The sequence below is a fragment of the Patella vulgata genome, chromosome 7 (assembly GCF_932274485.2).
Source record: "Patella vulgata chromosome 7, xgPatVulg1.2, whole genome shotgun sequence".
Classification (NCBI taxonomy): Eukaryota; Metazoa; Mollusca; class Gastropoda; family Patellidae; genus Patella; species Patella vulgata.
Window position 1 is genome coordinate 28447249 of NC_065885.2, and position 103239 is coordinate 28550487.

At 35.9% G+C, this 103239-nt stretch overlaps 2 protein-coding genes across 3 annotated transcripts; one reads left to right on the plus strand and one right to left on the minus strand.

The window, feature by feature from the left end:
* The first annotated feature begins 31928 nt into the window (after window positions 1-31928).
* LOC126828326 (orcokinin peptides type B) lies at window positions 31929-71556 on the plus strand. The gene is made up of 2 exons (XM_050558015.2): window positions 31929-32176; window positions 70087-71556. The coding sequence occupies exons 1-2, from the start codon at window positions 32105-32107 to the stop codon at window positions 71167-71169; spliced, it is 1155 nt and encodes a 384-aa protein (XP_050413972.1). The 5' UTR covers window positions 31929-32104; the 3' UTR covers window positions 71170-71556.
* A 15048-nt stretch (window positions 71557-86604) lies between these two features.
* Window positions 86605-97446, minus strand: LOC126828325 (ATP-dependent RNA helicase DDX19A). 2 transcript variants are annotated; one of them, XM_050558013.2, is made up of 11 exons: window positions 97367-97446; window positions 95518-95606; window positions 94063-94397; window positions 93606-93698; window positions 93063-93165; window positions 92427-92541; window positions 91811-91988; window positions 90936-91176; window positions 90384-90546; window positions 89415-89606; window positions 86605-89002 (listed from the first exon to the last, which is right to left on the minus strand). In XM_050558013.2, the coding sequence occupies exons 2-11, from the start codon at window positions 95572-95574 to the stop codon at window positions 88941-88943; spliced, it is 1539 nt and encodes a 512-aa protein (XP_050413970.1). In that variant the 5' UTR covers window positions 95575-95606; window positions 97367-97446; the 3' UTR covers window positions 86605-88940. The 2 variants fall into 2 exon arrangements, with proteins under 2 accessions (XP_050413970.1, XP_050413971.1); XM_050558014.2 differs by lacking the exon at window positions 97367-97446 and adding an exon at window positions 95959-96086.
* Between the last annotated feature and the right edge of the window lie 5793 nt (window positions 97447-103239).

Here is a 103239-nt window from a genome sequence, read left to right on the forward strand (position 1 = left end):
TGTATCACGTTCACAAACCAATTTTTGGCGGACGCACAAACAATCGGACCGACGGATACGGTGACGACATAATACGCCCACAATGAAATGTGGGTGTATAAAATATGTACTTTAGAAATGTCCACGATTTGTAGTATTGGAAGCTCTATCTAGTACCAATTTAGAGATCTCGATCCGTGGCATGACTTGAGGTGTGTTGTAGGAGTCAGAAACGGTACAAATTACAGTACGATAGTACTATCAACGTTTTCAAAGAAGCTTTTGATATTTGTAAAGGAATGGGTACAATTTCATAATTTATACGTGTTGGTCGAGATCCCAAAGAACTGTGAAGGGGCTTATGATACAACACCAAACTTTCTTTTATCTATAACTATGTCAATTTAAACTTGACTTTTTAACTTTCGGGATTAAACATGAATGCCGGGGGAGGGGGGAATTCACCTCATTCCCTCGCACCTATCAGAAGTCCCTTGCTATTACTGCTTAAAATAGTTAGCTAATGGTTCGTGTAGTTCCTAGTGACCAAATTTGTTTAAAAGATACCCAATTATATGTTTTAAATGGTTTCACGGGAAATCTATGCTACGGTTATCGCAAAGTTCTCCCTGAAAAGTAATAATAGGTTTAGATTTAGAATTATTTATTCATGTTTTCGATTACCCGCGTAATAACTTTATTTGGGACAAGATTGGGACTAAATCTTCATGGAGATAAGAATAATCGCACGAGTACAGAGCCCAAAAGCAGTCTCTTATTGATGTTGATCGACATAGTCGTGCACAATAAGAAAAGAAAATGTTATCACCTATTTACAAATTAATAGATCATATCTAGTCCCTTAGCAAGATCAGATAATACGGTACACGCTGCTTTTATTTTATTGTGAGCAATAACTTCCGTTCCCAGTACGATTATGGGTATGATTTGGTACACATTTTTAAAATTTACCAGTTAAATTCCACAAACTCCGGGAAAAACCAACGAATAGAATATTCATTAAGACATTTGTAATCCTTTGTGGGATTTGTTTGTGTCAATTTAGATACAAGGGATTTAATTTCTATCAAGTCGTGTTTCAGGCCATGTCATTTTTTAAGCATGGATATCATAAATGTATAACTTTATATATCTATTGTGTGCTTTTAAAAATAACTTTAAAAAATCCAGAATAACTTTTAAAGGTCGACTTAGGACTCTAACTCAATATTATCCATAATATTCTACAATAAAAAAACCCCACTAATTATAACTAAATGGTTCTTCATTTCAACCAATCTTGATTTTTCTCACTTAAACTGGCCTTTGAATATCGGTATTAAAACTTTAAGGGAGAATCTGAACATTGCCTTAAAATACCACTTACCCTTAACATACAGGAAGTTACGTATATTTAAGTGAGATCTAGTAATTAAGTGACTATCTTAGACTTATTAAGATATCCTTTGAATGCGGTCTATGATTTTCACTACATGTATTTAAGACACAATGAACATTTTAAAATCATTTCTCGACGTTGGGTTGTTTATCATCTGTAACGAGAAGCCTTGATAAACAAAGCTAAACATATTTCTCGAGTCGGTGCGGAAATAATTAAAAATAGCTGATTCACAAACGACTAAGAGAAAAAGAAATAAATTTGTAGACTGAACTAACCAGTTTTGACGGTCACGGAATTTACCGAGGATAATTGATTAAAAATCATAATAAAAATATAGAAATTTGAATATAAATCAGTTATTCATATTACATTAATGTGCCTTTGACCTAATTTCGATATATACTCTTCAAAAAAAAGTAGGGGATATTCAGAAACAATACAAAACTGCGGAAATGCACTGCTGTTTTGATTAAAGGTAACCAGTGTATGTTAATAACAGACCAATTGCCTACACATGAACGTTAACAGTTCATATGGGCGACTTATCTGACGGCCCCATTTCACTCGCAAAGAGATGCACTGTAAAAAGTGAAAATGGACGTTTTTTTTTTTTTGTCTTTATAATAAGTAATTGCTTCACCAATCCTCAGACATTCAGCAAATCGTCGTGGCATGCTCCTAATCAACCGTCCAATCACGATTTGGGGCAATCTGACCCACTCCTCTTGCAGTGCCAGGGCCAATTCTTGCAGTGTTGTCGGTTGACGTTGACGTCGACGAACACGTCTCCCGATCAAATTAAACGTAACACAGTAAAGCAAAAGATACGCTAAACAGTAAATCTTATGCAAAAACCGATAGGAAAGCAAACATGGATAGGATAAACCAGCAAGCGGCAGTTTTCATCAACCCTTTCTTGAAGTGTCAAATTTGACAATGAACCCCTCCCACGTGTATGGCGCTATTGCGTGTCGCATGTGCAGCTCAGTGGTTCTGTATAAGTTCTTCATCTGTGAACATATTCTCATAGTATGTCAAGTGTCCATGACTATTTATCATATGACAACCTGCATATGTATTTTCATTCCAATATCCCCTACTTTTTTTTAAGAGTATATTTTAAGGTTCCAAAAAATAGAGATAGACACCCTTTAATGATGTATTCACAGTTGCAATTCGGTGTCGCAATTGAATTACGGGTTGACGAAGTAATGTGAGTTAGTGAATGTAGTAATGAGTGAATATCTTGAAGATGCATCTACGAGAAATTCACATTCAAGTATAGGGTTGCTTACTATATACTCTTTCTTAAACACCTGACATTACTTAGCTGTGAGTTGGCATAACTAATACAAAAAACTGTGTATTTTGCATTCATACAGATGTCAACCACAGAGATAATGTTAGAAATGTCAATTATCTTGGGACTATTCATAAATACGTGATGTTCTGTATTGCCCACTCAACACTCGATTTACTCAGAAAGCCGTAAAGATTTTTATATTAATTACCATGATTTCTCAACATTTCTACCTTAACACACACCTGTTCTAATGACGTTTGAAGAAATGTGCTGTTGAAGTCTATAAGGAAATGTGGTATCACGATTGCCAACAAGAACTTGCACAGCGGCTATTCTCAGATGAGACTGATTCAAAATCTAGATGATTCAAGCCTGAATAGTGACTTCCTGGTTTTTCTGTTAAGGACACGATTTGATTAGTCAATGACAAAAAGGATTTTGAAGTCTTTTGCAAGTGTTTGCTGAATACTAAACGCTTGTTTAGTCTCAATCATAATCTCGACTAAATTTCTATTTATATAATATTACAGTAAGGTGGTTATCGCGCACTGGGTGGAGTATTCGTACTAATTTGGCAATTATTGAGGTAATTATTACTAGTATTTTGTTAATTTTCCATTTAGTAAATCCATATACGATTACTAATAGACATTTTGTCGTTGATTGCTCATTTAAGTTCATTACTTGCCAAATTTGTATCGCATAGAAACATAAATGACACCTCTTTACCCTTTTACGCTACGAATGTCACAAGAATCAGCTGGGTGGTCGAGTGCACTCTTGATTCAGTTAAATGCCACAAACACAAAACAGTCTACGAGGTCTTTATTAAAGGAGCTAAACCATTCTAAAGTATTGAATTTAGGTGATATGATGCATTGTTTTGTATAGTGGTCGGATACGCTCTATATGATTTAATTTTTATCCCGAAAGATTAAGTGCAAGTTTGTCCATAAATTAAATTTTCATTCAGGCTTACTGTGTCCATAACTGCAACACGGAATGGATTATATCTCAACATTTTGCTTTGATCTATGGGTGCACAAAGACGTACATGTGTAATAGTATCAGATTACACGGTTAATTAGTGTCAAATATCACTAATACGGTCACTAATGGAAATTATTAAATGAAACATAATGGAGCTCTTAACTTTATATGATTGATCTTTGTCGGTCATAATGTCATTCACGTCTAAGAGTTATTTACAGTCTTATCATTTCACAAGGGGAGCTATGGTTGTCAAGTGGGCCTGAAATTAACTGTAAACTAACTGTAGAAACATTCATCCCCGTCATTGTTGCCTTTCCATGAAAAAAACTCCCAACTACCCCAGACGTAGTCAAATGTCGATTGCATTTACACTGCAGTTATAAGTGCAAAAACTTAAAATAGATTTGTACAATAACCGTCTGCTATTTTGTCTGATGAGGAACTGGTCCCAAAACGCTACTTATCTTATTATTCTTGTTGTTCATCTTCCTGGGGCCACGCTATTCGAAAAGAGATCAAGGCTCCATAATTCAAGGACGATGAACATGAAACTTGGCATGATTGTTCTTCAGACAATTCCGCGTCGATTAAATGACGTCACAATTCCATGATGTTGGCGATGAGGCCATGCTTGGTTTCTGTTCCATATATACTAAGATTTGGATGGAAAAATCTGTATTTTAATTACATTTACATGTTTGCCAAGATCTATATATATATAGTTAATAATAATAACGGGTATTTGATTTAAATTATTTTAAAGTACCCATGTTAGACTTAATTTAAACCCCGGCGTTTACTGTGATGATTAAGTTTCATGTTTAAAACATAGTGTCACCACTTTCTGTAGAACTCGAAAAAATGTGATTTATTTCCAAATTCCGATCTTCTTGGAAGCAAGATTTATTAAATAGTTATGTAGATTTCACCCACAAAATCGTCAACTTGAAAAGGCGACAGAATTACTTTACTTTATTATTATATTTGGCCGAATATATAAACCGTTATGTCTTTATAGTGTATTGGCTTTTTTATTCACCAGTTTTCATCTCCATTTCAATCTCCATATTTTGTGTTCTTTGATATATAATTAACAAATGATATTTTTAGAACCAGACCATTCATAAATATTAGCCCAATTTGTGCTGCTAATAAGGTTACGGTATAAGTTGACCGGGGTACCAATTCAAAGGAATCAGAAAGTTCAATAAGGTGAAAAATCATGTTAAAGGAAGAAAAAGACAATACGTCACTTATTGTAAATCGAAAGGATATATCTTTGACAGTGTTGTGTCACACCAGAAATTGTTGCCCGATAGGCACAGTAAAGTAAGACGTTTAACCCTATTTCACCCATTCATTCATTCATTCATTCATTCTAAGACTTGATTGGGTCGTTTAATGGGAACTATAGATATTTGGTTCAATTTTAATTTAATTAGAGAAAACGTTAATTATATTCTTGTAATAGCTATCGATTAACTTCACTGAAACATTCATGGTAATTTCGTTTATCCTGTTACCTATAGATAAATGGAGTTTACCGTCTTATTTTTTTGCACCGACTGGACTATTGAAAGCAGGCACACGCCATGAAGTGTGTTATGGGGAGGAGCTGAGACTGCGCAAAAAGAAGTCGCCGCAGAAGTGATCGAGATCCTCTTTCGGCAAACCTCGACAGATTCAACGCATCTAATCTCGGCTGTATGACCATTTCCGACATATTTGAACTATTTTAAAGGTTCCGAATGAAAAATGGCTGCCCCCATGGAGATTTCTGTGGAGAGTGTATTATATCAACAAACGTCACGTTTGGCATTGGGTTTGGGGAATTACCAGGGAATTTTATCAAACCAGCAGCCTTGAGACAATATCTCTGCTCATTTAGGTATATACACTCTACAAAAGAGGCAATTTGGGACTTTTTTGTAAAAGCGACACGTTTTCCTGTTTAAAGTAAACCGGCAGCTGCATCGCAAATGTATGGGCGTAGGTACATATCACTTACTGTCATACAGCCGAGATTAGATGTAGGGTAACGGAATCTGTCGAGATTTACCGAGTGCGAGATCCTTATACGTATTACTTATTTTAACGCATCTGTGCCCTAGGAATTCTCGCCTGTCGATGTTGAATCCAATACATTTCTTGGCCTGCAACATTTTTCTTAACATTCTAATGATGTTAATCTTTATAACCACAAAAAGACCAACATGTCACAATCACATGCTCAAAATATTGACCATCTTGACTTTTTTCTGAGCAGGTCAAAGGGGTCTACAGACTGTGTCGTTATTTTTAAATGTAATTTCCCTAACCTGGGCTTCTTGATCCAAATCATGAATATTCACCAAAATCTGGCAGACAATGTGAACTGAAATACTTTTCTTCTATTCCAGACCAACTTGGCAACAAAAAAATGTTATGCAAAAGAGAGAAAAGGAACGATTGTTATACATAGACTAACTAATATAAGGAGAAATAACTACTAAAGCGGAACATTTAATTTCCGAATAAATAAATATATTCTAAATAAAATTACATATAAAAGAAATATTATTCGCCATGCAGACTTTATAAAAGAGAGAGAGGGGGGGGGGCAGAGACAGCACGTGGAAAATAATTAATTGCAAGTCTTAATCCATACTAAATCGGAATACTTAACTTCCGGGTAAATGAATATATTCTAATTAAAATTACATATAAAATAACTATTGTAAATTAGTTTATCCAACCGTGTGAACGAATTGTGGCCCACTTATTCAAAGAAGTTATTAACTATTTGCTTTCTCCGTATAGATCTGTGTAATGGGGAATTGTCGTCACTACTTTCACGCTTGTTTTTCTATTACAGTGATCGGCCTTTTCTTTTCTTGTCGCAATATTGACTCTCATGTCAGTGATATTTTCTTTTCTTTGATGTTCTATCTGGTTGTTTTCAATACTTGATCTTGAGTGCTAAGCCTCTGTCAACGATTATATATCCTCCAGGGGCCGACCATGATAGCTGTAAAAGACAATTTGTTTGAGTTTTATTCATAGTCGCGACTCGCGTAAAAGAGAGCGAACAATAAAATGGAGAAATCGGATTTAGCTGCAGTATAGCAGCAACATGTCGACAGAGAGATGAAATTGCCTGCAGGTACCCTTGAGATCAATTGAAGAATGTGGCAAGTAGGTCTCAAGATAGGGCTGACCAAGTCGGATTATTTTCAACATCAAATCAATTAGAAGAAAAGTAAACTGCTTGAGACGATTTGTGACAGGCGATATGAAACTTGATTTAAATGGCCGCCAGGCATGCCTTTCATCGTGTACCAGTTATAAAGAAAATTTGAACAAGTATATTGGACGTGTTAACAGAAAATACCAATATTGTACAAACACGATATGTCGACGTCGTTTCTCATTAAATATACCAAAATGTTATCAACATGAGACCAACATCAGTTCAATAACAATATTATTACGTTCACTGGCCGAAAGAAATCAGAAATTCTTAAATTAAATGAAAATGAAACGGGGTTTAACGTCCTACTGTTCTGCTCTGCCTGCTTAATGAAGACGAGCATACGTCATACAGTGTGCTATGAGGGAAATTTTGCCCGGGCAGCAGCACTATGGCCTATTCTTATATCAAATTCCAACTGCTAAGCGGTCTTTCACGTACACGCCAATGTATACACGGGACCTCGGTGTGTGGACCTCGGTGTGTCATCCCATCCGAAGGACTAGACAGCTGTCTATGTCAGGCGCTCCTTCGTGCGCCACTGGCAAGTGGAAACCACGTCGGAAAATACCAGTTAACTTTCTCGGCCAATGCAGGGATCGAACACCCGACCTCCAGGCTAGTGAGTCAGTGTCTTGCCCACTTAGCCGCCGTGGCTCCCCGATTTTCTTACAGAGAAATTTGGACTTTCGTAGATAGATTTCGATGGATGCTGTGAACATTCATGTAGAACGACCCATCTCGTAATAGATTATATGAAGTATAAAACGTCTTGTCGCTACGTATCAAACAAATAATTCATTGTCCAAGTAAATAAACGTAGTTTTCTTTTACAATTTAAAAAAAAATGACGGAAGGCCGCCATCTATTTTAAATCGGAATAATAATTTTAAGTAATGTCATTTTTGAGACTGTTTCAAGTAAAATGACTTCAAATGACCAGATAGCCATGTAAATGATATTTCAAAATCAACATCAATTAATTGACGATCCCATTTGGTTTTGTCAAATCCGCTCCAAATTACTTTTGTCTTAATGTTCTCTACCTCAGAATCGCCAAGAAAACGCGTTGAGGGTCACCGGTTGACTATTCATAAATAAGGCCTCAGGGTTGTTGATAAATTAATGTTGTTCGGGAATTATCACTTGAATGTCGAGCCTCCTTATAAACTGCTTTAGACGGAAACACAATATTTTCTTGTGCGCTAAGACTTTTACAACTTTTTCATCCCAGCAATTGATTTGCTGGTTAACGTGTAGGGGGTGGGGGTGGGGGTGGCCAAATGATTAGCGCGTTTGCGCTGTATCGTAAGGGCTGTTATTGAGTCAGCTGGCATGGTTTCGATTCCCCGGTTGTACGTGACAAGGAGTAGGGTGGCCTGTCCAACCTTGTGGATTTTCTCCGGGTCCTCCGGTTTCCTCCCACTGCTAAAGACGACAAGCGAATTATTGAAATAAAATTGAATCATATGTTAGTCCCAAAATGACCTAGTTTGTTTAGAGTGGACGTTAAACCCCATTTCTCTCTTTCTCTCTCTTGTTGGTTAACCCCTCATTTTTAGAACGTGTTTAATTTTATTTGTTAAGATCAGAGGAATAATCGCATCTGGTGTTTTCAGGAAGAAAACTAAGCAATCCCAAACAAATGGAAACTTACTGGTAATCTAATATTTTTTTTTATATCGAATTCGCGTTATCTTTTTTTTGTTTTTTTTTAGTTTCATTTTGAAAATCTAGCCAGTATTTAAACCGGCTGCCGTTTAACAGTGCTATGTAAGACTGCAATGGGTTAATGAATAGATCAGTTAATAAAGTCTGTTTTAATAAAATATAATAATACGACGCAATAATATAGCTTGTCAGATGTAAAATATAATTGGGTCTGGTAAAATCTAAAATACGAAACTAAAGACAACGAAAAAGATATTGGTTTGTGATTGGGAAATCTAATTTACGAGGGCACGGTACATGCAGTTCTTGGGGTAGGACACACCACGCATGTTCCGTGTAATGCCTCTATGTCTGAAAAGCATTAGTAGCACGAGGTTACAGTCCCATGTTGGTAATTTAATGCAGATACGTTGCGCTTATGGAAGAAGTACACAAATAGAAAGAAAGTGAACCATTTGGGCTTGTGTCGGCGGTAGGGTTAACCCAAAAACCAGGAGAGGTTATTGTCCCCATTAATATTTAAGACTGAATAACAATGGCTTAGCGATGGAAGAGGCCGTGAAATTCCCCCCGTAATTCAATATTATTTATAGGGTGTTTGTCTAACTTAGCTAGGCGACCTTTATTCTATTTCCGGGAAAATCTATATAGGCTATTTCATTTCTAGTATGCTGTTATTACCTCCTTGTAAGTAATTAATCGTTAGGACCGATAACCCATTATGAAGGATGCGCTATATATATATTACAGTTTCATCAGTCCTAACTAAGACAACTTAGTGTAAGAGTATATGGACTGGGAGTGTGTTCAATAGTACGTGACGTTCCCATATCATGCAAAGTAGCATTTTTTGAAAAAAGAAAGAGTAGCCATAATCTGCCTGGTGAACGAGACGCACTACTTACACTCTGTTAGACAATTCCTCGAACGATCTACAGTTTACTGAATCCGATACATAATAGTAATGATAATAATATATACATCACTCGGGTCCTTGGGAGTTAAAAATCCATGTTTTAACACCCACACTAGTCGGACATGTTCAGATATGATATCTTAAATGAGTTGACTGTGATAAACGTCTACAGCAAATTAGATTCAAATCATTGAAAATAACGAGAACCTTAGTTGTCTAGTATTTGCATCTGAAGATGTAGACGCGATTAAATTAGTCCAGGGGGATTGAGAATATAGTATTATGTATAACTCTGTTTGTTTGTACCTCTACAAGTGGGTATATTATGTTGGCACACACTTATTAATTATTGATCTTTTATGGATGATAATGTCTACATGAGTTGATGTTCCAGACGATATCTTAACCTGTTAATAAATAACTCATAACACTGATTACGATATTATCACTCTTAATCATGCCAGGTCCTTTTTTTATTTTTCTTCCCCTATCTTCAGCAAATATGGATGGCTATTAAATTAGGTACACCCATCCCTCTGTCATGGTTTATTTCTAATGAATGGGTTTTGATAACACATTGAACATGTTCCTACTTTCACAGTCATTGGGCCCGGTTAGAATATCAACGTCACCACGTGTTATATTTTGTGTAATTCCTACTACCCATTTGTTCTCCCGATCTACATCAGTTTCTGTTTTGTTTGCAAGCATTTTTAGTAACCAAAAGTAGAAAATCAGTTAGCCCATTATTACAAAACCTCGTTTTACCCTAAAGAAGTTACAATTATTACCTTATAATGATAGACTGTCTGGCTATATAAAAGAAAGTATATGATTTTCGGCATATGAAATACTGTTATGCCCCATTGTTACAAAGCCTTGTTAACTCCCTATAGAACAGACTTTTTCGACATTAATTTTATAAACTTGTGCGGGTGGCTATTTTGGAAAAAAGAATACTATAATGTTCAGATAATTCTCACAACAGTGAATGGATCGGGGGAGGGGGGCGTGAGCGTCCACTGCGCATTATAGTGCGCGCGAGAGAGAAAGAGAGACAGAGAGAGTGAGAGAGAGACGGGTTTAACATCTAGTCGACACAAACTAGGTAATTTCGGGACTAACATAGGGTTCAATTTAATTTCAATAATCTACTTCCGCGTAGGGGCCTTTATCAGTGGGAGGAAACCGGTGGAGCCGGAGAACACCTACGAGGTTGGACAAGCGAACCTACTCCATGTAATACATTATCAAAATTTTACAATAAAATCTAATTTATTTAAAATTGTTTGTGATTAATTGTTTGTGTTATTTTAAAACCGCATCCTAGTTTTAACCACACCTTGTCAATTTATATTTTATTTGTAATATCTGTAATTTTATTCTTTAATGCATCCATGTATGTTTTTACTATTTGTTTATTGGTGGAAATATCGCAATATAAAAATTCTTAATAATATACAACTAGGTCCCTGACTCTGCTTCTGTCGTTCGTGTTCAAAAGTGTACATCCATTTGTTAAATCCCGATCTAAACCGTTGATTCGTGACATTTGCAGTAGATCAAAATTTACAAAACACAACAGAAACAGACATGCAATTGTCAGATAGAATTTAATAAAAAAAAATTATCTAGAAATCATTTGGTATACAGAAACATTTGTGGATAATTCTATTTGAGTAGTGTTGAGTTGAGCGTGTAGTCTGCAGTTTTTTTTCTAATTTTATGTCTGTTTAAGTTACTTAGTATTAAAAGGTGTGTCTTAGATGGATGCATATAGGGAGGAACTTTTAGTTTCAATTGGGAGTTTATGGAAGCTAATTAATACTCAGAATAAAATTATAGTGACCAGTGGACCATTGACTTTGGGGTTTCCGCCTATCCGAACGACCAGACGTTGTCCTTACCAAGCCCTCCGCCCTGCAGTACTGAGAAGCGGGGGCCACTGCGGAAAACCCGATGAACTGGTATAAGTCATATCTAACCAATCGCACCCAAGCTGTCAGAATTAGAGATTCAACATCCGACGATAATACATTGCTTTGTGGGGTACCGCAAGGGTCTGTACTCGGACCTGTACTTTTTATTATCTTCACAAAGCCTATCACTAAGATTGCTGACGGTTATAGGCTGAATATTCATTTGTTTGCAGACGACACCCAACTTTATATTGAATTTGACACAGACGTCTCAACATTCTACGATACAAAATATATAACTTTTTCACACAGAAATTCTTGAGTGGATGACCGAACATTTCTTGAAATTAAATTCAAATAAAACAGAACTGCTAGTAATTGGAACCAAGCAACAACTCCGAAAAATTGATCAAAAGCTAGTTAATTTTGATAAAGAAATAATTTCAAGAACCTAGAAAGCTCGAATTATTGGTGCTATATTAGACTCGAACCTATCGTTTAAAGATAGCATACAAAGTATTTGCTCCACTGCCTTCTATCATATACATCGATTTGGAAAGATCCAACGCTATCTAAATTATGAAAATAAAGAAAAATTCATTCACGCATTCATCTCAACTAAACTAGATTACCACAATGGTTTAGTATACGGCTTACCAGACTATCAGATTAACAAACTACAACATGTTCAAAATTCAGCAGCTCGACTCCTCACTAAAACTAGAAAACATCAACACATCTCCCCTGCATTGCAATATTTACATTGGCCCCCAATTCAGCAAAAAATCAAGTTCAAGTTACTCCTCTTCCAAGTCTTAAACGGCCAAGCTCCATCTTATATAAAAAGTCTTGTAGAACCCTATACTACAAGCAGAAGTATCCGATCTCAGAAAAAACATCTTCTAAAATCTCCACCCATTAACTTACAACTTGAAAAACGTGCCTTTTGTTATGCTGGTCCTTTTCAATGGAATAGACTACCACAATCAATGAAACAATTACCGTTTGTGGGACATTTTAAATCTCAACTCAAAACAATCTTGTTTCAAAACCCTGATCTGTAAATAATCAGTGAATATAAAAACCAACAGCGTCTTAGAAACTTTTTTGTCAGTATTATGACGCTTTATAAATGACGATATTATTTTTATTGTTATTATTATTTTTTTTCAACCAACACCGAAATCGAACGCTGAACCACCAGGTTAGCAAGCAGAACTATCTACCCGCGTAGCAACCGATCCTACCACGATAAAAACTGTGTTCAAATTTTATTTGTTTTATTTCTTGTGGGCCGTGTTGTGAGGATATTACGTCCTTTTGTGTGTTTTGAAATCTTTCAGGGAGACCAAGACCCAGTGTATTACAGACTATTTTGTATTTTCGTCTAAAGATTTGTCTATTGATCATTCCCCCTATGCTTACCCGCATATAAAATTACTGAGGACCAAGACTCAGTGTTTTACAGACTATTTTGTATTTTCGTCTAAAGATATGTTAATTGATCACCCCCCCCCCCCATGCTTATCTGCATATAAAATTACTGGATTGCTTTCTAAACCTTAGATGTATATATTATATATAATTTATATATTTAAATGAGTTTAACGTCTTGCGTTTCTGTAACAACCCTGCTATTGTAATTTTAGTATCAAAACGTTTGTGTTAGAATGGTGCTTATAGTGGGGAACTTTTAGTTGCAATTGGGAGTTTATGTGTTTTTTTGGGAAAAAAACCCCAACAAACTATTCGGATATCTCTGGAAGGTAATTAATATGCAGTTTAAAATTGTAGTGACCAGTGCACCATTGACTTTGGAGATTAGTGTTCTTAACTCTCCTATCTATATAACTATGTTGGTTAACAGTGAACATAATTCACATGATAATCTTATCAGATATACTCGTCTTCAATTCTTATGAATTAAAGGGACTGTTACACTAAAAGAAATGAAATGGGGTTGAACATCCTACTGTTCTGCTCCGAACTTGGCTAATGAAGACGGGTATACGCCATACTGTGTGCTATGAGGGAAATTTTGCCCAGACAGAGGCACTACGGCCTACTCTTATATCGAATTCCAACTGTTAAGGATCCTTTATGTGCACGCCAATGGACCTCGGTTTTCGTCCAATCCAAACAACGAGACAGCTGTCATTGTCTGGATATCAAAGCAACTGTTCCCTAAACATTAAAATATAAGAAAAAAATTGTTAAAATACCAAGGTTAATATCTTTTTATCGCTACGGTGATCAACATACTGAAAGGCGACCCGGCAATATAAATCTTGCAAATTCTATTGTTGTATCTCCCATAGAGAGTTGCTACGCTCAGAGACAAACATGTACTAAGGATTCTCCTAGACATATTAAATTGGATAATTTAGTAATCAACAAATATTCTTCTTCCTATCACCTCCCGAGTAAAACACAGCTATCTGTCTTGAACACTAGGTCAGTATGCAACAAGCTTCCTACCATATTCTCCTCTATATTCAGTCAGAAAATAGATATTTTCATCATCACTGAAACATGCTTGAAAAAAAGGGCCAAGCAGCAAACAGTTCTAGGCGAAGTTAAGTCACTACTTTCGGGATATGACTTCATCAGTAGTCTTCGTCGGAATCGGAAGGCGCAGGAATTGGTGTTATTGTTCGTCAGGGGCTCAAGTTCAGATTAATAGAGGCGTTAGCTTCTGGAGTTTGCCTCCTTTCTAAAATCTACCATAATATCTAATGGAATACTTCTAATAGCAAGGGATTTCACTTTCAAGATGGTACTATTTCGGACGTTAAACAGTTTAAAAACATTCTTGATTCATGCGGGCTAGTGCAGCATATTCATGTTCCTTCTCACGAGAAAGGTCACACCTTGGACTATCACAAGATGCATCTGTCCACGACCTCGTTGGTGGGTACAACACCAAACTATCATTGGTACTCGATGAACTAGCACCGACTAAGGAGAAGGTCATTACAGCGAAACCTTGAGCATCCTGGTTTAATGACACAGTCTTCAAGGCCAGGGCCCAACTTCGTTCCACTGAGAAAACATGAAAGCAGAATGATCTTCAAATTCATAAGCAGATCTTCCAATCAAACGAAGTTGGAGTACTTCAGGTCACGTATTGAAAATTCTGATCAACGTCAACCTTTCTCTGAAATTGACAACTTGACTGGTAATAAATCGGTTTGCCGTACACTTCCAGATCATACTGATCCCGTAGAACTTGCACAAAAGTTTGCGGACTTCCTCACAAACAATATCGATACGGTACAGGTATCGCTGCTGAGAGTCAACATTCAAACCTTGGTCATATTTTTCCCAGTTTCTTTCAGGAGTCAGACTTGCATTTAACGACGGTAAGACAGAGGTCATACATTTTTATTCTAAATTTCGTAATCGGTCTATTTTGAACAATATTCGTCTTGGTAGTGAATTTGTACATCCTATAAATAGTGTTAGAAATCTTGGTTTTAATCTCGACAACGTATGCTCATTGTCGTCACATATTATTTCGGCATGTAAATCTGCAAGTTTTGCTTTGTATCGAATAGGCCGAATTAGAAATATCTTAGACCGCACCAATCCTGAAAAACTATTTCCCGCTTTTATCACTTCTCGTTTAGACTATTGCAACGGCTTACTTCCTTATGTACTTTACTATCTACTCAAGCGTATCCAATGTCCCCAAAACTCTGCTGGACGCCTTGTCCGTCGCACTAAGAAATCTTCACACATCACTCCTATTCTTTTCTCACTGGTTACCCGTCGCACAACGAATTCATTTTAAAATACTTGTCATCAGGAATACAACTTTGGGGTCAAGGTACAAGCAGGAATTTTATGGCAAGCGAGCGTTTTCTATTGCCGCCCCCCGTCTTTGGAATACCACACCTTTAAACATCTGTAATGCACCGTCACTTGAACCTTTTGAATCCCTATTAAAAACGCATATCATTATTACATTTGAGTCATTTAAGCAATTTTAAAATTTTGTTTTGTTCTCAGACCTTTTTCCGAGTTATTTCTTTTGATTGTGGATCTACTTTTTAACGTAAATGTTCTTTATATACATATCTTTTTTTTCTCGATGCTCTGCGATATTTTATTGTTGTTCACTTTATGTTGTACCGATTATTGAGATCTATGTTGATGTAATTGGCGTTAAATAATAAATATTATTATTATTATTTGAAAGTATTTTTATTTAATTTACAGCACCGAAGAACGATAAGCCGACAATATTGGTACAGACCACTACAAAGTCATTAGCAGTTGAACACTATTTACCAATTTAACTGTCTCGAGTATGTAATATTTTTAAGTCCTTAAAGTGTAAATTGAAAAGTAATAAGGTGTGTGGAATAAAATCATCCATGCCACAGCATAATATTTTCCTCTGATTGAAAGTTGTTATTATGTTTTGCGACCAATCCATTACGCATTTACCGATTTTCCGCAAAATAAAAACGTCTGAAATATTTCATCGACAATTTGTATAATGATCACAGGTTCGAAAAACCTACGCATTTTATCAATCTTTTATTGAATCCAATGGACAAGTCGTTAATTTACGTTTTAGTTAAGATCTGTAAATCTCTAGTGAATACTCTGGTTAAAAACGTTAATTGCCTGGTATTATAATCAGTTCAGTTTTTGGGAGGTTTTGGGTGGTAATCAATAATTATATATTTAACTTGTACATTAATCAAACTGTCGATATTATCAATCAACTAGATATATATCACGTGTGGCCAGAAAATATTTCATTCATTAAGAATGAATGAATGACATGGGGTTTAACGTCCTACATTTATGCAACTACCGGTCTCATGAAAACGGTCATACCATACTGTGTGATATAATGTGCCCGGATAACAACTGAATTCTAACTTTCACTTGCAACACGCCAACATGTACTTTGGTATTTCCTCCCATCCGAACGACCAGACGTTGTCCTTACCAAGCCCTCCGCCCTGCAATACTGACAAGCGGGGACCACTGCGGAAAACTCGATGAACTTTCTCAACCAACACCGGAATCGAACGCTGAACCACCAGGTTAGCGGGCCAGCTTCCTACCCACCGATCCTACCACGATAATAACTGTGTTCAAATTTGCATAATAAATAATTACAGTGATTTTACGAACTTTTTTTTGGGCCGTGTTGTGTGGATATTTCGTTCCTTCATGTGTTTTGAAATCTTTCAGGGGGGGGGGGGGGGACCAAGACCCAGTGTATTTCAGACTATTTTGTATTTTCGTCTAAAGATTTGTCTATTGATCATTTCCCCTATGCGTATCCGCATATAAAATTACTGGATTGCTTTCTAATCCTTTGGCTACAAAAGTGAAGAAAATTGACATTTCCTATGAATTTAGATATCTTTATTAGATTTAATTTAAATACTGAAATGAGTTTAACGTCTTGCGTTCCTGCTCCTGCAAAAACCGTTCTAATGAAGACGGGCATACGTCAAATAAAAACAGATTATGACCAAATGCACCATTAATTTAGTCGATCTGTAAGTTCAATATATTCGCATGATATATGAAATGAACGATAGTTCTGCATAAAGTATGATGGATCAGATATAAAATTGAACCATGTGTTAGTCCCGAAATGGACTTAGTTTTTGTCAAGAATTAATTACCTTCCAGAGATATCCAAACAGCTTTTTTTCCCAAAAAGTCCATAAACTCCCAATTGAAACTAAAAGTTCCTCACTATATGCACCAATCAAAGACACACCTTTTGATACTAAAATTACAATATAAAAGTAACTTAAACAGACATAAAATTAGCCTACACGCTCACCTCAACACTACTCACATAGAATTATCCACAAATGTTTCTGTATACCAAATGATTTCTAGATAAACAAAATTATTAAATTCTATTTGAAAGCCATATAATTCTCACTGATATCATCTAACAAGTGCATGTTTGTTTCTGTTGTGTTTTGTAAATTTTGATCTAATGCAAATGTCACGAATCAACAGTTTGGATTGGGATTTAACAAATGGACGTACACTTTCGAGCAAACGAGCGACAAAAGCGGAGTAAGGGACCTAGTGAGAGAGAGAGATGGGGTTTAACGTCCACTCGACACAAACTAGGTCATTTCGCGACTAACATATGGTTAAGTTTTATTTATATAATTCGCTTGCGCGTAGGGGTCTTTAGCAGTGGGAGGAAACCGGAGGCCCCGGAGAAAACCCACGAGGTTGGACAGGCGACCCTACTCCTTGCCACGTACAACCGGGGATTCGAAACCACGCCAGTCGACTCAATGACAGACTTTATGATACAGCGCGCGCACGCTAACCATTCAGCCATCTAACCCCCCACAGGGACCTAGTTGTTTATTATTAAGAATTTTTATATTGCGATATTTCCACAGAGATTGCACAGCTTCGCTTTACAATAAACAAATAGTAAAAACATACATGGATGCATTAAAGAATAAATTACAGATGTTACAAATAAAATATAAATTGACAAGGTGTGGTTAAAACTAGGATGCGGTTATAAAATAACACAAACAATTAATCACAAGCTATTTTACATAAATTAGATTTTATACTTATTGTAAAATTTTGATAATGTATTACAAAAAGTAGGTTCGCTTGTCCAACCTCGTGGGTTTTCTCCGGCTCCCGGCTCCTCTGGTTTCCTCCCACTGCTAAGGACCCTACGCGCAAGTGGATTATTTAAATTAAATTGAAACCTATGTTAATCCCGAAATGACCTAGTTTGTGTCGAGTGGACGTTACCCCCCCCCCCCCTCTCTCCAATTAAACAAATCATTAAACTATGAGTTTAGAAAAGCCTTTTAGTTGGTCTTGATCGCTAGTATTTGTTTTCGGTTTAACCCCTTTTAAATTTGTTTTACATTAAAACAAAATTAAATAGAACAGCATGTATCACCTGAATTGATATAGTTTCATGGCTTTACAATATAATTTCTAGAAACAGTGGAATTCATTTTACGCTTTAATGTACATTTCATTATCTAAATCTAGAACTCTTAGTTGAAAGAAACAAAATTGAATACGCTCTAGATTATGATCAATGTCGATTCTAAAATACATCTAAATGTAGACAAAACAGCAACATTTTAAAACGTATTCATTCACATTAACTTGCTATGTTGTCACGTTCTTACTAACAACTTAGTACTAAATTATACTGTAACGATCATTCCTGTTTTCATGATGATAAATTTTCTGAATTTTACTGTCGGGTTAAATCGGGAACTATTTTTTATAGGATGCTGCAATTAAAGTTCAGATATTTGCATGGAGATGGGTTAGGTTACTAAAAAGAATATAAATGTTTGGTTAGTTTTCTGATGCCGAGAATACTCAGTGTTAACCAAATGCACATTTTTATTTTAATATAATAATACATTTGGTTGACATTGACTATTCGTGCGGATTCAGACCAGTAATTTTCTCCCCCATTTCCCTGCACGCCATGTGCTTCGGTTGAGTATAAACGATACTACTGTTTGATATGAAATGTAATTTAGGAAACCTTTATTAAAATATTAAGAATTTTGCGTAGTAATAATACGCTTCATTTGACAAATGTAACAAAAAAAACATAGAAAGATATATCATAACAGTTGTTTTAGATTCTAGACAATTAAAAAGTCAATAAAAATCGCGATGCGATGGGCGACAAATGTGGAAAAGAGACATTTCTGTAAATATACGAACTATATAGGGAGACTGGGTGGGGTACGTAATTCAACCTGGATATTTTCTGTGAAAACATGTCACGTGACAAAATATTCACGCATATGATTGGCTATATAGAATGGCGTCTAGATATTGCGATGTTAGTCCGCTTTCCACGTACGCGTTGACATGGAAAGCGACCTTAGAGTTGTCAATAGGCGTATGTTGTTTTAAAAATAGTCACGGAACATGCTGGAACTTTTACGACTCCAGTCGTAAGCAGTCTCCAATTGGTGGGTTCAGCTTTAAAATAAAAATTGAAACATATGTTGGTCCCAAAATGACCTAGTTTCTCTCTCTCTCTCTCTCTCTCTCACACACACACACACACACACACCACTCACGCAAATGATTAATTCATATAAAACACATTAAAATATAAGTAAAAGATTATTTATTTTTATATAAACACAAACACGAGATGCCAATATTTGTTTTTCTATGTTCCTGTAATTTCTGCCGATAAACAACGGGTGAATATATGCTTTACGTGAGAATAAGATAGGTTGCCAGGCAACGACACATACGCCTACACCAGCTAAATCGTCCAACGGTCGACAAGCGTTGTCGCATATTTATTCTTTTGTAAATTGGGAGCATTTACAAGACAATTTCAAACAGATCAGTTTATAAGTTTCGTCGTTTTAGGGTTCACAAACTGAAACAAAGGTCATAACTCTAGCAATAATTAACATCTTCGTTTCACTAATTTAAATGATGCATTTAAGTTTCGTACATATCGGATGATAACTTTTGTCGTTCAAGCGTTCGCAACATTTAATAAAGTAAAACAAGAGCCATAACTCTAGGTGTATTTAACGGAAACTGCTGATATTTAATCTAATCTAAAGGATGCATATCAATTTCATACAGACCGGATGATAAATGTAGTCTGTAGAGTGTTCACAAGAAATTGTGGACGACTCACTGACCGACAGACGGACGGAGGCGACGGCAATATACGGCCACATTTCCACGTGGGTGTATGAAAATGGGGTGGAGATTTGTTTAACCCCATAGGGTATAAAAATGCTCTATTATAATATATAAATAATGGAATATGCAAGCAAGTTAAGTTATGAATATATAATTGAATGCAAGTTATGCATTTATAATGGCATATAAGTAATGGACTTGTTATTAAGGCAATCCTTTATTTTTTTATGCTAGAGATCTTAATTAGGGGAAACAATTATGGTGATTAATGAGAAAAGCTAGAGACAATATGCATGAAGTGGGTGTTGAAATATTGCCCCCATATGGATGTTGATGAATAACTGAAGCGACAATTCCCTTCTATCATATCTCACTAATTATTGTTCAGCGATGCTCGAAAGATACGAGGATAATATCGAATAAGGCTGCACGGGTCAGTGTTGGTGTCAATATACCGTGCTTTATTGAGAATATATAGGATGAAGAACCTAGATCATGTTTTAAAAAAAAGAATTTCAGTCTGTTCGTGTCTTAAATGGTCGATTCAGACATGTATATGCAATTTTTACCACCCACGGCGCTTCGCAATCGTATCACTTGTGTTGGAACAATTGCTCCTATCACTCCGCTCGCGGCGACCTAATCTCAACATACGAGCGTATTATGACTATATCACTGGTTCAGCTTTCAATCAAGCGATATTCAAGTCAAAGAAAACAGGAGATCAAACGCGAACATTTTTATGAGTCTCACTTGTCGACGGGATTAACTAGCTATCAAATTAAGTCTTAAGCCATGTAGATCTGAAAGTTGTCCCGTGTTTTTGTCGTTGGTCACGCGATACTGTCATTATGATCCACACATGTGGTTTAATTGTACAACTAATGAAGACGGAGGCGAGACAAATTAAGATAATAATTAAAAATAAAGACAGCTGTAAAAATCTCATAGTTATAACAGTGGACCAAAATACATTCTCGCTAAAGATAAAAATGAGAACTGAATCATGTAATTATTATCTAATATTCCCTAGATCCACCTCTCCCCCTTACACAATTCCTGAATTCTCCCCCTTACACTCTACAGACTACATTTATCCATGGATTTGTTTTCTCGATACCAGTGGGTGGATAACTTAAACTCTCCATGGACAGGCTGAAGGGCAGATGACATTGAATCTGGCCGCGTTAGGGACCAACCGTTGACTGAAAAACTGACTGTAAACCATGTAAATTCAAGACTAAAAAGGGCCTCTAAACTACGTGAAAGCAATCATTTTTTCGGGTCCCACAAGTCTGCCATACTCGCAGGCTCCTTCTCAGTCCACCAATAAAACGCACACCATGTATCCACTGCGCTTAACTCTTGACAGTGTGAAGCCATGTTTGTGCTGTATACACGTATCAAAGATGTGCATCTGGCTGTATACTGCATCTATTTTCCTTCACAACTAGAAGCTTGTGGTAACTTTTCAGTACAAATTCACCTTCGACGACCTTCTGACCGCATTGCCAATTATGCCAACAATTAACCGTGATGAAAACGCATCGTCCGTGAACTGACTGCTATCCGGTGCTACAAGGTGTTCCAGACTGAATATCTGTGTTATCACTTTTTCTGGAAGTAGACTTTAAACACCAACCAGCAAGCTAGCAAGGATGGATAGGTTTGGCGATTTTGAAAACCTGACACTACTTCTTGATCATTTTTAAAAATGTTAACCATTCATGCTGTACTTTCGTATATAATCAAGATTGTCGATTACCCTTTGCCGAACACACCTTTTCCCATCTAATGGGCATTACCAAGTCGGGTTCTTAAAAGTCAAAGTTATTGATCCAATGAGTTTTTAGTAATGATGGGTATCATATATGAGTCAAGGTTTGCGTATTCTTTGCTGAGCATCAAATATCACTTCCAGTTTATTTGATAAGTTTGTGCAGTTTTAAAAAGTGCGGTATTCCGCGAAACGCAATACACAAAACAAAAACAGGCACACGGTTAACTAATACAGTATCAGGTGAGTAATATTGATATGAAGCAAAGCTTCATCCATCAAAGATGAAGGAAAAATTATGATTAATCTCATAAAAATTTCATATATCATCGACTTAACTACATTGTCATGAGACAGCCTTCAGATATTGGAGAAGATCCCATGTGAAGTCAATTAACTAGATCATGCTGACATTCTGGATGTTTCACCCCTTTAGCTGTAAGTAGTAGCCATATGTGTACAAAGTAGGATATGTTTACTATTTCAAGAAGAAGTATCTATAGAATGTGATTTTAAAGAATGTCATGTGGAACACTTAAGCTTTTGGCATCTGGTAGAATGAGTCTTTTATAGAATTGGCTGATAGAATATCATAGACTGGGTTACGTATCGTATTGGTATAATAGACTGGGTTAAGTCTCGTATAGAATATGATAGACTGGATTACTTATCTTATAGACTGGGTCAAATATCTTATAGTTCCTTATAGAATATAGACATAGTTAAGTATCTTATAATTTCGTATAGAATATGATAGACTGGGTTAAGTATTTTTAAGCCTCTTAGGGTGTAAGTGGCTTGCAGTTTCTTATCGAATATGATAGACTGAATTAAGTATCAAATTATCTTATTGTATCTTATAGAATATGTTAATATGTTAGACTGGGTTAAGTATCTTACAGTATCTTATAGAATATGACAGATTGGTTAAAGATACATTATGGGAGATAAGATAAAGAGATGGCAGTTCTCGCTATAATAGTTAAAAACTAGATAGTGTAACGGTAATTTGCTGAAAATTTCAGTCAAATTGATCCACTAAGAGCCGAGAAAGAAGCCGGTGAAATTTTTCCATAGTCTCGGTCATCATTACTAAAATCATTTTATAAACAGCATAGTCTCGAGAATCCACTTTTTCGGATTTAATTATCAACGGCCGTTAGCGGCATATAGGAATCTAATCCAGCCAACATCGAAGGCTAGCCTTGACATCGAGAGTTTATTATGGTCTGGATAAGTTAATTAATGTCTAATTGATAATTTAGATAACATTTCAGGCCTAAAGAAAGACTTGTAATAAGCAGATTTTGCTCTTGCATCATGCATGTTTAAGTATCTTATAGTTTTTTTTATAGAATATGATACACTGGGTAAAGTATCTTAAATAATGTGGTCTGCTATTTAATGAATCTTATATATAGGGTCAAGTCGCCATCAAATTCGATAAACAAGTCTAAATCTAAAATTATCTCAAAGACTGAGTTAAAATGATACGAGATATCAGATGTAACAACAGGTCGTAAATCCTTTCCTGTTATTGTCTGCTATATGTAGTACTATTACAACACGTAAAATATTGTGCTTTTAAATAAAACCGTGTTTGCATTTCGAAATAAAAACAGATTCAGTTCAATGACAGTAAAAAAAATACCTGACTGATTTATCTCAAAATTAACCTGTTTGTGAGACGGAAATAACCTACTACTCGTAAACACATAAAATTGGTTGTATAAATATACATGTTTCAATCAATTCCCCTTTTATATGGATAAAAACAGACAACGTTTTAGTAAGAATCGGTACTTTGATATAAAATTTAGACAGCTACACAGAAACTAGATTAAAACCAAAGAGCGTAATAATCCTATATGATTACTGTCGTTTGTTTCAAAACATCAAGGCTCTTCCATCAATGACGTGTGGCTATGTTATGTGGACCATCGTGTTGTCGCTGATTGCCTGCTTCGAAAGAAGATTTACATGAAACAGGAGCCAGCAGTGCAAAAGACCCAGCCATTCTTGTTATGCGGAATATAGAATTTCCCAGTTGGATTTAGGTTTGGAAATTCCTATGTTAGTAAATTGCTAAACCTGAGTTGGGTGGTATGATAATATATTAATTAGTGCATAAATCATGGGATAAATAAAATCATTTAACCACGATAGAGTCGATCTAATTAGAGCACTGTGGCCCATATTCTAATAATTCTTCAAAATTAGCCTTGGAACTAAAAGTGCTGAAGTTGTAAGTTCATAGAGACGATTTCGACAAAAACGGACTTATCTGTGCTTAGGTTTTATCTTCTAGATCGTTAATTTCCATCACCAGCCAATGAATATATTAGATCCAATATAATTGTAACGACCTTTACATGCGCTTAAATATTTATAAAACTTTCAAGCTTTTTCACGTGTTTCATTAAATGAATCAATGTATTTTTGTTCTTATAGGAAAGATTTTCGTGCCAGTATATTGCCCTTTTTGTTTAATCATATGTTTTTCACGCCCTTTTTAAATTCTAATTAGAGAAAACCATTCTTTTTTGGGTATAGCCTTGGTTACAGCTAATACTTGTGTAATGAACTTCTGTTTCATCTGCCCCCTGCTAATTAAATCTAGTATGTTCCAAATCACGGTGAAGGCTTTGAAATTTTGTCTAGTCAAGACGTAATAGAATGCTGCTGTTGTTTTAAAATTATTTTAATGTGTGTTCAATTAAATAAATAAAATCTAGACGAAAATTCCAATTATAGACATAGTTATACGATTAAATGAGCCGTCCCAGACTTGTTTTAGTGAATAAAACTGGCTATTTATTCGTGAAAGACTTTTAAAAATCTCTGTCCTAGTCGTGTGCAACTGCCTGAAGTTGTGTATTTCTTCTTCGAGCATATATACAAGCCTTCGGTTTATTACTTGGTTGGAGATACCTGTCAGAATTTGCCCAACATAAGGCCTTTTGGCGTGCAGTCCGGCAGTGTGCACTCGCCAATGGACAGTGTCAGTACTGACGAACCCATGTGGAACTCACAATGTAGCCGCTGTGCGGGATACTGACATCGTGCGATCCTGCAGATGTTGCCGGATAATGTGACGGTGTTAGCGATGCATTATCACGGGTTGACGTCCATACCTTTGTCGATCTCTAGTGGACTGTGGATGGTAGTGTGATGGTAATCAAACCTTCTGGCGATGACGCTAGTACTGATGCCTACTTGAATTAACATAATACCGCGTTCCGGTGTTAAACATCGTTGCGTCTCCCACAGAACTGTGGGAGTTGTACTACTGACCCTAGCATTATAAAAGCCACTTTTCATACCGGTATGCTTGCTACAAAAAATCGTGATTTTCAACATTTCCCTTCTGTAGAATTCATTTTTTGTGTTTGGAAGAATTGATCTGTGGTGCATTTACGCGTTCTCTAAAAAAAATATTATCAGAATTGCACGTTTCAAATATATCTCTCTACATCGCACTGACAAGAATGGCTAACAGGCAAGATAGGTTCATGCATTAGTGCATTATATTTTTTTATGTTATTTAAAGTGTGCACTGAGATTCACAAGCTGATATAACAATGCTAGTGAAAGTGAAGTCAACTAGAGAAATTGTTCACCGTTTATTGTTATGCAGTTTGTGTAATGTAGTAAGAAACGATGATAAGAGTTTGTAACTTGTTATTAAAGATGTGTTATTAGCTTAAATCGTTATGATTACATTCTATACAATCTTTAATATGATTAAATCTCCTTTTGATTGTCTACTGCATCTCAATTGGTCATTAACCGTTATTAAGTATCGTATATAGTCTTGTCATGGAGACAATCACGTATCTTACACTTTATATCCACTTTACCACCTTCAATTTTATCCTTCACTGGGTATGATTTAGTTTTCACGTCCATATATCATCGGAACGATCGTGCGCCCACAGTGAATGAAAGCCCGATTACGGCAGCGAGTAATCGAATTGACTATTCACTCATAACGCTTTATCCACATATGCCGTACATTGTCATGGAATCGCTTTAAGTGATTAGCCGAGGGTCGTAAAAACTTGTTTCCCTATACATAATGGGCATGATATTTTTGTGGATAAAACATAAGATTTCGCAATAATTATATCGATCCTTTTAGTAAACAATTACTTGCAATTATATATTTTATCTTACCGAAAATGTTGCATTTGTGTAAGTATATGGTTTCGACATTTGTGTAAGTATAGGTATTCGACATTTTGTCATAACTTGTATTTAAGATTTATAGAACTAGAAGGAATAAATAAATAATTAGCTGTTCTTTTTGAAAAAATAAATGTTACCCCAAAGTATGAATGTAAAATCTTTCCGAGTGTTACGATATAAATACGCTTCACACAATAGTCATAAGTAACCCTTTAACCCAGAAAGTGGGTTGAAGTTATCTGAATTTAAATAAGCTCAATTCCAAACAATGCTGTGACAGTTTAACAAAATACACCAAACTGATAGGAAAGCTGAATTCCGACAAGAATGCCCGAACGGCGAACTATCCACGATTGACGTTGTGTTCTGGCGTTTGTTAGATTGGAATTCGGACGACTGGATAGCAATTGATTCTTGAGTGTTTTTGATACAGTCACCATTCGCCTGTGTTAGTGTTAGGCTTATTCCAGTTGTTTTGTGGAGTATTAAAAACCTTTGTTTGTAACCTACGGGTAGTAGGTCTAACGCAGTACTGGATAATTGTCAAGAACAGAAAAAAAGATCTATTTAATACCGGTACAATGCGACAAAGTCAAAACAAATATATTTGTATCAATATTATAGTTACATTGAGACCTAAATCTAGATAAGCAAACAAAGTTTAAATCTGAAAACGGTAGTCAATTTTGTCAATTAGTTTTACATATTTACATACTAGCAGGATACCCGGCTTCGCTCGGGGGTCATAACTCCGAAATCGGAAGTGGTAGACTAACGCCACCTGGCCTATGTTACTCCCCGGTCCGAGCTACCCCTATACCCCAAATTTCAGACTCGGGGCAGACCTAGTAGCCGCCAACCCCGAACAGACCGGCTTCGCTTGGGGGTCATAACTCCAAAACCGGAAGTGGTAGACTAACGCCACCTGGCCTATGTTACTCCCCGGTCCGAGCTACCCCTATACCCCAAATTTCAGACTCGGGGAAGACCTGGTGTAGCCGCCAACCCCGAACAGACCGGCTTCGCTCGGGGGTCATAACTCCGAAACCGGAAGTGGTAGACTAACGCCACTTTGCCTATGTTACTCCCCGGTCCGAGCTACCCCTATACCCCAAATTTCAGACTCGGGGTAGATGTAGCCGCCAACCCCGAACAGACAGACTTCGCCCCGGTGTCATAACTCCAAAACCGGAAGTGGTAGACTAACGCCACCTGGCCTATGTTACTCCCCGGTCTAAGCTACCCCTATACACCAAATTTCAGACTCGGGGCAGACCTAGTGTAGCCGCCAACCCCGAACAGGCCGGCTTCCCTCGGGGGTCATAACTCCGAAACCGGAAGTGGTAGACTAACGCCACCTGGCCTATGTTACTCCCCGGTCCGAGCTACCCCTATACCCCAAATTTCAGACTCGGGGAAGACCTGGTGTAGCCGCCAACCCCGAACAGACAGACAGACAGACAGACAAACGACAGTCACAAATATATATATAGATAATTAGATACTAGTAGTTAGATGGCTATATAGGATTTCCAGCACTTCAAAACATATTTTTATTTAATTTTTTACCTCGAAGTTAAGCACTTCTCGCTATTATGACATCAGCAACACTCGCTTAAACACAAACGAAAATGAAATGAAATGAAATGGGGTTTAACGTCCTACTGTTCTGCTCCTAACCTGGGCTAATGAAGACGGGCATACGCCATACAGTGTGCTATGAGGGAAATTTTACCCGGGAAGCGGCGCTACGGCCTACTCTTACATCGAATTCCAACTGCCAAGGGATCTTTTACGTGCACGCCAATGTCTAAACGGGACCTCGGTTTTTCGTCCCATCCGAACGACTATTATAGCGAGAACTGTCTTCTCTTTATCTTATCTTACCCGATGTTCCTTTAAAGGACAATATTGGTGCCAGTCATTATCACATATGATCTCTGTGATAAAATAATATTGGAACGTGTTTAACCAGTTCTATCACATATATGATAATGACTGGCACCAATATTTTCCTTTAACGTTACATATATTGACAACACAAATGTAGTGTTGCTCCAGTGTCATCCCATCCCCAGTGTGACATAAAATTACATGCATGCTGATATTTTAAAATGAATATTCGCAGGACTGTAATGTGTTTGACAGGATACAATGTAGAGCAATTAGTTTCCACCTTCAAATTAGTCCAAACTGTCTGACTCATTCCATATCCCTTTGGTGGCTGACCACAGGGAATAGCCGGAAACATTAGATATGTTTAAATGTGTCGAATTAATATTATGCCGAAACGCTTCGCACAAGAGACGTTACGTCACCAACTATTATTTCAAAAATAGTATTACTACCACCTAGCACATAAGAGTCTTTAAGTTTACGGCACCAACTATTACTGTAAGAATAGTATTACTCCAATAAATAGTACAACAGACTGCAGTCACTGATTATAGCATTCAATTATGCAAGATAATAATGATATTGAAAACATCGAATGTATTACATTCAGTAGCATTTTCAGGGTTGTCGTAAATTTTTCGGCTCAGGGTAAATAGCGTTCTAATTTCGAATACCGAAGATTCTTATCAAGTTTGTTTTATCAAGTTATGTAACATTGCAGCGCAACTCGAAATGACTATATATATATATATATATATATATATATATATATATATATATATATATATATATAGTCATATATATATATAGTTGAACAAATCTAATCTGAACGAATATATGTTGTCGATTGCCAAGTCCTCCGTCCTGCACCACTGACAATGAGGAACCAGACCGGAAAATCCCAATGAACACGGGATCTCCAAGTTAGCGAGTTAACGTTTTACTTACTGAGCCACCGCGACTCCAATGAGCTGACCCGATGAATAGCCATAGCTTAAAAGCTGTCAGTGACAAGCCGGAAATTTCAGCATGTTAAGTTATACAACTGCTAAAAGTAGATATGGTAAGAATATATGTTAAGTGTATCTTCCCAAATTAACACTTAAGAAAACAAGCACTAGAGTAATATTGCCAAGAAACTGAACAAGACGCCATCGCCACTATCTTCAAGAGAGAGAGAGAGGGAAATGGGGTTTAACGTCCACTCGACACAAACTAGGTCATTTCGGGACTACCATATGGTTAAATTTTATTTCAATAATTCGCTTGCGCGTAGGGGTCTTTAGCAGTGGGAGGAAACCGGAGGACCCGGAGAAAACCCACGATTTTGGACAGACTACCCTACTCCTTATCACGTACAACCGGGGAATCAAAACCACGCCAGTTGATTCAATGTCAGACCTGATACAGCGCACACACGCTAAACATTTGCCCACCCCCTACGCACCACCTTCGAACTGTACACAGAACTATGGTGGCCTGGTATGTCACCATCTTGAAACTGTGATATCATGGCAAACATGAACAGTGATGTCATATCATTCCACCACCTTGGAACTGTGATGCCATAGCAAACATAGAACTGTGATGTCATATCGTGCTACCATCTTGGAACTGTGATGTCATATCATTTCATCATCTTGGAACTGTGATGACATAGCAAAATCCGTCAGTTGATGCGCAATCATGCCACGTCGATTGTACTTCAAAGTACAAGAAGTAAGAATAAGATGAGCAGCGCTGGGGACGAGTTCCCGGGTCCGTAGCTAACGTTCTATGGAGAAAAAAAATCGGGCGCTTCCTCTTTTCCATTAGAGACAATACGAAGCCAACGGCCAACGTGTTCATATCAGTATGGGCGCCCCATAAAGCCAAGTGACATTGGTTGGGCGCCAGCGACGAGATTGGCGGGGCGCCCAACCAATGTCTCTTGGTTTTATGGGCACCTCCCCAATCATGTCGTATTATATGAGGCGCTCCCCCAAATGGTGAGACGCCGCATAATGAATCACACGATTAACACAACTTTTTCTCATAAAGTTTTAAAGGTACGGCAAAAACGTATTCCTTCCTTCAAATTTTTATAATGTTCATATCAAAATATCATAATACGCCAATATCGCAAATTCGGTCTCAAAATTGAAATTTTCCGTCATTTTCATAGTTCCTTTGCTCTGGTGCAGACCCTATTTTCCAATATTTTTCTGGCGGAAGAGAACCTAGACCATTCTCCGAAGCGATGCGCGTCCACGGTGCCGTTGGCCGTGGACCATCAAGTAGGGATATAGCGGCGTCCCCAGAAGCCCTTGGTCCACCAAGTGAGCAAAAGGCAAAGACTCCCCCTCAAGAGACAAGGTTAGGATTTAGGCAGAAGGTAGCCTAATTCTCCTCAGGCGTATTTATTAACAATAAATTACAATAACAACATATTAACAAGAGTTTTATTCAGAATAGTATCTTTAGGCGGTTGCGTAATATCAAAACTTTACCACTCGAGCATCAGCAAGAGTACCTTCGGCGATCGAACTGCACAACTTACGTAGGCAAAACGCAATCACACCTACAAACAAATACGTTTATTATAAGTTAAGTAATAATTTTACATAACAGAATGGTAATGGTTTATGAAACATTTCAGACAAAGAGCGAATAGTAATAATTATAACAAAAGTCAAACATATACATGTTATACATATTTCAAATAAGCAAAACATACTACAAAATTTGATAATACAATATAAATGGATTCGAAATGTATACATTATTTACATAAATCATTCAGTAAATCGACATGGATGGGGTTAACTACCCTTATAAAAACGAACGCGAAACGACGGCCTTTTTATTAGTAAGCATGGTTTGTAAACTGTTTTTTTTTATTTATTGGTTTTTAGACGCTAGCTACAATCAAGGCCAGGCCAGATAATTTGAAATCGTTGAAACCATATGGATTAACCCACGGTATATATAATGGAGTAGAACGAAATGAGACCACAGGGGAAACCGAGGATGTCTCTGGCCTTGGCTTTGAAGAAAACATTTTCGATGATAAATTGAAATGTGATTTAACGTTCACTCGATACTATCTAGGTCATTTTGTGACCAACGAATTGTATATTTTTATTTCAATAATTCTTTTTCCCGTATCGGTCCTTAGGAGTGGGATAAAACCGAAGTACCCGGAGAAAACTCACGGGGTTATACATACAAGCCTGCTCAAAACCTAGCTACCGAGCCGATTACTTGCATATATAACAAGCCTTGTGGTCGTATCGCAGGTTTCAGTCTACCTAAAACATAATACTAGTGATAGAAGCTCCACGCCTTTAAAAAACAAATCACAATTTATATATATATATACATAAATATATTGTGAATAATACAATTTCTGAATATTCAAATTAATTATTTCAAAGCGGATGTGAACAACTCAATGGGCGCGTTGAGCAAACCATGGTTGCGCCCAATTCATATGGGTGTCACTAATTGGCACCGAAGCCACACACCCAACCCCTTTCGTCATCCGATGTCAACTCTTAATAATATACCACGTAAAATCACGGACCGACTAGATTAAATCTGTAATAAATGAATGATAACGGAATGTGGGTAACTCGAACTTAAAATTGATAGAAAATCAAATCAAAAACTTAAAGTAATATCATCTATTTACGTCGATGTTGGTTCCATTTGTTTGAAATTCGAATCTAAGCCAAGCATGTAGATTATTACAACAGAGAAGTGTCATATAACATAAACTTTATTGTTTGTCATCTGTTGACAATTGGTAATGATGACGTAGATATAACTCCTCGTATCTTTCATTAATATGAATTGGAAGAATGGGGAAAGTCTCTAGTGTGGATAGAAGAATTTAACAGTGAACAATTATTGGTAGAATCTTTCTTCAGTCTATAGGATTAGTAAGCCTTATCGATTCCTTCTTAGTAGGTAGGGCCATATAAAAGGACAACTCTTCGTATTGGTGGAAGCAAGTGCGGTCCAAACAAGCCCTGGCCAAGAGGAGAATTTAAGAGAACTGGGAAGCAACACGGGGAAACTTCTAAGAAACTGTTGGCACTTCACTATAAAAGACAGACAAGAACACCAATCCAGTTAACAACAAAAAACAGTTTAATAAACATCATGTGGACCATAACGGAAAATCTTATTTGTTTTCTCTTAACTCTCTGTTTAACTTTTGCGGCCGACGAACAGGTAAGAATTTATATAGTTCTGACTTCTTTAACTTTTTTGTTTTATCATATTCTTGCTAATGCTTTTGTCCAGCTGATATTATTGTCTTTGAATGAAGGATATGTTGGTGAAACTTTTTCATAAATTTATAAAGTTTACAAAAGTTCCTAGCGTATCATAAATTGATAAATTGAAACAAGATTTAAAATGTCGCTAAAAGTTATCTTTAATGTTTGGATTATCTCAATTTTCCCAGAATCTACACGTTGTTTAACGCAAATACAATGCTGATTTACAAAATTGCATAATTACATGCACTTTGTCTTTAGCATGGACCCTGTTTCAAATACGCACTAATGGATTTCGAGATATAGCCATACTAAGCATTTTTATCGTTAAAATTAAGACTTGGGAATCCGAGAAAATCTTTGGTTTTAAAATATATATGGGAATGTGTTCGTTTGGATTTTTGTCAGTTCGTTAAGGTTTACTTCGGGGCATACCAACAACAAACCCGTAGTATTAAAATGTTTTCTCCCAACCTTGTATTAAAGATCAGTTAATAATTATATTAAAATACATCTTCATAAAACCGTCTCCTACAAATATATCGTTTAACAGATAACGTGAAAATATTTTTATGACGCACAGTGGGTTTTTTTTTAAATTTAAGTTTGAACAGAACAGTAGGACGTTAAACCTCATTTCGGTTCAATATACACGATTTAAAACATGATCACAAAAAAATGAAATAACAAATATGCGAACATGTTTGTTACGGTACATAAATAGATACATAAAATAACTGTCGAGTGTGTCAAATAATGACGGCTTAAAAATAAAGTTTGGTGAGGGTTTCTGTGATATGTAATTAACACCAATAACCACGACAGGTTGTATTTCACACAAGATTAGACAACACAGACGTTACAATAGAAATTTTAATTACGATATGTTACTCTCAAATTGTACATAAATATTGTGTTGACTAGAAAATAAAATTCCATTCCATTCTAGATTGTATTAGTAGAATGTTTGAGATAATATATTGGCAGATGTCTGAAAGTGCTGATCAGAACTATGTTGTTTTTCTTAATTGTTTTAAGAACCCTGGTTTATTGGGTTTGTTCAGGCAGGTGTTTTAACATAGTAAGTGAGCCACGCTAACCTTGAGGTCCCGGGTTCAATCCCGGTGTTGGCCGTGAAAGTTCCTAGTGATTTTTCGGTGTGGTTTTCTCTTAGCAGTGGGGCAGGGCGAAGGGTTTGGCAAGGAATGACTTCTAGTCGTTCGGATGGGCCGGAAATTAGCGTGTACATAAAAGAACCTCTGGAATTTGAAATAAGAGTAGGCCGTACTGCCGCTATCCGGGCAAAATTTCTCCCATATCACACTATATGGCATGTGCCCGCCGTCTTCATTAGCCCAGTCGGTACAGAATAGTAGGCCGTTAAACCCCATTTCATTTCATTTCGTTAACGGCAAATAACAAAGTTTTCGTTTAGAAACGTCCGTACTTGCTTCAACGAATCTAATTTTGGATCAAATTAGACCTTAAACTCGGATGGCAGTAATAATACTTTATCCCTTAGGTTGTTTTTGACCAAATAAAATTAAAGATATACACACTCACTTTAGGTATTGTCACCGATCTGGGTTTCATGAGTTTTAGTTTTGTATTACTTGATAGCAATATCTAGTTCAGTCGCCCACGTTCATCTTATATTGTATGTGAAATTGGAGACAAAACTGACTGACAATCCATATACTGATATATAGAGTTTTTAAAATTCAATTTACGAATCTTATACATTTCATTGCGGTTTCCAAGAAGTTCGAAGCACACTCATCTAAAACTATTTACAGTAAAATATAGATCACTGCTTGAATTAATATGACAATTTTAATATGATATAGAATTAACTACCAGTACATTTTGTTTTTGTTGAAGTGATAAAGCCTTTTTAAAGAATTCTTATGTTTAATCATTAGCCAGATTGGAACAGAAACGTATGACGTTCCATTTCATTTCATTTCATTCATTCCATACATGGGCGCGTCTTTATTGCCCGATTGGGACAGAAACGTATGACGTTAAATCTCATTTCATTCATTCCATACATGGGCCTCGTCTTCATTAGCCCGATTGGGACAGAAACGTATGGCGTTAAATCTCATTTCATTCATTCCATACATCTGCCCCCGTCTTCATTGCCCGGTTGGAACAGAAACGTTTAACGTTAAATATCATTTAATTCATTCATTCATTCCAAACATAGATCTGATCTATACCCAAAAAGCAACATCGATAGGTTATTTTAATTTTATCATGTTTATGTATTGGGATAGAAAATTGTTTAGTATCTGCATTTCATTTTCTGACCATTTCTTTATTCAGGTGGTATTTCAACGATATTCAAATCATATCTTGGTGGAAGTAATTTTGTCTGTTAACACATTCCGCAGTTGATAGGCTTTAATTTCCTACGCTCGTTCTTCATTAAGGTTGTGATGGTTGACTAGTCAGATCATTAAACTAGCATATCGGCGTGGAATATCTCAAGCCACAGTTTCCATTTATCATGAGTAAAACCCACGGAACAGACTGGGAAAATTTTGTGATGGGACTGCAGTAAGCGTAAAAGATCCTTTAGAAAATAATAATAGTAAAAAAAAAGTAGATTGGAACGCCAATTCTATTATCCCATTTACGCGGACATAATGGCGGAATGGCTAGGTGTTACACATAGTGTACAATTCACCTCTATGTCAGTTTTAAAACGCGATCTAAGAACTGTGTATACATGTAATTTCGAAATAGGTTTCGTCAAAATTCGCAGCATGGGATCTTCATAAAATAGCATTCTTCTTTAGTTCCAAAACAATGTTAAAATATTGTTTATTATTTACTACACGTGCTTTATCTTGATGTCATTCAACTAATTATTACAATTAATTAAACTGATTACTGACATGAATAAAACTAATTACTCAACGATGACGGTCTCATAGACATCATTTCCCTATAATAATCGCTTTATACAGGTAACAATGTCCAGGCATGTCTAAGATAACGACAACAAAACATCCAACACATACACCTGTACAGAAGCCTAATGGCGACTATGCAACTTGAAGACTCTAACCTGATTTGAATACTACTGAATCCAAACAGAGAGATTAAATAGCATTGATAATTTTGATATTATTTTCATAATTAAATGTTAAATCAGAGTATTATTAGCGTGGATAAAGCCGGGCGAATTTGACATTTTCCGAAAAACGTAAATCACGCACAGTTACTTTAAGGACTGTATAACTTAAGCTAATAGAAAACCTTTAATAATGTTTAACGAAACAATAACATTATTGATAAGTAGGTGCTTATATCTATAGAAGAATGACAACGCAGACATCTCTTAAAGGTTAAAACTAAAGTGCTTTTAATTTAAGAGATGTTTTGTTGTTATCAAAGAGATCTATTTGACGATATTTAGAATAATCGTATAAACATATCAAGTGGTTGCTTATGTTGTTAGTTAGCAAGACAAAATCGAAGTTCTGGAACATTCCACAGTTATTAATGAAATAGTTTTACAGAATGAAGTGGCGTACATTGGTAATTTTGTAGTCCATTTTATTATCTGCGGATTGTACTGCATTGAACAAATGTAATTTAATTTTGCATTTTTTAATTCATAGGAAAGTGAATATTAGGGTATGGAAGCACTAATAATATGTGTCCATATATATCTATTTGAATGGGGGCCCTTTTTTTCTAAATCTGTAATCAAATGTTAATGGAAATAAGATCTTATTTTATAAGTTTTTATTCTTTAGAATATTTTTAAATATTCATTGGACAAGGGCTGTCCCACATTTCATAGGAAACCGTAAAGTCGGTTACAGTAAACATATCATGTCCAGAAATAGCTTGTTTATCTTGTCCAGAAGTTTAGAATTAAATTATTGAGCAGTTGGCGTATCTTTTTAGGGAATTTCATTCTTCAGTTGCATGAGTGATGAAGACACGGTTATCCACGCACGCACTTATGGCAAAACGATTTTATTTCTTCAAAAGGAATACCAAAATAATTACAGTTTTTAAGACACCTTCACACAGAATAAATAAGTTTTATTCACTAACATATATGAAACGGCTCCTTTCATGTACATTACTTTCTATGTGCTCTATGCATCCCACATTTCGTCTGGACATTGTTGCCTTCCTAAATGCTGTCCAGTGATTGTCAGACGGATGCCGTGAACAAGAGAAAATTCTCTTCCCGTTTGGGAACATTTGATAATACTTGTTTGTGTCTATTCTGATATTCGGCTGAACTCTTTTTACCGGAGTTCTTTCGTTCATGTGTGAATTCCCAAGCTGGTGTCCGCTTGTCCGCCGTGAATGTCAAGGGGCCTGACAAACGTATGCGTACGGTAACACCAATGTCTGACAATTTTCCTCATAGTAAGCGACGTCTTCATTAGCCCAGCTTTTGCAGAAAAATACGGCCTAAAAACCCATTTCCTTTTATTTCATTTACTGTGACAATGCATTGTAAGTTTCGTATTCTATTTCTATTGGTTTATTGTTTTGTTTGGCAGTTGATAACTGTCAAATGGCATTAATCATATCAATTCTTGATACAAGAATTGTACTTCCTTGTACATTGATCATTGTGGTGCGTTTCTTCACAGTCAAGCCACACAGATATCCCGACACAACGGCGCCTAGCCCATATTACATTCCATTCTGTTGGATGAATATATGACCTCTTATTGTACACATCCGTCCATTCAATTATTCAGATGTATCTTAATTAAGCTAATAATCAGTTCATTCATAAGATAACATTACAGTTACTGGTGATGTTGATGACTGACGATGTAGTCGTATAAGAAATAAGATGTTAATTAAAGAAATATCAGGAACCGATGCCTCAATCAACTACTCAAGATTGAAAATTGCATTTCCTCCCATTTCCGTTATTAACCAACTTTCCACTCGTCTTTCATATTGATCAAACGTTTGTTTTGCTCGGTAGATTGAAAAATCTGATATATACTGACTAAAAACAACACACGTTTCGTTAATTTGATCATTGAAATGAAATCAAAACCAAATAAAACAAACTAAACCGCACTAAAGAATAATAATGCCGCCTACGTTATTCAAGTTCCATATTGTCATTTGTTAAGCTAACTTTCTCAGTCAGATTAAGGGCAAAAAAGTTAAAAAAAACAAGCTCAGCACGTGTCTATCGTCTCGGATGAACTCCTTTTCAATTTTCCACTGCTCTATACGTAACTCGATTTATAATTTACATCTCGTGAAATGTCATTAAATAACTCAAAATCTAATAAGGAATCATTTTTATGGTTACCAATGTGAAAATGAAAGGAATTTGTAACTCAATAATATAAAGCAATACGGTTCAGCAATAAGACTGGATAAAGATACTGGTTTATCATCTAATCACAAAAAAAATCTTCTTAATAATTCAAAGTGATATTGCAAGCAGTAAACACGAACTAACAGCATGTACTATTAATATCTGTGTAAATCTGCAAATCTTACTCCTTTAAAATGTACTGATTATAATAGTCACGAGTTAGAGAAATAAGCATAGATTACAAAACTTCAGTCGAACCGAACCACATAAAACATGGAGAGAGAGAGAGAGAGAGAGAGAGAGAGAGAGAGAGAGAGTTTAACGTTCACTCGACACAAACTAGGTCAATGCAGGACTAACACATGGTTCAATTTTATTTCCATAATTCGCTTGCCCGTATAGGGGTCTTTAGAAGTGGGAGGACACCGGAGGACCTGGAGAAAACCCACGAGTTTGGACAGGCAACCCTACTCCTTGTCACGTACACGCCAGTTGACTCAATGACAGACCTTATGGTACAGCGCACTCGGGTTAACCATTCGGCCAGGCACCCCCCCCCCCCCCATAAAAATGTGGAGTAAACAAGCCAAAAAAATAAAACGGAATTAGACTGGCATATAGCTATTGAATAAATAGTTTAAATCACACAATTAAAAGAAAATAACATTCAAGATATTAAAACAAAAAAATAGTTCCACATCATTTGCTTTAATTTATTTTTAATGAAGTTGGCTGGAATATAAAATATTCCTTATGAAACAATACAACAAAACAATATACTAAATTATCTTTTTTTAAATAGACGATGTTATCTGCATCTAAAAGAAATGCTTATGGTTATTTAAATGTCAACCCGATTATGCGTACTATATTTACCTCATTGTCTATAATTATACTATCTGACATGATATTATAGAACAATGGGAGTGGTGATTCTACAGAAAAAGGGACCGAGGAGATCCACAAAGGAGAAATTGTATGTTGGGGATAAGACCATCAACCTATAAAACCATGTATAAATCTGCATAACGATTTTAAAAGACAGCCATGTCCATGTTCCAAGGCAAAGCAAGCGCTTATTAATATATACTCTTCAAAAACAGTAGGGGATATTCAGAAACAATACAAAACTGCGGAAATGCAATGCTGTTTTTATTAGAGGTAACCAGTGTATGTTAATAACGAGTCAATTGCCTACACGAACATAAACAGTTCATATGGGCGGCTTATCTGACGTCCCCATTTCACTCGCAAATAGATACACTGTCAAAAGGGGAAATGGACGTTTTTGATTCTTTGTCTTAATAATGAGTAATTGCTCACCAATCCTCAGACATGCTCCTAATCAACCGTCCAATCACGATTTGAGGTAATCTGACCCACTTCTCTTGCAGTGCCACGGCCAATTCTTGCAGTGTTGTCGGTTGACGTTGAAGTCGACGAACAAGTCTCCCGATCAAATTAAACGTAACACACTAAAGCAAAGATACGCTAAACAGTAAATCTTATGCAAGAACCGATAGGAAAGCAAACATGGATAGGATAAACCAGCAAGCGGCAATTTTCATCAAACCTTCCTTGAAGTGTCAAATTTCACAAAGAACCCCTCCCACGTGTATGGCGCAATTGCGTGTCACACATGCAGTTCAGTGGTTCTGTTAAGGCGAAAAGTTTTTCATCTGTGAACATACACTCAAAGCATGTTAAGTGTCCATGACTATTTATCATATCACAACCTGCATAGGTATTTGCATTTGAATATCCCCTACTTTTTTTTTTGAAGAGTATAAGATTCGAGCCGAACCTCCATTTTCTGTATCGTCCCAGTTTCTCTTAGTTTGTCAGTTCAAAGAGTATGCTATCCGTTTCCTATACATTTGAGTGCGTAATTTTTATCATACAACCACTGATGGACCGACAGAAATAAGCTCGATTTGATAAATCTGTACATTTTCTATGATAATATTTCTAACCGTGTCAAAACTAAATAATTAAGACGTGGTATTTAATTATCTTACTGATATATTCGATATTGTATCTACGTTTTATGATATACAGATCTGATTAATATATATGATATTTTAAAACATATACAGCTGATATGGTGATTACGCCAAATGACATCTCATCTGATGACGTGTATTCGGCTGTCCATTTCATGTACATTTCATATTTATTTCAATGATTGATTCTCGTATTTATGAGATGTTTCATTATTTGTACTGATTATCATATAATTAATCAAAAATTATTCAGATTAGTGACACAACCTAGTGATCAATGTACAAAAAGGACCCGTTCCCCCGGATACAAAACCATAGAGTCATCTATCATAAAATATTTTATATCGAAAGGCTATTTTAAATTAGTAATCCTCCCTTTGTAATTCAAGCCGTTTACTTTGATGTTTTTGTTTTAAAAAGTTTAGTAAACAGATAGATCAACCTAACTGCTTTACCAAGAATATGTAGAACAAACAGTACGCGAAAACAGTACTTTGTAACATGCGTAAGGGTGAATCTTGCATTTTGATTGGTCATTTAGACACTGTCGATTGGACAATAACACCCCTCTCTTTTAGTAATTTATTTTAAAATGATAAAATAGCATGTTACAATGTCGATAAACAAAAACGCGTCTTGGGTCCTAATGATCTCAGGACATGTCTATTGGACAATTACACCCCTTTAAATGCAAAAGAGGATTTGTTAATCTCCTAAATACAGAAATTAATATTAATATCAATCCAGAAAATCGATCATTTAAAACTATAGTAATCGTGTAGTATGTTTCTTTAATTTTAAGTGTGTTTTCTGGTGAAGCTGGAAGGCGAATCCGGCGGCATTTATTAAGGGTTGTACACGCAGAGAGAAAGTGCTACTAATGCAGTATCCCAGTGGTGCATTTTAAATAATTTACATAGATTTACACCATGTACATGATAGGATGATAGGTGTGTTTTATTACATTTAAGTCGAATCTGGAATCAAAATCAATAGATAGTATTCATCTGTACACTTTGAAGTGTGATACTAAACGACCTATTAAATGGAAACTTGTGTGGCGTAAGGCGAACTAACTTTTTCAATCTTTGTTTATTCAATGAGAACCAATGTTTTCAAAAACTTCATTGCACTATAAGCACGCTATCCACCCCTGGTGTAATGAACTAAAAATATTATACTAGGCGTTGTAACCTTAAACTGGGATGCATGGAGGGGGTGGGGTACAGTTACAACCCCTATTGTAATACGTGTTACACTTAGACACTATTATACCAGGGGTTGCTAAACTGTTTAATATTCTTCAAATTACAAGCATCTCGGGGCTTTTTGCGTTTTTGAAGACCCTTAACTTTACTAATAAATGTAACTACTGTCGTCAACAACTACGCCTACCCGTCGACCGCCGTATTTTATATGAACACCATTTTATATTTTGTGACTTGACGATTAAGTTCCTTTAAATACCATCGGTGTTCTGTTTAAACTCATATTAACAAGAGCATTAAGTGTAATCTTAGAAACACAATCAAGCAAGAAATAAAATCTAACAACCAGCAGGAAACTACTGTCAACTTCAGCTGAAATTACCTTCGTGGATGTTCGTGGTATTGGCTTATGATGTGGCCTTTCATGCAAATGGCATCTTTGTCACGGTATTCCAAAAGCAAATACTTTGTAAGACGTCCGTCAAACTTCTAATTAAAGGTGGCATTACTTGGCTTTGTATAGAATGGTTATAAACATATTGTAGAGAGGTATAGGTGTATTTTAAGTTTCTACTAGAAGTTCTGTTAAACGTCTGGTAGATTTATGTGTCGTTCTTAGCTCTCGCACCGACTGCTCTTTTGGACTTTTTTCCTACACATCTGGAGTCCGACGAAATGATACTAGGTTTAATTAACTCGAAAGTTTTTGAACAACCAGATTTGCCCACAAAATGTGTGCTTAGTACTTTGATAGTTTCAAATATTGCAGTTTTTACTATCTTTCACTATGCCGTTTTTTGGTTCTAATAATGTTTGCATAGTGATCAGACTGGCAGCAACAAAATCATTATCATCACCACATGCAGACTATATAGTCATAATCATTTACTCAATCATCATTATCATCAACACAAGCAGATTATAAAGTCATAATAACCAACACAATCATACCCAATCATCATTATTATCAACACCAACACAGGCAGACTATATAGTCATAATCACCCACAATCATCACCATTATCACAAACCCAAGCAGACTTTTTACTGTCACCATCATCAGTACAATCAGATTTAGTCACTATCACACTTCGGAACACAGGCGGACCAAACATTTTCGACGTCCGCGACATCAGACGACCTCAACCCATTATGAATACTCTCGTAAACGTTAGCATCTGGATAAGGATAGCGTGTGAAAATTCTGAAATAATTCATATATTATAGTGAGGGTTGTTTCGGTTTAGTTTCATAATTGACATATTTTACCCAAACTGTAAATTTAAATAGAATTCTTGCCTTTAAAAGCTTTAATTCTTCAATAAAAATCGGAAGAATCGGTCGTTTAATGGTAGTTTAGAACAGTGTCAATTGACAAATTACTGTTCGATTGGGTTTTTGTTATGGTTAAGTGCTGGAAAAAGGCTTTTCTTAACTTAATCATGCCAGAACGGGACATGTGGCGAAGTGGGCATATTTTACAAATGCAGAGATATTTAAGGAAAGCATTAAAATCTACTCCCGAGTGACAAATGACTGACGCAAATGAAATTGAAATCGGGTGAAAAATTACGTTTCTAGTTACTTAGTTGAATTTACGGCATCGGAAATAGACTCTAATATCAGCATGTCAGTAACACGCGTGTCCGAACATCATTTCTGTCAAAGTTAATGTGACGACTTCTATTTGCATTTCTATCTGTAAGTATTACATAACTAGTAAATGACAGCTCCAGGCACATTTCTCAAACATCGGCAATATTTCGAGACGGATAACATCATGCGAACAACTTTCACAATTAATGGGTTCCAATTATAGTTTTTTTTTTAATTTAAATGGGTTCCTTATCATAATTATGAGAACGTATCACAACTAGCAAAGGCCAATTCCAGTCAAATTTCTCAAACATCGTCAATAGTTCGGGACGAAAAATATCTTGCGAACAACGTTCATAATTATAGGGTTTTTAAAAAAATCAATTAAATTCCTTATATTGATTATAATAATGTAAGAGCGCATCATAACTAAGGTCAGTTCAAGGCACATTTCTCAAAGTTTGACAATATTTCAAGGCGAATAACATCACGCGAAGAAAGTTCCAAATGTATGGGTTCTTTAAATCATTGAAATAAATTCCTGGTAATAATGTGGGAATGCATCACAATTCTAGACACATTTCTCAAATATCGTCAATATTTCGAGACAAATAACGTCATGCTAAGTACATTCCCAATATATGGGTTCGAATTATAGGTTCTTTAAAACGTTGAAATATATTCTTATAATAGTTCTATTGTAAAAGCTATATCAGAGAATGGTGCAATTATCAGTTGGTTACAGGAGCATGAAATTAACATTTCCTGAGTAGATATTACTATTTAAAAGTACACGTACTTCCAAAAATAATGTTTTTCCAGTGCAATAGAGACCAAAGGGGAAAAGCTCATTTTTGGCAACAGCAATATTTGGCCATGTAGAATACGACCAATCTTATCCAGCCGAGAGCTCAACTCTGCCAACGGTATCTGATTAATTTGAACTGGCTGCGAGTGTCGTTTCAGAAACACTTTAAAAAAGTTAATTCCTAACAATTTGTGGAGATTGCGACCCCCAGATCAGACACGTCATAAGTTTTATCTTCGTAGACAATTCGGATTGCGCATATTCTTTTGTCACTCCCAATAGACACTAGACACGCAAGCAACTTTTAGCAGACCTTCATTGAAAATGGACTGTAGCCTTTAGACTTTGTGGGTGATTTATATCGGCATGATCAACACCGAAGACGATATTGAATAACAGAATATGCAAATAACGTCCATGATATGATATGAGCTTTGTTTTTGTCTGCCATTTACCGAACTAACCAGACACATTCATTTATCACAAGATGTCCATTATGCTACAATTATGCGGAGATCACTCTGTATCTTCAGACGTGTTGAATAATATATGTATTCGTAAGCTGTACAACCGGTGATATGCCAACCATATCCAACTTACTTTTGAAAGTCAGTTTGTAGACTCGAAAATGCAGTATACTAAAAACACGTAAAAAGTCATTGATTTAGTGAACTTTTACTAGTCGAGTGTATATTTGAAGCTGGGGTTATTACGAGTTGAGTTTCATGAGAACATGTCTGGACAGTTGTTAGCTTTGAATGGTATGAGAACGTGTCTGGACAGTTGTTACCTGTTGAGTTGAATTGTGTCAGAGCGTGTGTTACAATTGGGTTGTGATGTATGGGAGCGTGTGTGGCCAGTGTTACTTGTTGAGTTGTGTTGTACGAGAGTGTGTGTAAACAGTTGGTATGGGCCTGTCACACTACAACGTTTTAGACAACTTATTCCGACGTATGAAATATTTATCCAAGAGGCTAGCATACGCTGAAGCTGAATTTAAAAAATCAAGAGGGTGCTCTTTTTGGACGCATATATAACGTACTTTAAACGCGCTGAACGAATATATAACCTATGATTAACGTATGAGTAATTTATTCATAACTTATCCTCAACGTAAACATAACTTATACAAGCATATGACGGCGTGTGCCCAGCGAATTTTTAGCGTTCTTGACTTATGCGGAACTCATGCACAACGTTAGTCTAACTTATGCATATAGCGTGTTGGAGCGTATATCGACGACCACGTGACGTCAGATATAAAAGCGGGGGCTCTCTAGAACCACAAGTCATTGTTGAAGTGGACGTCGTTCGATCAACATGCCTCCAAAAAATCAAGGAAAGTTGCAGGAAGGGGCCGACCTAAGCAATCTTCATCCTTACCACCTCCACGTCCACCCTCGTCCCCATCTTCATCTGACCACCATTCTGACGATGATAGCCAATATCGCCCTCGTGCAGGATCCAATGCGTCCTCAGTAGTAGCTGTGGTGGCATCTGAGACCTTGATGTCCTCTCAAGCCCTTAAGGAAGAGCAGGCCTCAGCCTCCTCTCACGCCCCAAACAAGCTAAAGCGGGCCAAGAAAAATCAATATACCTTAGATGCTTAGGAGGAGAAGTCCATTCTTGATTTCCTGCAGGGGAACCCAATGCTCTGGGACATAAAACTCACAGACTTTAGGATGACAGAAAAGAACGAGTTCTTTCTACGTTGACCTCTTCTCCTCCTGATCCTATTGGCTCGCAACGTGTATAGTGCCAAGTCAATCAGGTCATTTTGATGTCGTAAAACGGTCATTTGGTACTCCCGTCGCAGCCTCTCAGGGTCCGCCATGATTGTAGACCTCTGCGCATGCTCATCTCTACACACGTTTCAAACACGTTCAGTTAGTTCTAAGGACGTCAGAAGTACGTTGCCTATAGGTTAGAAATTAGTTACGCGTACGCTGCTCAATTGCCTTGCTGGTAGCCGACGTATGTCAACTTATGACTAACTTACATGTAACGTGTGTGAACGCGTGCATAATTTACCTGTGGCGTACTTCTAACTTACGCCTAACGTGTAAGCAATACGTGTTTAGAATTAGTCGAACACCATGTAGCAATTTGTTTTGTCCAATAAGCCTTCAATAAAAGAAATCCCCGGAATGACTATTATATTGTTTCCTGAAATTGTATTAATAACCACTATTAATAACCTAGCGTTATTACTTTTCTATTGGGCTGTTTTATTGTCAATAAAAGAGAAAGAAAATTTATGTTGCCATTCGTTTCGATTGGTAGAACACAGATTTAGCATCAATTAATTGCTTTTGCTTTACATATTTTTTCATAGATTCATTGATCGAAGTTGATTGCCTGGAAAGGGCTGTGACCTATAGATATATACGTACTTTTATTGTGATTTTATAAAGTTGAAATGAGCATCAGTCTTTAATAGCATATTCATTTTTTTCTAAAAAGCGTTTATGCATAATATATAATACATAATAACTGCGGTATGGGGAGGGGGTTAACGAGGTGATGTCAAGCACAATATTAGTGTATTTTAAATGGTGTTTTTACCAAATACATAATATAGAACTGTGGTATATATGAAGTGGTGATGCCAAGTACAATGTTAGAGATGTTATTGTTTCTTTAAAGGGCCAATCTCGATTATATTTTTGAGAATAAACCTGCTTAATTTTGTGTTAAAAGCCCTTAAAAGCCTCTACCTTAGAGCCGAGCAACTAACTCAATTTACGTCTTCAAACAACCTGAACATGTCAGTCTTCATCTGGAAATGGAGACCGGTGTCCCAAGCTGTATTATACTGTGTTTGGATAAAACAGGACTTTATTTTATAAAAATAACGTGTAGTTGAAATTTACCTTTCGTTACCTTTCGTTCTGGATTAACGGCGACTATTCTCTCGGAAGTTGAATGTTAGTTGCATGCGTAATGGCTGATTTCAGGTTTTGAAAGTACAAGTGTCTGTAACACAATACATTTTAATTTACCCTAATGTCACTGAAAATGTTCATTTATCTCGATAGAAAGCCAAAACTCATCCAACATCTCCTCCATTCTGATTTTCTAACAAGAAGTAAAATATGAAAGCAGCCATGGCGCATGTAAATAACTTTCAACTTCCGAAACGAGAGTCGCCGTTTGAACTGAAAGGTAAGCAGACTTCTTCAGATTGTCGGAGACTAGTAACAGATTTGAACACCTGGAAGTAAGACAATCATCTATATTTAGAAATCACGCTATACAGTACCACGTTTTCCTCCATTAAAATAGTTGTCTAAGATACGCGTATCCGTGTGTTAATACCGATACCAATATACGACCTCCTCTAGTAATTTATATCCTTTGAACATTCTTTGCCACTTAGGAATTCAACTCAGCGTTACGTGATCTTGTTTTGTTCATAACGCCGGATGTATGTCTCCCAGAGCGTTTTATTTGTCTTAAATCAACAAATGCGGTTGGGTTTTTGCTTATGATCTGATAAATACTTAATGTACTTAACCATTCAGAAAGATGCCATTCATCATGTTAAACAAGCATTACGGGTGTTTAGTACAACACCATAATTTATTTATGGATTATTAGTTTTATTGTAGAAAACAGGATACTAATCAAAAGGTAATCATTTTCCCATACGCTATGTACCGATTCACTTGGATTTGTCAGTCAGTGTGTCACTTACGTCACTTGCAATTTGTTGGTATCAATCCTGACAATACGAAACGTAAACACTATATTGTTTTCTTGATTTATTTAAAGCTCCTGGGTCATGACGTCTGTGGAATATTTCCTGAATAAAAGACTAGGGCAAACATGTTTTAAATACCATAAATGTATTCACAGTTCATAAAGTATTAGTTTGTGGGTATATACGTATTGGACATCCATTTAAGTGATTCGGTTCAAATAATATTATCCCAAATATCAAGATGAATTCAAAGCTGTCCACGTATTTCCTCCACCCCTCCTTAACATCATCATCATTAATCAGTAGAGATTGTCTTGAAATATTGATTAAAATTTGAGTTAATTCTTATTTGTTCTTTATTATTTGTTGTTTATTTCTAGTAATGACTGTGTAATTTGTCTTGTCCGGGGGTTTGTCTTATCGGTTTTGCGTGTAGTGATGTTCTCCTGCACTTAGTTACACCTAAAATAAGTTGATGATCTGAGTGTCAGTAGATAACTAAAATGACAAACATGGTACACTGGTATAGTCCGGAAATTACCTCGAATTATACACTGAATTGTTGCTTAGTAATATCTCTTATATCGAATACACGTTCATTCTGTCAACAATTGTATGATTCCTTCTCAAAACGTTCCGTAGTAGCCTACCATAGTACATGAATATCTGGTCAAGTCATTTACATAAAAAATCTAGCTCTTAATAAAATATAATTCAAATCAGATGTAGATTCATTTGTTTCGCTTCGATTCGTTTTAAAGTCCATATTTGTTTATTAATATTCTTGAATGAAAACTAAAAAAAAAAAAATAAAAAATAAACAAAGTGAAATAAATCAACTTTTATTTAGAACTAGATGCCCGGCTTCGCTCGGGGGTCATAACCCCGAAACCGGAAGTGGTAGAATTACGCCACCTGGCCTATGTTACTCCCCGGTCCGAACTACCCCTATACCCTAAATTTCAGACTCGGGGCAGACCTAGTGTAGCCGCCAACCCCGAACAGACAGACAGACAAACGACAGTCACAAATATTAGTATAGAAGATAGATAGATATATAGTGTTTTACGTCCTAATTCTTTCCTTTGATTGGTTTGCTACAAGCTTATATGTTCCATTTGTCTGGATCAGTCGTATAAATAAAATGTTAATCTGCAACTTGGCACCGACTTATGCATTTAAGTATATTTAAAGGACCTAAGTCCGTAACTCAAAATCCTCCAAAATCTTCGACATCGAAAACACGAATTATTTGTCAATTTAAATCAACATTGATGATGTAAACTTACCGGGAAAATTTGAGCCTCTGATATCCGATATTTAAGATAAAATAATTTTTTTAACATTGGTACACGAATCGTGTACCATAATGCGCTTCAGCCCCAGTTGTATTGAGAGACTCGAGGGACGAGGCTAGACACATTGCACCAAATCAAATGGAGTTATGTAGACTAGAATAACTAGACGCTAGAAATTTGCACTCGATTGAGATTGCTGACTTATTTCGCCGAACATAACTGATTTGAAATTGGAGTAAAAACGGAAACCATTAAATGTAAATCAGTTTATATACATTCATATTACAGTATTATATGCGTTGCGACCCACTTTTGTGAATTTCTAGGTCCCAAATGTTAGCGATTTAGCTCTTTTAAGCCCGTCCATTCTAAAATATCACCTTTAACAGTCGGTCACAAAAGAATATCATTATACACAATATGTATTAATCAATTCTAAACTAAACAGTTGTAAATATATAACAGTCGATGATTAATAAGCATTACGATCACAAAATATACCTCGCCATGCTTATTTACATTAAAGGTATATCGTTCATGTTCTATTAATTCTCGAATTCCATGTGATAAATGTTGTTAGTTAAGATGGTGATTGTTAGAATAGGTAGAATAGACAATTATCTACTATTAGTGTGGATAATTTTAATATTTCTAATGTAATTGTTCACAGAATCATCAAATGTAGAATGAATGATAAGAAGCGAGGTGTATATACTAGTAGATATTAGGTATCGATGAGCTTGGAAAGGAAACTGGATTGGAATGGGATTTAACGTTTCGTCGACATGAAAATAATAACATATTAATATTATTCCATATAAGTAATCAAACTTCCGCGGATCTCTTTTTCTTACATTTCAGTAGAATTTTGCTTTCAATATCAAGACTATTTTAGGATAATTTTTCTAAAATTTTGTATAAATTTAAGAATTTCAAGTGAATCATTAATTATCGCGGCCAGAACTGTTATGAATATAATTTTCGTAAGATTACGCTTCACGTCATATTAAAAGGGGTATGAATCTATTTTTTAGCCTTGAAATAGGCAAAAATGTTTCCAAAAGCACAATAATGTAATATGAATTTATGTAAAGTGATTTATATTCAATTTTTGAAAAATAAAATATTGTAATTTCTAAACAATTATGTTCGGTGAAATGCGTGAACAGTTCAAATTGAACGTCAGTCATTTATGCCTATTTAATCCATTCTACACGTTTTTTATATTTATTTTCTTTGAATCAGCTTTTACTATTTGTTCATTATTAAATGTCAACCGAAACTATAGAATACACGACTCGTGTACTGGTTATAAAATGTTATTTTTGTCTCAATATCAATATAACAACATCAATATTCATTGGAATTGGCCAATATGAATTCTATTACGTGTCTCTAATTTCGAATATTATGGAAAATACTGAGTCAGAGACTTAGCTCCTTTAAACTGGATTAGCAGATGTTCGGAAAGACGCTGTTTGCGTATTGCTGGGCTACGTTACAGTCCCTTTTAATGGAAATAAATAAACGCAGATGCTTTACATTTATTTGGCTATTTTATGTCCTTGTTATTCTCGACTTAAATAACTAAAGATGTCATGTAGCACCGTGTTCTACACCAATATAGCCAGATTTTCTCATTAGACTTAGTATTATTCCTTAACATCCTGGCCATTACTGGCATTAGCCATGTGTCCGATATCTCAGAAAGTGTCAGAAAGTTGATAAATGACTTTGCCACTCACTCTATATCCCAATAAGTCTCAACAAATACAAAGGGAGCATGGAGGATGTGATGCTAATGCTTATAAAGGTGGTTGTCCTTTAGATTATTTTCTGACAATAAATTTGATTTGTTACCATTAATTAGTGTGATTGTTTGTAAGCGCTACTGAGCAAACTTTTCGAAAAATATTTAAATTTTACACACAGCGAGAGAAATGGTGTTTAACATCCACTTGACACAAACCAGGTCAATTAGTGTAATTGTGGCTCAGTTTTATTTCAATAATTCGCTTTGTCGTGTGATGAACCGGAGAAAATCCACAAAGTGGGACAGGCAATCCTGCTCCTTGGCACGTACAAGCTTGGAATCGAAACGACGTCACTGGTCTCAATGACATACCTTATGATCTAAAGAGCACGCGTTAAAACATTTAGCCATCCAACCCCACGGTCGAGATTACAGAACAACATTATAGGCGCAATATTGCATAAAAAAGTTGTATAACGCGTTCGGTAATGCGCAGGTTGTGATTGGTCGACGCCATGACAACCTACCAATAAAAACCCGTCATACCAAAATGTTAGAGAAATCATCGAAATTGTTCGTTGGTCCTCCAGGATAAATCATGAACTACTTTGCTCCTCGTGGGTGGATAAGGGATCTATACGTCGATGCAAGACTTATTATTGCTAGTGTCATTTTGGCTCGTACAGGTGAAAAATACATATTTCTTAGCTTGAAATGTTACTCTATAGAGATTTCGTGTCGTTAAATGTTTGCGTGAGCATCGTTATTGATATGATTATTATCAAAGTTATTGGTGAAAAGTGTAAGACTTTGGTCCTTAAGACCGTATTGTGTCTTTGACTAATTGTTGGTTCACGCTTTCTATGAAGTCAAAACCCTACGTGGGCTACTAATAAAAGCGGACGACATGTTTATATATAAAAAAAACGTGATATTTTGGTAAAATCCTAACCGTTGTCAAAATATCCATCAAATTCTATCTGTTTATGGTAGACCAAATAAGGTAATGTTCTCACCCCTGGTCTTGGGAGAATGGGGTGTTTATCCCATATTTGGGATGGTAATTAACGCCAAGGTCAGTCTATGACGTGCAGAAATTAGGGGGTTATGAAAGAAGGTGTTGGCTGAAATTGAGCAGAACTCACCCTGATATTCCTAGCAGCTATCATCTATGCTTCATTGAGAACGTGGAACACCGAAGCCTTGCAAGCAGTTAATAATAAAGCTGTAGAAACCATTACGATCACGATAAAAAAAACACAACACGGAAGTCCTATATTACTACAAAAGGGCTTAAACTAATGAAATAAAAGTAAATTATAACCTTACTTGTAACCCTACAACAAGCACAGGTGACACAATGCCTTTGTCTATAATAATACCCTCAAGGTGTGGACATATGTTTTTATCTACGATCAAGAGGGCGATGACATACCCGAAATCAACAATAACTGTGCTAAGTTTTTTCAAATAAAAAACGAAATATTATGACAAAATTATTCTTTACTTGCTCTCTACATCGAAGCATTAAATAGCCACAGTGGAGTAAATAATAATAGAGCATGCGCCTCTATATGAGAGTTATCGTCCTGTTGCGGTGTTCTTGAAGATTTGTGTGAAAAGGGTGTCTGCTCATTTGTTTTGGAGCATTTTTGTGTTTATTTATTTCTTTGTCATAATTTAGGTTAATAATTACAAAGCGTCAACCACTAGTCCCGTATTCGTCCATACTTTGTCTTGAAAAAGAAATACATGAAGACGGCTTTGCAGATTGTCAAAAACTGTTTCCCTTGAAGTATCTCAAAAGCCGCAACGGTTTAGTAGAAAATATAATTTTCCAATGAATGGCTATGCATGGGTAAAGAATAGGAGATAGTAATATTACACATAATTATGAAATGTTATATAAATCTTTGGATAATCTTCTTTATAGGATTTCTTTTATCCTTACTGATCGAAACGGAATTATGGCGGAATGATGTCACCAAAAATTTAATTAACAACAATATTTCAAAGTTCTTTGAAGCAAAGTCTCGTCAACCATTTAATTTCTTTGCTGTCGTTGGTATGTTTGCATGGTTATGGTAGTACTTTTTTGATTATCGGATTGCAGTGTTTAAACTTTCCAATACTTCATGATAACTTTTTACATTTGTGTTTTTTGTAATCACGATGGTCATTCATCTTAAATGTTTCGACAGCAAGCTAATAAACGCAATTTTCCTTCTGAGAAAACAGTCGTAAGACCGACTGGACCTTAATAGCTATTGATCATGTATTGCAATCCGTTAAGTTGGTTGGTACATAGGTTCTACGTTCGTACATTGACATTAATTGAGCTCCAGGAATCAGAATGTTTGATTTAAATAACAGAATTTCAATGAAGTTTGAAATTTATATGCAGTGTAAACGTTGATATGTAGGTTAAAATTGAAAAATCTCAACGAGTAGGTTACCGTCCATCTTTCAAGGATAATGTCGTGGTAGTATCAGAATCACAAAAGTTCCAAATACCGTAAAACTTTTGAAATGAAATGGGGTTTAATGTCCTACTTTTCTGCACCGACTGGGATAATGAAGAAGGGTATAAAACTTATAGAGAGAGAATGTTTGTTTGTTCCCTATAAGAAAACAATAATGGTGCTATCAATTTTGTGTTTAATGCAGAATTTAATAATGAAATCGGCAGTAAGTTTCTGGGATATCCAGTCGACAGAATTATCCAGTTTGTACAATGTTTGCTCTCTTGAGACTGAAAGAAAGTGGGTTTAAAAAACTTATTTAACTAATTGCCATCTTTTTACAATCGTGATGTTTATTTTGTATTTGATACAGTATTTAATTAATGAAATTACAACGCTGGGTAACTCAGCTAGGTAATTGATAAATGATAACACAATTCGAAGTTTATATTAATTATTTTTCGATCAGCTTTTCAACTTTAGGTAGAAAGTACACATCTACCACAATTCGAAGTTTCTAATAATGCTATATAGATATTTGAAGAATGGTGGTTGAAGGTGAATTGAAAAGCCAACATTTTAGAAATCTGTACAGACTTCGAGGATTTAGGTTTAGATTTCATAGTAAAAGAAGCGAGAAACAATGGGGAAGAAAATATAAGTTTAAAGAAACAGTCCTAATATAAACTAAATAATATCATGTTATATTTCGTAAAAGTTGTAACCTTCATCTTCAGTGAGAGTGTATGCGATGTTATGTCGAACTATCTGGTATAATAAATATTAATTTGACATATTTTCGATTTCGGTATTAGTCTATACGTTTATTTGATTTAAATTCCGCCTGTCCGCCTTGTCTAGACCTAAGTAAATTTCAATCTCAATGAACTATCTTTACTTTGATCAAAATTAGGAAATCCTATTCAAAGTTCTTCAGTCAATTTCCTCTTAAAGTGTCTTCAAAGATCACTCTCTTTTATTTACATGAATTCTCTATACAGAATTTGATTACAAACCTAAAAGTGCTTTCTGTTCTAATCTTTTTTTTTTCTTTATTTATTTGTGCTTGACCACCATCTGTCAGTATAGTCTTGATGTCCAGAAAGAACATTTAGATGATCTCTTTATTTAATTTAAAGAAGCAATAACTCTTTGAAAGGGTATAATTGACACGATTAAATATTTCAATGGCGTTTAGTTGGCGGAAGTCTGTTCTGTTAGTTTCATTCTTAAATCGGTTGTATCTCATCACTGGTTAAAACATCGACGCAGAGAGATAAATGCTTGGGAAAAGATCAAACTCAGCATATGTATAGTGTCTACTGGGATAGTGGGTTTAACGTTAACTCGAAACCACACCATTTGATTCAATGACCTGACGACCTAAAGCACATGTGTTAGACCCCCCCACACACACACACACACCTTTTACATGCAGGATGGAATATCGTCACACACGGGCGCTCCATATTGGCCAGTTCTAATATACATATCAGGGATAACTGATAAATCTCATCTCTGCAGTAATTACTATCCCAAAAACCATATTTGTAAGGATGACGGGGGATCAGGGGGGGGGGGGGTCTTCTAGGCCTTGAGGTTACTGTCATGCAGAGTTTAGTGTTTATAAGAGTGGTAACCATTTGAAAACAAAACAAGAAAATAAACACCATTAAACCTGACTCTAGTTTCCATTCTTTGCTGGATAGAATTGTTCGAAATGACTTTTTGACCAAGTTCTTTCATACAATCTTCTGTGGCATTAATCACCAACACACTAGAAGCTAATTAAACAAAATATATATGGTTTCAATATTTTTATTCTCATTCATGGATAATGACAAATCACTAGAAGTGTTACGGCTACTGAATGATGCCATAAAAGACGTGTTTGTGACTCGGGTGCATCGAGTCCGTTATGGACCCGTCTAGAGTCATTGTTAATATTGGCCGAAAGGCTTTAGCCCCTAGCCATGTTAGTTGTTCTACTAGCCATTAGCAAGACAGTTTCATGATAGCTGTCCTGCTATGCAGGGCAATGTTAGCTGTTCTACTAGCCATTAGCTATGCAGGGCAATGTTGGTTGTTCTACTAGCCATTAGTAAGGCAGTGCCATGATAGCTGTTCTGCAACTCATTAGCAAGGCAGTGGCATGTTAGCTGTTCTGTTACGCATTAGCAACGCAATGCCATGTTAGCTGTTGCGTTACTTATTACCAACGCAGTGCGCATGCAATTGAACAGCAAATAAACCACGGTGCACTTTTTTTTTAAAAAAACAAAATGACACAAAAACAATCCGTTTATGCAAAGAAACAAAAAAAAATAACGATATAGTTTTACTAACAACAATCCATTTCCCGAGAAGAAGTTGAGCAACAATGACAGCCACTCCATCATGTATCACCTCTAGAGACGGTCGTTGTCTAATAACTCAATTGATTCTATTAATAACACAAAGTTTCGCGATTCCGAGTGGTTTCCCCTTGTGGCGGGAGTCTCACATTAATGAAGTTTACTGCGTTATGATATCATATAATACGCCGCGAACGACGTGAATATTGTGGGCATTTCCCTGCTAGAATGAAATGACCAGTCTCAAAGACGTTTTAATCTTAAATATTTTAGTTCCATTTCCACTTTGCCAGCATACTCAATGCTATAATAATGATAATCTGTTAAAAGCAGACGTGTGAGTTATGTTGTATCTTGTTGGAATAATAAGATTAGTTTACTAGAATATCTATAAAAGAAATAGAATGCATTATTGCGCAGCCTACTTACTGGATCCTAAAGGCCCGGTCCCACTGCACTTACGGATGCAAAGAGGATGTAAAGCGGGGGGAAAAAACCTGCCCTCCGTTTGAAAACGCCATGCATCCGTTGTGTACTCATTGCATACGTGTTTCATACGCTCTATCCATCGAGCATCCGTTCACTTTGATTTCATCCGCGCAAAAAGTTTTGAGCTGCACAAAACTTTTATAACGGATGAACTTTCTGCCGTGTACGATGTAAATGCGCGACATATACGAGCACCAAACGTTCCATGTCCGTTATCATCCGTTAAACGTCCACTGTATCCTCTCTGCATCCTCTGGGCATCCTCGCAACTCACATCCGCTCCAGCTGAAAACGGATAGAGGGAGGAAAGATAAGGTACATGGAACGTCTATACATCGTTAGTAGCACGGAAATAGAAAGGATGTAAAAGTTTTCAAAACGGACAAAGCGTTTGTATCTGGGATGTATCTGGTATATTGAAGGATGTCTGGAGTTTGCCTAACCCCTTCGGAGCTGTCATCCACTTCCATCCGCTTTTATCCGCTAGGCTTCCGATGAACATCCATTTAACATCCCGGCTACATACTTCCCACGTTCGTTCTTTTCCGTTCTGTTTTCGCAAATTTTCGTCAATTTTGTCCATTTCTGGAACGGATGAAAACGAATGGAGCCATCCCCGAAAGTTTGTTGTCCGCTGTGTCCTTTTTGCATACGTTTTGTGTCCATCGGCCACTGGGACCGGGTCTTTAGTTTATCGCCATTAGCGACACGGGATCAAACACATCGTTCTTGCAGTGTCTAGTTCCCTATGTCATTGATCACACCCTTCCCAGTCTATCCAACAACCCCTTTACCCCAAAATAGAGAATAAATACTATATCCTTTAAGAAATGAATAAACAAATTTTAATATCATTACCATCGGAAAAACAAAATAGATTCATGACCTGCTCAAGTTATCTTTGACATAAATATAGCCGAAAATATAAAATATTGCGTGCAGGCATTATTGAAGTTCTAACTTCTCACAATTTATTAATCATCGACACGAATCGGTGAGGTCATCTTTTCACATATATTTTTCTTCATTTGATACATATATGTTTCATCATTTGATCATGGACCTTATTTGATACATATGATATATTGCTGCACGTAAAGTTGTTCATTTGCTACTGCAGACTATCATCCTTCTGAAGCGTAATCCTTTTACTTTCTGAGAAAATATACTCTTCATAAAAAGTAGGGGATATTGAAATGCAAATACCTATGCAGGTTGTCATATGATAGATAGTCATGGACACTTGACAGGCTTTGAGAGTATGTTCACAGATGAAAAACTTATCGCGCCAACTGAACCACTAAGCTGCACATGCGACACGCAATAGCACCATCATACATGTGGGAGGAGTTCATTGTCAAATTTGACACTTCAAGGAAAGGTTGATGAAAACTACCACTTGCTGGTTTATCCTATCCACGTTTGCTTTCCTGTCGGATCTTGCATAAGATTTACTGTTTAGCGTATCTTTGCTTTAGTGTGTTACGTTTAATTTGATCGGGAGACGTGTTCGTTGACGTCAACGTCAACCGACAACACTGCAAGAATTGACCGTGGTCCTGCAAGATGAATGGGTCAGATTGCCCCAAATCGTGATTGGATGGTTGATTAGGAGCATGCCACGACGAATTGCTGAATGTCTGTGAATCGGTGGAGCAACTACTTATTATTAAGAAAAAAACCAAAAACGTCCATTTTCAGTTTTGACCGTGTATCTCTTTGCGAGTGAAATGGGGCCGCCAGATAAACCGCCCATATGAACTGTTTATGTTCATGTGTAGGCAATTGGCCTGTTATTAACATACATTGGTTACCTCTAATAAAATCAGCAATGGATTTCCGCAGTTTTGTATTGTTTCTGAGTATCCCCTACTTTTTTTTTAAGAGTATATTATTTTCTGTCGGAGATGTCTCACCCCTTTCTAAAACAAAAACGACACTAATTTTAATATTTAAAACACGTCCAGGATGGATACTGAGATTTCATATACATAAGATATTAATGAAGGTGAAATTAGATCGTTTATAATCAAACGGAGCATAATTATGGTATATAAGTATATGCCCCCGTCGAAATTCATTGCTATATTTCTGACGACAACGTGGCTGATTAATTAAATACAAAATAAAAACAGACAACTTACTTATATTTGTAACGAAACGGGTTTTGTGGGATTTATCTAAAATGAAAATTGACAATTGACAACAACTTATTCGATGGTGGTCAAAATATAACAGTACATTTGGAGATCAATATATAACAGTACAATTGTTTGATCAGTTTGAAAGGATAACATCCATGCAATGTACTGATAACTTGGGTAAAGTAACCGGAAGTCACTCTGTTTAGACTATTTAGAATCCAGATCGCAAGATAAATACAACATCAGATCTTCACTTTACTTTTATGCAACTTAGTCATGCACTTTAAAATCGGCTGTATTTCGACTTTTTGCTGAAACCTAAGCTTAGAAAAGCCACGCTTTGTATTTTTTACGATGAAAGACATTCCTCTCGATTTGCCGAATGTCGTAAATCTCTTCGTTCGAGATTCTTAAAATATACAATTTTACAACCGTGGAAAGATATCCGATATTCTCAATAGATCCCTAGGGTATCAACCGAATATTTTGATTTATGTAAAATCATTATGTTATCGGCCTACTGCAACTGTTTTATGTGAAATAGAAACTTTAAACATAATATGTTTCTTTGTTACAGCTTTTTGTTTATCACGTGGTTCGAGAGACAACGCGGGATATCCGATTCAACTTTCCGATCTGTTTCATATTAAGCATCACTGAAATTTAGTGAAACTTCCGTTGGTTTAAACACAGCACAAATGGGGTCAAGTATGCCTCCATCAACTACACAAATCCGAATGAATAAGGAATGAATGATACACCCTAACGAGGTTTTTTTCTCTAGATACTGCACCCTCCAAAATTAACAAGCGGTCGCCATGACAGATCGGTGGTTTTGAAATGAAAATTACGACTTTCGAACAACGGCCAGTTTGAGGTGTGATCAGTCAATGATAGAAACTAACAACATCCGATTATTAGAGAACCTGGGTGGGGAGGGGAGATAAGTGTCATATATAACAATGATTATCATGATATTACTTTTTACCCAGTGGATCGAGTCTTCTTAAAGCAGTGTGTGTGATAGGGAATACTAGATACAACGTCTAATGTTATTATTTTATAAGAGGCGTATTCTCTCAAGCCCAAATAAACTAGAAGCTGTTTTCAATAAGTATATGTGGTATAGTTCATCACTTCTAATGTATTTGAAATATTAACTTGGCTAATAGCGTAAAACAATTCAGATTTGATGTATTCCCTTGTTCATTTTATGACACGTCACGTAATGTTAAGACAGAGGTTAATAATGTTATTGATATATAAATATTGCTATAGGGGTATCACGATCGGACCATAAATTACTGAAACTCGAAGTGACAAATTATCGCTTCGTCGGTTTATAAAACACAACTTGAAGTTTTTCCAATTTGACTATACGGTTAATCAGACAGGTTATGCAAAATGAAAGACAGGCCTGTCAAACCATATCTTATAAGTACCGGTATTAAAACCAAGATTAAAGATTGCTTACTATTATACTGTAATATAGAAGGTATATTAGCTAACATTTTACTTTACTAACTTCCTTCGATAATAAGGGGATCGAATAAATCTTCAGGTTCGGTAAAGTCAGTAAACAGTACGCCTAATAGTGGATGTGATGTACCCTAGGGTGTTTCACTTTTCACTTTTATTGGAATTTCTAAGGTTTCTACCCGTCACCGAAGTCCACTCGGGGTCAAACTTACACCGGCCATTTTTTCCAAAATTGCGACTATTTTCTGGATTTTCGGACGTTTTGAGCTTGACAGATCACTTAGAAAGGTCAGGTATGGCTTGTAATGTGTCTATTTTATGCTTTTCAGGTATGTAGAGTCCACTCCCGCTATCTTAAATGAGATTGTCAGAATCCAAGATGGTGGAAATCCAAGATGGCGCCCCAAATCATCTATTTTCGTGACATGGAAAAGCATTTTTCAAAGACTATGTCATTCTGAACATCATTTTGTCCCTGATAATAAAATTTGCACTAATAAAATTCATTATCAGAGCCAAAATGATGTTCAGACTGACACTGATCTACCTTTGGTTGAAAATGGCGGAAGGTAATGACTGAAGGTGAAGTTCCGATGGAGTATATTCACCACACTATTAATCTGGCAGAACTATGAACCTGGAAATTGTTTACAAAGTTGTTTTTTTGTATGATTGATTTTAGTAGCCTAAGGTGTCAACCTTCAGAACGTGCCGGGTGAACCTCGGTAACCCTTGGGCGTTTTGAGAAATTCAAGATGGCATCCAAGACGGCTGGCATTTCACTAAATACACTAAAATCGTTCATTATATTGTGGGGTGATTAGATGATAGTAAAATCCAAAAAGCCAGATAATATGGTCCTTTAACTCGTTAGCGGCAGTTGGGAGCGATTATTTCAGCAAACCAATCTAGAGACAAATTATATATTTCTGGATATAGGAGCATATGAGTGATACTATAACACTACATACATGCCTATCAGGAGCACCCTAGCACAAGCTGTTTTTTGAATATTTAAAAAAAAAAATTCTACCCGCAAAACACTAAACTAAGTAGGTAATATTCAGTTTAATCCTCCAGTCGTGTTTCTGGCTGCAACCTGTGACAGCACAAGCGCAAAATACTGTATAATCTAAGCCATCCCTAGTGTAGCTACAAGAACGCGTACTACATGTCACTCTTGCATCCACATCTGATGAGTCACGTAACAGACTCCGGAGCACGTCGACCGGTTGTAATGTTCTCAATTTAGTGTCCTTAGCCCTGCAATCTAGTTCCTGCGGATTACGATCTTCCAGTCAACGCCACACAATGGCTTGGTGATGACATCTTTTTACGTTCCCTACACATGCATCATTCTTTCGAGCAAGACTACATGGTTTAGGTGGGGATGATGACGACACATTTCCCGTTTTGGATGCCTATACCCTCCAACGTGTTTCAGGCAGCGATTTGAAAGAGCTCTGTCTATAACAAGCTTCTTACAATTGAATCACCAATCGAGGAAAGAACAACCGTTAACATTGGTTCAACTTCTGAGAAACATAATCCAGTGCCATTGAAATCCTGCCAGCTCATGCTCTTACTGGATGTGACACGGTTACGTGCTGTTACGTCGTGGGGAAAGGAACAGCTTTGAAAGTGGTGAGAGCTTGATTGTATTCTCTCTTTAGACGCTCTAATAGAATATGTGCTTGCACAGCCAACTGTACATGTCGGCTGGTTATGGACAAAGTTCTAGCAAATCGATGTCTGAAACACGCTGGAGGGTATGGACAATTGGACATCCAAAACTGAAATGTATGGTCAGCACCCCCCCCCCCCACCCAAACCAGTAGTCTTGCTCAATGAATGATGCATTTGCAGGGAACTTGATCCGGAACTGTTTTGCTGGGTGAACATTACAACCGGCCAACTTGCTCCAGAGTCTGTCGTGTGGCCCTGGAACTCCTGAGAGGTATGCATGTGGTGTTATCACATCATTCATATGCTCCTATGTCCAGAAATATAGTTTGTCTCTAGATGCAATTTGGTTTGCTGAAATAATCGCTCCCAACTTGAGTTAAAGGATCATATTATCTGGCATTTTGGATTTTACTATCATCTAATCACCCCACAACATAATGAACGATTTTAGTGTATTTAGTGAAATGCCGGCCGTCTTGGATGCCATCTTGAATTTATCAAAACGCTCAAGGGTTACCGAGATTCACCCGGCACATTCTGTAAGAGGACACCTTAGGCTACTAAAATCAATCATAAAAAAAACTTTGTAAACAATTTCCAGGTTCAGTCATAGTTCTACCAGATTAATAATATGGTGAATATACTCCATCGGAACTTCACCTTCAGTCATTACCTTCCGCCATTTTCAACCAAAGGTAGATCAGTGTCATTCTGACATCATTATGAGTGCAAAATTTATTTTCAGGGCCAAAATGATATTCAGAATGACATAGTCTTTGAAAAATGCTTTTCCATGTCACGAAAATAGATGATTTGGGGCGCCATCTTGGATTTCCACCATCTTGGATTCTGACAATCTCATTTAAGATAGTGGGAATGGACTCTACATACCTGACAAGCATAAAATAGACACATTACAAGCCATACCTGACCTTTCTAAGTAATCTGTCAAGCTCAAAATGTCCGAAAATCCAGAAAATAGTCGCAATTTTGGAAAAAATGGCCGCCGGCAGCCATTTTTGGCAAGAAAATTCTGAAAATATTACGGTTTAAGTTTGACCCCGAGTGGACTTCGGTGACGGGTAGAAACCTTAGAAATTAAAAAAAAGTGAAAAGTGAAACACCCTAATGTACCCTCCATGCATGGCTCTTGGTCAGCACAGATTTTCCCACTAACTTTAATGCTAATTCTCGTCTCTTTGACCGAGTGTAACTTTTTCCTAATTTTATTATGGGTTGAACGCTGTATATCCAAATTGGAGCAATGTCTTGCTCAAATGCTAAAGGTTCGCCTTGGAAATCTTGTGATACCCAAAATTTGTGTAGCATACTATAACAACCAATCATCCATTTCAAAGTAACCAACATTTTAACTGTTATCCTTCCGTCTTAATAACATGAAAAATAATAGAAAAAAACGTTCTCACGGCTTTCTAGGTCAGATCGCAGAACCTTGACGTTTGTTTCGAACATGCTCAAAACAAACGCCGTGACTCGACGATCATGGGAGACCAAAGCACGATATCCGGCGTTTCCACCACGCTATTACCACGCTTATGGCGATCTTGACGCGCTTTGAGACCATTTTCCGTCGCCGTAGCAGCGCAGTAAGGACGCCACCCCCGGTCAGACGGGGGTTTAAGATTTTCGTAAATTTGGGGAATCTGTGGTTAATTTGAATATGATATTCAAAATAAAATACATTTAGCACAGATAATCCAAAATGTCAAAGTAAACGACGAAGCTCTTCATAACGATATGAAAAGAAACTCCCACGAAGTGCCTGAGTAATGCGAATGTCAATTTACGTGAACCTGTTGTTACAGGACATCTCTATCACAGATAAGCTCATTGACAAGTGGTATCATAACCTGCAGCTATGAGGTCAATACTGGCCATGGTTTTAAAGTCAACGCTGTCCACACCGCATAGTGTAATAATGTATAGAAGGATAGAAGCTTTAGTAATATGTGGCATAACATTCATATTATTGAAAATAGTATTAAATCTAGATCACTTCATACATTTACATGGATGGTCTGTCTACAATTATATAATTGTATATTTTACCACTATTGACCACCATGGCGTGGGTTTTTATAACAACATGACGTCAAACCCGATTGGTGCTGAGAAGTAGGACGTTAATCCCATTTCATTTCATCATCTGAAAGTGGCTCTAGCTTTAGAGCTTGATAGTCGAGTGTTAAAAGTTGTTCGGGTGGGGGGGGGGGCTATGAGAGTAATTATTATCAATTATTTGAATGATCAATCCCGGAAGATGTTAAATTAATCAGAGATACAGAAAACCGAAAAGACCCAGGTGTGTAACCTCTAAATGACCAGAGAATTGTGTCCTAGCGATTTCCAATCAGGACGCGAATCCTTACAAATTCCACCATTTTAGACAGTCTTATTTAAACAGAATTATCATGGGCATTTCTATAGCATCAAGTTCACAATAAGAAATTTATATTCATTATATAAGGTTTTAGAATCTTTTTTTTTTTACTTAAACTACTTTTTTTTTAAATATTTTCTAATTACTGAAAAATTACAGCTGCTTCTCTTTTCATGGAAGAGAAGATTATATTAGAATGAATTTTACTTTCAGTAAAAAAAATCCGAATCCCTGTAAATGTCATGAGCTAGGTGAAAGTGTAGATTATGGAGTGTATTTATAACAACAAATCTAATTTAGTCATTCCGATTATTGATTGTTACATGTGATAGCCTTTTAGCTTCTCGATTACTTCGGTGCTTTTTTGTCATTTCACCATCTCCCCATCATACAAATGCTCGCATCTGTTAAACTTGCCGAAATCAAAAGATTGATGGGAAATGAGTTGATTATTTACAAAATTACTTTTCTTTCATTTGCCGACATTTTATCTTTAGGTCGGATGAGAAAAAATGACTTATATAACAAATGACTTCCAGCTTATGTACATGTTAGTTGTCTTGGCCGGTCTATTAATCTTGAGATCTATGGTATGTTTTGGGTTATTTCTGTTATCGAAGAAAAAAAAGAATTTCTTCCTAACATCGATAAACTGTTTGTCAGTGGGCTAACACCTTTTTAACTGTTAACTTTGCTCTGTCCAAAAGCACCGAAAGCAGAAATCCAAAATGTACGGAAAATGCAACGGATACGATTGATCTATCGTCTATGTTTTAGAGCTGGTTCAATATATAAAAACAACTGAGTGAACACTTAGTATTATGCAAAGACCGGTATTTTTATATACCGGAAGCATTTTAAAGTCGTGTCTTTTATAGTTTAGTCATTTAAAGAAAAAAGGGATGTCTGGAAATTTAGATTTTTATTGTGTACACTACATCAATATCTAACCACTTCAGGGTTACAATATTAGTTGATTTGGAAATTGTGCTTGGTTAAAATCATCGGTACAGACAAAATTGCATTTCTTTATTGGTCAGTGTGCAGGTCAGCTCAGCATAACTCGCCTGTGTTGTATGAAAGCACTTTAATTTAAATATTATCGAATACAAAACGAAACAAAAACCCACATGGAAGTCGCATCTGATTTAATTACTCTTGTATTAGTCCCGTCTATCATTTTAATTGGACTTTTATAATTAGTCTCATCTTTATTTTAATTAGTCAGTTGTAGTCCAATCGATAATGTTAATTGGACTTTTATAATTAGTCTCATCTTTTATATCAAATAGAAAATGAAATGAAATGGGGTTTGACTCTTGCAGTCCGATCTATGACTTTAAATGAACTTTTGTAGTTCTATCATTTATTTTTAATGGACTGCTGTAGCCCCATCTATTTGTTTAATTGGACTGTTGTAGTCCCATCTGTAATTTTAATTGGACTGCTGTAGTCACATCTATAATAAGAAGGTTGTAGTCACATCTATAATTGACCGCTAAGTACATAAATCAGAGGTACAGAAGTTAATAAACCAACATGAAGTAATGGTGAAAGATTAGCCTATTAACTATGTCTCATTGCGTTAACACATGACTAATATCAGTACACTAGATCTGTGGTAAATTCTTTACACTCTTTGTGTTTGAATGGAGTCATTTATTAGAGAACTGATGGACAAGGGCTGTTCATTGTCTGTGTGATGAAGAATAATATTCGCTATTTGTCAATAAATTAATTTATTGTCGCCATCTTTTTTTGACAGACGACTTTAACTCTTATACGCGAGAGTCTACGAGATTTATTATTCATGACAAAAAAATGAGAGAAGACATGAAACATATTAGCGTTTCGATTTATTCTGTTATACCCGCGAAAATAATATGTCAACTCCCCAAAAAGGCAAAAGTAGTTAATTGCTTAATTAGATTTAAAAAATCATTTAGTATTCAGACGACTTGTGGCATGGTGTAGTAAAAGATTAAAAATGTGTGTTCAAAAGCCAACGATCTATAGGTTTGCTTAGTTTACATGAAGATAAAAAAGGACTTTGTACTTCCGAGAAAGTTTGTAGTTTGTTGTTGTGAATGCAAAAAAAAGACATTAAATATAAAGTGATAGGTTAAAGACTGATCCACAAGAAAAAATAATAGTACTCTTGAGCACAAAAGATACATTGTTTATACGTTACTCTGTTTTTGAATAAACATTATGATGAATGACAGACGGACCTCCAGCTGTCTGGATATTAATTACAAATTAACTAAACTAAATATTTTAAAGCGCCGTTCCATGCTAACCGCTTTGAGTGACAGCTGATAGGACGTTATTTGGGACAACTTGTCATCATCGTATATCGTCATCCTATCATCGGACTCTTAATTATTATAGGGCAAAAATGTACCACCATTCTTGCACATTCCAGAAGTATCGTTTTTCTAGCTTTCCTAAGAATTTAGTGTTTGACTAACGGTTAAAAGAAATCACTGTGTATTTGTCCTGGGCACCTTTGATATCGGTTTTCACCAACAAGTACCCTTGTAAAGACAGCACAAGCTTCTTCTAAAATTATCGAACCAATTTAGTTGCGGATAAAATTTAGATCATGCGTTTGCTATCGGCAATGCTCCTATTTCCTACATATTAGTGTCTCTTCTGGATTTGTAACTAGTGACACAAACACACCAGGAAAACAAAAACGTGGACATTTGTAAGCCTTAAGAAAACTGTCGAATCCAGTCGAGTCCTTTGAGTTGTGCAGTCCGGGACCTAGTCTCGAAATACCCAGTTACCCAAAACTTTCTCTTGTTTAAGAAGACAGTCGCGTTGATTCGTGTAATCAAAATACACATATTAAAGCATAAGAACGGTTTATATTGAGTATGGTGTGTTACACGTTTTCAAACTTAATAGTCAACAAACTAAATGCATATATTGGAGTTTAGGTAAAATGGCCTAAAATCCTTTTATATTTTCTCATCAGTGAGCGTTTGGTACATAATTCAAATGCCATTTAGTGTTTTAACTGTACATTTAAAGAAAAGTTAATATTCGGTAAAAATAACTGTATGTTGTACATAATTATGTCCAATTAGTATTTATACATGTAAAATCCTTGACCTTCCGACACTTGAACAGTTCTTGATTAATAGAATTATCTTCCGACCAAGCATGCTAAGTCATTTCCTCTCCAGAGACTGAAATACTTAATACACATGTCCATGATCCCCACATTTACCATGCAAGTCGCAAATTCTTACAAAAAACAAGATCTTAGTTCAACATCTTCCAGATGAATATTTAACGCCTTCAATCTGTCTATGCTTAAACTCACACCGCATTTTATTTTTCTTTCTTTAAAACACTGGACCATTTGTATTTATGCAGTTTGAATTCTACACTTTCTGTAAGATTTTGTAAAGACATATTTCAAGTTGCACAGCACATCGTGTTAATTAACAAAATGTTTTCACTAAAAATGGAACAATACTCAATTGTCCAACATTTAATCTTTCATTTTCTAATTAGCATCTGAGAAAGGGAAAAAAAAGACCGAATGTAATATTTGCCGTTCGATCGGTTCGGTCATTGAACGGAACTACGTGTAAACATAAAGTTATACTTTATCATAGGTGACTATGGAATCTATCACCATACTTGCCTGTAAATACAACAGTTGTGTTTTGTTTTCTGAGGTTTTATTCTGTAGAACTGAATATAGTAAATCATATTGGTGTGGTAAAGTGCATCCTGAAATTAATTAATTTTTTGTAGTGAATCTGTGTGAATGGATGATTTTGTTATAAAATTAGATTTATAATAGTTTTGAGAATATGAGAATAAAGGAATGTGGGTGGAAAAGGTTTATACCCTTTTGAGAATTAGGATATATGGAAAAGAAAAGATTTTAAACCCCGTCACATTTCGCTACACTGCATCTTGTAAATTAGCCTTCAAGTTAAGATGTGTGGTTGAGGGAAGCCCAAAACTGGATATGAGGAACCAAGGTCTCATCAATTCATAACCTTCTACCCCGTTTTACGTGTTCTCAATGCACCAATTGCCTATAAATCAGAATTAAACTAAAGTAAATTGCACATTTCTTCTACAATAGACGTTTTTTCTGGTTGGGTTTTCTTTTCATAATAGAGTTACCGGTATTGTTTTTTGTCAACCAGTTTATATAAAACAAAAGATGTATTTCCTAATCGAACTAATTTTACTAATGCAGTTTGGAGTCTTTCGTCTTAAGAATCTTTCTACGTAATTAGGCGCAAGGAAAAGTCGATTTTATTTCATTAGGAAAAAAGATATCCAGGTCACTTTCTGTTGGGGTTTTTTTTTTAAATTAGTTTTTTTATATTTTTTTGATAAATTTAACTCTTGTGTAGAAGGATGAATTAATTCAATTTATGGTTGGTGTGAGTTAATTTGAACATCTATACCGTAAAAAGGATTGGACACCAAAACACCATTTCCTTAATAATAAGTTCATTGCAATGTTAAAGATAACAAAAGAGCAAAATAAATACGAAAATGGAAATGAACAGAGGGAGAAATTTGTTAATCAGATCAAAGGTTTGTGACATTATAAACCCATTTTTATCTTTCTTGCTAAAAGAATCCCGTAGTTATTTCAATCTTTACGATAGTTCCAGTTATCTCGAATTGAAGAATAGGGTGTCTTTATTCTCTAGCGAATGATCAATTACATTTTATGCTTCTAGTTTGTTTTATTCTTGGACGTATACCTTCAAAGAGTTGAACCAGTCCATATTAATAAAAAAATTATTATTTAATATCCAATGCAAATCTGGACAGTCCAGAATGTAGGACGTAGTCACATTTACAATTTAAATTATGAACAATATAGATTGGGTTTGAGTGTATTGCAAGAACAAGTAGGTTAATGAGTGTCACATGAGGTTGAACATAGAAGAACATATTCTATCGACGTGGTTTGACCACCTGAAATCACTATAGAAAGGGTACTTATGTGAAGGAACTGTTTCTAGTGTCATTTCACCAAGTTGGTAGTAGATTTGAATTGTAATTGAATGAAACTAAAAGGGTTATATTCCAAGACGACTGACATCGTCACTATCTTGGCCAGTCTTGGCTTCCTTGATATCTTGTTTATAAAGAAATAGGTGTCTTTGGGATGTCTTTATGAAACAAAATTAGGGAATTGGGTTAAAAGGTTTATATATTTTTTTTAAATCAAACCTTTAACACAATTTAATATGAACATGCCTCGAACTCTAAAAGTATCTATTAAACCCAAGGTATATAAAAAAACTAACATAATGTTTCGACAGTGTTTCTTCTGTATTGCTTTAATATGCATTGTATTACTGTAGTTTTGTCTAAATAAATATTTTAAACCCCAAATATTTTCTGCCAGTAGGAATCCAGTACATCCATCAAGCTATTTATTCATTGATAGTCAATCACATACAGTCATATCACTAAGACACTAATTGACATATCAAATATTTATAATAACCTTACCTATTACATTAGACTCATACCAAGATATTTATTTGCCCCATACAATCGTTATAGGATGATTTGGGTAATACACAAATCGACTGTGGATCAATCTCTGCAACCAAACTAATTGGTTGTAGAAACGTTCAGAGAAAAAACAAGCTGTGTATTAAAATAAAAACGGTGTACTGTCAATGAAGAAAGCAAATTAATGACAATGGTTGTCTATTACACAACTTATATTGACCATCTGATAACCGTCATGAATTCTAAGTATTCATCACAATACTTTGGTCATTTTGAGTTAAATGGGATTTAACGTCCTACTGTTCTGCTCCTACGACGACGGGTATACGCCATACAGTGTGCTATGACAGAAATTTTGCCTGGACAGCGGCGCTACGGCCTACTCTTATATCGAATTCCAAGGGAAGGATCTTTTACGTGCACGCCAATGTGTACACGAAACCTGTTTTCTTCCCATCCGAACGACTAGACAGCTGTCCTTGTCAGGCCCTCCCTCCTGTACCACTGACAAGGGGGGAAACCACGCCGGAAAATCCACATGAACTTTCTCATCTAACACCGGGAGCGAACGCGCGACCTCCAGACTAGCGAGCAAGCGTCTTACTCCTGATTTTGAGTCAAACATACGTGCACGGTAATGTGTACACTGACAAGGGAAGTCCTTGCTTTTAAGATCCAACCATTATTTCTGACATAGCGGCTAATTGAAGTGACAGACCTAACGAGAATGGTGGTTTTATTATGTAAAAAGTAATTTAACTCTCTCTCTTTTGAGGTCTTATAATTATAATTATAGGACTAACACGTCTCCAGTTGTTTCCATTTATAAAAATTACGAAACTGGTATACCTTTTTCTATCCAATAAAGTTGACATAATCATCCCTTTCTAAATTAATTTATCATTGAATTTGGAACTAATGTCCATCGATTGGTTGGAATAAGGAAGAACTTTCACCAATAAAGAGTAATCAAGTCGAGGAAAAGGAAATCTAGTTAATCTTTAGCATATAAGTGATACTGGGCCAAATCGATCCGGATCATTTACAGAACACCGTAGTAACTGACGAATTACGGAGACAGCATTCAGTGCCTTCTTCAATAGAAATAATACTATTCACTTCAATCCATATTATTGTCCGGGGTATTTACTTAATGAATGGTTCTATCTTCCTTTCCATTGATTAAAAGAAATGTATAAGTGGCGGTTAAAAATTAATGTCATATATCACTTACAAATGTATGTGTTCTGTAATATCCACACCATTAAAATGGTCTGCGTCAAAGGCAACTCCTCGTTGAAAATAAAAACCTCAATATTTGGTCAAATTGAAGATTTTTCTATGGTGTAAACTTACTTTGCCCATGTTCTAAAGTGTTCCGGATGGGTGGGGTGGGGGACATTTTGACATTTGGTCATTTATTTAGTTGAACTATATGGGTTTTTGTATGGTGTAATCTTGCTTCGTCTCTGTTTTGGATGAACGCAAACCGGATGACCACTCGTATACACATTGTCTTTGACTTTCACGTAAAAGAACCATTATTTGAGTCTTAAGAAAAGTAGGTGGAAAGGCAGCAGTTAGATTAACTCTATTTCATTGCTATTTTAAAGTTAGTATATTTTGTATTTTGCAGGTTAAAGAAGGAACAGTCAACAGCGATGGTACGGCTATAAAACGATCATTTGATGCAATAGGACATGGCGGCGCGTTTGAAGGACTTAATAAGAGACCCTTCGATTCCATATCAAGAGTTGGGGATGGATTTGCTAATTTTGCAAAGCGGCCATTTGACTCGATTCAACACCGAGGTTCATTCGCTACATTCAACAAACGACCATTTGATTCCATCTCTGCTGGGAAAATGTCCGGATTTGCTAAAAGACCATTTGATTCCATTTCTGCTGGGAAAATGTCCGGATTTGCAAAGCGACCTTTTGACTCAATCTCAGACGGTCGTTTATCAGGTTTCGCCAAACGACCCTTCGATCGTATAGATGAGAACGGTTTGTTCGGATTCAACAAAAAATCATTCGATAAAATCGGACACAGCAGTCTTTCCATGTTTGAAAAACGGGACGCCGATAGCAGTGAAGAACCAGTAGCCAACGAAGAAGACAAGCGCTCCTTTGATTCTATACACGGTGGTTCTTCTTTCGCCGGCTTCCACAAACGACCTTTCGATTCCATCAGTGCTGGTCGTATGAGTGGGTTCGCAAAAAGGCCTTTCGATTCAATAAGCGACGGACGATTAAGTGGATTCGCTAAAAGGCCCTTCGATTCCATTAGTGCTGGTCGTATGAGTGGATTTGCTAAAAGGCCTTTCGATTCCATTAGCGACGGGAGATTGAGTGGATTTGCTAAACGGCCTTTCGATTCCATCAGTGCTGGTCGTATGAGTGGATTTGCTAAAAGGCCATTCGATTCAATAAGCGACGGTAGATTAAGTGGATTTGCCAAAAGACCATTCGATTCCATCAGTGCTGGTCGTATTAGTGGATTCGCAAAGAGGCCTTTCGACTCCATCAGTAATGGTCGTATGAGCGGCTTTGCTAAGAGGCCGTTTGATTCTATTAGCGCGGGAAAAATGAGTGGGTTTGCAAAGAGACCATTTGATTCTATAAGTAGTGCAGGAAGCGGGTTTAGTCATTTCAATAAGAAAAGCTTTGATTCAAAAGACACCAATGATAGTGAAGCAAAAGTTGAAGCCAGCAAATAAATAATCCACACCGGGGCGTAATAAGACCGGACAAACGTATCTCATTTTAATTCCACAAACACCGCACAAACAAATATTTTGCATTAAACTTTTAAGAAAAACAATTTACTTTTAGAAAATGTGGGTTGTGTTATTCCAACAAAAAATAAAAAGGTTATATAGAGCTTCGATACTAGGGACGGGTGGGTTTAAAATACAATAACATCAAAAACAGTTACACTCTATTCGAAAGTGACTACAAAATTTTACTTGCATTTTTGTTCATATAAAATATTTTTGATTTTATTATTTATCTTGTGAAGGAAACATATTCCATTGTTTTGGGGTATTTGTTTCGTATTGTTGTATAATGTGTTATTTTCAAAGGAAATAAAAGTTGAAACCGAATAGATCTTTAACTTAAATCACAAAGTAGTAAATCCCCCTCCCCTCCCCGTGTACCTAAAGCCACCCCTTCCTGTAATGTCAAGAATAGATGGATTGATCACATACGAACAACCTGAAATCAGTTCTACCCATCGACAGTTGGCAAGTAGGAGAGAGATGGAGGTACAGAGAAAGAGTGGGGGAGTAACATTCACACAGAAGTGGAGGGGGTGGGGCAGGACTAAAGACGCATTATTATTCCATTGACTATCTTTTGTCATATAATTTTATTTGCCATGGTTGGGGTGAGGTCGTCGGTAGTCGACGCTTCTCCAAAGACCTGGGATCAGTTTCATACCATTAAGGTCACAGATCCATAATCTGCGCAACGCTTTTGGTGATTAGTCAAGTCAACCCCTAAACAGTATCAAAAGTCATGCCTTCCATATTTCATACATAACCATAAAATGGATGTTTTTGAGTAGCCTACCTCATCATTTAGCAAAGAAAACAAGCAGTGGCAATTATTTGGCAAGAACATAAAATCGAGAACGTAAATTTATGTTTTACAATGTACAAGAATTACGTTTGACAAACAATTATTATTATTATTATTGTTATTATTATACAACATATATATAGCTCTATCTTATATATACGTGTTAAGATGCGCTTTACAGGTATAGAAAATATAAAAATCAGTAAAAAGATAAATAATATCTATACAAAAAGTAAAAAATAAATAAATATCTATAAAATCAGTAAAAAATAAATAAATAAATATCTATAAAATCAGTAAAAAATAAATAAGAAATCTATAAAAACATAAAAATAAAATATAAATATCTATTTAAAAAAGTAAAAATGAATAAATGTCTATAAAATCAGTCAAAACAGTAAGATATCTATGAAACCAGTAAAGTATGAATACATGTAACTATAAACTAGTTAAATATAAATATATATAAGAATTGAAAACTACACCTATGGGGAAGATTTAAAATGAATTCAAGAATTAAAAGCCTCTTGGAATGAAAAAAATTTAAGTTTAGATTGAAAAGTTGATAAAGAGGTATAACTGCGGATGCTTTAAAAAAAAAGAAAGGATCGCTCTCCATAACTTGAAAGATTGGCCCTTTTTCCGTTAATAAAAATTGTCACTGGATGACCGTAACGTTCGTGAAGGTTTATAAATATCCAAAAAACAGGAAAAATCTTTTGAAAAAACCTGAACACCACCCGAATATAAGCAAGAATCACGAACATACACAAAACGGTTTGAAACGTTTTTGTAGTCCAGTGATTACAAGTCCAATCCATACAGCATGATTAGATATGCAAGAAAACCAGTCCAAATTGAATTATCTATGGGATGGTTCGCTCATTATTTTGTCTTTAATTGGTGTTGATCGATCAGATCGATATACCATCTGGGACCAATTTTCCGGGAAACGAGAACGCATATACCTTAATAACCATTAAAATGTACGTAGGATATTGTACAACATTAGGGAGCACATTTTGTCAATTATATTGCATAGTGTTTGCCCGGCTGTAGGTCTTTAACAGAACATACTAGTAGATATTAGCTACCAAATTCATAACATTTCGATGTCTCTTCTTGGCCTTTGAGAAAGCTATATAGCAAATAGTGAATTTCTTGAAGTCGATAAGGAAAAGCTCTATTGGCGAATTTTACTTATGGACTAGAGCTGATATCAGAATCCGACCACTGTCAGTTTAACATTACCGTCCACAATGGTATTCTTAAACGAAAAGAAGAAAATAAAAACCGCAGCAATTTCATTTCAACAGAAAGTCGAATTATATTCAATGGCGCATTACAATATTATATTGCTAAATACTAAGCACCCAGCGATATCACCGGCACAATGTTTTATTGGTAGATAAATTTAAATGTTTACTAAACTATCAAGATAATGAGTACAACTTGAAAGTAATATGGGCTTTTTCATAATCTTCACACACGTCATATTTAGAGATGATAAAAATATGCATGAAATGGCCTTCGAAGAATCTGGGTCCTGTTTCACAAAAACTATCGTCTTTAAAAACTAAAATTTCATCTTAGATATATTTGGAAATTGATAATATTGCCAATGGCCGTGTCACAAAATGTTAATATACTATCAGTCACAAAACAATTCTCATTCAATTTCTTTTCCAAAAAAAAGCACTCAAAACCCCACTAAACAAAACTCTTTTTACTATTATACATAATACCATATGATTCAAGTATAAAATATACTATTTTCAAATAATTAATAGAAAAAGAAAAGAAAACAACCCCCCCCCCCCAAAAAAAAAAAAAACCAAAAAAAAAAACAAATCTCAATTCACTTCATATCTAATGTCATGGAAAGAAGAGCACTCTTATCTATGAAAATAGAAATATCTTCGTGTAGGCCTACGATGGTTTAAAATTGCCAATTTCTTGGTGTTAGAAGGCAGCCTATAATACTAGACATGCCATATTCAAAGTATTTACTCATAAAGTCATATGGTTTTGGGGTTTGCAAAAAGATAAATCAATAATCTTAAATGTGTTTACTGAAAAATGTTAAAGGCCTGTTTGAAATTAAATTTTAATATCATATTATTATTTCTTAATGAAGGCTTTCGTTAATAACACAGAAGTTTTGTATAGGAGCCAAGGGTATGTTATATTGGGGAAAAATCATTTTAATTTAGTAAGATAAACAGGCATTATCCAATAAGTCTAGATTAGTCGCTTCAGTCAGAAATATAACAATCATGTTTGTGACAATTCTCAATAGTTTCTGTTATCGAAAATACCATAAAATTACGAAATTCAAGCTATTTAGTTTATCGATACGCATTATTCCATTGCCTGTGTGTAAATGAAATGCCAAGGTCGCGAAAGCAACATGCAAGTTCAAGGCCAACCCACCCATACAAAGTGAATAATACGCAATAAACATCTATTCGGATAACCTGGTGACATGGCGACGAACAGTATCTGGTCAGCTCTATTTATCTCGACGACCAGTGTCTGAAATGCTGCATTTCCGGCAGTCTATGTCACAAAATATCGTGGCGAAAATATTCATTTACTTTGAGTCACTCACTCCGTCCGTTTGACACTTTCCTGTCTGGTCGGATAAGCTAGTGATTTGGCGACAGGCGGTATCTGGTAAGCTCTATTTATCTCGACGATTAATGCCTGAAATACTGCCAGACTGCATTTCCGACAGTCAATTTTTCAAAATTTTCGGGGGCATCGTTGAGGTTCATTTGGCACTTCCTTCTCTGGGGTCGGATAGACTAGTGATCAGGCGACAGACTGCATCTGATCGGCTTGATTTATCTCTACATTCGGTGCCTGAATACGGTCAAACAGCATTTCCAACAGTCTATTTTTAAAATTTTCTTGGGGAGGTCCTCGGACTCGCTACTTTGGCGCTCACGAGGGGACTTCGTTGAGGTTCGCAAGTCCATTCGTTTGACATTTCGTTCTCTGGTCGGATAAACTAGTGATCAGGCGACGGACGGTATCTGTTCAGATCTATTTATCACGACGATCGGTGTCTGACTGGATATTGTCAGACAGGATTTCCAGAAGTCTATTTTTCAAAATTTTCTCTGGAAGGTCCCCCATTTGGCGCTCGTGATTGGGCTTTGTCGCGGTTCGCAAGTCCGTTAGTTTGACACTTTACCTCAACGATCAGTGCATGAAATACTGCCAGGCTGCATTTCCGGCAGCCTGTTTTTCAAAATTGTCTGGAGGAGACCTCCCTGCCCCTAGTTGAAACTCGTGCCTTTGTCTCTTTAACCTTGCCCCAGCTTTGCCCAACCAACCACCGACGACTGGTGCCGCCACTGGCAATAAAATCATTTATTTCATCTCTCTACAGCTGTCTGGCCAATTGCAAACATTCCTACAACGTATGAATACCCCATTGGTATTGTAACTGTTAGTTCAACCTGGCAACAGTAAGTTTTCAGTTCCTAAGCGTATATGCTTACACCCTAAGTGCACTCACCGGAATCGTGCAAAGCGCAGGCGCAAGCAATTTTAGCTAAACTTTGTTCAAATTGCATTTTAAGTTACAATCGATGTTCATGAAACACATAAAATTTTAAATTTCACTTTGAGTTTAGTTAAAATCTATTTTAGTGATTTTAGTTTAAGTTTTTGTGAAACAGCGCCCTAGCTGTTTATAACGACTTCCTTGAAGTTGTTATACATGTACATTGAATTTGAAATTTTAAAATTCAGCCAATGACCAAACAGTCGTCTTTTGGATTAACCTTAATCAGTCTGTTAGCTAAAGGGTGATAAAATTGAATTTCCAGCAACAGAAATGTAACGGACCGTTAACAAACGACACGTTTTAGCAAGGTAACGACCAGTTAGAGTTTAACGGATCGTTAAAAAAAACTGAGTTTTGAGCAACCGGCCCCTGGACATTAAATTAAATCAATGATTTGTCAAACTGCTCATGCTACACTGGCAAACATTTGACTTGGAAGATAACAGGAAAGGTGTATGGCATGCAGAAACTTTTGCCAGAACAGCGACAGGTGTGTCCAAATGTGGAAACTTGTTGGATCAAATTTGTTCCCAGTTACCATTCATTCTTTTTGACTGTTTACTTCCTTGTGCTATATAGAGTCCGTATAGGTCAATATAACGATATAGTGTTCAAACAACGACAGAACATTCTCTAGCTCATTTACAACCGGACAAATATCCTCTTGTTTTGGTTTTTATCGTCCGGGCATACATGGATTTGAGAAAGATTATAAAAACACTCGCTGTTCATTCACTAAACTACTAACTAATTAAATATTATGCTAAATGTTTTCTTGGATAGATAAAGATACAATATTAATTCAAGCGAATCTGAACCAAATTAAGTAGTAGGCTACTGTTAAAACCAATAAACGAGGATATGATTTGTGGCGTGGTCACCTTTCAGTTTGCTCTGGAACATTCTAACCGATATCATACTTTAGTTATTCAATATGGATCATTGACCACAGTAGAGCTTCAAACAGAGATTCGTCCAAAAAGAACGAAAAATCGTTGAAATATTGACACAGATGTGCGGAAATTGCTTTTTAAATGTGTTTACCGTGATTGGTTTGTATGACTGTTTGCAGGTGAAGGCGTTAAGTAGCTGCTACTACAATACATAATGCTATTCCATGTCGATAGACCAGAGATACTGATTTTTTTTTTCTTTTTTTTTTTTTTTGAAAAAAAAATACAAAAAAAAAATATTATTATTTGCAATTGATTACAATGATATTTGGAGATAAAAGAGTGGGTAAATATTAATATTCTCACTATTTAAACACGTGAATGCATACATACATAAGGTGCATATTTCGATCAAATCAAACAAATTCACTAAAACAGACACCATACTTTTACACTGTAACGCTGAAATATAATGGTCTGGTAATGGAATATTTTAAAAGTAATGGTTAATGGAAAAGTTGTTTATTGCATTTCAAATTCATGTAATGTCCATTACTTTCATTATTTTTCTTTGCAAATATTTACAACAGAACATCCAATCCATTAGGCATCGGTCGTCGATTTTGATAACCGATCAGCAAGTTCTTCACTGCGGAGATGCTCTATTGAAAATAAGTGAGTATATATCCGAGCTTGCGAGTCAAAAAAAAAACTTCCTCGGTGGGCGTGATTATTAAGTAAAGTAAACATTTCTTAATCTCAGACTTTTTGATACTGGAAACTACTGGAAACGAAGATAACGGTCCATTAATCAGCCTCTAAAAAGGCTAATCCAATAACCAGCTGACCGGAAAACAGGTTCTCCTCAAATGTTTTATAAGAGATGTTACTCCATAGTTGCGCTATATTCAAATGGCACAAACCGCTTACTTTAGCTTACAGAAGAAAAAATATGAACCAGAATCATCATGACCACCGACTGCCGTAAAATTGTAATAGTTAAACTGGAAAATATATCCTTCCAAGTCCTCGAGTTGCATCACAATTAGAGGCAGTATGACAAATGTACTCGGATGTCAGATGTTACCCGATTTTATATCTAATTTGTTACTCAATATCTAATTTGTTTCCTATTTTATATGTAATTTGTTACCCTATTGTAAACCTGATTTGTGTTTTCAAACGAAGTTTCTCTCCAGGCGTTGCACTCAGAAGACGTAAAACAAAATGAATACAACTGAGTTGAAATCAGGCCATAAACAAAGCCGACGGATCGTAACAGTAGATATTGTTAATACCGTGTGTACACGCTGCTGTATAATAGATTGTTCAATTCCTGGTACAAATCCTCGTTCAGCTCACATACCTGCGGTGAGTATGGTGCTGACTGAATAACCAGCTTAGAAAGTTCTTAAGTGGTTCAAAATAGATGGCCTGGCATGGAAAAACGGTTTGTACTCCGGCCAAAGAAGTGTGGTAAGTATATGCCTTCTGGACGATGCCATCTATAGATTGAATTTTTTAGACGGAAAGTGAAGCACAAGCAGTCTGTTTTTCCATCAACGGAGCATACCTTCATGGGCTTCTGTCCAATATGTATGTTCAAAAGCTATAACCAAACACTTATGCGAGTGCTTTTTTTCCAAGGGATGCCTATGGGGTTCCACCCCCCCCCCCATCCACCGAATTTAATAACAATTATGGTCGTTTATCTGTGTAGACATAATGTATTTTCCTCGGCAACTGCTGAACCAAATTATTGTATTATTAGTATTGTATCCTTTAAATTCAAGTCCTCGATATTTCAATGTGTGTGTCGTTTTGGATAGACTTTTGTATATAATAACTCAGAAAACCAACACCTACGCTTCTAACTGATGTAGAATGTTCAACATCGATGCAGATGTTCCTGTGGTGAATGTTTTGGTAATGGGTAATCATTGCTTCAAATTGAGGTAAAATATGCTCAAGCTTAGTGTATCTTTATGTGAATTTCTTGGTTGAGCATTTTCTGCCTTGGCTAGGCAGGGATAAGGAATTAGATTGGTCAAGACTTTAAAACTTGATTTTTCAAGACTTTCAAACTTTGGGATTGAAGCGGTGGATATCAGCATCGTGGTTGGCTTGTGATTTTTTTATTTGTGTTTCTTTCTCGAAGTGATGACATCTAAAACTTAATGTAACGGACATTTCCTACTAAACCACTTAATAATATTAAACCTACGAGGGCTGGCTGAAAGGTTATAAGCCTTAAAAGGATAGATCAGGTTGCTGAAATAAATTATTGCCACCAACAAGAACAATCCCTGAATGAATCACAGACACGAGAACTGCAACTATAGTGTTATTATTGTCTTCGTATCAGACCATCTTGTGAACCTAGCAATTTAAATCAACAGAACTGGACAAAACTGACTATAGGCCAGTCATCAAGTACCTGTAACATAAAGGATACATATCGACATAGTCTCCACTTTAGGGGGTTATCCTTTTCTGCACGGTCAAGAAGTAGGCTGCGGAATTTAAGCGTGGCAGAGAGAGCCTTGGCGAACTGGACAAAACTGACTATAGGCCAGTCATCAAGTACCTGTAACATAAAGGATACAAATCGACATAGTCTCCACTTTAGGGGGTTATCCTTTTCTGCACGGTCAAGAAGTAGGCTGCGGAATTTAAGCGTGACAGAGAGAGCCTTGACGATGACACACGTGCTGGAAGGTCATCAACAGCAACCATTCAAGAAAACATTACCCCTGGTGCATGACATTGTGATGACTGATCCGCGATTGACTACTCGACATATTTCCAGGCATTGCAGCATCGATGGCAAAAGTGTATACACCTCGAAGAGGACTATGTAGAAAAATAAATGGAAGCCAACAGCTTTGTACAAGTCTTTCAGATAGGCTTAGAACTAATATGATATCAGTATATATAAAGTAGGACATAACTCACTTAAGCTGCTTACATATACACATACATATAGATAATAACCCTAATCCACGCCCCCACTGCTCGCTTTTTCCGAGTTTTAATATTTCAACGGATTTCCACAGATTTGATTTTAAAATATCACTTGATATTTAAGCCACTAAGAAGTCTTACAAACAAACCCACTCTCCAGAAAGCCGATTTTTACGAAACGAACGCTGTAGATAAATATTTAATACTACGATTTTCAAATTTCCGACAGACAAACAGAAAATATAAACGTGTGAAATTAATTAGACCTTCTTCGGCAATCCACAGTCAAGCTTTCCTAAAGCCAATATTAGATGAAAGAATTTCTTTTTCTGAACTTTTTGTAAGACACGAACTTGTGCTTGAAAATATTTTTTCCTGGTCGACAAGTATGTACTTAGGTTGACGTAACTATTGATTCTCACAAGAATAAAAAAAAGACAAAGAACGTGTCTACATGGTGACATTTTAGAACAGGTTGATCTATAAGTGTTTTCGATTTGGCTTCCTCTTTTTAGAAATAAAAATAACTCAGTTATAAGGTGTTTTGTTTTAGTTGTCACCCATTTGTATCCCAAATAATAATTGAGTTTACGATTGTTTTGTTGGTTTTGACACTCTAAAATTATATCAACAAAGGTACACATTTACCCTGTAGGGTGAGTATTAATATTCGAACAATATTATTTGACACTTTTCTCGACAATTACTAAAAGAACCATCGTGGCTCTATCTCTATAAGGAGCGATTCCACCGACAAAATTATGCAGTTTTTAGCACATTGCTTAAGCTCTATTTTCCATTGACAACATATTTTACGACCATGGAAAGATAACACAGTGATATTTCTGAGAAATGGTTGGGTACTTCTTTGAAATGCCGTAAGATCCAATCTCACCAGGTTTCTTTGATTAAAGTCGGATATTGGAGTAGACCCAGTGGTCAGATTAGGTCAGTTAATTATTAATTGACGTTACTCTGACCTATATATTGAACTTTAGAAACTCAATCATCGTAGAGCAGATTCTTCATTAGATTTTTATAATAGGAATAAATAATTCATAAATGTATACTAAATATTGTGTTAGATTCACATTTACCAGTTTGTCAGCTAGTTCTAAGATGAAAAATGAAATGAAATGATTTGCCCCGACTGGGCTAATGAAGACGGGCATACGCCATGCAGTGTGCTATAAAGGGAATTTTTGACGATAGCGGCGCTATTGAATTCCAACTGCCAAGGGATCTTTTACGCGCACGCCAATGTGTACACGCTATTGAATTCCAACTGCCAAGGGATCTTTTACGCGCACACCAATGTGTACACGGATTTTGGTTTTTCGACCCATCCGGTGTCCTGCAACATTGACCAGGGCTAATCCAAGTGGAGTATCGAGGTAATGGGGTCAGTCCCACCACTCGCGCACCCCAAATCTCCGCAAGAAAAAATCAAAACTCTCAAGTGCTTTTTTTTGTCCGCAATTAAAAGATATAACAAATTTTGTCGAAATACTTTTTATAAAGATTTTCTATTGCATGAAATGGGTGCATAACAAATCTATATATCAACACACTGATTTACATCACTGCGGTTAGCCTTCTTCTTCCTAGCAATATAATTTATGATATTTTATCCCCCCCCCCCCCCCGCCTCGCCAAAAAAAAAAAAATACAAAATGTAAGGAAGGTACTTCAATGTAACATTAATATGCGTTTGTAAAAATTGTATGTTTTGTACCGTAGGCGTGTTGTGTTATATATCAATATATATATAAAAAATCTCCACAATTTTAAATATTTTTCTCAAAACCACGCTCGTATTGAACAATAACACATGTCGACATTTCAGCAAGAAATTCCTATGGACACCAACTGTGTTCCACCACTAGTTGATTTATTTCAATACTTTACACGATTCTATACACGTTCTCCTTAAATCAAATGAAAAACTGGCTAAAACTTTAAATCTCACTCACATAAATATTTTTGATTGAAAAAGATGTTTGCCATTTGCTATCCTGACTAATTAGAGATTAAAGAAAAGGCTTTCTCAGGAGAAACAGTAATTCATATGTGGACGGTGTTAAGAAAAATGTGATTTAATCTCAAATTTGGAGTTTTGAGAACACGCCGAAAATAGAAGCCATTCAAATATAGACAAAAACTTCAAGAGAGAGAGAGAAATGGGGTTTAATCTCTACTCGGCACAAACTAGGTCATTTCGGTTCAGTTTTATTTCAATAATTCGCTTGACCGTAGGGGTCTTTAGCATTGGGAGGAAACCGGAGGACCCGGAGAAAACCCACGAGGGTGGACAGGCGACTCTACTCCTTGTCACATACCGATCTTATGATACAGCGCGCACGGCCATCCAATCCCCCGAAAGAAAATTCAAAGTTCCTGAAAACCGTTTTTACTTTAACATGATGATATACAATATAAGACTAAAATGTACAAGTATATGACTCTATATAAAAAGCCTTTGGTGTCTTTTCTGTTATTTTCGTCACCATCAAAGTCAGTATAAAACTGTGTGCTAAACGTATACATATCATCAAATTTTGGATATAGCGTGGTGAGGTCATGGTGGAATGCGGAACACCGTCATAAGTGTGAATTCAACTCATGCGCCCCCAGTACGTTCAAAATCATGGATATTTTCATGCATTTTCATGTTCTCACTATACGCGTATACTACGCCCCCACTATGGGTATGGACATGCGCCATACCCGTGTAGTAGTCCAGGCATTTTAACTCAATTTCGCACCATTTCGGGCAGTTGCTGCAATAGAAATGCCGACCACGTTTTATGGTCGATCTAGACGTATATTATCACCCAAAAAAAGTCTCAGTCCGAAATCCGTGCCCAAATGGGTCAAATTGGCAAAAATCCAAAATGGCCGCCGGTTTTGACTGGAAAATGCCAGTTTTTATCCACTTACCATAATATGATTGAGTTTGGTATCAAAATATATCCTTTCGAGGTAGCTGTATCCATTCCCATACACATTTTGGTGATTAGTTATACCGCGGAGTCAATATTGGGAAATAATTCCAGATGGCGGCCAGTTTTGGCGGGAAAATTCGAATTTTACAAAATTACCACATTTGGTGTCAAAATATATGTTTTGGAGGCAGCTGATCTCATTTTCGACACATTTTTTTCATCTTGGTAATTAACTGATTCCCCTGGATCAAAATAATAGGAAATCCCATTGGAGATTTGGGGATTACGAGTGGTCGAGTTCGCCCCAGATCTAATACGATGGCATTCATCAAGCATTAACTAAATTTCATTTAGACGCCCTGGTCGACCACTGCTCACTACGGAAGCAGCGTAGCAGGCATGACGAAAGGGGTCACTCTCAGCCCACTGTGGACGCAGTGTCGTGGGCGTGTCCGATTTCGATCACCAACCTCGAAAATTGAGCCAAGATGGCCAAACCTATTGAAGCACGTGGCGAATTTATTTCAGAAAATGATTTAAATGTTGAGACAAAGATGGATACAATATCGCCTGTTTGTCAGATATGCAGTGAACTACCCATCGTCATTCCCAAAATGACGGAAAGATAATGAGCCGATTAAGATTCCTGGCTTACGTTCAATAATGAGCGGAGATACCAATTTCAATGGCAGAAAATGTAGGACAGAATAAAACTTGGTGTAAAGTCATGACTAAGTTCAACAATAAGCCAAGGGTGTGCTAGGGCCTCCGAGGGTAGGCAGACCAAAGTTAGGGCACTTTAGGAGGGGTGGAGTAGGATCGGGGAAAATTTGAGTCGCCCGTGTTGCAATTTTCCTAAATTCATTTAGTTAAATAAATAAAACTAAGACAAATTAGTTGATTCTGAATATTATGGAAATATTAATCCGTCTGTAAAATCTATTCTGAAAGTCATCCGTGGAAATCATGGTCTGATTGAGCTTGTATGGGGCCCTTACATCATCAATGAAAAACGGACATTGTAGTATCTCTGGAGTTAGTTGGAACAAGGAAAGGGCAGCAGAAAAAGGGGGCACAATATTCGATGGCACATTTTCGGAAGAGAAGGCACATAGCCACCCCCGCTCCTTCCTATATACCGTGTTAGGAAATCTCATCGGATTCGAGCGTTATCAACCATTTCGAGTTTCTTTTGTTTTTGAATTGATGAGGGCAGGGTAGGCGGTTGACTACCTAGCCAGCATGCCTCTGCAATTAGATTTTTTGCTTAGGTTACACAGAGTGAAGAACAATTTCTGTGCTAGATGTTTTATAGATAAGTTAGATGTGCAAGTAATTAATGAGTGTCATCTATTTAGGGACACCAGCCTCAATGCTGATTTATTAAATACAACTAGATTAATGTCAAGTCGTCATTTGTCCTGTCTTGGCTTGTCCCAAAAATAGGCATTGCGAGTTCTACTGTTTACTGTTGTAACAGCGGTCACCGATTATATATGTTGTAATGGACCGTCTGCTAGTCTTTCCTACAGACCATGTAAAAGACAACGGTCCGCAAAAATGAATTTTGGCACCGCGGACCCTTTAGACCTTGATACAGACTCCTCCACTTCATTAACCTTAAAACATTGACCAATAACTATGGGTTGTTCATTATTAAATGGTTCACTGCATATCTGACAAACAGGTGATACTGTATCCATCTGTGTCTGAACATCTGAATCATTTTGTGCCACGTGCTTCAAAAGGCACGACCAGCTTCCGCAGTGACCTGAGAGTGACCCCAGTCGACATACCCCTATGCCGCTACCGCAGTGAAGTGGAAGACACTCCAAATGAAATTTAGTTGATACTGGATGAAAGTCATTGTATTAGGTCTAAGGTAGGAGTATCATTAATCTCCAATCCCTAATCGGAAATCTAAATCCCAAATTAGAATTTCTCCTATATTGACACAGGGAATCACTTAATCACTAAAATATGTACAAAAATAGATTCAGCTACCTCCAAAACATATATTTTGACACCAAACTTATTCCTTATGTAAAATTCGAATTTTCCCGCCAAAACTGACCACCATCTTGAATAACCTCTAATATTGACCCAGCGGTAACACGTATCACAAAAATGTGTATGGAAATGGATTCAGTTACCCCGAAACGTATATTTGGATACCAAACTCGATCATATTGTGATAATTGGGTGGAAATTGTAATTTACAAGCCAAAAGCGGTGGCCATTTTGGATTTTGGCCAATTTGACCCATTTGGGCACGGATTTCGGACTGGGACTTTTTTTTGGTCATAATATACGTCTAAACCGACCATAAACCGTGATCGGCATTTCTATTGCAGCAGCTGCCCGCACTTTTGCTATCTTGCCTGGACTATAGCGCTGTCCTGGTGGAAGAGCGTGTTGAGGGAGAGCAGGGATAGTGTAGTGGAAGCGTACTAAAACTTAGTAAGAGAGGGTAGGGCTTCGCGGCAGCATGTGCCTGCGCCAATGACCGTGGCTAGGTCGGCAAGAAATTGACCACACGGTCATCAAACCCACAAAACCACACAACGCGCTCGCTACACCTCAGTGCGTCCAAAACAAGCTCTTACCCATGTTTTATATTATATTTGCTCGTAGCGAGGATATCGTAAAATATGAAGGATGTTATACGAAACAGGCGAGATTGGTCCAGAGAGGGCTTAATGAGATCTCTCGGTAATCCGTCGCCAGGGTTTCTTTTCCAACACGACTTAGCTACGTAGGTCTGGCTGATTTTTGAAGTCGTGGCGAGGTCGTGGTATGTGTGAAGGAGAAATATTATTTGTAGCAATTCTTGATGGGGGGGGGGGGGGGCTTCTATCCTAGGTCCTTATAGGCGTCGGTCCAGGGGCCGCAATAACCTGGAGAAAAGAGTACTTGCGACCAAATTATTTGTGGGGGGGGGGGGCTAAAGCCTCCCCTAGCTTCCCCCCCCCCACTCCGCCGGGCCTGAATAGATATCGGTTTCAACAATATTGCATATCAATCGTCATGAATTCTTGAATCGAAGCATGTAATAAACCGATTTGGGGAAATTAGAGGGTTTATGTTGGGACACATTTGCATAACACCGCCCATGTTATACTCCATTTACACCCACATGTATTCTTATTTTGATTATTTCCAATTTACTATTTACTTGATCGTGGCTTTCATATTAAGGATTTACTACGTACAATATTTCTATTTGATATACTAAAATAAGAATAAGGTACAATAGTAGCTATATTTGATATGCTTCTACAAAGTGCAGTATTGTATTTGATAAATATCGTACAGTGATTATATTCCATATATTACGAAGGGCCTACATAATTAATTGAATTTGTTTTACATACTGCATTTGTATTTGATATATAGAGAATCTCCTATGACTCTTTTTGATATAAAAGAGATTAACACAAGTCAATAATGTAAAAAAGAACGAGGCGTTGCCGAATTTTTTTTTTACTTTATCGACTCACAAATAAAAATTTATAATTTTTAAAGCGATATCACCATTATTTGTGTCATCAGTTTTTCGGGAAGTCAATTTTCTGGTGTTCTGTGAATGCAACGGTAAAAGTCTGATTAATTGGTTGATTGGGAGTTCAAATGGGCATTTAGTGGGATTCCGGATGCAAATCCACGGGTTCTCATTCGTTTAAATTGTCTCCTCACCCATATCACTAAACAACACACTTCGCGACTCGACAGGCTTCATCGCTTAGGTATCTACATGGGAAGTTTTAGAGCCAATTCATTGTGCCCCATCTTCTGGTCGGCAAAAACTGCAGAAACTCACACACCATCGTTTACAGGGAGATAACACTGTATTTCGGAATTTTACTTTCATTTGGATACAGACCACCATAAAATTGACCAAGTTAAATACGATCGGGGGGGGGGGGGTATTTTGCAACTGCTAAGTGTTCTTTAAAGTGCATTACAATATGTTAATGCGTAGATCTTGGTTTTTCATCTCATCCAAATGAGACACTTTCTTTTTCAGCCCCACAGATGCCACCGCTGAGAAGTGAAAACCTAGCTTGAAAACTCCTGAAGGTTGTTTTCGGCCCATGCAGTGATACCAACCGAAGACATTCTAGTCACAAAGCCATCCCCCTACTGCAGCCTCCTGACATAAAGAATTATTCAACAAAGTAAAATGTAATATATTAAACTGTATTTTATTTAATGAACTTTCATCTTTGTACATAAAATAAAACTGCATGTATGATACATAATTTATGATGTGAAATTAAACAAATGAAAGGTCAACATAATCAGAATTTTAATTACACATTAAAAAAAATATTACATTAGTTTTTGTTTGTGAACATTCTTGTAACAAAGGTTATTGAAACACCCCAATAGCCTGGGTAAAAAAATAAAATCCACGAAGGAAAAGAAGCTCATGGAACAATTTCTTTACTCATCATACGAATTACTTATATTTGAAACTTGATCTATGCCTAAAATACAATATTTTCAACATATGTTTTTGAGAGCATTACATTAACAAATCAAAAGGAAAGTTTGGTAATATCTACATGTAGATTTGCATGTTACTTTGAATACTGCTAAAAACAACCAAATGCTTGATTTGAGCTTTGTGTTTGACATCTTGCTCTTTATCTCCCATTACTCTATGAGTATGTAACTTAAGGCATGTGCTACATAAAATCGATCCCAAGTAAGACATATCAAGCATAAATTCAATTCCACAGGAACAAATCAGTGGGTTGGCAGTAATAAGTGTGTGTGTTTTTCTAGACAGCCAAAGTTGTATATTGGCTTATCTGCTGTTAAAAATCATATCCCATTAAAGAAAAAGAAAGAGCCTTGTAAGAAATCAAAATGTACTGCTCCTAATTTTCTAAACCTAAGCCATCTGTTTATAATCATTTAAACTTGTTCCGAACATAACGCACAAAATATCTAAAATACACAATTGTAAAATAGATAAAAAAAAGCATGTCAGAATGTAACAGGTAAAAAGCAGAGTCCTTGTTACAAAATATACCTTTTATTGCTCCCTGCTGATACATGGTACCGGCTGTATTTTTCCTTATATCAGCAGAACGTATCAATCTAATAACCAAAATAAATTCTAATATGAAATAAAACTGGGGTGATTTGAGTTGAATATATACAGTTCTAGCATTATATTTTACAAATTTATTTACATTAAAAATATTTTTTTCTGTGTGACTTGTTTGAAAATTGTTAAAAATCAATAGATATTCTTTTCTGTATTTTCACTTCTTGAGATGAGGATACACAATATCTGGAAGACGAGAAAGACAAAATGAACAAGCCAAATCTGTCTTCAACTGCTAAAAAGCTCTTGTAATGGACTTGTTAATAACAGTACAAAATTTCATTTTCTTAATTAAATCCAATCCTGAGAGTTTTTGTGGAACTACAAGGAAACTAGAAGTTTTTTTTTAAGATGTAACAATAATTAATGTACAATGGATTTTTCCTGTGTAAATTTAATGAAGGTATCTCAAGAAATTAGTTTATCAGTCTATAAACAATAGCTGTCTATATGAATGACGTATGATACTGCTGTCTCTATGGTTACTATGCAGCTCATTCATTTAATCTTTTCCAACCCTAATCAACAAAATTTATTGAAATTATTTCAACATGTTCTGTCCATATAACAATTGACTTTTGAGTTTCCTGGTATATTGAGTGATTTACCTCATATATAAAACATGAAAGCTCAATCCTAAAATATGGAGGAGGTTGGATGGCCGAACGGATAGCACATGTGCATGGTATCATAAGGTCTTTCAATGGGTCCGGTTGTTCATGACAAGGAGTAGGGTCATCTGTCCAACCTCGTGGGTTTTCTCCAAGCCCTGTCCTCTCCTCTCACTGCTTAAGATCCCTATGCACAAGCAAATTATAGAAATAAAAAATTGAACCATATGTTAGTCCTGAAATGTGTTGAGTGGATGTTAAACCCCATTTCTCTCTCTCTCAATCCTTAAATAAATTAACATCTAATTTATGTCACACTGCTTCTTTACTAAAGATAAAGAGAGTTTCACTGATATCAGTATATACCTTTAAGCTCTGTAAATATATAATATAATATATTTATATTTATACTTGATAGTTTATAACATAATAAAAGTACAGCTATTTATTTTATTTTTAAGGCATTTTCATACTACAAACCAATTCACAATACAGATTGATTTGCATGTCAAATATTGTACATACATGTAGGCAATATTTAATCTAAACAGATTTTGTAGGGATTGGTGATATCCTTTCAGTTAATGTAACAACTACACGTGTACCCATTTATACTTCAAATACACTTTAATCTGTATTGACTTTTAAGTTTAAGTTCTCTTTAAAAATCTCCCGCCTGTACATATAGTTGACAAGAATGAGTTTATAGATGATGCCTGTCAATGGTTCACAAAATGAAAATAAGTTTAGCACTTTATAGTCTTTTATGATATCCATTAATCATTTGATGATTAAAGTTATGTTCCAATTTTCTCTATTTCATCCATATCTTCAGCATCCAGTTTAGTAATATTGCGTCCTGTAAGACAAACGGGGGAAAATATGTAATTTTGTCCAAAAATTATTTAATGCAATCAATCCTAATCGAAGTTCTGGCATTGGATTCTATTGATTGCACACCACAATCTTTCTGTGTCTTAAGAAAAATAAATTAATAATATTCTATTTTTTTTGTACGTATACCAGACTTTTCTTTATGAATTTTTTTTTTTTACTCTGATGTGCAAGTGAAAAATCCCTAAAGAACTGGAAAGAAAAGCCAAGAACTATTGAGCTGAATGACTGACATTGAATACAACATTATAATCCCATAGTACATGCTGCCATATACAAAATATCTAATCAGTTTTTAGATACAATGTATTGCTTTGTTTGAAATTGGCTACTTGTATGATTATATTACAAATTGATGGATACATTTCAGAACTTACCAAAATGTTTTTCTATATATCGTAGATTATTACGAGATCTCTCACCATCAACAAAATTAATAGCAATACCAGATTTACCAAATCGTCCAGTACGACCAATTCTATGTAAATACGTCTCACAGTCAGGTTTACCGTCAGGAGTAACTGGTAAATCAAAATTTACCACAACTGTTACCATCTCTACATCAATACCTATCAACAGAAATAATCTAATAGAAGAAGAATATGACCAGGACAACGACAATGATGAAAAAATATGATAACTGTCTAAATATGACAGTAACAGTGTACATCACTTAAAGTAACAAAACTTGATTTGTGACAGCATGCATATCTTTTAGTACCAGATTAATCACAGTGTATCATCAAGGCCATGTTCCTGAAGCAACGACTGCGAGTTTCACAACATTTGGCTGTTGTTGCTTGTTTACTTCACAATTCCCGAACTTATAGCTATGTTATCTACAGACACGTGAGCAGTAGCGTCCAATCAGAGATTGTGACATTGCGACCTCCACAGAAACCTTGACATTGAATGAACCTTGAACTTTGCAACTCGATTATCACAGGTAGACATATTAGCTTGAAAGCGCGAGACTTGGTATTCGCGACGATCGAGGAATCCGGTAGGCTCACAAGTTGGGCTTGTACCCAATCGATATTAGTGCCAAAATATGCAGGGTATTACGTGAAGGCCTTGATAAGATGTACGTAGTTAAAGCGAGATCAAGCCTTCTATTGAAGATGCATCAAGGCCAATAACAACTTATTTCTAATACCAATTGACAATAATATTATCATTCATGCAGATCACACCAATCATAGCTTTATACAAACAAGTTAAAAAGTAGGCTGTATGTAAAAAATCTTTTGACAGGAGTCTTTGTTTAGAAGTACATCATACTGGAGTATTTCTATCACGTCATAAATAAAATGCAGGAATACTTAAAACTTATTATTAATACATACCTCTAGCAGATACATTCGTAGTTATCAAAACTTTTTCTTTACCATCTCTAAATCTTTTTATAATGGCTGCTCTTTGGTCAATCTGTAAATCTCCACTTAATAAACCAACCACGTGGCCATCTTTTATCATTTTTTCTGCCAACCAAGCAGCATTTTTCCTTGTCTGAAGTTACGAAAAGCATGAATTAATAATAAAGATAAAACTTGGATAATTGCAAACAAAGTGTGATTGAAAGTTATACTAAGCAGGATATGGGTTTTAAAAAAAGAAAATGAAATGAGTTTACTGGACATTAACATTCTACTTTTCTGCACCAACTGGGATAAAAAAATGAAATGAAATGGAGTTTAACGTCCTACTTTTCTTCTCCAACTGGGCTAATGAAGACGGGCAAACACCATACAGTGCACTATGAGGGAATTTTGTCCCAGGCAGCAACGCTATGGCCTACTCTTATATCAAATTACAACTGCACAGAATAGCATTATGATTTTCATTTGACCACATAGCTCCCTGATTATACAAAAGAAAGACTACAACAAAATACTTACATGACAAAAGACCATAGATTGCCCTATTGATATTGTACCATAAATATTAGACAAGGCTTTAAATTTATCTTCTATATTGTCACATTCTATATAATATTGACGAATATTGTCCAAACTTTCCTCCTCCCGACGTAAACGAATAGTAACAGGGTCGTTAGGAATTACAGCTTGGGCAAACTCAATGACATCTGCATCATACGTCGCCGAAAACAGTAACATCTGACAATTTTGAGACAAGCACCTGGAAAAAAAATATTTGTTCAAATGAAAATTTATAACCATAATTTACATTGTCTGTGATACTACTGTAGAAACAGAAGTTAAATACCAACCAGTCAGACAAAATTTCAATAATTTGTTTACATGTAGGGGTCTTTAGCAGTGGGAGAAAACCAGAGGACCTGGAGAAAACCCAAAAGGTTTGACAGGTGAACCTACTCCTTGTCAGGTATAAACATTGGGATTAAAACCATGCCAATTAATTCAATGAAAGACCTTATGACCTAAGGCTACACTCCTGTATCCAAAGATCAAACCATCTGGAGATCTGAGTGAGAAGTTTTGTTGTAGCAAAATTTCCCAACAGTTCACCGCAAAACTTTGGAATAGTTAAAATGTAAATTACCAGTACTTGTCTACTTCAATTATGTTTCCCTTCGTGACAAACCAGTTCTTTAACTGCTAACCATTCTTATTCTAGATAAGAAATGGCCTGGATTGATTTTCATATTTTCAACCAGTGACTTCCATGTAATTAATATAACTATTGTCCAGGGACTGTGTTTAATAATCATTAAAACATAATCAATTATTTATAAATGACTCGATTGCAACAGGTATTAATTTTAATTACTTTCATTATTATTTCAACTTACTTTTGAATACGTAATGACTGATCTTGATGACCTTGAGTAGCCATCATAACATCAGCTTCATCTAATACAAAAACTTTTATTTTACGTAAATCAAAAAACTTATATTTTATTGCCCAATCCATTAAGGTTCCCGGTGTGCCTATTATAATTTGTTCTGATATCTTCTGACCTCTTTCAACTGAAAATAACAAGTTATGGTAGATACATTATTATATAATGCTAGGTAGAAATTAATTTGTTAAATAAAAACTAGTCAGTGATTTGCGTTTATATATTAAAATTATAAGAAACCACTCATTATAGAAAAGAGTAGTGTTATTGAGTTATGCAGATTTATTCATCGGGACTATCAGTAACAATAGAAAGATAAGTAACAAAGATACATGTATAAAAACAGTTTTGCACTTCAATGTGACAGCGTGGAGGCCTAGTTACTTATGTGCAGTGTCTATAGATCATATTTCATTAATTTCAATATGTATTTATGTCATTAATCTTCAGGTTGCATCAATTTTTTGTTTTACAGCATACCTTCGTAAAATAGAATACTGCCATTAAATCAATAGATTAACACTATTCAATTATCTATATTAATGTTGATCTATATCATACATACTTCTGTTGCCTTTGACAGCATATTTTATTTCTAATTCTGTCATATGTTTTGCCATCTGTTCTGTCACATGACCAATCTGTAGTGCTAACTCATAGGTCGGTGCTAGACATAAACACTGTTCATAAATAGAGAAAAAAATATCAACTTTAAATATGTAACAATTCAATTTCATGTGTCAGACTAATGCTCACTTGAAAAGTTATTTATTAGATTCAAGTATTTGTAGTGCATTGGGTTTTTATGACACAGGCAGTAACTCATTGAGCTATTTAAATTTTCCATGCGGTTTCTCCTTGTGACTAGCCAAAATTTACAAAAACTTTTGAAAACATTCCCAGCCAGTTTGGGGAAAAATCTGACCTGTTATGTATTTACAAGAATTGTGAACAGACTAACTGTTTAGCCGATAAAAGGTTTTAAAGAATCACAGCAAAAATCTAAAAAACTCAGACCTGCAGTGTGTTTACAAACAGATGGACAGAGATGACACTAATGTGGGTGTATTAAAAAACAAAAACAAAAGCAAGATAATAGTTAGTGGAGTCGATGACAAATATAAATCACACAATTGTGTGAGAGTTACAAAATAGGCCAATTTCGAGGTTCATTAATAGTAGCCGAATTAATATAATATACCTGTGGATAATGTTTAGCAGCATCAACACGACTTAACATAGTCAGAACAAATGCTGCTGTTTTACCAGTACCACTCTGACTCTGGGCAATCATATTACATGGGCTGTTAATATAAAATACATATATATAGCTACATGTACATGTAGATTGTAGAGGGAAATGTTTTCAAATAACTTAAATTCTTAAATAAATGTATTCATCAAAATGGCCTTTCAGTTAATAAATCTTTACAAATTGTATGCATTTAACATATTGCTATGATAAAGGAAACCTCAAACTGTTACCATTTGTTTATATTTTATTTGTGTTTATAGGGTATGGAGTGTCGCTGTTACAGAAAAAGCACATGGTTTTTTGTTGATAAATAGTAACTGATAATTACCCTGATAATGTCACATCAAATCCAGCATCTTAATTTGCCAATTAAATTTGAAATGAGTTTTATTTCTGCGTGAACATTTTTAAACTACTTTAATATTCGATAATGAATAACATTTACAAAAGGTCAATGGCTGGAGTTCTTGTTTTTAAAAGCGTACTTACGGATCTGCTAATAATGAAGGCAGTGCCGTTTCTTGTATTTTTGATGGTGCATTAAATCCCATATCATATAAACCTTTAAGTAATTCTTTTTTTCTACAATATAAAACAAATATATCAATATCAGTTCTAATTACATATAAAGCAGATGCAAGTACAGAGATATACCTCATAAAAAGGCACCAAATTGTATGTGACCATGCCTAATGTTCTTATATTCTGAAAAACATCTACCAAAATATCTTGCATGGCAGATTTGGTTATTATTTATACAAGTGACACATTAAGGGAGAAAAGTACACATCAAGTTTGTTCAGAGTTGACTATGTCAGAGCCTTTTCTGACAACTGCTTTTGAGTTACATCAGTAATAGCATAATGTAAGTGTAAATATATAAAATATCTCAAAGTTTCCATTTTAATATGGCTCATCACCAAGAAGTACTAGATCATATACTTACAAATTAAGAGCTTCAAAACTTTTAACAGAGAACAATGGAGAATTGGGATCTTTTCGTAGAACTTCTAAATCAGCTTTAGTTGTGACAAGTTTGGATCGGAGAATTTTTCGTAAAATTGATTCATCTTCTTTTGATATAGCTTTGTCTTCACCAGCTTGATCTCCTTCTCCTGTAGACGTAGCTGGTGCAGGAGTGCTATTTACTGAGGAGGAGGCAAGTGCAGCATCTCCTCCTGCCCCGGATGGTACTGCAGTAGAAGAAGTTGTATTGGTAACAGGAGGGGGTGCTCCACTAGTCTTGCCACTATCTTTATTATCTAGCTTAACTCCACTAACCTATACAGATAAAATAAATAACAAATCAATCAATACAGATAATAGTATTGCTGTCCACTAATATCGAATAATAAAAAAAAAAATAAATTGATCAATCCTACTTGTAAATGTATTATATTTAAAGATATTTGAAAATGTCTACATGGTTTTCTCTACCTGTGTTTCTAATATGTTGAACATGTATCCTTACATAACATTTCTACTTTATGGAATAGAAAGGTATATGGTATTCAATATTAGATAATGTTCACTGTTAAAGGAGCTAAATCGCTAATATTTGGGACCTAGAAATTGACCCAAATGGGTCGCAACGCATATAATAATGTAATCTGATTATAAACTGATTTACATTTAAATGTTTCCATTTTGGCTCTAATTTCAAATCAGTTATGTCGAGCAAAATACGGCATGAGTCTCAACCGAATGAAAATTTCTAACGTCTAGTTATTCTAGTCTATTGTGCATGCTCTCCAGATAAGATATGGCGTCACTGTTTGACATGAGTTGCGGAATATGTCTAGCCTCGTTCTTTCTGGTCACTTGTTGCAAATGACGCCGAAACGCACTATGGTACACGATTTGTGTACCAATGGTAAAATGTTTATTTTGTCTTAAATATTGGATGTCAGAAACCTACCTTTTCCCGGTAAGATCACAACATCAATGTTGATTTGAATTGACAAATAATTTGTGTTTTCAAAATGTAAGACCTTGGATGCTATTGAGTTAGAGACTTAGCTACTTTAATATTTAAAAATTTAAAAATATGAACTAAATACTTTTGAGAAGAGTAAATAAGTATGTTTTGTTCTTTTCCTGAATAAATACAAAGAAAACACTGCCAATTCAAACTATTAGTCTGGATGCTACCAGTTTCAAAATCAAATATGGTACATTTTGAATCTAAGAATCTTGCAAATGAAAATCTAATATTTCAACACACATTGCGATTTCAGGACAATCTTGTTTCAGAACAATGTAGAGACAGTTTTAGGAAATTCAACACATACATCTGCAGGTATACAGTGTATATTGCTGAAGATCTCCAAAAGTGTATAACAATTTCTAACATGTTTTTGATGCATGTAAATATGACACTGTAAATAAAAGAAATAATAACCTTTGCAGCCAAAGCTGCCTCCTGAGCATCACATAATGCACCCCAATCATCACCCATTTTTTCACTTTTTGTCTATTAACACTATTTATCTGAAAAAGAATGAAAGAGATTTTAAAAAAACATCTTTTTTAAAGGAAAAACATATTTCTATTTTTAAGTAACAAAAATTAAAACAAGTTCATTTCTGTCTAGAATAACCCTGTGGGTTTCAAGTGAGCCTTGTCAAGTTGTGAAATAAATGGCGGATTCCATTCCAATACAAACTATCCACAAGAAGAGAATATAATGCTGTCAGCATGAAAAAAATAAGAGAATAAGACGAATCGCAATTTGCAAACTTGGTCTGTAACTCTGTTACACACCCTCAATCGCAATGTTATTTACATGTCTAGTTGACAGTATCACACTTTTGTCTTTTTAAAGGTAAGAATTTCTGCTTACTTTACATTTGGATGTATGAATGGTGGTTCAGAACCCTTTCTTTACTTGAATCCATGACACCTTGGACCAAAGACCACTCAAACCAACTGATATACCACTCGGACCAAACAAAAAGACGTCTTGGACCATAGAAAAAGACCACTCGGATCAATAATAAGGTGTTGTTTTAATAAATTAATAATTGTGTTTGGTTTAATATGACTACTTAATAATTGTGTTTGTTTTAATATGCATCTGTTTTCATTGAAATAATAAAGTGTTATGTACTGGTATTTTTTCATCATGGAGCACATCAAAGAAAATCAATCAACAAAACATTGATAATTGAGTAGTGATTATTTCGTATGTAAATGTACTAACCAATGTTACAAGCTTTTTATTTTTAGTGTTTTAACCCATTTTCTATATATTACTCCTTAATATGTAAATAACTTTATTAAATCAACCTGTCCATAAATTATATAATATATTGTTGATGTAATAAGGATGAATATTTGCCATTATGCACTTTAACTACTTACCCATAACGAAGACATTGTTAAGTTATGTATGTACTCACCTATAATTTATTCACCTCTTTGTATTGTAATTATTATGATTTAATAAAAAATAAATAACGACATATTTATTTGATTTAATAATAAATACATATTATAACAACATATTTATTGTCTGTATATTATTTTTTATTCAACCAAGTGGTCCTTAGGGTTGGTCCGCGTAGGAAAACTAAATATTGACCCGTGTGGTCTTACAATATAGATTAATCGTCTGAGTGGTCCTTTGGGTTGGTTTGAGTGGTCTCCTTTTTGTTCCGACTGGTCTTGGTGTGAGTGGTTTTTGTTCCGAGTTTTATGGATACCTGTTATTTTAGCATATAGTTATACATTTAGTTCTATTCCATCATGCATGGTGCCTTTAAATGGGCGAAAATAAATTGGGTTGAAAAGCACATCCTATTATTATTCATGTAAATTGATTTACATTTATTTTTAATCTTTTTCATAGTAGGCCTAATTTCTTATGTCAGCAATCAAAACTCAAACTGATTAATAATATTGTGATGTGATGTGCTTTTCAACCAATTTTCGTCTATTTTAAGGCTCCATGATCACAGAATTGAACTACATTGTATCATATACGCCTGTAAAGCAAGGGCTCTAAACTACCACTCCTACATCCAAATGTATACTGCCAGCAAGTAAATAAGACATGTAAATAGCATATATATTACATCACAAAATGCAACAGCCAGGAAGGTTCAGAAAGAAAGAGTTTTTGGCGTAAATGAATTATACAGGCACTAATGATTATTTGGGATAACAGAAGTGGGAAAATAAGATATAATTTATAAAGGTACTGTAAGATACAATGTTATAAATCTAATACTTTTCTTATAAAATCTTACCAAAACTATTAACTATACTTTCACGTTTTTCACTTTACCGGCAAGAAACGGAAACTGCGTACTTTCAAGTAACAATAGAGTTATCTTTCCTATTTATAAAAGAAGGGTAAACCTAGCGATGACAATCCAGACTACTATAGTTCATCTTGAATCTATGGGAGACAACTCCTTTTCGCAACCAAAAATGTTTACAGGGTAAAGACTTCTGCTGCAACATTCTTGCATGACCAAAATTTTCAAACAATCCAATTGTGCTAAACATATTTCTGTGGGTTGATTGGTTCAATTTTCCTAGCAGAGGTAAATGTGTTCAGATTAAGTATAAAAGTGAGGCGTGCCACTGTGTGTGTGGGTCTGCTACAAAGCCATGATCACTTCTTCTTGGACAACAATCCTACAATGCAGGAAAAGGCGCATCAAATGTGCATCTATTTGGTTCCTCTTAGCTAGCCCACAGACGCTTATGATGAGTTGTCAATGGAAAACAGAACTGATACAATTTATAAAACGAAATGCACTCAAAATTTCTAAATTCCCTAGACACCAAAAGGATATTTCTAAACAATTTTAACTGCAAAATGAGTTCAAAATCAAATAAAAAGGGTTATACAATGATCCCCATACCCCCAGCTGGTTTACTCGTAACCTTCAAACTTTTGGTCGTATGGTTTGGTGCTTCTCGTGGAGCGCTTACAAAATCTATGCCGATAGCTACACAAACTTTCCACTGACCATGTTCAGCCAAGTGATATCCGGTGTTCTTCAAATGCCGCTTGTATGATACCTGTAACTAACCAGTTTCTGTATTTAAGGGTCAACAGTGTTGACTCAACACTACCTTTATATGATATTATGTTATTGTCTGTCTCTGTATTTAAGAAGCAGCAGAGCCACAGCAGCTCGGTGGGTATGACACTAGCTCACCAGCAAAGAAAGTTGTTTAGGGTTTTCCAGTCTGATTTCCCCTGGCAAGCAAAAAGCCCCTAATTGTTCAAAAGGGATGAAGAACTGAGGTCCTGAGTACGCACTGACTTGCAAGTAAAGGAACTCCTTGTAGCTGGAATTTAAAAAAAGCAGGTGGAAACAACATTGTCCAGGCAGATATTTCCCCTATAGCACACAGCATGACATATGATGTCTTTATTAACCTCATTGCTTCAGAAAAACTTTAAAGAGCAACAACCCAGAATAAAAGTCCAGTATTACCAGTATTCAAAGAAATCTGGGGGGTGGATTGCGGTCTGTCATTGAGTCAACTGACCTGGTTTCGATTCCCTGGTTATGTGACAAGGAGTAGTGTCACCTGTCCAACCTCGTGGATTTCCTCCCACTGTTAAAGACCCCTATGTGCAAGCAAATTATTGAAATAAAATTGAACCATATGTTAGGCTAAAATGTCTAGTTTGTGTTAGTAGACCTTACACAAACTCTCTCTCTCTCTAAAATCAATTATTGTAACACTCCCTCTTTGATCTACAGGAAATAAAAACATGTCAATTTCACTATGTTGATTTGTTCCTCTATGGGATGACAATCTGTTTTCATTGAAACTTTTACCTCATAGATAAAGCAAATGTTTAAAACAAAACTAATTTTGTGTTCTATACAGTAAGTTAAAAAAATAGTTAATAAACTGACCTTCGCTTAATCTTTTGAGACAAAATTTATTGGTAATGGTAGGTCCCATCAGAAATCGAAATAACACATTAGATCAACCTAATTCGACACTCTATTTGAAACCAAATTAAATAAGTTTAAATTCTGAGAATAATATACTATTCAAAAAAAGTAGGGGATATTTGATTTTTAAGTGTTATTAAAGAAAGTGACGAAGAAACAAATGACAAAATGAAATGAAGTTCACATTCATCGATTTATTCCAAATGATCGTTAGACTAAGTAAGGCACAGACTGACCATTATAAGGGTAAAATGATACCCGGGGTCAAACAGCAAAGTTACCACAGCATCACAACCAAGTCAGTAACGGGTAAATCCTCCTCTGTTTGCCAAACAAGCATTGATCCGACGTGGCATACTCCTAATGAGACGTCTAAGGTCATTTTGGTCCAGATTGTCCCATTCCTGTTGCAACGCAGCAGCAAGTTCTTGGACATTGGCAGGACGTTGTTGACGTTGACGTAACCTCTGTCCAAGCATGTCCCAGACATGCTCGATGGGGGAGAGGTCGGGACTCAGTGCTGGCCAAGGTAATATGGTGATGTTCTGTTGTTGGAGGTCACCTGTAACGATCCTGGCCCTGTGACATCTTGCGTTGTCATCCTGGAAGATGAAATGGCGGCCATGGCGTCGTGCGAACGGCACAACATGGACTGCCAAGATGTTGTCCCGGTAGTACTGGCCTGTAACACGCCCTGCAACAACATGTAAAGCCGTTCTTCCAGCAACAGTGATGCCTCCCCACACCATAACAGAACCACCCCCAAATCGATCATGTCTGATGACGTTAACGTCTTGGAAGCGCTCGTTTCGACGACGCCACACCCTCCTACGTCTGTCCAAAAAATCAACAGGGAACCTTGACTCATCTGAAAACATCACATTGCTCCAGCGTCGATTATCCCAGTGTTGACGATCCCTACACCAACGACGTCTTGCCTGAATGTGATGATCTCTCAAACAAGGGATCACGCGAGGACGTCGGGCGCGAAGGTGACCCCTATGCAGTCGATTCCGAATCGTCTGGCCACTCACTCTCACACCAGTGTCTGTTTGAAGACGAGCGCTGGTCTGATTTGCTGTGATGACACGATTTCTCAAGGCCAAGGTACGGATAAATCGATCCTGGGCTTGAGTTGTCGCCCTTGGTCGACCTGAGCGTGGTCTGTCCTGTACAGATTGTGTATCACGGTATCTGGACCATAGCCTGCTTATGACAGACTGAGAAACATTCATCGTCCGCGCCACAACCGCCTGTGTTGTGCCGATCTGTAGCATGCCAAGGGCACGTAACCTTTCATTTTGGGTAAGCCGACGCATATCAAAATTTGTTTTCTGGTCACTAAACCAATTAAACTGATGTTTCCACCCTGGAATTCAATGCCACAATGACTGTAACATTCAAAGTCAGAGTCGTGCAAATCTTGGGTTGGACCCCCATGATGATACCAAGCATCACCTGCATTCCATGCGGTAGCTATTGGTGCGTTTGGGCGTCACATGTAACTGGAAATGTTTCTTCTGTTAGGTTCTATAGTGACTTTTTTCGTAGTCATTTGCATATTTTAGTATTATGCCCCCAAAATCAAATATCCCCTACTTTTTTTGAATAGTATAAGTGGTTGTTGATTGCACCTAAAATTATATTTCTAAATTAGATTATAATTAGAGTCTATCTTGAATAAATGGAACATATTTTTGGATGGTTTGTTGTATATTTCTCCATAATAATTTTTGAAGAAATCAACACATGCAATGTACCCCACACCAAAACACTTGGCAAATTAAAACAATTTTTTTTTTTTTAAATTTCAAATAAATTTCATTCAATATCATAATAAATTTATATCAATTTCTCATTTACAATATATACATGTATACAAGTAACTACAATGAATTTATAATCCATGATTTTCAAAGTAACAGATACATATATATAATTTATACACATTATTACATAATCTTTAAAGATGAAGTTAGGTCAATTATTGCACCAGCAATCTTAATTTTATAATGAATATTTTTTATCTTCAGATAACAAACAATAATTACATGGTAAAGGATGTCAAATTTGTCAACCTACATACATCATATACTTATTAAACTTTTTGAACAGAAATGACATAGATCAAACACACCACATCTGAAGTAATTTGTAACTACTGTTTTGGCGAAACTGCCATAGCAGATGTGTTAGGGACACAACTATAGCTAATGTATTTAGGAAACTATATAAGTGTTGGGGAAACATTTTATATCGAAAAATAAATCATCTATAATCAAGGCATTTATATTTTCAGTACTTACATAAATTCATAAGATATTATTTAAATAAACAACATATTATACTGTCCCTGTTGTTAAAGGATATATATATATCTTTAAACACATATAATGAAAAGCATATTAGTTATTAGCGCTGTGGACATCTTGTCAGTCTAAGAATTAGATTGTATGAAAAATTTGAAACAGGTCCACCGTGATTTAATATAAATATTATTACTTATCACACATATTACAGCTTACAGTGGTTTTCATTGAGTTTATCATAGGCAATCTAAGTACATGCAGGCCAGTTCTTGGATTTTCATTTATTAGATGTGTTTAGCCATTTTTGAATGATGTCATAAAAATAGTGATTACATTAATATCCTCGACGAAAGTGAAAGTGGTATTTTGAATGATAATATACTGAGATGCATAGAAAATGAAGCACTTATTTAAATGGATGATTGTAACCATTGTTTGAGAGATACACTTTAATCTTGCAGAATGACCATGATCTTGATGGCAATGCGAGGCTGCTTTTTATCAAGCAACCTGCAGGATTACACAATGCCAGTTTTCCATATTGCTACTACTTTTAGGGGTCCACATGGATTCATCAGTGGTGACACTGTTTGCCTCCTCCACAATGGGACATTGTATGGCCCACAGATCTGTTAGAGGTGGGCACATGTACATTAGGGTCTCTGTGGGTTGTTATTGATCATTGATTTTTATGTGCTAGTAAATGTCCAGCCGACAATCATTGTGGTGTATTTTCATTGTTTCTCAGTGTATATAAAAGAAGATTACAGTTATTTCTTTGTTAAAATTGATAAGAATCTCCTTAAAAGATGCATTATGTAAGATTTAGATCCATAGCTGGCCATTTATGCTGGTTCAAAAATTGATAATGATGGAATTTTATTATCGTACAAGACTAAATCTGGATCTTCCATTTTATCGTTAATTTTTTTAATCTCACAGATGTTCTAATCCATTTAAATCTTGGCCATCTGATGATCTAGAGGTGTCATTATAGACAAAATAATAATGTACCAGTATACATAGGTGTACGGGGAAATTTTTGACTGGGGGGGGGGGGCGGTGGTGGTTGGTGCCCAAAAAATGTAGTTAGGTTCTTAGTATGTTACAAAATAATAATAAATTCGCTGTTAAATTGGACACATTCAAAAACACAATATTTTTTTTATACAACTTTTACAAAGTACAATTGTGTGCCCAAATTTTCCCAGAATTTGGTGCCCAAAATGGGGGGGCGGCCGCCCCCCCAGCTCGTACGCCTATGCCAGTATATAACATTTGAAGACCTGCAACAACCATATTTAGCTCTTGCATAATGCATCTTTAATTAAACAATATCTGTTAATAGAATTTACATTGAGTACAAGTATTTGACTTAAAACCACACTCAAGAAGATTTAAAGATTGCCATGGTAATGTCATCCTTTTTACCAATTAAAACACTTCTGAAAATAGAAAAAAAAAATTTACATAAAAAAATAATTGACAGTTAGCCTATTGAATTTAAAACCGCATAGGGAAATTGTTTCTAGTTGTTCAGGACCCTGTTTCTCGAAATCTTAACTAAAGATAAAATCCAAATGTTAGAAGCTACTTCAATTTTGATTGGCTAAACACTAAAATCAATCTAATATTATCCAATCAAATTACTAAAATTTGGATTTTATCTTAGTTAAAATTTCGTGAAAAAGCCCCAGGTATATTGTAGTTACACACCAACAACACCATATGCAAGATACACCTACATTTCTAAGAGATAGATGAGGAACAGGGAATATTGACAGGGCTCATTTTCTTACCAACCTCTCATGAATTATTAAAAACTGTACCCTCCATCGAGTTGATACATGATACATGTAAGTTTTTTGACTAAGGACCAGAAAG

Excerpts from the sequence above, each read along its gene's own strand:
- LOC126828326 (XM_050558015.2), top strand. The coding sequence starts at position 32,105 with ATGTGGACCATAACGGAAAATCTTATTTGTTTTCTCTTAACTCTCTGT. Across the intron at positions 32,177-70,086 it reads CTTTTGCGGCCGACGAACAG|GTTAAAGAAGGAACAGTCAA; the intron begins GTAAGAATTTAT and ends TGTATTTTGCAG.
- LOC126828325 (XM_050558013.2), bottom strand. The coding sequence starts at position 95,574 with ATGGGTGATGATTGGGGTGCATTATGTGATGCTCAGGAGGCAGCTTTG. Across the intron at positions 94,398-95,517 it reads AGGCAGCTTTGGCTGCAAAG|GTTAGTGGAGTTAAGCTAGA; the intron begins GTTATTATTTCT and ends TTATCTGTATAG. Across the intron at positions 90,547-90,935 it reads AATCTATGGTCTTTTGTCAT|ACAAGGAAAAATGCTGCTTG; the intron begins GTAAGTATTTTG and ends TCGTAACTTCAG.